The sequence below is a fragment of the Mangifera indica genome, unplaced genomic scaffold (genome assembly GCF_011075055.1).
Source record: "Mangifera indica cultivar Alphonso unplaced genomic scaffold, CATAS_Mindica_2.1 Un_0004, whole genome shotgun sequence".
NCBI classification, from domain to species: Eukaryota; Viridiplantae; Streptophyta; class Magnoliopsida; order Sapindales; family Anacardiaceae; genus Mangifera; species Mangifera indica.
Genome location: NW_025401096.1, coordinates 691,113 through 835,291, shown reverse-complemented (window position 1 = coordinate 835,291; position 144,179 = coordinate 691,113). Strand labels below are relative to the sequence as shown.

General features: G+C 31.4%; 3 protein-coding genes, 1 long non-coding RNA gene and 1 pseudogene across 4 annotated transcripts; all 5 read left to right on the top strand.

Annotated features, from left to right (window-relative positions):
* The first annotated feature begins 6,970 nt into the window (after nt 1-6,970).
* LOC123205359 lies at nt 6,971-9,796 on the top strand. Its single transcript, XR_006499842.1, has 3 exons — nt 6,971-7,199; nt 8,063-8,112; nt 9,246-9,796. It is a non-coding gene; the product is annotated as an uncharacterized LOC123205359 (long non-coding RNA).
* A 60,941-nt stretch (nt 9,797-70,737) lies between these two features.
* On the top strand, nt 70,738-71,328 carry LOC123205380 (21 kDa protein-like). The gene has a single exon (XM_044622323.1). It carries the CDS (start codon nt 70,738-70,740, stop codon nt 71,326-71,328), a length of 591 nt encoding a protein of 196 aa, XP_044478258.1.
* Nucleotides 71,329-90,797: 19,469 nt separating this feature from the next.
* On the top strand, nt 90,798-91,337 carry LOC123205361 (annotated as a pseudogene).
* Nucleotides 91,338-93,262: 1,925 nt separating this feature from the next.
* Nucleotides 93,263-94,515, top strand: LOC123205378 (probable pectinesterase/pectinesterase inhibitor 6). Its single transcript, XM_044622321.1, has 2 exons — nt 93,263-93,641; nt 93,827-94,515. The coding sequence occupies exons 1-2, from the start codon at nt 93,263-93,265 to the stop codon at nt 94,513-94,515; spliced, it is 1,068 nt and encodes a 355-aa protein (XP_044478256.1).
* A 46,901-nt stretch (nt 94,516-141,416) lies between these two features.
* Nucleotides 141,417-142,227, top strand: LOC123205399 (pectinesterase inhibitor 7-like). The gene has a single exon (XM_044622343.1). The coding sequence runs from the start codon at nt 141,471-141,473 to the stop codon at nt 142,143-142,145; it is 675 nt and encodes a 224-aa protein (XP_044478278.1). The 5' UTR covers nt 141,417-141,470; the 3' UTR covers nt 142,146-142,227.
* Nucleotides 142,228-144,179: the final 1,952 nt, after the last annotated feature.

Here is a 144,179-nt window from a genome sequence, read left to right as displayed (position 1 = left end):
TCAATTTAAAATCAACTTATAAATAACATCTTGCAGATTTCGTGGCAATCTGTCTCCGTTGCCTTATTTAGTACAGATCTCATGGCAATCTGTCTCCATTGCCTTATTTAACAAGTTTAACCGCTAACGTTTTTCCACTATAGTCATTTATAAATGTTAAAATGTTTTTGTTTACACTTATAGAAGCATTGGTTATTAGTCTGCAAACATCTAAATACACTAGCTCCAATCTCTAGGCAGCTTTTCCTATTCCTTTACTTGGAAAAGTGCTTCTTTGTTGTTTGCCCTTGACATATTCTTCACACATTTGTTTTGATTTCTATATTTTTGGCATCCCAGCTACTATTCCTTTTAATCTTAATAGATCTAAAGATTTATAGTTTAGATGTCCATACCTTAAGTGCCAAAAGGTTAAGTCAGTTTCAATCGAAGCTTTAAGACACTTCAGATTGCATACATTCAAGAATAGTGGAAACATCTTATTCTTTGCCATCTTTATAAGGGCTACAAGAGTCTAATTTTTATCCTACATCTGAAGTGTTTAATCTTTCATTTGAATCTCATATACCTTTTCAAGTAACTGCCCCATATTTAGGATATTTTTTTTCATGTCTGGTATGTAAGACACTCCTATAATATACCTCTGATCTCTATTCTTTAATTCCAGCATGATCTGACCTTTTCCTCTTACTGATCTTCTAGATAACTCTCCAAATGCAATTTTACTTGAGTAACTTTTATCAAGTTTAGCAAAGTACTCTTTAGATTCACAAATATGGTTCAAGGTGCCTATATCTAAGTACCAAGTGTTGGATTCACTTGTTTCCAAACTACTGTGGGCTATTAGTAGAATGTCATCTTGCATCTTTTGTTCTTTTTCAAGAAATTGTACCTTGTTTTCCTTTCGATGCCAACATTTAAATGCATAATATCTAAACTTTTGACAATTATAACACTATATCTCTACTTTTTTACCTCTACCTCTACTACTATTTTGTCCTCGGCCACATCCCCTTTGATTATTGTTAGTTTCTATTTCATCTTCCTTGTTTTGTCTATAATTTTTTCTTCCACGACCTCTTCCTTTTCCTTGACCTCTTCCTCTTTGCTAACTTTTGCTGCTGCTTTCATTCTTGGAATCTCGCATTGTCAACTTAGTTTGCAATGCTTGTTCAACTGATTGGCCATCTTTTTTCAACCTTTCTTCGTATGCTTAAAGAGAACTTATGAGCTACTCTACTAACATATGTTTTAGATCATTTGATTCCTCAATGGATATTACCACTATTTTGTATTTTGGAACTAAGGACTGTAGGATCTTTTCCATGACCCAAGCGTCTTGGATTGTTTCATTATTCTGTCTCATCTGATGCACGATTCCAGTGACTCGTGAGAAGTAATCAGCCATTGATTTTGAACCTTCTTGCTTTAGCATTTCAAATTGAGACCTTAGCATTTGAAGATGGATTTTTATCACCTTTTTCTACACCTCTAAATGTTTTCTTTAGAAGATCCCAGGCTTCCTTAGATGTCTCTATCAAGGTAATGAGCTCAAACATGCTTTCATCTATGCCTTGAAAAATTGTAAACAAAGTCTTCCTGTCCTTCTTCCTCGTTCCTATCAACTTTTTTTTTCCTTCTTAAGACATCACATTTTTGGCTTCAGCATTTGCAAGTTCATCGTATCCATCTTGAATTAACTCCCAAACATCTATCAATCCAATGAGAGCTTTCATTTGGATGCACTAGATATCAAAGTTCTGTTTCATAAGCTTTGGGGTTTGAGATTCATTCGTGGCCATCTCTTTCTTCCTTTTTATATGGCTTTGATACCAATTGTTGGAACTTTTTGGCCTAAACTGTTTGATTTCGAAACCAAGAACTTAAAGAGGAAAATAGGAGTCCCTATGTTTTTTTTAACTCTCACTACAATTAATAGAAAAATTGCAAACTTTATAAAGTAAGAGCCATCACAAATTAAGGAATTAACTAACCAACTCTTAACAAAAATAACTAATCAAATCAATTTAGAATCAACTTATAAATAACATCTTGTAGATTTTGTGGCAATCTGTCTCCATTGCCTTATTTAGTGTAGTGGCAATTTGTCTCCATTGCCTTATTTAGCAAGTTTAATAGCTAACAACCTTGTCCCCTATATAGAGTCATCTTTTGGTTTGGGCCCTTTATGGTCCCTGGCTACATCATGTCTTTTGTGTCTACCTTGGCCATTCTTGTTCTAGTTTTGAGATTGGTTTCTTTGTGTTGGTCTTGTTGTGTCTGGGTCTTAGATGGTATGTTATTAGTCTTTTTGTGGTAGTGTCTAGCCAGTAGTCTATCAGTTAAAGTGTGGCTTGAAAAGGAAAGTATTGGTAGTTCTTTTAGTTTGAATTGGCATAGTCAAGGCTTGTTAATCGAGGGTGGCTTCTTCTTGTCTCAAAATGGTAGGTGCTCTAAAGTGCAAGTCAAACTTTCTTTCTATGTTAGCAAGGGTTCTAGGCGATAGCCTTTGCTTGCTTGAAGGTTTACATGGAAAATAGTTGGTGTTGATCTTGTCTTTTAGGCCTTAAGTGTAAAGGTGGCTCTGTTAGGCTGTGTTTGTTTTTGCCTTCGCTCTTGGTTTGAGGCATCGGTTATTTATTGTAAACTGGGTGTATGATACTTTTTTGAGTGGTTTTGGCCTTCACTTGAATTTTGTAACTATTTGATTTTTTTCTAAGCCGATGTAGAAGCCATTTTTTTAACATTTTTCCTTGCTCTATTGAGTGTCGATTTTGGTTGTCCCCTTACTGGTGGCATGGTATGGTCTCCATTCTCAAATGGAAGGCATGTTCTTTCTAATTCCCTATCTAATCTTGCAAGTAGCTTGAAAGAGGTAGAAGTTATGAAGTCAATTGGTACAAGGGTTAAGCCAAGTTGGAAGTCCCTATTTGCTTATAAACAGACTGATAATTTGTTCAGCTACTACTTTGCTTCCAAGGATAAAAATGGTAGAATTTTAGTTGACCCATCTTCAGAGGTTGTGATGCTAGAAGTTGGTAAATGGGAAGAGTGGCTGGTAAGGTATTTTGTGGACTTTAAACTTCTCTTTTCCTATATGAAGAGCTACTTGGATGCTAACCAAAAGAGGTTAGGAAAATATGAATTACTTTCTAATCAGTATGGGTGCTTTCTATTCAAGTTGAGGAACAATTCCTTAAATGAAGAAGTTTTAGATAAGGGGTTATAGACAATAGGTAGTAGACCTTTTGTTATTAAGAAATGGACTATTAATCTAAGTCTTGTTCAAAGCTCTCTAACCAGAGTCCCCATTTGGGTGAAGTTATTTGGTGTGCCTTTGGAATTATGGACAACAAAGGGAAAAAACTACATAGCTAGTGCATTAGGAAACCTTTGTACATGTAAAAAGTGACAGAAGACTCGACATAAATTGGCTTTGCAAAAGTTTACATTGAATTTGACCTAATGATAGGTTTGTCAAATATTTTCAACCTCGTCTTGCCCAATGAAGAATAGTTGAGATAATGGTTGAATACTAATGAAGACCAAAATATTACAGTTGGTGTAAGAAATTCTGCTATCACAAGAACTTGTGTTTGTGTGAGCCTGACAACAAAGAAAAAGCAGTTAAAAATAGGAAACTAATTGGGAGAAATAAGTGTAAGGAGTTGAAGAAAAATTGGACCAAAGTGTCCAAAAGGAAGGAAAAAAAGGATATGAGGTGGAGTAGCAAATGAGAGGGTTGACCTTCTTTAAATAAATTTGATGTTCTAGCTAATGTGAAGAAAGTTGGGGAAAATAAAGAAGTTAATCCTACTATGACGGTTAGTGAAAGGAAAAAAATTGTTTCAGTCAATTTATCTAGAAAGGATGAGATAGCTACCTCGACAATTTCAAGAGGCATTATAAGCATTGAATTGAGGAATGTAAAAAAGGTGTCAAGCTCAAGGAAGAAGGTTAAGAAAAGAGGAGTAGTTGTGTAGGTTATGAAAGAATCCCAAAAACTCTTAAGGAAAATTATTTTAAATGGTGGAAATCCAACTAGCAAGATAAAGAATCTAAATCTAAATTTTGACTACCTGGTTGAAGATTATCTTCCTAAAATAGATTTGTTATGCTTCCCTTTTACAAAGTGTAACCTAGAGACCAAAGAAGCAACTTCTGCGACAGAAGGCAATTTAGTAGAACTGTCGAGTTTGACCCAAAATGTACGCAACATAGTCTCTATTGGAAAAGCCAAAAAGTAGGGGGCTCATGGAAGCTTGAAAGAAGTTTAGAAGGTTAAGTTAAGTGAGGATGGGATCTCTTTTATGATTAAGTCGTTTGGAAAATTGATCAAGCTAGATGAAAAGGATCTCAAGGAAACCAAGGTTGAGAAATCAAGTAAAGATCAAAAGAAGAGGCCTAATAAAAAAAGCCTAGAAAGTGCCTCACAATGAACCTCTCATGATTAACATTGGGGAATGGAATATTAAGGGCCTCAACAACCCCCTAAAACAAAAAGAGGTTAGACTTTTTGTCTCTAGAAATAAACTTGATTTTATTGCTACTGTTGAAACTAGAGTTAGGTATAATCACTTGGATAAAGTAAGTAGAAGTCCATTTGGCAATTTGGAGTTTTTTCACAATAATGACACCAATCCTATAGGTCATATTTGGATTGCTTAGAACCCATAAAAAATTAAAGTGATGATTGTTGAAAAAAAGGAACAAAGTATTAATTGTGAAATTGAGCTTGCAAATGATAATTCTTAAGCTTTGATAACTTTTGTGTATGGGTTAAATGGTTACATTAAGAGGAGATAGCTTTGGAAGGACATTAACGGCTATAAAAATGCCTCCAATGGGTGTCCTCGGATGGCTTTAGGTGACTTTAATGCTATTAGAAAAAGGGAGGAAAAGGTGGGAAGGGTCGTTAGATAGGAATCCCATGAAGAAGAGTTAAATAAATGTTTCATTGAAGCTCATCTTAAAGACCTTAGATTCATGGGGTCTTACTATACTTGAAGCAAAATAAGTAAAGGAGAAAACGAAATTACTTGTAAGCATGATAGAATCATGGTGAATGAGAAGTGGTTTGAAGAGTTTTTGAGATCTATATGGGTCTTCCTTCCTAGTGGGCTCTCGAATTATAGCTCGTGTGTTCTTATTAGAAGAGATAATGAAACAAAAAGGAAAAGCCCTTTCAAATTCTTTAATTTTTGGATGGAGCATGAAAATTTTTTGCCTTTGGTGGACTTAGTTTGGAAAGAAGACATTATGATACTTCAATATCTAACCAAAAGATTCGATAAATATTTTTTTTTAACAGATTAAGATTGAAAGATAACTATAACTCTAATGAACATGTTAGAGTTATTAAAGATAACCACAAAATATTGCTCAAGTGTGTATTATCTAACTATTTGTTCAAAAATATAGTATGATAGAAATAAATGATATTTTTAAAGTGTATATATCTCATGACTCCTATTATACTTTCCAAAATATATAGACAAATATAGCAAATATTTAAAAAATATTGGAGTGAAATTTCTTTATTTTATTTTGCAGTTACTGTTTTAGATCCTATGACAAAAATTAATGGATTACAAAATTTATTTGATATTATTAATAAAAATTTGTCAATTAACAGCCATGTTAATTCTCTTGAATATATTTAAAAATTTTTATTTTAAATGTATATTATTTGTAAACAAACATATGGAATGACTAGACAAAGTTCTGTATCGGAGGTAAGTTTCGATAGTTTAGACAAAAAAAGTTGCACATATAGTCTCTTTTACGCAAAGGTAAGCAACCTGCCAATCAAAGTACAAATTATGGTCAATTTTATAATTATATCAATATTGACCATTATCCAGAAATTGTTAAAAGATATAATGCTGAAAAACTAGATATCTTAACATGGTGGAAAGATAAGGTAGAAACTTTTCCTGTGCTTGTTACCATGATTGAAAATCTACTAACACCTCTAATATAATTTTAGTGTAGGTAGGTATGTGTTGGATGATAAACAATTCAATTTACATTCAAATATGGTCGAGATAATAATATATATGAACGATTGGATCAAAACTGATTTTAAATTATAAAATCAAGTGGCAGAAGAATCTTTAAAGAATTCAGAAATTTAGACATTAAGGACGAGTAGATAGTATGATATATATATTTTATTTATGTTTGTAATTATACCATATATAAATTAATTTATTTATACTATATTATAAAATTATAATATTTTTTATTATGTAACCACGGTATTTGTCCGCTACAAGTGAGTGATTATAAATGAAATATTTATAGTACTATCCTCAGTTTTAATAATTAAAAAATAATCTATGTTTAAATTTTTTAATTAAAATTTTTAAAAAAAATTTGTTTAAGGTTGTTCCTATTAAAACCTAGTCAGACCCTATTATAAAAGGTCGGAGCATAAAAACTCTATAGATTGGTTCGATCTGAAGGTCCATCACTATATAAGCCTAAGGCCAGACCTGACTCATGGGCTAAGTCAGAGCCAACCTGACCCATGGATATGTCTATAGACTATTCAAATCCGAATCCCAATAAGGCCAATAATATATATTAAGGATAAACTTATTCATGACGCAAGATATGACTATGCATCAAATATAAGATTGTTTTACCCTGTTTTCCAAACACATTATTCATATAAAAATTTTAAACTAATTCATCCTGAACTAAAATTAGATTTAAATCAAATTTATTTAAATTTTGAATTCAAATTTGATTCAAATAATATGAGCAAGCTTAAGTTAGAGTCCAAACTTTGTATATCAATATAAATGAACCCAAACCCAATCTCAACTTGCACTGCCGAGCTGCTGGCTGAGGTAGCCCGGCCCAACTCCCAAGTGTATTACAAATTTTAAAGTGAACGGTGTCGTTTCACTTTAAAAAAATTTGAATTACAGGAAGTGTCATCCTTCCCATTTCGGATGGCCCTTCGCGCTTCTTCAGTCTTCTGTTCTGTTCTTCCCCCCTTCTTTTGGTGTTCACTCCGTTTACGTCTCCGTGCGTCCACTTCGTGTTCCAGACTCGGGCTTCCAACGACGACGATGTTAGGCGGTTCGACGTGTTCCAGTCACATAGCATCTCCGCGTTCGGCGTTCGAGCAGCTCTGTTTGTCCAACATTTGGGTTCGACGACAACCAGTTCAGTGACGACGAAAGAAGGTATGTTGTTTGTTATTTGTTTAGTTGAATTTATTGAACCCTAATTTTGGAATTAGGGTTTCTAATTTGGGGGTTTTTGCCTCTCTGCTTTTCTGTGTTGCTGTGTAATGTGTTATTGTGTTCTTGCCATCAAATGAGTTGAAGTGTTTACATTCCTTCATTTTTCAAGGAAACGTAATTTCATAGTGCATGCTTACTTTTCTTCAGAACCTTCCACTGTTTAGAAGGGAGTCTATTGCTTCCACAGACTCAGAGTAGGTTGTTTTTGAAGTTTTTAGCATAGAAGTTCAGTGGTTTCGTACAGACATGCAACTTTCTTTTTTTTCATTTTTTTTCTGGTTGTTAAAATGAGGTATCTGGACCAGTATAATTATGCAAGCTTCCTTCATTTGTTGTTGTACTGTCGTTTAAGTGGCTTTTGGTCCTCACTGAGCCCAGCTTGCGAGCAGCTCTGGGGCTAGTTGAGCCTAGCCGAGCCACGCTCGCGAGCAGTGAGCTCATGTTGAGCAGCCATTTTCTTGGTTTGCCAAGCCTGAGCTCGGGCTCAGCTTGAATCCAGCCCTATTGGACCCTAACCCATATTGCAGCAACATTCAATTTTCACTCCTTCAAATCCCAATCTGCCGGCCAGCCACTCCTACCATTGTTCGTTGACGCTGAACAACAATCTATCTTCAATCTCGTTTTAGAAGACAACGTTTTCATAGGTTTGATGTTTGAATTGTTACCGTTTTCTGGTTTGTATTTATCAATTGATTTGCTTCTTTGCTCTGTATTTATTTTTCTTATCAGATAACTCTTCCTCTTTTCTCAAAAAGTTTGTGAATTTGATCCCTTAATTGTTATGCTGGTTCCCTGTGCAGGTCCTATATGGGGCTCATTTGGAAACTCTGATTTTCCTCCTTTTGTTGGGGTAAGAATGCACACGTTATTTTATTATTGGGTGAAATGAATGTTCTTTTTTCTTCTCTTGCTTATACATATTTGGCTTATTATTTAATATCGGAAATTGAAGGAATACAATTACTGTGACAAATCCGTAGAACTCAATTTGGTTGGCTACTATCTTGTGCGCCAAAATGGTTCATTCTCAGTTCTATTTGTCATTTCTCTAACCAGATAGAATCAGTCAACATTATTGACCTTTTCAATTGCTTGTATTATCTTAGATCACTCATATGTTGTGTATGGTCTGTAGGTCTATTGTACCTTCAAATATATTACGTATCTGATTTTAACAGAAGTCTCTTTCCTTTGTGTATAAGAACCATTTTCTATGAGATACGTGGTCTTATGGAGTGGTTGACCTCCGATGTCACTATGTTTTCTGGGGTATTTAAGTTGTAAAGGGCAAGACATCTAAGCAACTTTGTCTCTATCCTCATTTTTCTCCTCTCTGTGGTTGTGTTTCCTTGTTTTTTATGGTCTGCTAGATAATCATAAACAAACAATTCAATCTTCTATGAAACAATATTGCGAAGGCTTTAGAATGGTTTTCTTATAGAAAAATGTTTTGGATAGTTTTAATGTCATTTATATTATTTGTAAGTATTATGATAGTTTTGTTTGTTGTTGCTTGTATTATTGTCCATGCATTACTACTCTCCTAATATACTCTGCTTTTAGGTAGGATCTCCTGAGGTGCTTTCAATTTCAAGTTCGGCTATCTGGTCCTGCACTGGAGTCATTGTGTGTTGCTTTATTCATATATGTGAAACTGAAATTAGGATTCTAGACTTCTTTGTGATCTCCTCGTCTTCAGTATTTCAAAATTGGTTATTTCCTGCAGATCAAATGGTGTCCTGCTCTAGGTTGTGAGTTTGCTGTGGATTTTGTTGTTGGTAGTGGAAGCTAGGATTTTACTTGCCCTTTTTCATATAGCTTTTGCTGGAATGTAAGTCTCATTGTTTGCCAACAGATTTATGCTTCATCCTTGTACTTTCTTTTTAATTATCAGTAGCACTAATTAGCAAACACTCTCAACAATATATCTCCTAGACTCTGTTAATTGCTTTCTATGAAACATGATGTGAATTTCTCTTACAGTGTACTGAGGAAGTCCACTGTCCTGTAGAATGTGGCACCGTAGCCAAGTGGGTTTTGAAGAACAGTGCCTAGTCAGAAGATATGAATTGGTATGCATGAAGATCTTAGCAATCAGAATTATTCTTCTTATTTGACCTACCTGCATGTCTTGACTTACAGAGTACTCTAAACATAGTTACTAAATCTGATGTGTCAGCCTCTTGAATACATTTAAAATTTCCACATCTGTGTAGACGTGTGTTCCTCAGCAATGATATACATGTTTTGGCATCATGGGTTGAAGATAAAGAATTAATTTGAATGTAAAGTTAACAACATTTTTTTTTATGTTGGAAAAAAATAAGTAGATCATTATATTATTCTTTTATTAATTACTGAATTATGTTGCTGTGTCTTCAGGATACTGGCTAATTCCAAGCCTTGTCCAAGGTGCAAGCGACCAATCGAGAAATAACAGGGCTGTATGCATATGACATGTACACACCCATGCATATGATTGAATTTTGCTAGAAAGCTTCTATACATGTTTTAGACATTAAATATATACTGAAACTGTGGTTTTTCTTCAATTTTGAATTTTTCACCTAAAAATTTAGAACCTGTGAAGTAAAATTATTTTTTCTTTCATGAACTTCTATTTGAATTTACATGCTTGCAGGCTCTGCCTTGGTGCTTGGTCAGAGCATGGTGAGTGGACAAGCGGTTTCTATGCATGCTATCATTATGAGACAACAAAACAAGAGGGAGTGGTATAATAGTCTAGTTCAATTATTTTTCCTTCCTCCACTAGTGGTTAACTCATTTTCCTATTGCTATTTGTGGCATCATCAGGCCTACTTATAACTTTGGCCTATGTTCCTTACTGTACGATGAGTTTGAAAAGCCATCAGCTCTATGTTTCACATTATGCACCCGCTTATAGCCTACAATCTCGTTTCCTTTAGGTAAATTCCTTTCCTTTGGGTAAACTCACTAGCTCCCAAGTTTTATTCTTCTCTAGGACTTTCATTCCTCCGATACAACCTCCAGCCACTTAGGATGATCTAAAGCCTCTTGAATTGTATTAGTTTGAAATTGAGCCATAACCATGTGTCAAGGTTTGCCCTTCATTAGGAATACCGAACATAGTCTTGAAATTTGAGTCTTTTTTCTTAAATCAAAGTTAATTAGGATTTTCCTTTACACCATTTTCCCTTCAATTTCATAATTTCAATTGAAAAAACATGACTATAATGAGGTTTTGACTTTGAGTCCTTGTACTTTAACTCTCTTTTTTAGATTCTTCCATTCATTCTTTTCTGATTCCACTGCTTGTTTTCTCAAAGTAAGCTTAAGCTTCTTCCAAAATGTTCTACTAGTATTTTTTTGTAACTTTTTCCCCTTTTTTAAATTCTTTTTTCTGAATTTTGTTTTAGTGATGTTGTTATTCTGCATTTCGAAGCTTGGAAATAGGTTTGTCGTTCTCTATTCCAAATCTTGGAAATGGAATGGACAAGTTCCAAGGAAGATTATAGAAAAGAATTTGCATAAGGTCTTATTTAAAAATCTACGTTGTTCTTGAAGGATCAAATGACCTAGAAAAGGGGTGAATATTTAAAACAATTTTTATTAAATTAAAGAATTAAACTAATTTATGCAACTTAATGAATGATGACTATTTTTAATGCAATATGTGAAAATGTCAAGAGATATTCTAAATAATCAACACAATCAAAATAACATACAATACAAAATATGAATTTAAGGGATGAGAAAATCAAACAAGCGATATATAGTGGTTTGGTGTAACTCGACCTATGTTTACTCCAAGCTATGTCTTTTAGAGTATTCCACTAATCTTTGATTGATAAAACCCCAACTAAGCTTTTTTTTACAGTACAAATAACTTCTAAGGTGCTATTAATCTTTACAAGTGCTAAAGTCTACTTTCTTTCACTAGATATATTTAGCCTCATTAAGAGTGAATCTTACTCTTTTGTTATACAAATTTATAAGAAGATAAAACTTAAAAGCTCTCTCAAAGAGTATATATCAAAGTTTTAACTTAATACAACCCAATACCCCAAAAAAAAAAAATCAAGAAAGTGTATGAGCAAAGGTTGTGATTAGAGAAGATGATTTGCGAGTGAATAGTTTAAAAATGATTTTCTCTCCAATATATGAAAGTTCTTGGTAGCAAAAGTTCTTCCCAAGTGATTTTGATTGAGTTTATATATGAGAAAATAAGGAAAATTATTGTTGTGAATAAAATTAACCGTTTTAATTTTTCAAAAAACGTAAAATTCGGTCCATTAGATGTAATTTGGCCAATCGGATATGACATGACACTTCTATGACATCCACATGATACTAGCCATTAGAAATTTTATCACCTAATTCGGTCAACTGAATTTTATTATATTTTACCCTAAGAATTTTAAAAATTTGTAATATTCCCCTTGAAACTTTGAAAAATGACGATTTAAACCATTTTAGAAAACTCTTTCAAAACCAATTTTGAGATATGAAATTTTAGTCCACAAAACTTCATAATTTCAAATGAGTTATTGAAATTTGATAAAAATTTGGCTTAACTCAATAAGTTTGAAAGATTATATTTTAATATATGAAAAATGTCAATTTAACCTATATTTGGAAAATTTATTCAAACCCTAAATTAACATATGATAATTTAATTCACAAAAATTCATAATTTCAAATAGGTCATTAGAATTTGGTAAGAATTGTTTTAATTTATTAAGTTTGAAAAATGATACTTTAACCCAAGGAGTGAAAGATATGAAAATAAATTTTTGAATGAGCTTTCACATGCAAACAAATTTTCTAATCAAAACTAATGCTTCAAGACACAAAAAAACCATCTACATAAACTTGAGTTTTTCTTCAAATCTTCAAGAATTCTTCATTTTGAATCTTGTCTTTGGTTTCCATTTTGATGCTCTTTCAAGTGCATTAGGTAAAATCTTCCAATCTAAACTTATACTCAAGTAAACTTATTAGTCAGTATGAGTAGGAATATATTAGTTTATTATTATCAAAATAAGAGTATAATGATTCATTGAGTTAACAGCTCTGAATAATCATTCTTTGAAATGTTAGTCTAGTAAATTTGAAAAAGAAAGAAGATATATAAAAGAAATGGTGGAAATTAAGATTACTACTTAAAAGATTGGCTTAGTTATTTGAATTAGTGAAAACAGACTGGTTAGCTGCATCCCTCAAAGCAGTCCTTCATCTTTGAATCATCCATAAAACACTTTTCAAGCTTAGCATATGGTTTCCCAAAATTTCTAGTTTGATTCATCACATCAGACTGTTTTACATCATAGAAGATTGGCATTACCATCTGATCATACTTGTTCTTACATTTAAGTATCTTCTCTAGTTCTTGGAGACACTATCCTGACGATGCTTACCCTTTAGAGAAAATGATAATAGAGATATATGAAAAAAGAGATGGAGAAATTTCTTTTCCTCTTATAGGCGTATTCTTAGTGAAAGTTTTAATTTTATATAAATGGTTGGTAATTTTTTTTTCCTGGTGTCCATACCATAGAAACTAAGGAAAACCTTGTTTTCTAGATTATGAGTAATGGATGAAGAAGAAGAAGGAGAAGAAGAAAAGGAAGCCATTAACTTTAATTGAGTAGAGGCACTTTGCATTAACAAAGAGGGCTAAACTAAGAGGTCAAATAATTAAGTAATTTACTTTACTATGAGAGTAGCTTTGAGGTATTTAGAGTGGTGATTTGCCAATCAGGGTGAAATGAAAATGGGATGAAAAAAAAATTAAATGGTTAAGGTTAAAATGTAATTTGTTTGTATTGTTAGAAGTGTAAATGATATTGATCTTATTATAATTAAGCAAAAAACTAAAAATCTTTTTCACTTTTGATCATAAATAGAATACATTATTATAATACAAGGTCAATGTCCTATTTAAGAAAAAACTAGTTCCTACTAATCAGACATAAACTAATTAAATCTGCCTAAATTAGAATCATAGTTGTTAGCTAAATTAGGAAGATTGTAATCGGCCTAAATTATAGTTATTAGCTGTCAATTAACTATTTACAACCATATATAATCTCTTAAATAAAGAATCCAAGATTCTCCAACACTCCTTCTTAAGTTAAAGAATATATGTTTTCCATTCCCAGCTTGCTAGTAATATCTTGAAAGGTTGAGCTGTCCAATCTTTTTGTGAACACGTCAGCCATTTGACCATTTGTAGGAACATAAGGAGTGTAGATTAGTCCACTTTCAATCTTTTCCTTGATGAAGTGTCGGTCCACTTTAACATGTTTTGTTCTATCATGTTGAACCGGATTATGGGCAATGCTTATAGCAGACTTGTTGTCACAATACAACTTCATAGGTTCATGCCATTTAACTTGTAAATCTTCTAAGATTTTCTTTATCCACAAAAGCTCGCAAATTCCTTGAGCCATAACACTCAGCTTAGATTGTGCACTTGATCTAGACACTACTGATTGTTTCTTACTCCTCCAAGTTACTAAATTTCCTCCAATTATAGTACAATAACCAGTGGTTGAGTGTCGATCTGTTGTGGTTGAGTGTCGATTTGTAAGGGAGCCAACATAGTCTGCATCTGTATAGGCTTTTATAGTCATCTCTATTCCTTTCCTAAACATAATTCCTCTCCCAGGAGTAGCTTTAAAGTACCAAATCACCTTATATATAGCTTGAAGGTGAACATTCTTGGGGTCATGCATGAACTGACTTGCCATGCTTACAACATATGCGATATCCGGACATGTGTGAGATAGGTAAATCAGTTTTCCTACAAACTTTTGGTACCTTCCTCTATCAACAGTTTCATCATCTCTTGCTTCACTCAACTGGTGATTTTGTTCAATTGGCGTATCAATAGGCTTGCATCCCATCATTCCTATCTCTCGTAAGAGATCAAGAATATACTTTTGCTGGCAAACAAAAATACCTTCTTTAGACCGAGCTACTTCGATCCCTAAAAAATATTTGAGTTTGCTAAGTTCTTTAATCTCAAATTCTTTTGCAAGTCTAGCCTTAAGCCTCTGAATTTCCTTATCATCATTACTTGTTACAATGATATCATCAACATATACAATCAAGACTGTGAGTTTCCCTACTGTCGAGTGTTTGAAGAAAAGGGTATGATCTCCTTGACTTTGTTTGAAGCCAATACCAAACATTACTTTAGTAAACTTTCCAAACCAAGCTCGAGGTGATTGCTTAAGCCCATAAAGTGCCTTTCTTAACCTACACACTTGATTATTTTTGAAAAATTTCTCAAAACCTGGTAGAGGTTCCATATACACTTCTTCTTCAAGATCACCATGTAAAAATGCATTTTTGACATCAAATTGCTGCAAACACCAATTGAAATTGTAGCCAATGATAAAAGAATGCGGATAGTAATCATCTTAGCTATCGGAGCAAAAGTCTCTTGATAATCTACCCCATGTGTTTGAGTGTATCCCTTGGTTACTAACCTAGCCTTATACCTCTCTAAAGACCCATCTACGTTAAACTTGATTGTATACACCCATTTACATCCTACAAGTTTCATGTCTTTCGGATGATCAACAATCTCCTATGTATAATTTTATTAAGTGCACTCATTTCCTCATTCATGGCAAGTTTCCAATTCTTGTCCTTAAATGCCTCATTGATAGTTTAGGGAATAGGAATGGTATCTAATTTAGTGAAGAAACAACGGTGTTTATGTGAGACTATCCAAAGAAACAAAGTGAGAAATAGGATGTTGTGTACAATTTCAAACTCCTTTCCTAACTGCTATAAGAACATCTAAATCATCAATCAATGGAGAGGGTAATTGTGTCTGCATACCTGGTTCCGGAGTTGAATCTTGAACTTGCAATTAGGTAGAAATAGGCTCACTTCTCCTTGAGTAGACTAGGATAGGTTTTTTAGCAACCAGGGGTATATTTGGAGTTGATTCTGATGAGTTAGTAGGTTGGTCATGTGGCTGATCAAGGGAAGATTCAAGTGTAGGTTGGTTTTGATCAAGGGCTGCTCGGGTATAGTAGGCAAAGGCTGAATAGTAGGCTACATCGTGGATTGTAAATCAGGGAAAAACAGCTCAGATTCTTTTATTTCACTCACATTCTCCCTCTGACGATGAGAATTAGAATAGAAAGACTGTTTTTCAACAAAGGTAACATCCATTGAAATAAAGAATTTATGAGAAGCAGGATGATGACATTTATACCCTTTTTAAATGGTAGAATACCCAACAAAGATACATTTTAATGCTCTTGGATCAAGTTTTCCTCAGTTAGTGTCATGAATGTGAACAAAAACCACACATCCAAAAACTTTTGGGGTTAATTTAGAAGCTATTTGTGAATTAGGATAATGCTCATGAAACACACTCATAGGACTCTTGAAACTAAGGACTTTAGAGGGCATTTTATTTATCAAGTGAACTACAATGAGAACTGCTTCCCCCTAATAGAATTTAGGAACATTATTTTGAAATAAGAGTGCTCGTGTGATTTCTAAAACATGTTTATTTTTCCACTCAGCTACCCTATTTTGTTGCGACTACCGATATGATAGGTGTAACATCGATTGAAAGCTATTTGGGGTGGTCGTGGAAAAAGTATTCGAGAACTGTGGTTATGAAATGTGCGATCGATGAATAGATTCATCCCGCCGGTTGGTTGCCGTGGAATGGTAGCTTTGCTCTGAACACTCTTTATTATGGAGAGTATTTGAATACGGGAAGTGGGGCAAATACCAACGGAAGGGTAAAATGGCCAGGATATCATGTGATTCAAAACTCAACAGAGGCATCAAAGTTCACAGTGGATAACTTTTTAGGTGGGAATTCGTGGATTCCAGCCACCGGAGTGCCGTTTGAGGGTGGGTTGTGAATAAAACAATTATAAAGCCAAATATATAGCTAGCATATATGTGTTCAATAATATATATTATTACATCATTTGATTGTAAAAGGTAATTGCTGGAAAAGGAAAAACTTAAAATGAAGAATGAGTTCATTTGTAAGATATCTAAAACAGTTTTAATTACTTTGGATTTGAATCAAACAAAGTAGGCTTAATTATTATGTTAACCAAATCAATTGGATCTATCATTCTAAAGTACTCTAGCTCTTCTTCTTATTAATTACCGATCATCACTTGATACAATAATATATAGAGATTATAGTTTTAATTTATCGGTGATTAAGTGGCTTGAAGAACTCTTCTTCTACTCTCTTCTAAAACCTTCATCACAGTCACCCCTTACACACCAACCACCACCACCTCCACCTTCGGCGATGATAAACAGAAAAAGCAAGAGTTGATGATATAGGAGTACCTGGGGTGACAAGTTTAAGTTTCATTTACCTATAGACAACACCACCTTAATTTACCAACAGCTTTGCCGCCAGTCAAACTCTACTGGGTTGGCTCTGTCCGGTACCTCAGTTACAGTTGGAAAACATAGTCCGGATAGCCAGTACAAGTCAGCCTCGGTCATCATATTCTTATGCCAAACCACATGGCTCATGCTAAACAATTCAATTTTGTTAACTGTGTATGATGGTGACTCCCTTTGGGTTAATTTGCTACCAATCGTTAACCTTAAAAATATTAACACTAACTATATCTAATCCACACCCATCTGCAGACTTAAGAGAGCAATGATTTTATTTTAAAGCTTTCTCTTTTCGTCTCCCAATAGCTATATATGCATGTAATCTTTATTATTATTACTATTAGCTTACAAATTGCACATCTAATTATCACCCATTAATACACCATTATCTTTGTGAATTATTAATTAAAATTTTTTCACTTATTTACAATAATTGTAATCTACATTTTTAAAGTCTTCATGTGAAGTTTTTCAAAATAGTAATTTTGTGAATTTTGGTCTTCTCACTTGACCATCATATTATATAATATATATATATATATAAACCTTCATGCACCCACTCTTTCGCCTTTTGGGGAAACTAAATCCGATTCCTCCACTCTACAAGTTAACTTGTAGTCCTCTACAAATCACTCAAACAACGCGGCTATAACTGTCTCCTTTGATTTGCCAATTTCTCAAAATCAAAATTTTATCATTCAAAACATATATGTTTTAGACAAATAATTGCTAAGACAGATAATTTTTCTTTTATCCTTTTTATTTGTTATTGGATTTTCTTTGTGTCAATAATTCAACTCTTAAATATTTTTTAGACATGTTTTTGGTTTGATTGATTAAATCGGTTGGACATACTAATAATGTTAATATAATTTAATTAAAATTTTAGAATCACTTTTATTCATACTGATATTTATATGATGGCTACATCGATTAAGTTGGCAATTCAATTACAGTTTGACATATTTTATCTAGTTTAACCTTGGTTCAATCATGTTCAATGGCTTAAATATAATTTAGATAAGATTTGTTAGGTTTACCTGTTTTGGATCGATTTGAATATAAAATTTATTCTAAATTGCGTACAAAATTCCGATTTTGATATTTTATATTTCAAAATTCTCAGTTTTTTTCTTTAAAATCAATGGCTTGGATACTTTTTGAACCCTGAAGAGTTTTTAAGATGCAGTTTATCAGTAATTTTGCAAAACTTGGGACTGGGTGTAATATTTCTTATTTGTTGGACATCCCTAATTATGGAACCATCCGTTGTTAAAATATTTAATGGTTAATAAGCAACTGTGTGAAACATAGACTAACTTGGAAAGTTTAAAAAGGGTACTAAAAATACAATTCAATTAACAAAACTAGTGGATGATACATTTATACAATTAATATTATATTCAATTTATACAAAAAATGGGATGTCCTGATAGATGATACAATAACATATTTGCTTAGAGAAATATGCACATTCATATTATTCAAGAAACAAATATTGCATACAATTCCATCACCACCTAATTCTATAATTAACCAACCTTACAATTCTTACACTTTCCATAATCGATATGGCTCTATGTTGAATTGGAAAAGTTAAGCACAAACCTTTATAAATAATACAAGTATTCTTAGTAACTCATTTAATTTGGGGAATGGCATGTGCTTGGACTAATGCCTCAGAGTGCGTCACATACCATTATATTTCAGGACAAGAAAAATGCAAATAATTTATGGTTTCGAATATCGAAAGTGAAACCATAGCTAGTTAGCATTCACATCATTATTAATAGACAAAAGTTTGAACTAAGTGGAGATGTGAGATAAAAAATATTTGATGCAATTAGTAGGATTATAGAATTAGTTGTGTTGTATTATTTATAATTGGAAGGGAAAGTGGAGGTTATTTTGTATATTTTTATTTTCTTGTGTTTTTAGAAGCATAAGTTTTGTCAGGAAACATTAATTTGTGTGAATAAACTGGATGTTAGTCAGTATTGAACTAGTAATTAAGTGGAATTAAAAAGACTTTAATTCCATTTAAATTTAATTCTACAAGTCAATTCATTTCAGCCAACCCTTTTGCTCAAACAAGATTTTGTTTGTTAGATTAGCAACTATTAATAAGATAGTTCAGATCTTACATATGTTAAACATCTAGCCTTTAGACATGGTTTGTGGGTTTATTGATGTCAACATCATTTAATTAGAATGATAAAATCTTTTATAGATAATAATTATAATCATAATGTTATATCTCATATATAAGTCAATCATGTTTTATATAGTCAAGTATAGTAACATTTTCCTTCAAAAGGACAAAACTTCTAAAAGGAGGTGTTGCACATAGTTATTATTGATAAAGTAAAATTTAATGCTCATTTTGACCTGTAAGAAATGTCAAGATAACAACACATAAGACCAATCGACCTGGCCCAAAAGAGCTAAACAAAAAAAATAAAAAACACACACACAACAAAAAATTGTACCATAAGACAAACTCTTAAGTTACGAATAAAGGAAATAACTTAAAGCCACTTCATCTTAAAGTCTTATTGGAATTCTATACAGTACAGTTGATATTTTTTTTTGCTGTCTACACAGTACAGCTGGTTGTCTACACAGTACAACCGATATATTTCTTTACTGTCCACACAGTACAGCTCGCATGTAAGGATTTTAAGCATGTTTTCTGCTTTCCTGTATCATATGAGTCATTATAAAATCAAAAACACTTGTTTTCCATTTTATGAAAACATGCATAACTTAGAAAATGTTTTTTCTCTTTCTTTATTTTTCTAAAATCATGCATATGCTATGATTCATCGTGTATACATGTATAACCATAATATGAAATATGCCCATTCATTATTTTCCCTTATTTTTTTCACTCTTTATCAAACATCATATTATTTTCTCATACATCTATATATATCTCATGCTTTCCGTATGAATATACATATTTATTATGATGGTTTTTATACAGATCATGCACATAATTAAACAAAATTAACCTATATCACATAAAATGACACTTTTATCCTTATGGTAAAAAATTACATGCTTACCTTTAGTGCAAATTCTTTCATCAATTCATCATTTCTTACATATTCAACACACAAAATCCACTAAGCTAACCCTAAGAATATGAAATGTCTAAAATACCCTTATGGCAAAAATTTACATCATAAGTCCTAATGAATTTCTTTATTCTTTTAAGCATAAATCACCTTAATTCTAATACCTTACACACTTATATAAGGAAATGTTATTTAAATAATGTAACTCAATTTATTTCAAGTATGTAAAGTATGAAATTCTTATCTTTTCTTTGCTAATTAGATGATTTAAGCTTATCCTCCTTATTTTCTTCTTCCTAGCAACCTTAATCAACCAAAAATATAATCATCCATCAAAACCCTAAACTTGACATCTCTTAAAAATTAAACTTTTTATCTTAGAACTTACCAGAATTGATAGATCTATACTTTTTATAACTGGAGGCTCTGGAAATTAGGTAGTTTAGTTGGGTTTTTTGATAAAATTTGCTTGAAGGAAAAACTTTAGCTAAAATTATGGAGATTCTCAGCCAAGGAAGAAGAAAATGAATAGTTGGTTGGTTTTATAAGCTTTTTGGACTAATTTACCCTTAATATTTTCCATAAATGACTATTTTATCCTTAGCCAATTACCAAAAACCCTTAGCACCACCATATAATTTCAAGTGTGCCATTCAATTTACATTCCCACTTTGTCTCTTAAATCCATCTAAAATGACCATTTTACCACCTTTGAAAATTATTGCTCATTTAGTAATTTTCTATAATTCTTTCACAATTTCTTTAAACAACAAGTTATAAAATCAACTCTAGGGGTAATTTTGGAAGTGGAGTTTATTGATATACCTGAATTCGAGTGTTTGGTTTCTTTTATTATTGTTTGGTTTGTTTGACTATTACCTCCAACTTAAGTATTAAAAAATTACCAAGATAATCTTAACTTTGTTACAATTTTATCTTTATTTATTAAAATTTTAGAACAAAAATATCATTTTTTTTCAATTAAAATAGTAAGTAACTAAAGAATATTAAAAAAAAAGGTAATAAGATAATAAATTGAAAAAATATATAATTAATTAATTTTATAATTTGAAAATATAAAAAAGGGAAATTAAAATAATTGCCCTAAAGATAAGGGGGCAAAACAAAATTAACCTTGGATTTTACTGTTAAGCGAAACTGCCCCAAAATTGTGAAGAGATGAAAATGCCTCCCATGTCAAATTCGGCCATAATCACGCGCATCACAAACCAACGCATGAAAACAGAAATTTTGAATTCACGTTTTCGTGCACTCGACAACTTCGATTTTCTCTGACAATTGTTGCTACATTTCCAGCCACGAAGATGGACAAAAAGGTTAGTAAATCAACCCTTGTCATCTCTTTATGCATTTCAGTTTAAGATTTGAGCGATTTGATGTGAAATTTAGGTGTTTAGCGTTAGGGTTTCAATTTGAAATTCTTGACGAAAATGCTTGATTTGGTGATTTTGATAAATTTTCTTAGGGCTTTTGTGTTAGATTAGGTGTAGAGTTGATTGTTGCTGAAATGAAGTTTGAAAAACAAAGTTTGGGAGGTGAAATGTGGCCATGTGAATGGCGCAGTGACCACACGAATTCGTGTGATGAGAATTGTTAAAGACGGGGTGGTTTTTCCACTTTTCAAATTTCATGGACTACACGATATCGTGTGGTTGGGGGTAAAAATACGCTTTTTCATCATGTGGTAAGGCAGAGTTTAAATTTGAAAAATTCGTTGACACGCGAAATTACGGTCAACCCCCCGAATTCGTGTGGTTGACACCCAAATTTGCTTGGTGGGGGCAAAATGCGGTTTTCCATAGTTATCCGCAACGCGACTTCGTGTGGTTGGAATTAGGGGGCAGAATGTGATTATATATAATTTTAGGGCTTTTTTGATATTTTTCAAATTAGGGGCAAAATGAAATTTATCCATCTTAAGGTTTTTTGACGTGTAAAATTCGAATTTGATATCTGTTTTTTCAAATAAGGCCTCTATGTATAAAATTGAATAATTTATAATATAAATTTGATATAAATTTAATATAACTGTGATTTAATTTTCATACAGGGAGCTGGATAAAAGAGAAAAAGGGACAAAGGCCAGGATGAAATGCAATTTCCTCCCGAAAAACACTTCAAGGCTCAAGTTACTACACGTGGATATAGAGATGTGGGAGCTATAATAAAAAAATTATTAACAGAGAGGCAATTACAAATTTTTCTATGTACCTGTTTCAGACACTTCCTGGACTTAAAGGATAGTCGATTTAGTAGGATTCTAATACATTCCTTCACTCTTTGAGCGGTAAATAAGGTGACCTCGTGAGAAGAGTTATGGTTTCGAGTTAATGATATGGATATCAGATTCAGTGCGTATGAGTATGCTATTATGACAGGCCTTCGATTCAGTCATATGGTAGATATCGACCTCTATATTCCATCAAAGGCCACAAATCGGATCCTCCAGACATATTTTCACGAGTGTAAATCAGTTATATATGCTAATCTAAGTCGTGTTTTCCAACAAAGACCTTGGGGGGAGGATGACACTGATACAGTGAAGTTAGCACTGTTGTTTTATCTTCACATGGGGCTGTTAGGGAGTGATTTAAGGAAAACAATTCCCCAGAAGATATTATAATTAGCTGATAATCTTGATGGGTTTAATGCATACCCATAGGGAGTACAAGTGTGGCAGATGACATATCGCTCTATATGAGATAATATCTCCTGAATTTCTATAGATTCTGATTTGAAAAAGAAAAAGGAAAACTAACTTAAGTAGTATGACATCATGGGATTTCCACTAGCATTTCAAGTAGTTATTGTATTTATTAATTTAAACAAAAAATTTGTGTTTAAAATAAAATTAGTTTAATATGATTGTAAATATATACAATAACCGATTTATGTTGATATTGTAGTTTTGGATATATGAGATGTTGGACTCGTTATATCGATGGACGAATATGTCACAGATTGTAGAAGTCACCTGGATGTTGAGATGGCACACAAAGGATATTTCGGGATGGGATTCTATCTCAACTATCTTCACTGGAGATACAGTAAGTACTAATTTATTAAGCATTAACATATACTCTGGATATAACAATAATGAATACTGAAAATAAATATTTTACAGGATGATGTTAATTTTCCAATAGATTTATCTTCGGTTGAGAGAGATATAGACTGGTATAAGGATATCGTCTGATATATAGGGGTGTCAAATAGTCGATCTTCTTTGGCATCAGGAGATACATCATCGAGTCCTCCTGACGTTAGTTCTTTGATCATTGCTCCTCTTCCTATTGATGCTCATGATTAGCCTTCTCCCACCGACTTTTGCCTAATTAGTGACCCTATCAAAGAGCATATATCACCAGTATCGATCAGATTCAGTGCGTATGAGTATGCTATTATGACAGGCCTTCGATTCAGTCATATAGGTCTTCTCTTTAACCTTTGGTTATTGATTGGAATATGATGTATAACCTTTTCATCAGATTCACTCCACTTTGGAAAAGTTGCTTCATACTTATTAAGAAATTCTTCCGCGCGATACAATGCATCAACATTAACTTCATTTATATATGTAAAATCTTCCTCTAAGAATTCATATTTTAGATTGGTCTTGATATTTTGAATCTCTTCTACACTAATAGTTTGATTTTCTAGATAACTACTTGGCTTACCACCTTGTAAATCTTCATCTGCTTGTTGAGCCTTATAACTATGATCATTAACTGTAGTTATAACAAAAACTGGAACACATTCTTTGAAGAGGTTAGATAGACCGTTAAGAATCTCAACATCTTCATCATTCGAAATTTCTACAAGAATGTCGTCGTCAAGATGCTCGATTTTATGCTTAACTGAATGTTAAATATCCGTCGATCTATATTACACTTGTTACTCACTATTTGCATTAATTCTTCGAATGATGTGTGTTCTGAAATTTTAATCAATTTCCTATTACCTCCAACATATTTTATAACATTGTCACCCATTTCTATCCATTCCCTCCATATCTAATTGAAGTATATCCAACCATTTAGATTAATCCTACAATAAAATATATAATCAACATAAATAATACGATCGAAAATACTACTTACAGATGTCTATTGCACAATTATACCTATTCCATAATTCAATTATATATTGTGACTACTTAAATGTATTATGTTGTGGTATTACCATTAAAAAAATAATAATTTAATTTAGAAGGGTATTTTTGGTATTTAAGGGGATAGTTGGGGCATTTTCATTTAAATACTTTAATATAAGGGTATTTTTGCTTAAACCCCAAAATTTGGGGTAAATTTGTATATTACCTAAATAAAATATATAATCAACATAAATAATACGACTGAAAATACTATTTACAGATGTCTATTGCACAATTATACCTATTCCATAATTCAATTTGACAGAATAATATTATTAAACATAACCTATCTAATTTTTATTATTTTACTTATTACACACAACTATAATTTATTATATAAAATATCACATATAATTACATTATTAATAAAATAATAATTGAAGTAATGACAGGGATAAATACCTTGCTCGAAATCCTGAACATGAACTTCTTTTCTCTCTTCAGAAATCTCTCTCAGATATGTTAAAAATGAAGATACGTGGTTTATATAGAAATAAAGGAAAGGTAGTTTTGGTATTATTTTAGGGCATTTTTGTTTAAATGCTTTAAATTAAGGGTATTTTGGTTTAAACCCCAACATTAGGGGTAAATCTGTTTATTACCCTAAAAAAAATAATAATTTAATTTAGTAGGGTAGTTTTGGTATTTAAGGAGATATTTGGGGCATTTTCGTTTAAACACTTTAATATAAAGGTATTTTCGCTTAAACTTTAAAATTTGGGGTAAATTTTATATTACCCCACTAAAAAGGGTAATTATCTTAATTTCCCATAAAAAAATTTCTAATATATTATTAACATGAAGAATATTTTGACAAATATGCTGATCAAATACTTTAACATAGCACATGTCAATTAAACAAAAAAAAGTACTAATTTATATATACTAATCTTTTAAGAATATTCAAGTAGTATAATATCTTAGTATTTTACTAAATAAATACAATAATTAATTATACATAATAATTTTAGCAAAGATAGTAGTTTTCTATTATATAAACTATATTTACAATAATTTTCTATTTTTTAATAAAATATTACTTAAACCAAACATAATAAAAATGTCAATTGACTATTTCCATCCAAGATTTGATAAAACGACATCTTCCTACTCTTTTAGTTTGAAAATGATATTTTTCTACTTATCTAATAAAGTTAACCATTAATTTTTATAATTAAAGAGTATTTATATCAATTTTTAACTTATAATAGATGTAATATCACTTGATACAATATTGTTTTTTCTTGTTCTCTTTATATTTTTGCTTGACCATAATTAATTAAAAAATCTACCGTTAGGCATCAATTTGATTGAGATTATTAGGATATCGAGTCATTTTCACTTTTTTTTGCAGCCTCAAATAATTAAATGTACATTTTTTACAATAAAAAAACAATTAGCCCTAAAATGGGATCAAGGTAAATATATTAATAGAAAGTTTAGACAAGGTCATTTAAATGATATTAACATAAAGCTTAGATAAGGTTGTTTACATGCATCGTATTAAAGGAAAAAAACAATTATAGGACTGGTAACTAAAACCAAGCCTATTTTGTTGGGCAGTTATTGTCTATGCATCCCTGTTTTGAATCCTCTCTCCATTCTCACATTTACTTTCCCTTTCTCTTCCTATATGTTCCAAACTTCCTTCTCTATTTCTCTGCCACACCCACTTAATTACCATTTTTGTAGGGAGAAATGAAAGTCAACAAATGTAACACCCATAGATAAGCTCAAAGACATTTTAGTATTTTCTCTTTGTATTTAAATATGATTAATGATGAGATTTTTTCAGGGACAATAGTACATCACAAGGTTGCATTTGTTCATGCGTTGGAAGGGCATAAAAGTCATTTCATGTTGAGCAGGTGAAAATGACTAATTGTTGGAGGGCACATACCCATGTGTGCTAGAGTACACAACCATGTGTTGTCATTAGCTGAATTTGAAATTGAGATAAGATAAGGTTTGTGACAAAATCAAAGACTATTTTAGTTGGATAACGTCATACACATTTATGTATAAGAAATACATACTTGTGTTGTGTTTGGTAGTGAAAATAAAAAAGGAGGCGCAGAACCTAATTTTATTATTATTTTTGTACCCACAACCACATAGATTGGAGAGAAAGTTCAACCCCTTGGATGTTGGAAGGAAGTTGTTGGTCATCGAAATTGTCATAGCCTTGAGAAAAAAGCTTGTTGAGGGAATCCAAGTATGGTGCTCTCTTAGTTATTTTGGTTTTGGATATGTCTATATGTATAAAATTATGCTATATATTCATAAACCTGCATTCCTCTTGATTATGGTTTGAGGCTTAAGATGATTCTATGATGGATTCTGATTGTTAAAGCATGATGAGATAATAGAAAGACTATGTTTGCATTAGTTATGTTAAGTTTAAGAACATATGATGCTATGGTTTATGATTTGTGATTTGGGTGTTATATTGCCTATTTTGGATGATGAAAAGATATTTAAAATCACTAGAGACATGTTAGAAGTGAATGTGTATATATGAATTATCAGAAGTTGGTTAGAATTCATAAAAAAAATAATAATAATAAGGCATGATTTCTAGATTGTGATACATGTCTGTGTACCTTTTTCATGAAAAAAGAAGTTGAGTGCAATAACACATTTGTTCTAAGGAGATGGTTACATAACCATGTGGTATAGGACACACACCCATGTGTGGTTTCCCCAAAAGTGAACACCTGTGCTAATTTTAGAAAGCAAGTCGTGTATAAGTTACAAACACATGGATGCAAGAGTTGTACACGCCCATGTACAAGCAACATGAAGAACAAAAGGGTGTAAAAAGTGTAAGACGCCCTTGTATGTGTTATTAGAGGGACACGAGGGTGAAAGATAGAGAAACCCTAGTGCATACACTTAAAAGAGGAAAATATTATTTTATCCCTAAACTATATGCAAGGAGGGGAAGAGAAAAGAAAAGGAATAAAAAGACCTTAGCAAAGCAAGATAGGATAGTAAGCTATATAGAAAATGTCTTACTATGTGAAAAACAACACAAATCTTAATCGAATTGAATTCCAATCAAAATTCAGGAATATTATGAAAAATGGTGTACATCTAGATATCCACCAATTATGTGTGTAAGTGGTAAGTTATGTGAAAGCAATAAGGCGATATGAAAAGTCACATGCTTCTTAAGTGTTTTTCACTTATGAAATTCTTTTATGTTGCTTTACAGGCGAAGGTGAGTAGCGAGACATGGGTCTAGCTGAATAATGCATGAGGACAAGGGGAAAATTTGTTATTTTACGTTTATGACATTTTATGTATTTGCTTTAAGTTGAGACTTTACAATTTATGTTTAAGCACTTATGTCTTTGAGTTTGGATTTCAGACACAGAACTTATGGTTGGTTTTCAGTATTTATGAATAAGTTGTTTCTTGTACGCATTTAAGTGTAAGTAGTTAATGTCATGCTTTTAATTCTAATTTCGATTAAGAAGTCAAGTAGTGCACATCTTTTTAGATCATATTTCATGTAGAAGAATGTATCAAGACAGGGGTATTATAATTCAAAAGGCTCCAAAATGGCAAAATTTCATGTTTCAAAAAAATAAGTTGGAAGTTATTAGCACACCAATCTTGAGAGTCTAACAAGAACAAAGTCGTTGGTAGTTGTAGCAAGAGAAAAGTCCCTACTGTTTACTATCTATCTAGATTTGACCAGATTTAGCACCGTTAGAGAGTGGTCTTCCATCATCATATCCTAGCTTTGACGTGATTCAAGCCAAGAATAAACTTCTTTATTCACCCCTATGCAAAAGTCACTAATACAGGAGTATATCTCGCTAGAGAGTTAAACGGAGTGGTATAGTCTTTTATTGTGCTCAACTCCTATTATAGATGAAAAAACTCTTGTGCTCTTGGGAAGGTTAGACTAGCTACTTGATACTCATCATCAAACATCTCTCAAAACTCTATCTAGGGCAATCTTGACACATCATTTAGCTCTGAGGTCATCCTCTACCTTACTTTCGTATCCACTCAAAACAAATATGTGTCATATCAAATTTTTTCAACTTTTGTCATGATGAAAGGGGCCATGACACTTTTTACAACCTTTGTCCATTCTTTAACCATGACAGGATCACTCTTGTCAGAAAACTTTTACTACCTGTGTGGACTTAGCATTCCATAGATAAGGTGCAATTGCACCTATCTCACATTTGGTCCTTCCTTTCTTGGCTTGAATGCTCCTTTGATCTTACCATGGGTCGGTGGTGTCTAATCTGATTTGCTCTTATCTTTAGGAACATATCTAACCTATATAATAAACCGTATATAGTAAGATTAATTTACATGAATGAAACATAATTCAATTTGATCTGTAAGATCTTCACACAAATTATAAAATACTGAATTAAAAATAGAGATTATAGAAATACTTAACTGAGTTGTATCCTTGAATTTGTAAAGCTCTTGAAAATAACCTCAATTGTGAGAACTAATTTTTCTCTTCTAAAATCTCCCTTAAAGATAAATTTCAATAGGTCAAGATATTGTAAAGCTTTCAGGGAGCATATTAACAAATATATAGTAATTTATTGGACTTCATCAAAGGTTTAATAACCTATATGTCAAGTTGGGCTAAGGATATGTCAATATATGGTAAGTTATTTGACTCTATCAAACTTAATTTCTCATTCAGTTTCACATAATAATGAAAGGAATGTAATTTGGCAAATCACTGGCTTTAAATGGGGGACTTCAACTAGTATGTCATGTAGGGTTAAGGGCGTGCATTATCACTGTATATATAGCTTGTTGTTTTAAGGTGGTTTATGACATTTTTGGTGTCTTTCTATGAGTTTGGTTAAGTAAAAGTTTTAAATAAATTATTATAATATATTTATTTTATTGTAAATATATAAAAAGTATTTTGAAAAATAAAATTAAGTTTTTAGTGAAAATACGTTGCTGAGAGATGTCAAAGGATTCACATTTAAGTAGTGAGATTATCATTTCATAAATAGAGGAATTAGTTCCTAATATCATATAGTAGTTTTCTGATTATTTGTCTAATTCAACCTATAAATTTTTATTAGTTCAAATATAATAAAATATATTTTCTTCAAATTTCTACCTAATATAAAATATTTGTAGAAAATTTAACATTATATATATATATATATATATATATATATATATATATATATATATAAAAGAGTATTATATTCATTGTACGTGTAGTTATGGTTTAATGAGTTTGATGAGATTGTCAATAAAAATAATTAAAATAAAGATTAATATGTTGTTTGACAGGGATTTGAATATTATATTTATATATATATAATATATTATAGGAAAATTAATTAATTCACTCATTTTTTATGATTAATAAACAAATTTATCTGTAATTTTGAGGTTTAAATGAAATACCTATATTTTAAAAGATTTAAACAAAAATTCTCTAAATATCCAAAAAAAACCAAAACTACTCTTTTTTTATTCTATATAAATCATATCTCTTTTTTTATTTATTAACATATAAAATTTTACTTGTTATTCAAGAAGAATTTTTAAAGAGAGAAAAGAAGTTTGTGATAGGGATTTCGAACGAGAAGAAAAAAGTTCGTGATATTGAGGCATTTATACGTACTATAACTTCAATCGTTATTATTTTATTGATAATGTAATTATATATGGTATTTTATATAATAAATTTAAAGTTGTGTCAAAATTAAATTTATAAAAACAATAGGGGATATTTTGTAATTATTATAATAGTAAGGGGTGCAATGATATTTTACAACAAAAGATGTTGAGGTATTAGATAATATTTGGGGGTCAAATGATATTTTACAATGAAAGATATTAAAGATATTAAATAATATTTGAAGGTAAAATAATATTTTCAAAAATTAGTATCACATTAATCAAAGTATATTAATAGTCACAATAAGTAATAGAATTATAGAATAGGTATAATTGTATAATAAAAATAAAATCATGAAATTCGAACTTAATAATAAAATAATGTCACACAAATCTGTAAATAGTATTTTTGATTATGTTATTTATATATTTCATCATAGGATTAATCTAAATTGTTAAATATGTTTCAATTAGATATAAGGGAAAATGGATTAAAAAGGATGACAATGTAATAAAATATGTTGGAGGTAACAAGAAATTGATTAAAATTCCAAAGCACAGAATATTTGAGGGATTAATCCAAATAGTGAGTGAAAAATGTAACATAGATCAATTGATATTTAACATTCAAATAAGCATGAAACCGAGACATCTTAACGACGACATCTTGAAGATGTTGAGGTTTTTAATAGTCTATTTAACCTGTAATATTCCTAAATTAATAAAAGGGCAATTTGGCCATTTTGTGAAATATTTGAATAAAAATACATATGTATATATTTATAAGCCACTTGTTTAGGCAAAAGATTATGAGAAACGCAGAGTCTACTTCCCACCACTTATGTGCAGGCGTAACGCATTCTTCCTGCCATTTATATTTGTCTGAGTAACGCTTGCTAGACATAACCCTCCTGGAAGCCGTTTTGATGGGATAACAGTATAAAAAGAAAAGAAACAGTTTTTTAAAGGGCTCTCTGCTGGGTTTTCATATTTGTTTCCTTTGCACAAAGAAAAATATTCTCATCTTCACTACATAGTTGTTACATTGCCAGCAACCTTTTCTTACGCAGCCAAAGAGAAAGAAGAATCTTCCGTTCGCCGGTTAGAGAAAGAGGTCATCGAGGAGACTACTGCCATGCGAAGACAGACGTGATCGCCAGAGGAGAGGTAGGCTTTTGAACCACCCTTCCCTACTGCATCTATAACCTATGAAAGTAGTTGATATTTTCTATGCGTGTTTATATATATATATATATATAAGTGTTTCCAAATGTTTTAGTTATTATGATTTTATAAGTATATTCTTTATATATATGTAAGAAGATTAAATGTACGCATACATATAGGAATTCAGAATTGATTAAGTGGTGATGATGGGTTGCAATATAATTATTGAAATAATCGTTGTATGAATTGATGGAATGTGATTCGGTGGTTAGACATACAAAGAAAGAAAATCTGTGAATGGTTTCTAGAAAAAAAAAAAAGAATAAAGAAACGTAGGCTGTCTATATCTCTTGTTGTAATAATTTTCTGTGATTATGATTTTTGTATACATATGTATGATTATGCTGTTGAGGTTTTCTTTTGATTTCCATGAGGATGGAAAGTGAGGATTTTAGGATAGACGCTTAAAAGAAAAAAAAAAGAGAAGGAAGGATTCTGTAAACATGGATGTCTTTCCAAATCAGAAATTTTTTTTTAGAGTTTATCGACAAAAAAGACGTATTGCCCAGAATTACATTTTGCATGTTAAACGTATGGTATACACACTTGGTAAAGGCAGAAACTTCCGTCGTTTGGCTTAAAGGCAGAATCTCTGTCGCCAGTTACAGATGAAAATATTACAGCATGCATTAGACTTTTTTTTCAGTTACAGTGGCATGTGTGTATCTAAAATTCCAGTAATAATCCGCATGCCTGATTGTCATGAAGTGGTGGAAAATTTTGAGTGGCTAATTGTGCTGGATTTTTTTTAGTATTAAATGTATGATTTATCTCTTTGGATGAATCATCATCATGAGCTGGATTGCATGATTAAAATTGGCATGTGCTAAGAATTGGATATCAGTAGATGAGACGTCATGATCTTGTGAATGTTTGAACCGTTTGATGAGACGTCACGGTTTCAGTTAATGAAAAAAAGAAAAATTGTTATTAACTAGTTTTGTGATAATGATGTAAAGAACATCTGTGATAGATGTTCGAAATTAAGGAGTATGAAATAAGAGGTATTTGAGATGGATGCCCCAATATGATGAAGTAAGAGGCACCTGAGACGGGTGTCTAGTCGGGTACATCCGAGATGGGTGTGGCGGTGAGATTCCGTTGAAAATATCCATATGAAATATCAGATTTATTAAAAAGGTCTACTGAACTTTACAATTTATATATTTATTTTGGGGGTCTTGTAGGTAGGAAAAATAACGAGACAGGCGGGGAGGCGAGTGGATCAGCACGTTGAACTACGTTTTAGCTATAGTTATTTTATTTATATTCTAATCATTTTCACAATAATTTATTTTATGAAATCCATGCATTCCGGAGCTATCAATTTATTTATATTCACTGAATTTTACATTGAGACATTTTGGCACATTTTCGTTGTATTCCAATAAATATTATGTGATGATTTCTCATAAACATCAAATTGTATTTGATGGTTATCATTATTTAAAAATAAATAAATTAAATTAATTAATTAATTACTATTAAGGGGCCATTTCCAGAGTGAGATGTTACATTTTTGGTATCAGAGCATGGTTTTGGGACCCAAAAAAAAAATTTTGAAAATGATTTCTTTCATAACATGTTCATAAATTAATAGCTAAAGCAGTGTTGATCACTCCCGTGGCCTGACCTCTGTAAGTAAATACCTGCTGTAGCTATTGATATACCTTATTCATAGTACTATGTGGTGTTGTAGAAAGAGAAAGAATATGAGAAGGTCTAACAGATTGAATACTCCCATCCCAAAGGAAAGCCATTCAGAGGCACCGACACCAAGACTGACCCTGAACCCAACACCAAGGATGGTTGAGGTATCTGAGATCAGAAATATTGTTCAAGAGGTGTTGAGAGAGCACTGAGAATTGTCTGCTAGTGTTAGACATTCAGTTGAGGCACCCATGGCTACAGTTCAACAACCATCTATTTAACAGCCGATTCAGCCCCCAACCCAACAGATGGTTGACGTGAGGGGACAAACACACTCGATTTATGGATTAACAGGTAGATATCAGCCACTAGAATTCAAGGGTACCACGGATCCAATTATGGCCCTTGAGTGGATAGAGGCTATAGAGGAGGCCATAGCCATGTTTACTATGACCAATCAAGAAAAAGTGAGGTATGCTGCGTATTTACTCAAGGGGTATGCCAAGGCTTGGTGGAGACTTATGTGTACCACTAAAATTGTAAAGGGTATGTCATCGGTTGATTTCAAACAGATGTTTGATGAGGAGTACAGGTCAGTAGATTTTATGAGATCTCGGACCCAAGAGTTCTTCAGTTTAAAACAGGGTAACATGACAGTTTGAGAATATTCTGCTCGATTCATTGCTCTTGCTGTGTATGCCCTAGGAGTAACTGGTACGGTTCAAGGTAGGATGAAGATATTTGTTTAGGGACTTCGTGCTAGCATTGCTAAGGAGGTGATGGTGGGGGAGCATGCCCCCACTACTTATTCTGAGGCTTTAAATAGGGCCATGCGAGCAGAGATTATGTTGGAACGTATAGATTGAGAAAGGGATTCATAGATAATAGATAAAGGGGTTAGTCATAGAACAGCTCCAAGAGAGATAACCAATCGAGGAATCAGTAGAAACAGAGACTGAAGAGGAAAAAGAATCTTTGAGTCAAGAGGCACAAGAAGAGGCGATAGAGACAAAAGGCCTCGTCAAGAGGAATCTCTCGCATGTCAAAGATATGGTCGCAGTCACCCAAGTGAATACAGGACTAGTCAAAGAATCTGTTACAGGTGCAGACAACTAGGGCATTTTGCCAGAAAGTGTCATACCAAAACTGGTGTGACTCCAACAAGACCAGAGTAACCTATAGGTAGAGGACAGGCTAAGGTATACACTATCGTACAGGCATAAGTTGAGGCCTACCCATCAGCTATGACGGGTCAGTTACTTTTTAATACTATTCTTTTGTATGCTTTGATTGATTCGGATGCTACACATAGTTTTATAGCTCAGGGATTAGTTGAGAGAATAAGACTAAAGCCCACAGAAGTAAACCACATCAGCATCAAAATGCCAGATAGTGACAATATATTAAGTGATAGTATGTTATTGCATCAGACAGTGGTGTTAAAAGGTTGAGAATTAATAGTAGATTTGATCGTGTTTGAGATGCCTGATTTTGATATGATCTTAGGAATGGATTTTCTTAGCAAGTTTGGGGCTGAGATTGACTGTAAGAAAAAGAAGGTGAAGTTTAACTTGGATAATGGTAACAAGTTCTCGTTTGGTAAGGGTCAACTATTAAGCATGATGATTAGCAATATCAAAGCTAGAAAAATGTTGAGTAAGGGATGTATTGGGTATTTAGCACATGTGGTGGATAAATCTAATTCTGAATCAACTCCGAGTGTGGAAAACACTCTAGTGGTCTGTGAATTTCTATACGTATTCCCTAATAGCTTGCCAGGACTAGAACCTAAAAGAGAGGTAGAGTTCAACATCGAGTTGGCCCTAGGAACAATGCCGATATCGAAGGCACCTTATCGTATGGCCCCAACAGAACTTCGAGAATTAAAGAAGTAGTTACAGGAATTACTTGATAGTGGGTTTATTCAGCCGAGTCATTCGCCATGGGGTGCACCAATTCTCTTTGTAAAAAAGAAGGATAGATCAATGTGTATGTGTATCGACTATAGAGAGCTCAACCGAGTGACCATTAAAAATAAGTACCCACTACCAAGAATCGATGACTTGTTCGACCAGTTGAAGGGAGCTACGATATTTTCAAAGGTAGACTTAAGGTCTGGATATCATCAAGTTTGAGTTATAGAGAAGGATATCCTGAAAACTGTATTCAGAACTAGATATGGGTATTACGAATTTGTGGTGATGCCTTTCGGGTTAACTAATGCCCCAGCAGTTTTTATGGATCTTATGAACAGGGTGTTTCAAGATTGGTTGGATAGCTTCATCGTAGTCTTTATTGATGACATTTTGGTGTATTATAAGACTCGAGAGGATCATGAGCAATATCTGAAATTGGTGTTGCAAAGACTAAGCGATCAACAATTATATGCCAAATTCTCTAAATATGGTCTCAACTGATGGTATTTCTGTAGATTCGAGTAAAGTAGAAGCTGTGATGGAATGATAGAGACCGAGATCAGCTAAGGAGGTTAGGAGCTTCTTGGGGTTAGCTGGCTATTACCGATGGTTTATCGAAGGATTTTCCAAATTAGCTTGACCATTGACAGAATTGACTCGTAAAGATGTTCCCTTTCATTAGTCTTCGAATTGTGAGGATAGTTTCCAAGCCTTGAAACAAAGATTAACTACAGCTCTAGTCTTAACTCTATCTATTGATGGTGAGGGATATGACTTGTATACAGATGCATCCCATCAAGGATTTGGAGTTGTCTTGATGCAAAAGGGTAAGGTAATTGCATATGCCTCCTGCCAGTTGAAAGATTATGAAAAAAGGTATCCGACTCACCATTAAGAGTTAGCTACAGTGGTATTTGCCATGAAGATTTGGCGCCATTATTTGTATAGGGTAAAGACAAATGTATACACTGATCACAAAAGCTTGAAATATTTCTTCACTCAGAGAGAGCTAAATATGCGACAACGTTGGTGGTTAGAGTTGGTTAAGGATTACGACGTGGACATTAGATATCATCCAAGTAAGGCTAATGTGGTAACCGATGCTTTGAGTAGGAAGGTAATGTTGTCTCACATGACTATATCCCCTGAGTTACAATAGGATATCTTTCACAAGCAAATTGAGTTGGTCACGGGGTTATTGGCTGGATTGGATATCAAATCGACTCTATTAAATGAAATCAAAATTAGGCAGATTTCTGATGAGTGGTGTGCACAAATGGTATAAAAGATTATTGAAGGACTTGAATCAGACTTTCGAGTGGTTAATGGGGTTTTCAAATTTAGAGATCATGTATGCATCCCTTAGGATGATGACTTGAGAACTCAGATTTTGGCGGAGGTGCATAGTGCACTTTACACTGCCCACCCTGGGAGTATGAAAATGTATCAGGACTTGAGAAGAACTTATTGATGGTCTGGTATGAAAAAGGCTATGGTTGATTTTGTGTCAAAATGTATAGTTTGTCAACATGTTAAAGCGGAACATCAACGAACCTCCGAATTATTCCAACCTTTGTCCATACCTAAGTGAAATGGGAGGAGGTCTCAATGGACTTTGTGGTAGGATTACTAAAGGTCAGAGGTGGATTCAACACCTTGTGCGTTATTGTGGATCGATTGACCAAGTCAGCCCACTTCATTCTAATTAGAGATAATATAGGCACAGATCAATTGGGACAAATCTACGTAAAAGAGATAGTCAAACTTCATGGAGTGTCGAGGAGGATCGTTTTAGATAGGGATACACGACTCTTTTCAGCTTTTTGGAAAAGTCTACAGAAGGCATTAAGAACCCAGTTATCCTTTAGTATAGCATATCACCCCCAATCTGATGGTCAAACAGAGAGGGTTAATCAAATGATTGCGGATATGTTAAGAGCATGTTGTCTAAATCATAGGACGAGTTGGATTGATGTTTTACCTCTGATGGAGTTTGCTTATAATAATAGTTATCAAACAACTATTCAAATGGCCCCGTATGAGGCCCTTTATGGGAGGAAATGTCGATCACCATTGCATTGGGATGAGATTGGAGAAAGAGATGAATTGGCTAGCGCTTTAGGGCCTGAGGTGACCCAATAAATGATTGATCAGGTGAGGTTGATCCGAGAAAGGATAAAACAGGCCCAAGATCGACAAAAGAGCTATGCTGATCAGAGGAGACGTGACTTGAAGTTTGAGGTTGATGACTATGTGTTTGTGAAGGTTGCTTCGTATCGACATGTTATGAGATTCGACAGAAAAGGGAAGTTAGCACCACGATATATTGGGTCGTATGAAATCATTGAGAGAATTAGTAAGGTGGCATATCGTCTTGCATTGCCATCAAACATGACACGTATTCATAATATGTTTCATATATCATTGTTGCGTAAATGTCTTGGTGACCCATCCCAAGTGGTTAGAATAGAATGCGTTGAGTTAGCAGACAGTTTGGTATATGAGGAGCGCCCTGCACGAATAGTGGATCGACAAATTAAGATATTTAGGCATTGACAGATTCCTTTGGTCAAGGTTCAATGGCAAAATCATCGGGCCAAAGAGGCTACGTGGAAGTTGGAAGAAGATATAAGGCAGAGATTTCCTCAATTATTAGAGTGAATTTCAAAGCCAAAATTTTTTTTAGGGGGGGAGAAATGTAATATTCCTAAATTAATAAAAGGGAAATTTGGCCATTTTGTGAAATATTTGAATAAAAATACATATGTATATATTTATATAGCAATGCTATGTGTACCCATTTTTGGTACACAATGATGTGTCATCATATAATTAGGTGATTTTAAAATATGTGTCACCATATGATAAAGAAACATTCAATCATATGATAACACTTCATCTGTGTATACAAATTGTGTACCAAAAATGGGTATACATAGTTTTATTGATATTTATAAGCCATTTGTTTAGGCAAAAGATTATGAGAAACGCAGAGTCTACTTCCCACTACTTGTGCGTAGGCGTAATGTATTCTTTCTGCCATTAATATTTGTCTGAGTAACGCTTGCTAGACATAACTCTCCTGGAAGCCGTTTTGATGGGATAACGGTATAAAAAGAAAAGAAACAATTTTTAAAGGGCTCTCTGCTGGGTTTTCATATTTGTTTCCTTTGCACAAAGAAAAGTATTCTCATCTTCACTACATAGTTGTTACATTGCCAACAACCTTTTCTTACGCAGCCAAAGAGAAAGAAGAATCTTTCGTTTGCCGGTTAGAGAAAGAGGTCATCGAGGAGACTACTGCCATGCGAAGACAGACGTGATCGCCAGAGAAGAGGTAGGCTTTTGAACCACACTTCCCTACTGCATCTATAACCTATGAAAGCAGTTGATATTTTCTATGCGTGTTTATATATATATATATAAGTGTTTCCAGATGTTTTAGTTATTATGATTTTATAAGTATATTCTTTATATATATGTAAGAAGATTAAGTGTACGCATACATATGGGAATTCAGAATTGATTAAGTGGTGATGATGGGTTGCAATATAATTATTGAAATAATCGTTGTATGAATTGATGGAATGTGATTCGGTGGTTAGACATACAAAGAAAGAAAATCTGTGAATGGTTTCTAGAAAAAAAAAAAAAAGAAATAAACGTAGGTTGTCTATATCTCTTATTGTAATAATTTTCTGTGATTATGATTTTTGTATACATATGTATGATTATGCTGTTGAGGTTTTCTTTTGATTTCCATGAGGATGGAAAGTGAGGATTTTAGGATAGACGCTTAAAAGAAAAAAAAAAAGAAGGAAGGATTCTGTAAACATGGATGTCTTTCCAAATCAGAAATTTTTTTTTAGAGTTTATCGACAAAAATGACGCATTGCCCAGAATTACATTTTGCATGTTAAACGTACGGTATACACACTTGGTAAAGGCGGAAACTTCCGTCGTTTGGCTTAAAGGCAGAATCTCTGTCGCCAGTTACAGATGAAAATATTACAGCATGCATTAGACTTTTTTTTCAGCTACAGTGGCATGTGTGTATCTAAAATTCCAGTAATAATCCGCATGCCTGATTGTCATGAAGTGGTGGAAAATTTTGAGTGGCTAATTGTGCTGGATTTTTTTTAGTATTAAATGTATGATTTATCTTTTTGGATGAATCATCATCATGAGCTGGATTGCATGATTAAAATTGGCATGTGCTAAGAATTGGATATCAGTAGATGAGACGTCCTAATCTTGTGAATGTTTGAACCGTTTGATGAGACGTCACGGTTTCAGTTAATGAAAAAAAAGAAAAATTGTTATTAACTAGTTTTGTGATAATGATGTAAACAACATCTGTGATAGATGTTCGAAATTAAGGAGTATGAAATAAGAGGTATTTGAGATGGATGCCCCAATATGATGACGTAAGAGGCACCTGAGACAGGTGTCTAATCGGGTACATCCGAGATGGGTGTGGCGGTGAGATTCCGTTGAAAATATCCATATGAAATATCAGATTTATTAAAAAGATCTACTGAACTTTACAATTTATATATTTATTTTAGGGGTGTTGTAGGTAGGAAAAATAACGAGGCAGGCGGGGAGGCGAGTGGATCAACACGTTGAACTGCGTTTTAGCTATAGTTATTTTATTTATATTCTAATCATTTTCACAATAATTTATTTTATGAATCCATGCATTCCGGAGCTATCAATTTTTTTATATTCATTGAATTTTACATTGAGACATTTTGGCACATTTTCGTTGTATTCCAATAAATATTATGTGATGATTTCTCATAAACATCAAATTGTATTTGATGGTTATCATTATTTTAAAAAAAAATAATTAAATTAATTAATTAATTACCATTAAGGGTCCATTTCCAGAGTGGGATGTTATATAACCTCTTTAAAGAATGTGTTCCAATTTTTGTAACAACTATAATTAATGATGATAGTTATGAGGCTCAACAAGCAAATGAAGGTTTGTAAGATGGTGAGCCAAGTAAATCTCCAAAAGATCAGGAGATTGGTTTGGGACTCAAAATATCAGGATTAATCCAAAACAAAAATTTTCTGAGGAAGACTTTACATACTTAAATGATGTTGATGTTGATGTATTGTATAGTGCAAAAGAATTTATTCGTGGCAACGAAGAAAATTTTCTAGATTGGAGCGAATTTGATAGGATTGTCATGTATGATATTCCCATCGAAGAACTAGAGTTCAAAGAGAAGACATATATTAATAAAGATATTAAAGGTACAAGTAATTTCCCTCAAACAAATCCTGATAGTGGAAATGTTCATATTGATGCATTTCATTAGTTACCACCTTTTCTTGACCAACCATCAACATCTAAAAGCCAAGGAGTGCAAAGAGATGGCAATTCTCTAAAAATTGGTATATTATTTTCAAGTAAAACATGTTATTGATGCGATAACTCGAGATTCTCTTGAGAAAAGATATCAATTTAGAGTGCACAAGTCAGACACACTATGATAGGAGGTTAAATGTGGTAATGAACAATGTAAATGGTGTGCACGGGTAATCAAGGTGGGAGAAAGTGACAGTTTCAAACTACATTATATGGATAGCTAGCACATATGTCCTAGACATTAGATATTACCTTATCATAAGCAAACGGGGGCCTAAGCTTTAGAAAAAATTTTGAGGATAAGATTTATATTGGTTGATCATGTTTATAGACTAAAAGAGATCATTGTGAACATCGTCAATCGATATAAAATTGATATATCATATGCACAGGTATGATAGATGAGAAATTGGACACTTCAATCATTGAGGAGCATACTAAAAGAGTCATTTAGGTTGCTATCAGAGTATTATTATAATTTAGTATGTTGTAATTTGGGAACTGTGACACATGCATTAAAGGATAAGCAAGAACGATTTAAATACTTTTACATGACATTAGCTTGTAGTATCCATGCATTCCAATAACATATTCGACTAGTCATTTTATTAATGTTGTCTTTTTAAAGGATAGATATTTGAGTCAATTATTTATCGCTGTTGCATTAGATAATAATAATTAGATATACCTATTTGCTTTTGGCATCAGTCCCAAGGAAGTTCATGGCATATGGTGTTGGTTTTTAAAAAAATTGAAGGATTATTTGGGTGAGGTACCTTATTTAGCAATAATTTTAGATCGATATATCAGTATATTTTTTGTAATAGTTGAAGTATTCCTAAATGTGTACCATGAGTGTTGTTATCATTACCTTTACTATAACATGTGATCCAAGTACAAGAAGAATGCAAACATTACGTGGATGTATTGGAAAACAACTAAGGCGTACAAGAAGTATGAATTTCGAGAGATAATGAAGTCATTGTCCCATATACACCCTGATACAATAGCATACCTATTTGAGGTGGGTTTCGATTGGTAGGCAAGGGCATATTTCCCAAGGCATAGGTATAATATAATGACTACAAATATCACTGAGTTATTTAGTGCACTTGCCAGACATGTACGAGGTTTACCTATTACTATACTTATCGAGTTTATTAGAGGTATATTATAACGATGGTTTTATGAAAAGAGAAATCATGCAAGTAAGTACATATTCAATATTATAATATGTTATAAATGTGTTCATGTATACTTATACCTAATTACTTACCATATTTGTTTGTATTTATATGATTTGTAGATGAATGCACCAGCCCGATAATACCTTGCAGAGGAAAAGATTGCCTATGTATGCAAAAGTCTTCAAACTTGGAGGTGTGTCCTATTACATCTGAATTGTATGAGGTTCTTGATAATGGTTAATAAAATGATATGGTCGACCTAGTGAAGTAGACATATATCACAAATTCCTTGCGTGCATGTCATCACTGTTGCCAAATATATAAAGTTCACCTCCTATGTTCAATGGGTGCATCCATTCTATAGTATCGCCTTTTACCATGCAGTCTACATAGAGGCTATCAATTCATTAGAGGATCAATCAGATTGGTTGCATACAGAGGAGGCAAGCGTTATTTATCCACCATTTGTCCATTGTCATCGTGTAAGACGTCTAACAAATAAAAATAGTCGTTCTTCATAAAGAGAGGTTGTTGAACAACTTATTTGTAACTGATGTCACAAACTTGAACATATGAGACAAAATTGCAAGAATCCTATTTCAATACCTAGTTTTGTACTATCAGGTTCAACAAGTAAAAAGAAAAGTGAAAGATGACTACACTTGTATTTGTTCATTTTGATATAAAATTTATGGTTGTACTTTTTACTTTATATATAAAGTTTATGATTGTAATATATTATCTTTAAATCTTGTGATTGTACTTGTTAATGTATCTATAAGATATATATATGTAATCATTACATATGTGTCAATGTTGATTTCATATATCTATTTTCAGTCGGTTTTTTTTCATTTAACCTATCAATTATAATAATTATATAAATGACAAACGCATATAAATAATATAGACATACTAACACATAAAACATATAAATGAATAAACATATATACATATACAAATGCTCATAATATAAAGGTCAATCAATATCTTGAAAAAGTAATTGTGTGGCTAAACAGGTGCATAGGCATAACCAATCCTCGGCCTCAAAAGATAATGGTCGGCCAAGTGTTAAACAATCGATGTAACATAACATGAACACACTATAATCATCTAATAGCATTGCCTACTACGGTCTATCCACCACCCTATACAATGCAAATGGATCGTCCCATAGAGTACAACCCATGTAAGACCAAAATAATGTTGTAACTAGCACATATGGTATTATCGACGTATAACCCAACATCTTTCTACTAAATATCTCTAGGTCAGTAGTAAAACTCTGTAACGAGTCTTATATTGTGATCTTCCACTTCTTCAAATCCAGGATGCTTGCTACCTAATGTGTATTATCGAAGTTTATTACGATAAAAAGCTGCACACATTGACAAAATATATATATTAGACCTTAATTTAGTAATCCTTGTAAAGTAATTGAGAATTGAATTCTCACCTCATCTAGCACACCCCAGGGTTGCAAATGTAAGTCAAGGGGATAATCCCCATCCACTAATCATGTGAAGAGTAGAGGAAACGGGTAATTATACTAATTTTTCCTTCATATGACATACTCATAAGGGATGTGTGCAACATAACAACCTAGAACTATCATCTAGTTTTGAAGGACCCTTGCAGTAATATCACGCTGCTATCAACGTAATAATCCTAAAAACGAATCCACGTGCTATAAAAATAGATAATATAACAGTATCACACATATGAACCATATTCTATATTAAAAATCAAAATTAATTGGCCAAGTGAACTCACCTCATTAGATAGCTATCCAAATGTGTCATGATTATACCTTAAAAGGAAATTTTGGTCCTCATCCCTATGTTGTACACCTATCATTTCTCGAACAGATTGGGTTCTGCATACCATTTCTTAAAAATTGTGTCACGCTTAGTACTCGATAATGGCATAATCGACCTCTCCCATTGGATTCATAGTTTTAACGAATTTATGTATGAGTTATGAATATGCAATCCCTTCTCGACAAGTCAACCACGAAGTGTGCGAAATTACTATACCAAAACAAATAATACGTCATTTAAAATTATATTAACTCGTGAGATATTCAAATTTATTTCAATACCTTTTATAAGGCAGAAGTCATGGTCGGGGAATCTATAAGTGAGGTTAGGTCAACTATATCAAATTTTTGGATCAAATGGAGTTAAATACATGAAAACAGTAAATAAATAAAATAATTTTCAATCATACATACAAGATATAATGAAAACATTTATGAAATTTGTAAACTTGAACTATCTCCCCCTATGTCGAGAGCTAAACCACATCGTTCCTTAAACAAGTAATGTCAATCAACTCGTCATCCTAAAAGGCAACATTAATCCCTTTGTTCTCCTTACTTAGTGTGTTAAGATAGACCAATCGGATATCTTATTATAATAACAAATAAAAGATAACTGACAATTTATATTAACAAAATTAATAATTTTAATTAGTTAATCTAAAAGTTTACTACAACCATCGAAGAAGGTGATAATAGGGTATCCTCATAGGGTGATCTATCGTCGCTGACATCCTATAACAATATTTACATTTTAGATGGTTAATCAAAGTGTTTAACAGAAATTACAAAGTATACAATTGACAATATACGTACCTCTATTGTCGAAATATGTGACAATATGGGATCCCCCCTCGATGTGGCCTCATCAACACTAGGACACTATCACAATATCAACAATAATGAGTTAACAGGGAATTGATAATTGAATGTGTAATTAGGATATAATATTAACAATTAATGTTATACTACCTAAATCATCATAGAAGGTGTCAATAGGAAAATCTCATAGGGTGATCCATTATCGTCGACATCTTGTAATAATATTAAAATATTTTGTATTGGTTAATCAAAGTGTTTTACAGAGATTACAATGTCTATAGTTGATAGTATACATACCTCTACTATCAGAATGGATGTCAATATAGGATCCCTTATGGTGTAGTCTCATAAATACCGAAGCATTGTCATAATGTTGATAATAATAAGTTAATGGGGAATCGATAAACAAATATTGAATTATGATATAACATTTACAAAAGATGTTATACTTACCTGAACTATCATAGAAAATGTTAGTGGGGAGACCTTATGCATGTTGACTCAAGGAATCATCAAACTCTTATTGTGATGATAACAAACTAATATGTCTCTAAGTATATTGACTAATGACTTTACTTGAGTATGACTTTAGATTGCAAGAATTCATAAAATGCATTTGAAAGAGTATTAAGATAAACATGAAAGATAAGACTCAAGTGAAGAATTCATGAAGATTTGAAGAAAAACTCAAGTTTAAGTAGATATGTTTGTAATCTTAAAGCATTTTTTTATTAGAACATTTGTTTGCATGTGAAAGCTCACTCAAAAACTTATTTTCATATCTTTTATATTTTGGGTTAAAATATTGTTTTTCAAACTTATTGGGTTAAACCAAATTTTTATCAAAGTTTATTAACTCATTTAAAATGATGAAGTTTTGTGAACTACATTTTCATATCTCAAAGTTGGTTTTGAAAAGAATTTTTAATAATGGGTTAAATTGTTACTTTTCAAAGATTCATGGGGCAAATAAAATTTTCAAAAATTTAGGGGGTAAATGTAATAAAATTTGGTTGACCAAATTTGACCAATTGAATTCTTTGATGGCAGCTTCCGAATTATCCAAAAGTCATGCATTTTAGCTTTTAAAAATTCGATTGAGTAAATTCCTTCAAATTGACCAAATTTTGCTTTAAATTTTCTAACGGCTAATGTCATGTAGACACCATGGAAGTTCCACGTCACATTCGATTGATTGAATTACATTCAATCGATCACATCACATCTGATTGACTGAATTTTCTATTTTTTGAAAAATTAAAACGGCTAGTTTTTGTGTACGGTAACTTTCCTTATTTTTCCCTATATAAACTCAATCAAATTCACTTGGGATAGACTTTTGCCACTAAGAACTTTCAAATAAGCTTAAATTTTCATATACGCTCTTTCAAAGAGATTATATTTCAAATTCATACAAAAATTCACACTATAAAATAGTAAAGTTCACTCTTGAAAAGATTAAAAAATTTTTAATGAGAGAAATTGAGTTTTAGTAATTGTAAAAGTTAATAGAACCTTGGAAACTTTTTTTGTTATGAAGAAAAGCTCGGTTAGGTTTTTGTTAACTGAGGATTAGTGGAATACTCCAAGGGAGATGGCTTGGAGGAGTGGATGTAGGTTGGGTTATGCTGAACCAATATATATTGGGTGTTTGATTTTCTCATTCCTCAAACTTATATTTTGTAATATGTTATTTTAATTGTGTTCATTATTCAAAATATCTCGTGTCATTTTCATAAATTGCATTAAAATAGTCAACATTTTTTAAATTAAATAAATTGGTTTAATTCTTTAATTGATAAAGAGTGTTTTAGATTGCCTAATTCATCCTTATCTTCGGCCATTCGATCCTTCAATTGGTATTAAAGCAAGGTTGTTTATTTTCATAAACTTAACCGTTTAGAACAATGGCCATGAACCTAGGAAAATCTCATACTGTCAGTAAAAGGCTTGCCCCTAATAGACCGCCATTATTTGATGGCATAAAATATGCCCATTAGAGAAATCGTATGTCAATTTTCCTTTAAAATGATTATGAATTGTGGAATGTAGTACAAGATGAACCTTTTGTTCCTATGAAAGAAGTAGATGGAATGCAAGTGCCTAAAATTAAGGAAGAAATGACCCCTCAAGATGAAAAAAATATTGCCATTAATGCTAGAGCTATGAATGTGTTATATTGTGCATTAAATGAATATAACTTTAACAAGGTACAAGTTTGTACCTTGACTAAAGAAATTTGGGAATTATTAATGGTGTCAAATGAGAGAACTTTGCAAGTCAAAGAGACTAAAATTAGCATACTTATATACTCATATAAGTTATTTAAAATGAAAGACGATGAGACGATTAATGATATGTTTGATAGATTTATCACCATTGTAAATGAACTGAAAAATTTTGGTAAGGTTTATAATAACCAAGAAGATGTTAAGAAACTTCTTAGGTGTTTGCCTCTTTCTTAGGATCCCAAAATGATGGCAATCAAAGAAGCAAAAGATGTCAAGACTTTACCTTTTGAAGAACTTTTGGGGTCACTTTTCACTCATAAGCTCACTATGAAATAATGACAAATTGAAAAAGTAGAGAAGAAGAAAAGGAGCATTGCCTTCAAATCATCCATCAAAACGAGTGAAAAATTCTTAGAAGAAGAAGAGGAGATATCAAATGATGAAGATGAATATATTGTAGTCTTCACTAGAAAGATTGGAAAGCTTCTAAGAAATATAAAACTAAGAAGAAATGGAAACTTCACAAAAAGAGAGGCTACTAAAGGTGAAAGAAGAGAAAGACAAAGGAAAAAATAAGTTATTTGTTATGAATGCAAGAAATCGGGGCACATCAAATATGAGCCTCTCCTCAAAATTGGTAGATTGAAGAAGAAGGCAATGAAGGCTACATGGGATGATAGTGACAAAAATGAATCCGAAAAAAAGGATAATGAAGTAGCCAACATGTGTTTCATGACAATTACAAATAATGAAGTAATTAACTTTAGCTCATCTAATAACGTTGATGATTTAGATAATATAAATGATAAGATAGATGAAAACCCCTCATATGAAGAGTTATATGATACACTTGAAGAGATAAATAAAAAACTTGTTCTTTGTATATCTAAAAAAGCAATTCTTAGAAAGAAAAATTTAAACTTAGAAAAAGAAAATAAGTCTTTAAAGAAAGAAAACGAAATTTTTAACCAAAAAATCTTTAAGTTTAAAGGAAAAGAAAATGAAGAAAACAAGTGTTCTATTTTTGAGAAAGAAAAAAAAAGTTTGAAAATGATCTTTACATAGATAAAAAGGAACAAGAAACTATAGAAAGTGAAATTGAAGCTTTAAAACAAGGAGCAAAAGATTTAAGTGAAATAGTTTTAAAATTCAAAAATGGAAAGGACATTCTTGATAAAATGCCTGATGTATAAAAGGGTGTTTTAAACAAAAAAGGATTTGATTATAAACTTTTTATCAAAGAAAAATATTTAAAAAATTATTTTGTCAAAGTTACAACTTTAAGTGAATCATATATAACTTGCCTTATTGTGAAAATAAATGTCACATATCATAATCTTGCCTAGTTCAAAAGAAACATCATCTGGGCATTAAGAAAGTGTCAGTTCCTAAGGGAACAAAAACTAACCACCAAGGACCCAACATAATTTAGGTACCTAGTGCTTGCTCGATAGTGCTTGCTCAAGACACATGACCAGAGATATTTCATAATTCTTAATAATAAGCAAAAAAGATGGAGGACATGTCATCTTTGGAAACAAAGCAAAGGGTAAAATTATTAGCATTAAAGATATTGGAAACAACTCTCATATTATCATTGAAAATATTCTTTTTGTGGATAGTCTTAAACATAATTTTTTTAGCATTAGTTAACTATGTGATAAAAATTTAGAGTTATTTTTTAGCCAAATAGTTGCATTATAGAAAATATGAGTGATAGAAAGCCAATTTGTGTAGGAAATAGAGATAGAAATGTTTACACTATATATATAGAAAATGTATCTCATGAAAATCTATGTTTCTCCGCATTGCATGAAAATAGTTAGTTGTGGCATAAAAAATTAGGTTATGCTAGCATGGACTTGATTTTAAAAATCTCCAAGAAAGAGCTTGTCAAAAGTCTTCCAAAAATAGATTTTGTTAAAGATAAAATTTGTGATGCATGTTAATTTGGCAAACAAACAAAAAGTTCTTTTAAAACTTCTTCATATTAATCTTTTGGACCTTCAAGAACTGCAAGCCTAAGTGGAAAATATTATGTTTTTGTTATTGTTGATGATTTTTTGAGATTCGCTTGGTAATTTTTCTTGCATTAAAAGATGAATCCTTCCATGCATTTTCAAAATCTATCAAGAAAATATAAAAAAAAAAAAAAAAGAAATACATATTTCGTGCATTAGGAGTGATCATGAAGGAGAATTTAAAAATCATTTATTTGAAAACTTTTGTGATAAACATGGTATTGAACATCAATTCTCTTGTCCTAAAACTCCTCAATAAGATGGTGTTGTTGAAAGAAAGAATATGAAAATTCAAGAGATGGCTAGAACCATGCTAAATGAACAAGCTCTACCTTAATATTTTTGGGCTGAACCCATAAACACTGCATGCTATGTTTTAAATCATGTTTTAATAAGACCATCATTGGATAAAACTCCATATGAACTTTAAAAAAATAAAAAACCAAATATTGGTTATTTTAAAGTTTTTGGATGCAAACGCTTTATTTTGAACACAAAAGAAAATTTAGGAAAATTTGATTCAAAATCGGACACTAGTATCTTTCTTGGATATTTATCATCTAGCAAAGCAGATAGGGTGTTTAACAAAACGACACTAGTAGTTGAGGAATCTATATATGTTATTTTTTATGAATCTAATCCTTTAACTAGTATGCAAGTTGATTTTGATGATGATCAAGCCAAGAATAGAGACCAAATGGAAATTCATGATTCACCAAATGAAGTTAAGGATGATACAAAACAAGAGCTAAAATATGAAGGAGATAAAGATCTCCCTAAAGCTTAGAGGTATGCAAATGCTCATTTTATAGAATTGATTATTGGTGAAGAAAATCAAGGTGTTAAACCTAGATCATTCTTTAATCTTTGTAACATTTTTATAGTTCTTTCACAATTTGAACCAAAAACATTTCATGATGCATTAAATGTCTGGGAACTAGTCCCTCGCCTAGATCACCAATCCGTTATTGGTACAAAATAGGTTATTAGAAACAAAATGGATGAATCTGAAGTGGTTGATAGAATTAAAGCTAGACTAGTCGCTTAAGGCTACAATAAAAAAGAGAGAATAGATTTTGAAGAAACTTTTACACTGGTAGCGAGACTAGAATTGTAACCTCTCTTAACCAATAGGTGTGTTACAGAAAAACGGCAAGAGTTCGACTATTTTAGAGGGCCCGAGGAATTTTTTTTTCTATTATGCCCTGTAACACTCCTAATTAATAATTCACACAAACCAGTCCTATCAATCGACTGGATTTTCATCAACTTAATCACAATTAATAAAATAAGTACATAATCATAACCATCATAAAAATTATCACCTACAGAAACTTTATAACCAAATTTTTTTTTCATAACTAGCTATATATATATACATATATAGATATAGCTATACACAATCACATATATACATATAAGAAACAAAATATATATAGATCCACTAATATCTACATCAAGTATATATATATATATAAGCATATATTCACATATACATCAAAACATATAAATCAACAAAAATATGGTGTCTTCCTCCCTCAGTCTCATGTCTCATTAGTACTCCCCGGGAACCTTTGCTGTAACTCTTTACTTGTAAAATATTAAATTAAATAAAGTGAGCGACCATGGCTCAGTAAGAAAATCATACTCAATACTCAAAGTATTTCATACCGGTACTAATCTCTTCCATACTCAGCGTGTCTGGGCTATTAATATATAAAATAATTAACACGAAACACGTATTAAACACATATCATAATTCTCTTCTTTCACCAATTTATTCATTTCCTTACTATACAAATATGATTCATTCATTATGATTTATGCATGTATGAGTGTCATTACTTTTCCATTTTCTGATCATACATTTTTCTCAACTCTTTATCAGCCACATAAGCTTGCATGCATATTTCTGATGCAAATGACTTTCATAAAATATTTGCTAATTCTTTCTTTTTTTTTTTTCCAAATATTTTCATTGACCAGTCTATACTACATATGACAGTACTTGCAGTCACTATACAAGGTATAATTCTCTCTTACACGCATATTACACTATTTTTTTCTTTGCTGTCCATACAGTACAACTAATATTTTTTTTCTTTACTGTCCATACAGTATAGCTGGCTATCCATACAGTACAACCGATATCTTTCTTTGCTGTCCACACAGTACAGCTTGCATGTAAGGATTTTAAGCATGCTTTCTGCTTTCTTGTATCATATGAGTCATTATAAAACCAAAAATACTTGTTTTTCATTTTTCGAAAACATACATAACTTAGAAAATGTTTTTCCTCTTTCTTTAATTTTTTCTGAAATCATACATATGCTATGATTTCTCATGTATACATGTATAACCATAATATGAAATATGCCCATTTATTATTTTCCCTTATTCTTTTCAGTCCTTATCAAACATCATATTATTTTCTCAAGCATTTATTTATATCTCATGCATCAAATTAATTTCAAAATATATAATATAAACTTAATATAAGGGTTATTCCGCATATCATGCACATAATTAAGCAAAATTAACCTATACACATAAAATGACATTTTTGCCCTTATGGCCAAAAATTACATCATGAATCCTAATAAATTTCTTTATCATTTTATGCATAAATCACCTTAATTCTAAAACCTTACACACTTATATAAGTAAAGGTTATTTAAATAACCTTACTCAAATTACTTCAAGTATGTAAAGTATGAAATTCTTACATTTTCTTTGCTAATGAGGTGATTTAAACTTACCCTCCTTATTTTCTTCTTCCTAGCAACTTTAATCAACCAAAAATATAATAATCCATCAAAATCCTAAACTTGACATCTCTTAAAAATTAAATTTTTTACCTTAGAACTTACCAAAATTGATAAGTCTACACTTTTTATAACTGGAGGCTCTAGAAATTAGATGGTTTAGCTAGGTTTTTTGATGAATTTTGCTTGAAGGAAAACTTTAGCTAAAAATTATGGAGACTCTTGGCTAAAGAAGAAGAAAATGAATAGGTTATGGGTTTTATAAGCCTTTTGGACCAATTTGCCCTTAACCTTTTCCATAAATGATTATTTTATCCTTAGCGAATTACCAAAAACCCTCAGCACCACCAAATAATTTCAAGTGTGTCATTCAATTTTCATTCCCACTTTGTCTTTTAAATCCTTCTAAAATAACCATTTTACCCCCTTTGAAAATTATTGCTCATTTAGTAGTTTTCTATAATTCTTTTACAATTTCTTTAAACAACAAGTTATAAAATCAGCTCTAGGGGTAATTTTGGAAGTAAAGTTCACCGGCATACCTGAATCTGGGTGTTACATTTCTTCCCCCCTTAAAGGAATTTCATCCTCAAAATTTAAACAAATAGGTTAGGAAATCTCTCTCTCATTTGTTGCTCAACCTCCCATGTGGCTTCTTCCACCTTATGATTCTTCCATAATACTTTCACTAATAGAATTGTCTTATTTCGGAGCTCATTTATTTTTCTGTCTAGTATCTGCACCGATTGCTGCTCATAAGCTAAATCTTTTTTTAATTCCACATCATCTGATTTCAATACATGTGAAGGATCGCTAATGTACTTTCTTAATAAAGAAATATGAAATACTTTATGAACTCGATCCATGCTAGGTGGAAATGCAAGTCTATAAGCCACCTTGCCCACTCTTTCTAAAATTTTAATTGGGTCAATAAATCTTGGAGCAAGTTTCCCTTTTCTTCCAAATCTCATCACGTGCTTGTAAGGGGCTACTTTCATAAAAACTTTGTCACCCGGTTGAAACTCTACTTCTTTCTTTTTCAAATCTGCATAACTCTTTTGTCTGTCCTGAGCTTGCTTCAATTTAGTCTTGATAGTCTTTATATCTTCCACCATCCTCTGGGTTAACTCAAGCCTAAGAATTTGACTCAAATCATCTCGCTCTCCTATGTCATCCTAATGTAATGAAGATCTACACTTTCTTCCATAAAGAGCCTCATATGGTACCATTTTAATGGTAGACTAGTAACTATTATTATATGTAAATTCTATCAATGAAACCATTTCATGCCAAGTCATTTTGTAATCTAAGCAACAGGCCCACAATATATCCTCTAGTATTTGATTCACCCTTTCTGTCTGGCCATCTGTTTGAGGATGATATGTTGTGCTAGCTGTTAGCCTAGTACCCAATGCTCTTTGTAAGCTACCCCAAAAAGCTAAAACAAATCTAGGGTCTCTATCGACACAATAGTTTTGGGTATGCCATATAATCTCACAATCTCCCTTACATAAATCTAAACCAATTGATCTGAAGCAAAGCTATCTTTCACTGGAATAAAATGGGCCGATTTAGTCAATCTATCTACAATCAACCATAATGCATTATAGCCTTTTTGTACTCGAGGTAGGCCAATGATGAAATCCATTGAAATATCTTCCCACTTCCATTCAGGAACACTAAGTGGGTGAAGTAAACCCAAAGGTCTCTGATGCTCGGCCTTGACCTGTTAACATACCAAGCACTTAGCTACATAATCACCAATATCTTTCTTCATACTTGTCTACCAATAAGTTTTCTTTAAATCCTGATACATCTTTACTCTCCTAGGGTGGGCAGTGTAAAGTGTATTATATGTTTCACTCAAGATTTTCTTTCTCAATTCCAGATCTTGGGGAATACATACCCTATTTCTGAACTTGAGCACGCCATCAATCATTTGAAACTCAGTTGTTTTCCCCTCATATATTTGTTGACTCATTTTCTGGCACCACAAATCTTCTACTTGCTTCTCTTTTATTTCATTGAGGAGATTAGGTCAAATTTCCAATCTGGTTACTCCACTCCCTATCACCTCAATCTGTTCCTTTTGAAACTCTTCCTGTAACTCTATCTGAGTAGTAAGATGAGCTATAACAATCTTTTTACTCAAGGCATCGGCTACCACATTTGCTTTACTCGGTTGATATTTAATATCATATTCATTATCTTTGACTAGTTCCAACCATCTTCTTTGTCGCATATTTAAGTCTTTTGGAGTGAAAAAATATTTTAGACTTTTATGGTCGGTGTAGATATTACATTTAACTCCATATAAATAATGCCTCCAAATTTTTAAAGCAAAAACTACTACTGCTAACTCTAAATCATGGGTAGGGTAACGTGTTTCATAATCTTTTAACTGCCAAGAGGAATACGCTATCACCTTACCCTTTTGCATCAGCATGACTCCTAAGCCATTATCCGAGGCATCGCAATAAATATCATAATCTACACCTTTCTCTGGTAATACTAAAATAGGAGTTGTAGTCAACCGCCTTTTTAGCTATTGGAATCTCTTTCACCGTCTTCGGCCTCGCCCATTCAAGTATTGTTTCTACTTTACTAGGGTCTATAACTATACCTTCCTTAGTAACCACGTGTCCCAAAAATATTACTCGATCCAACCAGAATTCACAATTAGAGAATTTGGTATACAATTTCTTTTCTTTCAATCTTTGTAGCACAAATCTCAAGTGTTCGACATATTCTTCTTCTAATCTAGAGTATATCAAGATATCATCAATAAATACCATCAGGAATTTGTCAAGGCAATCATGAAATACTCGATTCATTAAATCCATAAAGATCACTAGAGCATTAGTCAATCTAAAGGGCATTACCACAAACTCGTAGTGCTTGTAGCGGGTCCGAAAAGCTGTCTTTGGAATATCTTGCTCTGTAATCCTTACCTGGTGATAACCTGACCTCAAGTCAATTTTGGAGAACACAGAAGCTTTTTTCAATTGATCAAATAAATCACCAATTCGAGGTAATGGGTATTTATTATTCACTGTCAGTTTATTCAACTCTCTATAATCTATGCACATACGGAGCGACCCATCTTTCTTTTTGACAAATGGTATGGGCGCTCCCCAAGGAGAGTGGCTGGGTCTAATAAAACCCTTATCTAAAAGTTCTTACAACTGTTTCTTTAATTCTTGTATTTCAGTTGGAGCAATTCAATAGGGGGCCTTTGAAATTGGGGCTGAGCCAGGTTCTAACTCTATATTGAACTCCAACTTTCTCTCTAGAGGTAAACTTGGTAGCTCATCAGGAAAAACATCTGAAAAATCTCGTACTATTGGGACATCCTGAACACCCAATCTTTAAATATCACATTCATGTACCACATGAGCTAAATATCTCGTACACCCATTTTTCAACAATTTTTACGCTTTTACACTGTTGATCATCATATTAGGTTGATGACCTTCTCCGAAACTGAAGTGATCCCCATTGTCAAGTTGGAATCAAACCTTTTTCTTTCTATAGTCAATCTCAAATCCATATCTTTCTAAGAAATCTATGCCCAAGATAACATCAAAATCGGGCATATCAAAGACAATCAAGTCCACCTTTAACTCTCTCTCATATATCACTACCCTCTGGTCTTTTAACATCTTATCAGTAATCACACTCCCACCATTTGACATCTCAACTCTAATGGAATGGGCAGATCTAACAGGCACTAAACCTACCCTTTCAATAACCTCCAGTGCAATAAATGAGTGTGTAGCTCCTGAATCAATCAATGCATATAAGGAAATAGAGTGAAATAAGAGTTGACTAGTAACTGTAGATGGGCTAACCTCTGCCTGACTATGGGTAGCTGTATAGACTCGTACATTAGTACTTCTCCCTGGTTGCATTGGTGGAATCAGGATTTGTTGTGGCGGTATTGAGACTGGCACCTCGATACTTTGGCAATCCTTTGCTATATGCCCTGGCTGTTGGCATCTATAACAAATCACCTATTTCTGTCGATACCAACATTCCCTACTATGACGTCTCCCACAAATCTGACACGAGGGAATATTTTCTTTTCTAGGTTTCTTGTCACTCCTTCCACCTTTTCTACTTGCTTTTGACTTAAATTTTCTTTTTCCCCTATTGTCTATGAAACTGGAGCCAATTGAACTACCCTCTGATGTTGTAACAGGTGCTGAAACAGTCAATGAAGCAGGTAGAGCTAACCGACCTGGCATCACTGTCTGGGGTGTTATCAATGATAGAGGTGTTGTCATGGAAGGTGTATTCCTGGGTAGCTTATTAACATATACCTCTAACCTCAATGTTCTCTCCAATACCTCTTCATAAGTTTGAGGAGGATATGATCCAACTAGCATATGTAAGGCTATCTCCGGTCTAAGACCCTGAAGAAATCTATCTAGTCGGAGACTAGGTGTACTTACCATACCTAGAGTAAAACTAGATAAGACATCAAAACGGGTAGAATAATCCTTTACTGAACCCTCCCCCTACTGCAAAGAAATAAACTCTTGAACTTTGATTGTTACCATATCAGTTGTTCTGTATTGGGCCTCAAATGCCCTTCTAAAGTCCTGCCAAGTCATCAGGTCCATATTTTTAGTTTCTTTAACTAGGTCCCACCATACACGGGCCTCTCCCCTCATTAAAAAACTAGTATACCAAACTTTTTCTTTATTAGTCATAGGAAACAAATCTATGGTACTTTCCACTTGCTTGATCCACTCATCAGCCACCAAAGGATCTTTAGTAACTTTAAATTCAGGAGGGGTATATTGACTAGGTAAGGAATAAATGGGCTCAAGTCACCTTCAAGCTCCAATTTCTCCTCTCCCTTTATTCCTCATTTCATTTTTTATTTCTTCTATGACCTTCTCACGAATCTCACTTCTAATCTCATCTCGAATGGCATCTCTGGCTATATTTTCAGGTGTGGGTCTACCTTGACTCTTGGTTAACACTTGACGGACTATATCTCTGATTTCTGCTAGCCCAAATCCTGAACTACCTGACGGGGTAGGGTTAGACGGTTTTGCCGTCTCTCTCTGAATACCTCTTCCATGACCCCGTCTTCGTCGTGTGGTACTCCCCATCAAAAAACTGCATAAGTGTAACTACATAAGGATTTTATTATTCCATTATTTGAATACAGACAAAGAAAACAACTTACTGCAATCGATTCTCAGGAGTTGATCTGTGAGACATGAGGGGCACCTATGCAATACAAGAATGCCAAACTATAGATATATTGTATTATATTACCACACATTCCCTTATATCTTCCTTTAACCGCCCAAAATCGCACTCTGATACCAAAAATGTAACATCTCCTAACCAATAGGTGTGTTACAGAAAAACGACAAGAGTTCCCCTATTTTAGAGGGCTCAGGGAATTTTTTTTTTCTATTATGTCCTGTAACACTCCTAATTAATAATTCACACAAACCAGTCCTACCAATCGACTGGATTTTCATCAACTTAATCACAATTAATAAAATAAGTACATAATCATAACCATCATAAAAATTATCACCCACAGAAACTTTATAACCAATTTTTTTTTTCATAACTATATATATATATATATATATATATATATATATATATATATATATATATATATATATATGTATATATATATACATATAGCTATACACAATCACATATATACATATAGGAAACAAAATATATACACATCCATCAATATCTACATCAAGTATATATATATATATAAACATATATTCACATATACATCAAAACATATAAATCAACAAAAATATGGTGCCTTCCTCCCTCAGTCTCATGTCTCACTAGTACTCTCCGGGAATCTTTGCTGCAACTCTTTACTTGTAAAATATTAAATTAAATGGAGTGAGCGACCATGGCTCAGTAAGAAGATCATACTCAATACTCAAAGTATTTCATACCAGTACTAATCTCTTACATACTTAGCGTGTCTGGGCTATTAATATATAAAATAATTGACACGAAATACGTATTAAACACATATCATAATTCTCTTTTTTTACCAATTTATTCATTTCCTTACTATACAATTATGATTCATTCGTTATGATTTATGCATGTTTGAGTGTCATGACTTTTCTATTTTCTAATCATACATTTTTTTCAACTCTTTATCAGCCACATAGGCTTGCATGCATAATTCTGATGCAAATGACTTTCATAAAATATTTGCTAATTCTTTCTTCTTCTTTTTTTTCTAAATATTTTCATTGACCGGTCTAGACTATATATGACAGTACTTGTAGTCACCATACAAAGTATAATTCTCTCTTACACGCATATTTCATTATTTTTTTTCTTTGCTGTCCACACAGTACAACTCGCGTGTAAGGATTTTAAGCATGCTTTCCGCTTTCCTGTATCATATGAGTCATTATAAAACCAAAAATACTTGTTTTTCATTTTCTGAAAACATACATAACTTAGAAAATGTTTTACCTCTTTCATTATTTTTTTCTGAAATCATGCATATGCTATGATTCCTCATGTATGCATGTATAACCATAATATGAAATATGCCCATTCATTATTTTCCCTTATTCTTTTCACTCCTTATCAAACATCATATTATTTTCTCAAACATTTATTTATATCTCATGCATCAAATTAATTTCAAAATATATAATATAAACTTAATATAAGGGCTATTCCACATATCATGCACATAATTAAGCAAAATTAACCTATATCACATAAAATGACATTTTTGCCCTTATGGCCAAAAATTACATCATGAATCCTAATGAATTTCTTTATCCTTTTAAGCATAAATCACCTTAATTCTAATACCTTACACACTTATATAAGTAAAGGTTATTTAAATAACCTTACTCAAATTACTTCAAGTATGTAAAGTATGAAATTCTTACCTTTTCTTTTCTAATTAGGTGATTTAAGCTTACCCTCCTTATTTTCTTTTTCTTAACAACCTTAATCAACCAAAAATATAATAATCCATCAAAACCCTAAACTTGACATCTCTTAAAAATTAAATTTTTTATCTTAGAACTTACCAGAATCGATAGATCTACACTTTTTATAACTTGAGGCTATGAAAATTAGGTGGTTTAGCTAGGTTTTTGATGAATTTTGCTTGAAGGAAAACTTTAGCTAAAAATTATGGAGACTCTTGGCTAAAGAAGAAGAAAATGAATAGGTTATGGGTTTTATAAGCCTTTTGGACCAATTTGCCCTTAACCTTTTTCATAAATGACTATTGCTCATTTAGCCAATTACCAAAAACCCTTAGCACCACCATATAATTTCAACTGTGCCATTCAATTTTCATTCCCACTTTGTCTCTTAAATCCTTCTAAAATGACCATTTTACCTCCTTTGAAAATTATTGCTCATTTAGTAGTTTTCTATAATTTTTTTACAATTTCTTTAAACAACAAGTTATAAAATTAGCTCTAGTGGTAATTTTGGAAGTAGAGTTCACTGACATACCTGAATCCGAGTGTTACAAGAATCCATTAGGATGCTTTTGACATTTAGATGTTCTAAAATTTTATTATATCAAATGGATGTAAAATGTGTTTTCTTAAATTGATTTATCATGGAGGAAGTTTATGTTGAACAACCTACCAGGTTTAAAAGTCATGATTTTCCAAACCATGCTTTTAAACTCCAAAATTCTTGCTTGAAAAAGGTTTTTGCATTGAAAAAGTAGGTACTACATTGTTTATTAAAAGCAAAGAAAATGATATACTTTTGGTTTAAATTTATGTTGATGATATCATTTTTGGCTCTACTATGAAGAATTTTCTAATCTTATGAGCAAATAATTTGAAATGAGCATGGCGGGATAAATCAAGTATTTTCTTGAACTTAACATCAAGCAAAACAAAAAAGGCATCTTTATCAACCAATCTTCATACATCAAAGACTTATTAAAAAAGTTTGGTATGAAAGGACTAAAAGCCTCAAGTACTATAACCTCTTCTAACCATTAGGTGTGTTACAGAAAAATGGTAAGAGCTTCCCTATTTTAAAGGGTTTGGGGAAATTTTTTATTATTATTTTTAATGTCCTATAACACTCCTAATTAGTAATTCACACAAACTAGTCTTACCAACCGATTGGATTTTTATCAACCTAATCACAATTAACAAAATAAATACCTAATGATGATAACCATCATAAAAATTATCACCCACAGAAACTTTATAACCAATTTCAATACCTAGTCATATATATATATACATATACAGATATAGACATACACAATCACATATATACATATAGGAAACAAAATATATACATATCCACCAATATATATATCAAATATATATATATATATATATATATATATATATATATATATATATATATATATATATATATATATATATATATATATATATTCACATATACATCATAAACATGTAAATCAACAAAAATATGGTGCGTTCCTCCCTCAGCCTCATGTCTCACTAGTGCTCCCCGAGAACCTTTTTACCTGTAAAATATTAAATTAAACGGAGTGAGTGACTATGGCTTAGTAAGAAGATTATACTCAATACTTAAAGCATTTCATACCAGTACTAATCTCTTCCATACTCAACGTGTTTGGGCTATTTATAAACAAAATAATTGACACGAAACATATATTAAACACATATCACAAATCTCTTTTTTCACCTATTTATTCATTTCCTTACTATACAAAAATGATTTACTCGTTATGATTTATGCATGTATGAGTGTCATGACTTTTCTATTTTCTGATTATACATCTTTCTTAACTCTTTATCAGCCATATAGGCTTGCATACATGCTTCTAATGCAAATGACTTTCATAAAATATTTACTAATTCTTTCTCTTTTTTTTTTGTTTGTCAAATATTTTCATTGACCGATCTAGACTATATAGGACAATACTTGTAGTCACCATACAAGGTACAATCCTCTTTTACATGCATATTTCTCCATTTTTTTTCTTTGTTGTCCACATAGTACAACTAACATCTTTATTTGCTGTCCACATAGTACAGCTAATATCTTTCTTTGTTGTCCACACAATAAAACCAATATCTTTATTTGTTGTCCGCACAGTATAGCTCGCGTGTAAGGATTTTAAGTATGCTTTCTACTCTCCTGTATCATATGAGTCATTATAAAACCAAAAACACTTGTTTTTTATTTTCTGAAAACATGCATAACTTAGAAAATTTTTTTCCTCTTTCTTTATTTTTCTGAAATCATGTATATGTTATGATTCCTCATGTATGCATATATAACCATAATATGAAATATGTCCATTCATTATTTTCCCTTATTCTTTTCACTTTTTATTAAACATCATATTATTTTCTCATACATTTATATATATCTCATATATTAAATTAATTTCAAAATGTATAATATAGACTTAATATAACGGTTATTCTACATATCATGCACATAATTAAGCAAAAATTAACCTACATCATATTTAATGACATTTTTACCCTTATGGTCAAAAATTACATGCTTACCTTTAATACAAATTCTTTCATCAATTCATCATTTCTCACATATTCAACACACAAAATCCACTAAGCTAACTCCAAGAATATGAAATGTCTAAAATACCCTTATGACAAAATTACATCATAAGTCATGATGAATTTATTTAATCTTTTAAGCATAAATCACCTTAATTCTAATACCTTACACACTTATATAAGTAAAGGTTATTTAAATAACCTAACTTAAATTACTTTAAGTATGTAAAGTATGAAATTCTTACCTTTTCTTTGCTAATTAGGTGATTTAAGTTTATCCTCCTTCTTTTCTTCTTCCTAACAACCTTAATCAACCAAAAACATAATCATCCATCAAAACTCTAAACTTCACATCTCAAAAAACTTAAATTTTTTACCTTAGAACTTACTAGAATTGATAGATCTACACTTTTTTAGAGAGGGGTTTAGCTTTTTTTAGAAGTCATTTTTGAATCTTCTATAAATTCAAGCATGTCCTAGGAAGCATCTAACTCCCTTGACATTGGTAGGTAGCAGTAACTTCTCAATTACTTATACTTTTGCATAATCTACCTTTATCCCTTGTTCGGATACCATGTGTCCTAATACAATCTCTTCTTCTACCATGAAGTGACATTTTCCCCAATTGAGTACAAGATTCACTTCTTCAAATCTTTAAAACACCTTAAAAGCTTGGCCAAACAACTGTCAAAACTACCACTGTAAATTGAAAAGTCATCCATGAAAACTTCTATTATACAGTCAATGAAGTCTTAGAATATGACCATCATGCATCTAGAAAAATCATGAATATCAGTTTATGTAGCAGAAATACTAGTAATTAGCTAATCTTTCTAATACATGATTTTTGAATGATAAAGAGAAATGGTCCTTTCTGGCGGCATTTTTTTTTCTATAATCCGTGCACATTCACCATCTACAACTATTCTTGTTAGGATCAATTCATTGTTTTCATTCTTCACCGTTATCATCTCACCTTTCTTCGACACTACATGTACTGGACTTACCTAATTGCTATTAAAAATAGGATATATGACCCCCAACATCTAATGGTTTTATGACTTCCTTCCTAACAACTTTTTCATGTTGGGGTTGATCTTTCGTTGATTTTCTATAGAGGTATAACACCCCTCTCTAGGTACATACCCCTACCTAGAATATATACCTAAAGAGACATGATAACCCAATTCATCCCGATAACATATGCAACAACAAAATAAATGCATGGTGTTTATCGCTAATAAAAGCCACAATCCTAAAAAAAGCATTAATAACTTCAATAAATAATTCAATCCAAATCAAGTGTATGGAAACCAAGTTTATAAACTCAAGTGCATAGCATCCCAATTTATAGAAGTCAATGCATACATAAAACAAAACAACATTATAAATATACAAATAACAAAAATACCCCTCACTTCATGCAACATCTCGAACTAACTTGTTGGCTCCATTGCTGCTCCGTTACTCAATGATCCTACTTGCAAAATCACAAAGAAATACGATGAGTGAAACACACTTAGTAAGTAGGTGACCCATTGATCCCATACACATAGCAAATAAGCAATAACATAAGTCAAATCACTTTGTGTCCTATCTAGTTGTGGTATTTCGGATGTTACACTAGCATCTCAGATACCCACCAAATATCTTGACACTTTATGCCCAAAACCTAATATATGTGTCATCCCTGATAACTAATATCAAATTATGTATATCGGTGTCTTCGACTTCTAGTGAAAGCACACGACATCTTAATGTCATATATATGGTGTATCTTATACATATGTCGATCGATTTTTGGGCTAAAGTCACACAGACGATCATAATCACTCTTAGAGTTAATAATTTTCAACACGATCTATTAACTCGATACGAAAAATATTGGGTTATGGTTGAGTCTTTTGACACAAAATTTATTTCGAGTCAACCCAATATAAAATGAAATCAAATTGGATAGTGTTGGGTTCACATGAAAGTAACTCAGCATAACCTAAATCGATTTGAATATTTTGAAGAAATATTATTTTAATAGAATTTGTTAAGGATAAATTATAAAAATGTTAAAAGACAATATCAATAACAGTTAAAATCTTTATATATTACATATAGATGTATCTTTATATAATTATAATTACTTTTATTATTGTTTATTTTTATTTAAATATTTTTATTTTATTATTAAGCAGTAAGAATTTAATTGGTTAGTCAAACTATAGATGTTTTCTAAAGTTTTTACTCTTATAATTATATATCGTATCTTTATAGTAAGAATTTGGAATATTTATATATTACATACAATTGTATATTTTTATAATTATAATTAGTCATCTTATTTTTATTTTTATTTAAATATTTTATTTTATTACTAAGTAGTAAGAATTTAACTTGTTTAATTAGATTATTGATGTGTTTGAAAAGTCTTAGTATATAAATGTTTAGACCATTTGTTAATAAGATAAAATATTATATTATATGTTTTATTAATAATATGTCAGGGTAATTTAGTAAAGAAATTAAAATGATAAAAATAATTTGGAAAGTGAAAATAATAGATAATTTTAGACAATTTAGGTTGGATTGGATCAACTTGAATATTAAAAGGTTTGGTTAGGGTTAAAAAATTTCAATACAATTCTAATTCGGATCAAGTTAAAGTTGAAGATCTCTCAAACAAACTTGAACTGACACAACGTTAGCACGAACTATCAAGTCTAATCACACTACACTTAGTTCAATGATATCACACTATACACAGCTTGGTGAAAAGTCATACAACACATAACCTGGTGATGAATCACACTACATATAGCTTGGTGATGAGTCATACTACACATAACTCAGTGATGAGTCCACGTTGCACATGGTGGCGAGAATGAGATAATACATTGTTTCAATTTTTGACTTAGAATAGCTCTGGTCTAGGTCTACATTGTCATCCACATAGTCAGGAATGCCCATAATTAATTTTCATCTCATACTACCTCCATTAAAGCCTTATCCTTTATTCATCTCTTATAAATCCCTTATAGGGATATATTAGTTATTACTATTATTGTATCTATACCTTGCTAATTTTTTAAACCTTTCTTTCCATTTTCCCTAATTATACATAGGGCGTGTCTTCCTTACAAGGCTAATATGAATCCTACATACACGGCTACATAATTAGCTAACATGGGAATGTAATCTAGGGTGGCATACACAATCATGTCTCATATACCACATAGGTATGTATCCATCCCCAAATTAACACACCCATGGCCTAACCTAACATAAGAACTATTTTCCCCTAAATATATATGGTCGTGTGTCTATCAACACACGACCGTGTAACATCAATTTTCATAGCTCTATATAGTAATTCCTTACATTTTCCGATTACCTAACTTAAGTTTCATGCATCCAAGTCATTCTCAAACACTAACATATCAAGTCTAAACAAAAGTTAACTCACTCTATAGACAAAGTCCATAAATTATACAACTAATTCTCATGTTTGCCATACATTGAAACCAATTAGTATCCAAGCATTAATAAAATATATTCGTGCACTAAAGTCAATTAATGGCATATTTTCCAGTTTAACTCATCACAAACCCTAATTTAAGCATAATGCACATAAACTCATTGAATTCTCATTTTTGCCAACAATCACACCAAAATCAACATAGCAATTTAATTAGTTTGATATCTATAGTACATTTAACAAATGTATGTAATCTATTAAATATCATTTCAGAAATCTCCATGACCAAATTTAGACAAAAACATAATGAAAAGCCACATTACTTAACTTACTTTTTTTTATCCCAAATAGCTTTTCTCGTGGCAAAGAACGATCCCTAACAATCCTCATGATCTCTAGCCTCCAAAATCTCTCAAATCATTTCAAGACCTCTCTGTTTTGTTAAAAGAATATAGTAGAAAGTGTTAGTCAAACGCGTTGGAGTTCTTTTTATTCGCACTATTGTTTGCAATACATGGTTGTGTACCTTACCATACACGGGTGTGCATGTCATTACTCAATAATGGCATTTTTGAAATCACCATAAAATTGATCCTTATCCAAAATTCAAATGCATTGACCATACACGAGCATGTACACCAATATACATAGGCGTATATGACATCCATACTTAACCAATTCCCCAACACTACATGGGAAAAAAATATTTTGCCCTTGCCATCACATACAAAGGCATGTGGCTTGCCTACATGGCCATGTAACTCCAGCCTTACATCTATAATATTACTCAAGCATAGTTAATCACAAACAGAAGTTAAAAGATGAAAATAACCTTAGGTATACTTGTGGGTATTACAAGAGGGTTTGTGATCATCCATCTTGTGAATATGGTGCATGCATATGAAATGACTAATGCCTTCCAGATCGTGAATATTGTATCCAATTATTTTCCTATAATCCTATAATAGTCGTACTAGTTTATTTTCCTACTCATCATTCAAGTCAACATTGATAATAATAGAATTAGTAGAATCTAAAGTGAGGTACACATACATGAGCTTGGCTAGTAATGGTTTTAGTTCTACCTAAGGTACATCCTTTACCAATAGTTATGATACGTCCAGGTTTGGCTATATTATCGTTTGATTGATGTCTGTAAATTTAAGTCGTGACGTTAATCTTGTCACTTCCATAACTTCTAAGTAGTGCACAGATGTGTCAATTTTGGTGTCCGCGTGAGTTATGAAGTCATTATGGATTAAGTAGGATTCAAGTGCATCTTCTAGGATAGTCTCTTTGAATATTTCATCCATATATTTTCTAATGACATCTATCCTACAACAAGAATTAATAGTAAAAGGTTGTGTGGTTAATTTAAATACATTGAATTATACCTTCTTTTGCCCAATCTCAAATGCTAGGTTCCCATTCTTCATGTATATAATAGCACCAATGGTTGTTGAGAATGGTCGTCCAAGAATTATGGGAATACGAGTGTCTTCCACCATTTCTAAGATTATAAAATCAACTAAAATATAGAATTTTCCCACTCGTAAAGGAACGTTTTCTAGTTTTCCACTTGGATACTTGATAAATTTGTTAACTAATTATAAAGTGACTATTGAGGGTTTAAGTTCTCACATATCCAACCTTTTACATATTTGTTGTGGCATAAGACTTGCACCTAAGTTTAATGTTTAGTCTTGTTCCATTTAAACTCAAACTAGATTGTAAATCATAAATTGTTTTTTTGTTCAATTTTCCAAATCAAACTTATTCAAACCATTTTTCAACCAAATTATAATCTAAAATAAAACTATTTTTGAATTGAGTTCAAATCCCTCGTTGATTTCGAACCGATCTTTGATTGATTTTTTTATATTTAAATTGATCTTATACTGTATTTTATTCAAACTTGATCAAGATAAAATCCAACCTAATAACGAATACTTATTTTGACTTTGAGTGACCATTTTGCCTGAAAATACATAACTATGAATAATAATTACATATAATATTTAACATTATAATTATAATTATTATCTATACAAAAAAAAAAAAAAAAGGTTATCCAACTATGGCCAACCCAGGTTTCAAATTTCACAAAAGGTGGAAAGAGAAAAAATTCAGTCAACTTGATTTTGTCCACGACCTCATGACTTTTAGTAAGATGGGTGAGGTTAATTTGGTCAAGGAGACCTTGGAGACATTCCAAGCTTCGGATGGGCTATCTCGTGGGATGGTGGTTTGTTATGGTATGCTTGTTTCAAATTTGGGCTGCCATTTGTGATATTGATGTGTTAACCTTTGTGTGTTGGGCTACCGTTTTGTAATATTGATGTGTTAGCCTTTGTATTTTTTTTGCTGGTGGTATTCGTTGTTGTTACTCCTGCCAAATCTTGTGGGTTTTTGCTGGTATCTTGCTACCTGCCTTTCTGTTCCATCATTTGACCATTTCTCCCAAGCTGGTTGGTTTCTTCCACCTTCACCAGAGTCATCCTAAAATACCCCTCGTACATGAACATGAGAAAACAAGCAATTGTTTATCTTCTGCAATTATATAATCAATTATTTGTTTCATACCTCAACTGATAACAGTGGCATATCTATTACTAGTGAAGCCACTGCACCAGCTCCACCCAATCTACTCATGCTCAAAACCTGTCAATTTGATAAATAAGACCAAGCACCAAAGCTTTAAACAATCAATATAGTTGTTGGTGCTCAGACTTGGTTTTATAGGAAAAGGATGAGCACATGTAAGAGAGAATTGTACATTGTATAGTGACTGCAAGTATTGTCATATGTAGTCTAGACCGGTTAATGAAAATATTTGAAAAAAAAAAAGAAAGAATTAGTAAATATTTTATGAAAGTCATTTGCATTAGAATCATGCATACAAGCCTATGTGGCTGATAAAGAGTTGAGAAAGATGTATGAACAAAAAATAGAAAAGTCATGGCACTCATACATGCATAAATCATAACAAGTGAATTATATTTGCATAGTAAGGAAATGAATAAATGGGTGAAAGAAGAGAATTATGATATGTGTTTAATACGTGTTCCATGTCAATTATTTTGTATGTAAATAGCTCAGACACACTGAGTATGAAAGAGATTAGTACTGGTATGAAATACTTTGAGTATTGAGTATGATCTTCTTACTAAGCCATGGGCACTTATTCCGTTTAATTTAATATTTTATAGGTAAAGAGTTGCAGCAAAGGTTCTCAGGGAGCACTAATGAGACATGAGACTAAGGGAGGAAGACACCATAATTTTGTTGATTTATATGTTTTGATGTATATGTGAATATATATATATATATATATATACACACACACACTTGATGTAGATATTGGTGGATATGTATATATTTTGTTTCCTATATGTATATATATGTGATTGTGTATAGCTATATCTATATATATATATATATATACATATGGTTAGTTATGAAAATTGGTTATAAAGTTTATGTGGGTGATAATTTTTATGATGGTTATTATTATATACTTATTTTATTAATTGTGATTAAGTTGATGAAAATCCAATCGGTTGGTAGGACTGGTTTGTGTGAATTGCTAATTGGGAGTGTTATAGGGCATAATTAAAAAGAAAAAAATATTCCCCGAGCCCTCTAAAATAGGGAAACTCTTACCGTTTTTTTGTAACACACCTATTGGTTAGGAGAGGTTACAGAAATGATGATTTTTGGCCTAAAAATGGGTTAGAACTACTGGTGATGGGGTCCGTGGGAACAATATATCCCATAGACCAAATGAAACCTCCCACGAGTAGGAGCGATCACCCATGGGAGGGGGCAAATTTAGCTTTTTCAAATTATTAGGGGCCAGAGAGATAAGAGAGAAATCCATGGGGGTCCTAGATATTTTATAGAAAACTGTGAGTTGATCCATGAAAACCGTGGGTTGGGGGGAATTGATTTTTTTAAAACTATAGGGCCTATAGGAGATTAAAAAATTGATAAGAGGCAAAAAAAATATTGGACCTGTTTGAGAGTAGAAATTTTGTAAGGGGTAAATTGATATTTTGCATACCTAAGGTTTTTCGATGAATAGTTTTCAAATTTTATATTAATTTTTCCTATTTTAGGGTTTTTCGATATGTAGCTTTTGAATTTGACATATGTTTCTTCATTTTTAGGCCTTTCTAGGCATATTTTATGATGTAATTTTCAAAATTCAGATATGTTTTTTTTCGGATTTCTGAGCAATTTTTCTATTATTGACATTTTAGTGTATTTCATCATATAAAATTCGAATTTTTATTTTGTTTTTTTGATTTTTGCAATTTTAGGTTATATCAACACGTTTTTTTCAGATTTTTGAATGATTTTTCAATTGTTGACATTCTAAGGTATTTCAACGTATAGAATTTGAATTCTGTTTTTCAAATTTTGGTCATTTCTGAAAAAAATCTTCATGCTACAAACTATTTATACCCCTAGTAATAGGTGGTATACGCTTGGACTCTACCTCATCAAGAAGAATATCAGTTATGTCGTTCTCCTCAAAGTCACCCCAATCAGGGAACTCTATCTTTCTCTCCATGAGCTCATGAGTTTGCAATATACAATGTATCTTTACTGAAATCAATCAAACCTTCCAAATCATATTCTTTTTTCACTTCACTGATTTCTTTTTCTTTTTCTTCCCCTTCTTGTCCTTCAATTGGGGTACATATAACAAAAACAAGAATATATTCCTGCAAGTATTAAGACATATCAATAAGACCTTAGACACCTTCATCATTTTGGATCTGTACAAGGCAGTCGAGCTCAATTTTTCTTGGTTTCATAGATAGTTGAAGGTAGGTTTTGATTGGATCAACACCACAATGCTCTTTCAAAAGTTGAATAAATTTCTCAAATATTGTTCCAGAAGGAATTTTAATCAGTTGTTTACATCCTCCAACATATTTTATTATATTGTCATCATGTTGAATTCATTCTCCTTGAAAATGAACCGATGCATAACCACTCATTATAATTATGAATCCTACAATAACAAATTTTTGGGAAAAATTAAACATTTATAAAAAAAATCCACAATAACCATTTATTAATATATATGCCACTTGTAATTTCTCAAAATGTCTAAACCTACTTATAACATGTCATTTAAAACAGTTTTAGAATGTTTAATATCAAAATACCCTCATATTATTTTAGCATTTCAATTATTCCCCTATAATTTTCTAACATTTCATATAACATCTTCACATATTACCTTGTATGGAAATACATTTATCTACTCATAACATATCATTTAAAACTTATTTACAATGTTTAATATAAAAAATGCTATATTTTTCTAACTTTTTATTTAACCCTTATAATTATCTAACATTTCATCTAACACCCTTGTATGTTGTCTGGTATAAAAAATGTTGTCTTGTATCAAAATGCATCAATCTATTCCTAACATTTTATTTAAAACATTCTCACAATGTTTAATACCAAAACACCCCTCATATTTTGTAACATTTCATTTACCCTTATAATTATGCGACATTTCACATAACAGCCTCACATGTTGTTTTCTATGAAAATGCATTTATCAACTTTTAACATATCATTTAAAACTATCTTACAATGTTTAATATCAAATTACCCCAATATTTTTTCAACATTTCTATTAACCCCCTATAATTATCTAATATTTCATATAAAATCTCACATGCTGTCTTATATGAAAATGTATCTATCTACTCATAACATATCATTTAAAACCGGTTTACACTATTTAATATCAAAAAACCCCATATATTTTTCTAATATTTTTTTAACCCCCTTATAATTATCTAACATTTTATTTAACACCTTTGTTTGTTTTCTTATATTAAAATACATCTATCTATTCCTTATTTTCCATTTAAAACGTTCTTAAGATATTTAATATCAAAATACCTCTATATTTTTCTAAAATTTTATTTACCCCCCCATAATTATCTAGCATTTCATTTAACACCCTTGTATGTTGTCTTGTTTCAAAATACATTTATCTATTTTTAACATATTATTTAAATCCTTCTTATATTGTGTAATATCAAAATGACCCTCATAATTTTCTAACATTTTATTTCACCCTTAAATTATTATCAATTGTCCAAATGCCCCCTTTACATGATATATGAACTAGATTTAACAAATAAAATTAAATTTGAGTTAAGATTAGTATAAATACCTTTTTCTCACAAATTGATTTTTTTCGATTCGAATTCAAAAATACAACTTCTTTCTTTCGAACAAACCCGCAATAATTGATATTGAGTAAAAATGAAAGTGAAAATGAGTATTTGAATGATATACAAAGTATATGTAATGAGAGTGAGAGTGAGAGAGTTTATATAGATGTAGTGAAGGGTAGTTTTGGTATTTTAAAAAATATTTAGGACTTTTTTACTTAGGAATAGGAAAAATGGACATTTTTGCTTAGAAATAAGAAAAATGAGTATTTTTGCTTAATAAAAAGGTAAAATGGGTATTTAATTTAATTTCCCATAAATATTTGATGTCACATAAATCTAATACTAAATGGGAAATTAATGCAAATTTATTATTACATTAATATTAATAGGAAATTAATATATAATATCAGAGAATCAATGCTAATCAGGAAACTAATTAATTATTTTACTAAAAAACAGTAGATATAATCGTTAATATCTAAAAATACAATTTTTCACATTTTATTTGCCAAAATGGCAACCCTTTGTTTATGATTTTATAATATTTTATATATTATTATTTGCAAATTATCACACATGTATACATAAAAAAACATATTTTTTCATATCTTAGCAATTTTATTCACTGAAAAAATATATATATTTAAAATAAAATTTATTATAATAAATGGTTTCTGGTATAAGATCCAGACAATATTTTAACTTACCCAAAAAAAAAAAAATCTTCCAATGCCGTTTAATATCCAAGGACAAAATTGTCATTCCATTCATCAGTTTTTCACTATTTGAACGTGAATCCTTCCCCATAGAAACTCACCACTCTCTCTGTCTCACACCAAAAATAAAACACAGCCATGAACAAAAACACTTCACGTCCTCTTTTCCTTCTCCCTCTTCTCTTTTTATTTAACCTCCGTTTAGTCTCAGCCCTTAATCTCAACGCAATGCCATCCGTTGATTTCATCCCCAGCCCCAGCCCCAGCCCCGGCTCCCAACCACTAACCAATGGTTCAGATTTCATCCGCTCCAGCTGCAAATGCACTACCTACTCCGACCTCTGCTACGCCTCCTTGAAACCCTACTCTAGATCCGTCAACGGGGACCTAGCAAAGCTGTCCATCGTCGCCATCGGCGTCAGCTTGGAGAAGGTCCAAACGATGGCTTCCTACTTGGCCAACCTCAGCCGCGATGCTGACCACAAGTACGATCCTAGAATGGCACGGTCTCTCCAACTCTGTCTCGATTTTATTGGTGGAGATGATGGCGCTGTGGACGATATCCAGAAATCGCTGAAACAGATGCGCGATCTGGGCGCGGCCGGGAGCTCCAAGGAAAGGCTCCGGTATTTGTTGTTTAATGTGCAGAATTGGATTACTGATGCGTCCATTTGTCATTCTGGTTGTGCTGACACCTTCGATGATGTGCCGGACGGGCCGCTGAAGGAGGATGTCATCGCTAGGGCTGAGTATGTGAGAAAATTTACTAGCATTGCACTTGGCTTGGTTGAATGTTACAGTGACAAAGTAACAAGTTGATGTTGGAGAGTTAATAATTTTAGATTATGAACATTGAAATTATAAATAAAGAATGAAAAACAATAAATGACACTATCAATCACATGCTTGGCTTCGGTAGGAACCGAATACGGTTGATCTCTGGGGCCGATGTCAATCTTTAACGATCACAAATCAATCATGACCGATGGTTTTTAACGATGTTTTTAAAAGCGGGCCAATAATAAAATCAGTTATTTTATTAATTTATATTTCAATCGATTTAATTAGATAATTTATATAGTAATTAAATTTTAATATATTTAAATAAAATGGCCTAATATCACTTATCTAGCATTCTTCTATTAAAAACACTAAATAATTAACTTATTGCAACCCACTAAAATCAATTTAATTAAATTATTTTCTCTAATTAATATTTATTTATTTTAAATAACTTTTCCCTCTAATTAATATTTACTTATTTTCAATGATAACTTTTTAACTTTTAACTAATTAATTAATCATAATTTGTTAATATTATCCATGACCACTTTCATATATATATATATATATGACAAAAATCAGTCTTTTTTAGACAAATTCAACCAGATCAAGAATTGGTTCACAGTTGAACCAGTTGCACCAGCTAGCCTGGTCTGGTTTTAATAGAACTGGTTTCTAGTTTTATCTATCGTACGACCAAAATTTTGTATGATTACCTATTTATTATTGTAAGATATATGGAATCACAGTTTAGGAAGAAAAAAGCGTTACGTGAATGAGGTTGAATTGCTTTAAACATACTTTGTTGCTAATGATGATAACTAATCTTGAGTGATCAAGCTAAACTATAAAATGATGAGACTCATCAAATCAACAAGAAATCTGGAAAATTTTGGGATGAAAATTACAACTTTGTCACTATGGCAATGTGGCTTGGCTTGAGTCAGTAGGGCAAGGTAAAAATCCGTTAGTAAATTTTGGTTCTCATAAACAAGACGGAAGTTGAGAATTTTATAAATTGATAGGAAAGTTATAAAAAATTATACAAGATTATCGAGTTGAAGCCAAACCTTGAAAATGAAATTGTAATTTTTATATGGTTAGAATCCTTTTAATCAAACGCACAAAAGAAACACCCAAATATGCTACTAGCTATTATTTAATAGCTAACAACAATGTGAAACAATCAAACATGTTATCTACACGCAACACAACTTAGCTTAAAATGTGGGTGAAAACTTCTTTAATAAGAAACAACAAGATGAACAATATTTGACAATATAATTCTTGTCTCATAATCTCATCAATGTGCCAAATTCAATCTCAGATCATGTTTTATCCTTATCTCCAACAAATGTGAGATAATAATTACAACAAGGTTACCTTCCATGTCAATGAGATGATCTCTATCTTCCATTATAGTATGCACTGAGATCTAGATATATCTAGTAAGTAATTCTATGTAATTAACCATTTCTGCTACCTATAAATGAATGTAGATTGTACATGGCTAAAATGACAACACTTTTATAATTACTATCATAACTTTGTTGCATTTTCCATAAACATAAATATCATAATGGTAAACATATACTCCCAAGTCGTGGACTGAATATCTTTAAAAATATTTTGTTCAGTATCTTTATTTTTATTGCACAAAATCACATTTATTTTTATTTACTTGCACAAAATCACAGCTCAGTCTTGTTTTCTTCTTGTTGGTGCAATACATTGATAGTTATTACCCCTGTAACTACAAATGGAAAGAATGAGATGCTATCACTTACTATATATCATGTAAGAGAGTTGAAACTAAATCTATTAGCAACTTTTAGGTTTTAATTTCTTTCATAGTATTAGTGAAGCTGGTTGAAATTTATTGCAAAATCTATTTAACACTCACAAGCACGTTTTAAGATCAATTATTACTTTTATGAGTTAAATGTGTGATTATACTTGGAAATTAGCTAAGTGTTCAAGAAACTATAAAAATTGACTTGATCAACAATTGTGCATGGATAAGATAGATAATGTGCCACATTGAATGTCTAAGTGAATGCACAACCATGCATCAAGTGTCGCGCAATCATGAGTCATTATAATCAGAATTATAATAAAAGGAATAAGCCCTTTGTATCAGGGGATACTTTGGTATTCATCATTATCTATTGAGAGTTTGACGTTATTTCAGATTGTGAGAGAGATAATTTGTGCCTGTTGCGGCCAAAAATTTGGCGATCGGGTTCTATTTTCTGATGGTTTCGATGATGGTTTTTGCAACAAACCCTTTTGCTTGGCGATAATGTAAGGTCTAGAAATTGTTAAGCGAATTATGAAGCATGTTAGATGGATGGATTTTGTGCATTTATAATGATTCTTAATTGTGTTGTTTGTGATTGAGGATGGATGACATAACATATTTTAAATTGAAATATTGATAAATATGGATAAATGATAGAAGTTGATGTGCCTGGAATATGACTTGTAATTTATAGGAATATAGATATTTGAGTAGACTCATCAACAACGAATCTCTGGAATGACTCGAAGTTCGTTCTACCTTAAAAATGTTATACTCATTTAAATCAACAAACTCCAAGTTTGGTTTATCCTATGGATAGTTGTAGCCAAATCCAATGACTTGTCTGCCAAATTTAGAGTTTGATGTGGTGACGATGCCGATGCTGTTTTAAGAGGGTTGGAACTTGTTAAAGAAGAATCAAGAAGCCCTGAGTCATGCTGTGCTAGGCTAAACATAAGAATATATATATACATATATTATTTAAATTATATTCATTTTCAAATTAATCAAAACTAGAACATTACTTCTAAAATTTAATTGGAAATCTTATATTTATAGTGAGAAATACTGTAGTTATATAATAAAATAATAAAATAATTGTATAAAAAGAAAAGTAAACTCAATTATGAACAAGTTTCAATATATATATTGTAAACCCTCGAGTGAGCATAAAGGACATTTCAACCATTTTTCTATTATTTGATATTATATGTTATTATTCAAATTTTGGTTTAATTGTATGTGTGTACCCGAATTCCGAGATTATGTATGTCAGGGCATTTAGATATATATATATATATATATATATATATATATATCTTTGCATATGCTTATATAAGTATGATTTTATTATTTTGAAAATCAAAATATCCCGTTCCCATAAACCTTGCATGGAATGAGCATAAATGCCGAATTTCGCCAAAGTTAACAGTAGACAAGAGAGGGAATTGCGTGGGAAAAGATTGAAAAAAATTAATAATTGATCCGACGATATATCCATTAACCATGCAACGAGTTGGTACATCTGTCAAATTATCTCCTTCCTTCCAAGCCAAACGGGAATTTTTAAAAGAACCTTGAAAAACATATCAGCTTACCTTTTGGTGCCCATCACGCTCTGCCAGCATTGAGATCCCATTCCCGCAAAACCAAAACCTTTCATACAATTTCCAGATAGTCAATATTGACAGACCTTTGGTGGAGTCTTTTAGTACTTATTTTGTCTCCTGACTTGTAATACCTTGGCCTCCATTTACGAAAAAGGAGAGAGAACGGAGCCTTCAGTGCGCCGAAAGGAAAGGAAGTTGTCGGGGAGACCGTTGCCACGCGAAATCCTCGTAATCGCCGGAGGAGAGGTATGCCATCCACCTTTGTTTTCTGCCTAATGATTTTTCGTGATTTAAAATCTGGTACGTTGTGTATGCGTAGTTCATAGGCTTGAGGATCATACATATAATGGTGTTAGCATATTTATGTTCCTGGAATCTTAAAATCACATGGATTATGGCCGTTGTAGTGGTGTATTCTCATATATGAAAGATAATGGTTGCTGTGAATATGATGCTTTCGGGAGGTTACTGGCTATGTCTTGTTTGGAGCACCGTCGCTGCCGCCAAGAGCTGGTTTGCAGCATACAAACGCCGGACGTGCAGTGCGCACGTCCGGCGAGTGTCCTGCCGATAGGCGAGCGGCGCGCACGAACTCCGGCTGGTTGCCTTTATGCGTCTGGGAGAGGCGAGATTTTGTGGGAAAATTTCATTAACGCACAGTTGAATGCCAAATATGTTTCTGCCTGGGTTGATAGGCTATGTGTGCATCCATGTATGATATAGTGCACTTGCTTCAATTAAATTATACTTCGACAACCCATAATTGCACCCATGACAAGCATATCACGTGTGTGTTGAATCCGGGGAGGGTAATTTTCATGATATTCATAAACGTGCGAATGGGATTGGTGTCAGTAAGGGTTTGTAAAGGACTGGAATCAAAAAAATGGACAGGATTATGAGCATAGACAATTATGAGTCCTCTTAGAGATAAGCTGATAAGATGTCTTGGTCTTGGGAATACTTAAGCTAATTGATGAGATGACTCAGCTTCGAAAAGTGAAGTGAAATTAAATTAATTGGCAATGACCGTCTAAGACGGAGGTCTTATTGAGTTATTTTTACGAAGGGGGTGTAATTGACACTTGAGATGGGTGTCCAAATTTAATGAATATGGATGTAAAAGCTATTTGAGATGGATACCCCATTAAATATGAAGGTGTAGGAGGCATCTGAGACGAGTGTTTAGTCGATTGCATTAAGGATGCGTGTGACGGTGAGACACTATCAAGAATATTCATGAGAAATATCATGTATACTATAAATGTCTATTGAGTATTACAACTAACATATTTATTATTGGATGTTGTATGTAGGAGAAACAAGGATACAGATGGGAAGGCGAGTCAATGAACAAACTGAATTGCAAATTTGGCTATAGTAATTTTTTATTTTATTTTATTATCACATCCATTACTTTACGAGCCTTATGCACATTGGGATTAATAGTATTACTTGTAATTACTGAATTTTTTTTTCGAACATTTTTGGCACGCTTATTTATTTTTAATAAAGGCATAGTGATTATTCTTCATGAACATTAAATTGTGTTTTTTCAATATTATTTTATTTTAAATATCCGTAAGTAATACGTCATCTTGAGATAATTATTCCTAGAGGTATGCTCCCAAACTAGGGTGTTACATATATATATATATATATATATATATATATATTCATTTTCAAAATCCAAGTTCTTGAATTCTACAAAAATATTCTTCGTTAAGAGTGTGCGACAACATTACAAGTTATGTGAGATCGTTAGTGAAATTTGAACTCCTTGAATCCATTCATAGATAAGTTAGACAACGTAGACTAGTTGGACAATGAATTCAACGATTTGTTAGTTTGGTAGTTAACATGGTTATTTTCACAACACTGAAATTTGGTTTCTTAGCTAATACACGTTATAAAACAAACTAGTAATTAACTTATAATTTATGTGATATTGATATCTATTATTTTATTTGACAACTAATATACTTGTAAGTGAGAACAAGTTTTCGGTGTCATTGTTGAAAATTGAGGTAGTTAATATTAGTATAATTTGTGATCTTATTAGTCCAGGGATTTATTTTTTGCAATTTTAAATTTTATTTCTCTTTGTTTTTATTTTCAAGTTTGATCACTCTTGATTTTTCTTGCAGGTACCGATTAGTTTATGACCAGGTCAAAAACCTCCAAAGCATTAGACTTTGATCCCAAAATCGAAAAAAATCTCAAGCACCTAAGAAGGAGCAAGTAGGAACAAGAAGAAGAATATATTGAAGTAGATATGGAGAACGAGCAACATGCACGTCAGGACTACGTTGTACCTTTAGCACCAGATGGTTTCTTGAGTGTAGTTAACCACTTGTAGCAACTAATAATTTTGAAATCAAGTTGTCTGTTATTCAGATGATACAACAAAGGTAGTTTAGAGGAGCGACAATAGAAGATCCATAGGGTCACTATCCAAATTCACGCAAATCTGTGATACGTTCAAGTTAAATGGTATTTTGGATGAGGCTATCAAGTTGAGGTTATTCCCTTTCTCACTTAGAGATCAAGTGGCAATATGGTTAGATTTGAAACCTCCAAGAACATTTGTATCTTTGCAAGCCTTGTCGTAGGCATTTTTGATAAAGTTTTTTCCTCCTGGGAAGACTACAAAGCTCACTTCAACAAATTTCATACGGGGTGACGAATTTTTTTGTTTCAAAAAATCAAACATTTGTCCAAAAAAGTCAATTATCATAAAAGATTAAATCATCAAAAAAGATCAAATCATCAAAAAATATATTTTACCAAAAAATAATGCCCACGAAAAAAAAAATCGTCCTTAATAACCAATTATTGTGGACGATATAATGTTCGTCAAAAAATGATACATGTTTTGGGATAGATTTTTTTTTGTCCATAAATGAATTACATTTCATCAATAAAAAAAACACATTTAGGGATAAAATTTTTGTTCTTGCTTGTACAATGAATTAGGGACATTTTTTTTGTGCTTGAATGTACAATAAATTGAAGGATTGAATAACCTAAGGGGGGGTGAATTAAACAATTTAAAACACTTTTTTACCAAATATAAGAATCAAACCAATTTATGCAACTTAAAAAATGTTTGGTAAAAAAGTGTTTTAAATAATCAACACAATCAAATAACATATAATACAAAATATAGGTTTAAGGGAAGAGAAAATCAAACGCGCAATGTGTAGTGGTTCGATACAACTCGGTCTATGTCCACTCCTCCAAACTATCTCCCTTGGAGTATTCCACTAATCCTTAATTCCTTAACCAAGCGTTTTTTCACAATACAAATAACTTTAAGGTGTTATTAACCTTTACAAGTGTTAGAACTTAATTTCTCTTACTAAAAATTTTTTCTAGCCTCAATAAGAGTGAAACCCACTCTCTTATAATACAAATTTATATGAATTCGAAATATAATCTCTCTCAAAAAGTGTATATGAAAATTTAAGCTTAATATAACCAAATATAAATGAAATCAAGAAAATATATAAGCAAAAGTTGTGATTATAAAAGTAAGATTTGCAAGTGAATAGCTAAAAAATGATTTGCTCTCAAATGTATGAAAGTTCTTGGTGGCAAAAGTCGTTTCCAAGTGGATTTAATTGAGTTTATATAAGGGAAACTAACGAATGTTGCCGTTATACACAAAACTAACCATTTTAATTTTCCAGAAAATACAAAATTTGATCGACTAGATGTAATTTGGTTAACTGGATATGACATGATACTTCCATGACATCCACGTGACACTAGTTATTAGAAAATTTATAGCACAATTCGATTGACCTGAAGAAATTCGATCGACTGGATTTCTAAAAGCCAACATACATGGCTTCTAAAAAATCCGAAAGCTACCATTAAAAAATTTAGCTAGTCTAATTTGGTTAATCAAATTTTATTATATTTTACCCGGTAAAATTTGAAATTTTGCAATTTCCCTTTGAAACTTTGAAACTTTAAAATATGAAAATTTAACCCACTTTGGAAAACTCTTTCAAAACCAACTTTAAGATATGAAATTTTAGTCCACAAAACTTCGTAATTTCAAATGATTTATTAAAATTTAATAAAAAATTTGACTTAACTCAATAAGTTTGACAAACAACGTTTTAACCCAAAATTTTGAAACTTATGTAAAATGTCAATTTAACCTATTTTTAGAAAATTTATTCAAACCGTAAGTTGCAATTTGATATTTTAGTTTATAAAACTTCATAATTTCAAATAGGTCAATGAAATTTGATAAAAATTGGTTCAAGTCATTAGGTTTGAAAAATGACACTTTAACCCCAAAGTGTGAGAGATAGGAAAACAAGTTTTTTAGAGAACTTTCACATGCAAATATATATTCTAATCAAAGCTAATGAATGCTTTAACATTACAAACATATTTGCCTAAACTTAAGCTTTTCTTCAAATCTTCAAGAATTCTTCATTTGGGTTTTGTTTAGGGGTGGGGTGTGCAATCCGATTTGAAGTAGTTTATGATATTTTTCAACCTAAACTAAAAAAATAGTTTGAAAAAATTTCCAACCAAACCAAATTAAAAATATACGATTTGGAACGGTTCGATTTATGTTTAAAACCAAATAAAAATCATTCACTTTCACTATTTCGTATTCAAGAAAAAATAAATGAATAATAACCATGATCAAAAGACATAATTAGTGGAAACTCATCATTGATGTCTTCCATATGTAAAATTTAATAAATTTATAGTAATACTATTACAAACATAACATGCTTAATTTATAATAATAACATCACAAACACAACATAATTTATAATTTATAATAACAACATCATATTCAATACCCTCTAATTTAGAATACTAAATAAATACTACATAAACATTGTTTGTGAATCTCCCTTACACAAACACCATAGTTTAAAGTATAGTTCAAAACCAAGTAGCCAAATAAGCATTATTCATTTACAAAACAAGTTTACGTAAACACATATCCAAAGTAAGTAAAATAATGCAATTACATAATGTTGAATGTTTTGCAAATCTCCTATGGAGTTTTGCATTTAATCATGTCTATAACTGTTTAGCAAGTCAAATCTAGCAACCTCTTGATGTTCGAAGTCACAGGGATACGGTTCAACATATAAGGGCAAAATTAAATTCATAGCAGAAAATATTATTTAGACAAACATGTTTTGGGCATTTTTTGGATCTTGAAGTGCATGGATATAGTTCAACTTTATTACATAGTGTATTATTTCGACAAGTGAATAAGGATGAGTTGGGAGAAGTGTTTTGGTTTCGATTAAATGAGATTGATTGTAGATTTAGTCCGATTGAGTTTGCTATGATTACTGGGTTAAGGTTTAGTAAAGAATCAGATATGATTGATTACATAACTACAGATTCATTGAATTTTAAAAACAAATACTTTCAAAGTGATAAATCAGTGACTTATAGGGATCTAGGTAAAAGTTTCATGTCTAAGGTGTGGGGAAACAATGATGAAGATGACTGTATTATATCTGATACATTATGGATTATTAGGAGCAGATAATCGAAAAATAGTATCAGAACATATATTACAATTAGTAGATGATTGGGATAGTTTCAATAGATTTCCGTGGGGGACTATGGTTTGGAAATTGACTGCAGAATAGATTTCCGTGGGGGACTATGGTTTGGAAGTTGATTGGGATAGTTTCAATAGTTTCAATAGATTTCCGTTTTCTTCCTCATCTGATTGAAAATTTTCTGTCAGAATAGTACCCATTTCATCACATCTATCTGTTGTACCCCGTAAAGGGCCTTGCTGCCTTCTTATTTCATCATGTATCATAACCTCAACCCCATCACCCTCAGGCATACCTTCTGGCTGTGTCTCAGAATATATATTATCCACAGAGTTAATCGCATCATCCATAGGTTCAGTTCGTTGTTGTTGCATATTGGTTATGACTTCTGTAGGCCTTGTAAACACTGTAAGAAATAATGGATCCCTTTTATGTGTCTTTGATAATCTCATCATAATCCGTATATCAAAATCATCCTTCAACAAATACGGTAAATCACTATAAGTGGTCGGATTTTGCATGTAAATTTTTACACTATTGCAACTTTGATTAATGCCTAATCGAGAACATACTGCTTCTACGAATCCACCAAAATTTATTTTTTTACTAACTGATACAAATGTTTCAACTCCACCAACGTATTTCAAACTATTATCACCTCGGTTAACCCAATGTCCACCATATCCAAGCAAATATATTATACCCATATTTCTGCATCAAAGAAATTGTAAAAGAGATGAGCAGACATGCAAAACGCAAAACGCAAAAAGAAAAACGCAAAACATGCAGAGCGCAAACCGCCAAACAGTGCAAACCGCGCAATGCAAACCGCGTAATCCGTACAACGCGCAAACCACGCAAATCGCATACCACGCAATTAACCAGGCATGAACTGCGATTTCCGTTTTTACTTAGATCTGGCTAATAAAACTATAGAATGCATAAATCTGAATATTTATAAAAAGATTTAAGCAGTTAAGAGGTGCTGATTACAGTTTTGAACTTTATATTTGAGTTTGACAGTTTTCTGGATACAGATATTATTTATATAAAGGAAATGCAAAAAAAACTTACTTGATATATGATAATGATGAATGCGAGAGAGAGCACACATAAAATTTGTTGTCGTTGAAGTGTTGATAGAAAAATAACGTTGAAAGAGAAGACGACGGTGAAATAAGATGAAAGTTGCGCAAATTGATTAGTTATGTGAAATGAGAAAGGGGTATTAGTGGAAAAAAAATATTGGTTTGCTTATTTTGGTAAAACAGTTGTTCACTGGCCTAAAAACGTATAAACGGAAAATTTTTTGCCTATTTTAATTAATTACCCGAAAAACAATAAATGTGTCTATCAATCACTTGCTTGGCTTCGGTAAGAAACCGAATACGGTTGATCTCTGGGGCCCACATCAATCTTTAACAATCACCAATTAATCATCACGGGTGATTTCTAACCATGTTTTTAAAATCGTATTAGTTATCAAATCAATCATTTTATTAATTTATAGTTAAATTGATTTAATTGGATAATTTAAATGATTACTAAATTATAATGTATTTAAACAGAATGATTCAATGTCACTCATCTAACTTTTTTCTATTAAAAACACTAAATAATTAACTTATTTCAATAAACTAAAATCAATAACTTTTCTCTTTCTAATTAATATTTGTTTATTTTCAACGATAAATATTTAACTTTCAACTAATTAGTTAATTATAATCTTTTAGGGGGTGTTTGGTTTAGGTTTTTGAAGATTACCTTGATAATCTATCTTTTATTCCCTTGTTTGGTTTATCAGTAATAAAATATTACAGTAATCTTCTATTACCAATGCTGACGTGGCAGGTAATATAGGTGGTAATCTGATTACCACTTTCACCTTAGGTATTTAAAGATTACCAAGGTAATCTTGATTTTATTATAATTATATTATTATTTATTAATTTTTTGAGATAAAAATAAATTTATTTTTAATTAATATGACAAATAATATAAAAAATATTTAAAAATAATTATATTCAAGGGCATTTAAGTAAAATAATTTACTAGTAATATTTTATTACCTTTAACCAAACACAATAATTATTTATACCTACCAAATTTTACCAAACATAGTAATCATTTATACCCAGTAATCTTTTAAGTAATCTATCTTCAAGGTAATATTTCTGTTTTGGTAATAAAATATTAGCCAAACCAAACGCCCCTTTAATGTTATCTACTAACACTTTGAGATATATATATATATATATATATATATATATATATATATATATATATATATATATGACAAAAGCCAGAGCTGGTTCACAATCGAACTAGTTCCATCGGTTGGCTTGGTCTGGTTTTAATAGCATTGGTTTCTAGTTTTATCCATCGTATGGCTAGAATTTTGTATGATTTCTTGTTTATCATTGTGAAATATATGGAATCACAGTTTAGGAAGTAAAGAACGTTATGTGAACAAGGCCGACTTGCTTTAAACATACTTTGTTGCTAATGATGATAGCTAATCTTGATTGATCATGCTTAACTATAAAATGATGAGACTCATCAAATCAACAAGAAATCTGGGAAATTTTGGGATGAAAATTACAAGAAATCCCACAGTGTGGCTTGGCTTAAGTCACTAGGACATGGTAAAAATCCGTTAGTAAATTTTGGTTCTCGTAAACAAGACAGAAATTGAGAATTTTATAAATTGATGGGGAAGTTGTTATAAAAAATTATACAAGATTATCGAGCCTAAGCCAAACCTTGAAGATGAAATTGTAATTTTTATATGGATCCTTTTAATCAAACGCACACAAGAAACACCCAAATATGCTACTAGCTATTATATAACAGCTGACAACAATGTGAAACAATCAAACATGTTATCTACACGTAACACAACTTAACTCAACATGTGGGTGAAAACCTTTTTAATAAGAAACAATAAGATGAACAATATTTGACAATATAATTCTTATCTCATAATCTCATCAATGTACCAAATTCAATCTCAGATCATGTTTCATCCTTATCTCCAACAAATGTGAGATAATAATTACAACAAAGTTATCTTCCATGTCAATGAGATGATCTCTATCTTCCATTATAGTATGCACTAAGATCTAAATATATCTAGTGAGTAATTCTATGTAATTAACCATTCCTTCTACCTACAAATGAAAGTAGATTGTAAATATATCTAGTGGCTAAAATGAAAATATTTTTATAATACTATCGAAACTTTGTTGCATTTTCCATAAACATAAATATCATATTAGAAAACATAGACTCCCAAGCCGTAGATTGAATCTCTTTAAAAATATTTTGTTCACTATCTTTTTGCCCGCATAAAATTGCACCACCATTACACACATTTATTTTTATTCACTTGCACAAAATCACAGCTCAGTCTTGTTTTCTTCTTGTTGGTGCAATACATTGATAGTTGTTACCCCTGTAACTATAAATGGAAAGAATGAGATGCTATCACTTACTATATATCATGTAAGAGAGTCGAAACTAAATCTATTAGCAACTTTTAGGTTTTAATTTCTTTCATAGTATTAGTGAAGTAGGTTGAAATTTATTGCAAAATCTATTTAACACTCACAAGCAGGTTTTAGGATCAATTATTACTTTTATGAGTTAAATGTATGATTATACTTGGAAATTAGCTAAGTATTCAAGAAACTATAAAAATTGACTTGATCAACAATTGTGCGTGGATAAGATAGATAATGTGCCACACTGAATGTCTAAGTGAATGCATAACCATGCATCAAGTGTCGTGCAATCATGATAGTCATTATAATCAGAATTATCATAAAAGGAATAAGCCCTATGTTTTGGGGGATACTTTGGTATTCATCACTATCTATTGAGAGTTTGGTATTATTTCAGATTGTGAGAGAGATAATTTGCGCCTATTGGGGCCACAAATTTGGTGATCGGGTTCTATTTTCTGATGGTTTCAATGATGGTTTTTGCAACAAACCCTTTTGCTTGGCGACAATGTAAGGTCTAGAAATTGTGAAGCGAATTATGAAGCATGTTAGATGGATGGATTTTGTGTTTTTATAATGATTCTTAACTATGTTGTTTCTGATTGAGGATGGATGACATAACATACTTTAAATTGAAAATTTGATAAATATGGATAAATGATAGAAGCTGATGTGCTTGGAATATGATTTGTAGTTTACAGGAATATAGATTTTTGAGTAGGCTCATCAGCAACGAATCTCTGGAATGACTCGAAGTTCGTTCTATCTTATAAATTTTATACTCATTTAAATCAACAAACTCCAAGTTTGGTTTATCCTATGGATAGTTGTAGGCAAATCCAATGACTTGTCTGCCAAATTTAGAGTTTGATGTGGCGACGATGCCGATGTTGTTTTGAGAGGGTAGGAACTTGTTAAAGAAGAATCAAGAAGCCCTGAGTCGTGCTGTGCTAGGCTAAACATAAGAATCTATATACACACACACACACACACACATATATTATTTAAATTATATTCATTTTCAAATTAATTAAAATCAAAACATTACTTCTAAAATTTTATTGGAAATCTTATATTTATGGTGAAGAACACTGTGATTATATGATGAAATAATAAAAAAATTGTACGAAAGAAAGTAAACTCAATTATGAACAAGTTTCAATATATTTTGTATTTCCTTGGGTGAGCTTATTACATGTTATCATTCAAATTTTGGTTTAATTGTATGTATGTATCCGTATTCAAGGATTATGTATGCCAGTGCATTTAGATATATATATATATCTTTGCATATGTTTATATAACTATGATTTTATTATTTTGAAAATCAAAATATCCCGTTCCCATAAACCTTGCATGGAATGAGCATAAATTCCAAATTTTGCCAAAGTTAACAGTAGACAGGAGAGGGAATTATGCGGGAAAAGAAGGAAACAAATTAATAATTGATCCGACGATATATCCATTAACCATGCAAGGAGTTGGTACATCTGTCAAATTATCTACTTCCTTCCGAACCAAACTGGAATTTTTAAAAGATCCTTGAAAAACATATCAGCTTACCTTTTGGTGCCCATCACGCTTTGGCAGCATTGAGATCCCATTCCCGCAAAACCATAATCTTTCATGCAATTTCCAGATAGCCGGTATTGACAGACCTTTGGTGGAGTCTTTTAGTACTTATTTTGTCTCCTGATTTGTAATACCTTGGCCCCCATTCACGCAGAAGGAGAGAGAACGAGCCTTCAGTGCCCCGAAAAGGAAGGGAAGTTGTCGGGGAGACTGTTGCCACGCGAAGACCCTCGTAATCGCCGGAGGAGAGGTATGCCATCCAGCTTTGTTTTCTGCCTAATGATTTTCTGTGATTTAAAATCTGGTATGTTGTGTATGTGTAGTTCATTGGCTTGAGGATCATACATATAATGGTTTTAGCATATTTATGTTTCTGGAATCTTAAAATCACATGGATTATGGCCGTTGTAGTGGTGTATTCTCATATATGAAAGATAATGGTTGCTGTGAATATGATGCTTCGTGATGATTTTTTTTTTTTTTTTGTCTGGGAATCGGAAGTTGCAGTATATATAGTGGGTTGAAGGCTTAGCTGGGTCCTCGTAAGTTACAGCTGAGAAAAGAGATGATTAAACATACCTTCAGAAAATCAATTCCTTTGAGAGCTCTCTTTGTCAGTTTCTTTTTCCTGGTAACTACTTCATGCAGTAACTTCTTCCTGGATTGATGGTCTGTAACTCCCATGCTTAATGGTTTGTAACTCCCCATGCCATAACTCCACACATTGCAGTTGCATTCTTGATGGGAGAATGCATATTTAAGGTTGCAAAAAAAGGTCCCTAGGTGAGCTTTTTCTGAAAAACATACACCATTCTGTGAGAAAAAGAAATCACCTGAACGACGAAAGTTTACAAGCAATTTCCAGAGGATTATTCTGCATCAAATCGTCAAGCAATAGCCAGAGGTTAGTGTTTAGATAGAGACCATATACATGTTTTACATTTGGTATCAGAGCTATTTTATGCCTCTGCCTTGTTTTGATGAGTATTACATGCAAAATTTTATGTTATCCCGAATTTCTTTAGAAAGAGAAAATTGGTTGTTGGTATTTTTTGTTTAAAATTTTCATTTATATGAATTCTACATCAAAAACTGAGAAATTTGATATATGGAACGTCAAAATCGGAGTTTTGGAGGCTGATTTAGAGTGTAAAATGTATACAGGTCTGAAACCGGGTCTATTGATCCGAATCTTGACCCGGCTAGAAGTCAGGGGCAATCTACAGACGGCATGTCATTTGCTTTTAGTTTCTTCAGATGACGTGTCATACGCATCACTTTTGCCTCTTTTGTGTTGCACTGCCAGCCGACATGACATCTGCATTCATTTGAAGTGGATGACATGTCATTCATCTGCTTTACAAAAAATGAAAATATGTAATCTCACTCTTGCGTTTTGAACACAGACCATAAGGTACAAGATCCGGAGTGTGAGATTTAACACCAAGCAAATTTCATTTTGTTGCAAATTTGGGACAACTTATTTTGTTATACATTTTAGTATTGGTTTTCATAAAATTTTAGCTTTTAATCTGCTTGAGCCCATGACATTCCTCTGCTATGAGAAGTAAAAGCCACTACAGTTCAACTTTTCAATGCATGCTCATTGTGGTTTATTTATTAAATTTAGATATATACTTTGATTTTTCGGTACAGAAGGCTTATGAATTTAATATTATACTTTTTGGCCTTAATGAAATATATTTGTATAGTATGTATTTGCCAATGTTATTTTCTGATTGGATAATTTAAGTTTCATTTATCCAATTTTTAGTGTTTATTAAATAATTTAATATTGTTTTTATGGTTAATTTTATGCATAATTTTGGTTTAAATGAAATTATACTTTAAATAATTTCTTAAGGATTATATGCATAAAATTAGATGTCATGTGATTAGTCTAATTTTGATTAATCATAGAGTAGCTACAACATTTTTGATTATGTCAAAGTTATACATTGAGTATCTTGGGATTACATTTAGTTATATGACATCAATTATAATTAATCATTATAAGTATGATAAATCTTATCCCACAGGAATTTTTATTATATTTATGTGATTAATTAGGATGAAATAACATATTATTTTTGACAATGTCCCCACTGATCTGTTTAGGTGGCTTCTTGTTTTTCCTCCACAACCATCAACATCATCAGGTGGTACAAGATCGATCCAAGAGGAGAATGGTGTAAAACTTGGTGATATTTTTCATAATAAAGTATAATTGAAAGATGCTATGAAGCAATTTGCCCTACTAGAAGGATTTTAATTCATGATCAAGAAGTCTGACAGGGGGCGATGGGATATTAAGTGCAAGGCTGAAAATTGTGAATGGTATATACATGTAAACAAGTCCAAAGTCAGTGAAATGTTTCAAATCAACCAAATGAATCCAACCCACACATGTTCAGTTGATCAAATAATGCCACATCACAGACAAGTTGGGGCCCGAGCTTTAGGTCAATTAATAAGGTCAAAGTTTGTATTGATTGATCGAATTTATCGCCCTAAGGAAATCATTGTGGATATCGTCGACTAGTATAAAACTGACATTTCATATTCACAGGTTTGGCAGGCAAGAAACTGGGCTTTAAATTTATTGAGGGGCTCACAAGAGGAATCATTTATGCTCTAACCAAATTATTGTTACAATCTATAGCGTACTAATCTGGGAACTGTTACTACTATTGAAACGGATGATGACCATCAATTTAAGTACTTTTTCATGGCATTAGGATGTTCCATTTATGCATTTAAAGAATATCTCTGACCTGTTATTTGCATTGACACTGCTTTCCTTAAAAGTTGATATCTAGGTCATTTATTCATTGCGGTGGGTCTTGATGGTAATAACCAGATATACCCCATTGGCTTTGGTGTCGATAAAAAAAAAAATCACAATATGTGGTGTTGGTTTCTCAGGAAGATTAAAGAATGCATTCATGACCTCTCTGAGCTGGCGATAATCTCAAATCGACATCATGCTATATACTATGCAATGGTTGAAGTCTTTCCAGATGTCCACCATGGATGTTATTGTTATCACCTTCTGTGTAACATGCGGGCAAAGTATAAAGAAGACTTAAAGGTAATGTGTTTAAACAAGTATTAAAATTTTGAAATTTTAACTTTTTCATACATTTTGATCATAAAGTTCTCATATTATTTACCACCTTGCAAGTTGCGGGTGTATATAGGAAAGCCACGAAATCAACATTGTTAAGTCCTCCTCCTATGAACTAATATCCACTGTCCTTTTGCTGGAGCTAGAGATATCAACAAGTAACCACAACCACTCATCCTGAAAAAGATAAAACATTGTTAAATAAACATAATTACTGAAAAGACAAATCGATCAATGACATTTAAAAAAAAAATACTACCTCTACGGTCGAGGAAGGTGTTCGGGGAGAACTCTCAATCGATAATACCTCAATGTCGGTCTCCTATACCCATAAGAAAAACAAAATAGTAAATGATATTTCATATAAAATATAATAACTACAATATTTTTCATACCTTCGATGAGGGATCTAAAGCAACCGGAGGTTCGACCGAAAGGCCTTCATGAGGAAGACCCTATACGAATATATAAAATGAATTAATTAATGATAATTAATTAAAAAATAGAGTTCCACCGATAAGTGACATACCTCAGATTGGAGAGGTGATGTAACAGAATGGCTAATTGATACCCCCTTGTGGCGACTACCCTAAGATAATAGTAATAATAACTTGATCAATTGACATTTCATATAAAATAAAATCAAAATATAGTAACAACATTTAACATTAAATATTTCTATGAAATTAAATACAGACCTCATGTGGCTGATAGGATGGTATTGACCTATTAATAGGAGAGGTTGTCCTATATAAAACAATGAAATACCTTAGAATGTCAATAATAAAAAAATTATTCAAAAATCTAAAAGTATGAGTCGATATATCCTAAAACGGCGAAAATCAAAAATATGGAATTCAAATTCTATACGTTGAAATACCCTAAAAGGTCAACAATTGAAAAATCATTCGAAAATCTAAAATACGAGTCAATATATTATAAAACGGCGAAAATCGAAAAACCAGAATTGAAATTCGAATTCTATATGTTGAAATACCCTAAAATGTCAACAATCAAAAAATCGTTAGAAAATATGAAAAATACGAATCGATTTATCCTAAAATGGCGAAAATAAAAAAAACAGAAATAAAATTCAAATTCTATAAGTTGAAATACATTAGAATATCACCAATCGAAAAATTGTTTAGAAATTTGGAAAATACGAGTCGATATATCATAAAATGACGAAATTAGAAAAAACGAAACTGAAATTCGAAAATGCTAATCGATATATCCTATAAACGAAAAAACCGAAATATCGAACTAAAATTACGTCAGTACATCGTAACATATGTCAAAAAAACATAAAAATAAAAAAATCGAATGTTAAATTCGAAAACTATATATCGAAAAACCCTAAAACAGAAAAAATAGATATAAAATTCAAAAACTATACGTCAAGAAACTCTAGATATGAAAAATATCAATTTAGCCCCTCAAAAAATTTCTACTACAAATAAGTCCAATATTTATCCCTTGTCTGCTCAGCAATTTTCTAATCTCTTAACGCCCCTGCAGTTTCAAAAAAGTAAATTTCCCTCCAACCCATGGTTTTGACAGCATTAGCCCACTGTCTCATGACAAATTTCACAAACACCCCCCATGGACTAACCGTTCTCCCCTAGCTCCCTAATGTTTTGAAAACGCTATTTCACAAACAATGCGTATAGTTTTCAAAAAAGTAAACTATACGTCAAGAAACCCTAGATATGAAAAATATCAATTTAGCCCCTCAAAAAATTTCTACTACAAACGGTCAATCTCTCTTGATCGAGGGATCCACTGTTCCCACGGACAGGAGTGCCGGCTATTCTAACCCCTTTTTCGATGTAAAAATCGTCGTTTATACCTCCAATTTCAACACAAATTAAATGTACATATCCTATAACACAAAACCCTTTAAGAAATTCAACCAAAACAACCAAGAATCAAAACATTTTATGCATTGTTCAAAATCGGAACCCTAGAATTTCAAACGGCAAAATCTCTCTCAAATCTCAATAATCTTAACAATAAATTCATTCAAACAATAGTAGGAAAGATGTACTAACCTTCTTTGCCATTTTTTATTGTCGAAAAAGTTGAAAATCAACGAAAATCGCTTCGCCTATGGAATGACCATGGGATGACCGTGGGAGACACAAAAATTTTGATTTTGCACAATGAAACCATGGGAAAATTAAGCAGAAAATAAGTAAAATCCTTGGTTTATATATAGGGGTAGTTTGGTCATTTCTTAAAATAAAGGCATTTTTGCCTAAACCTCATTGTTTTGGGTAATTCACTTAGACCCCCTTAATTTTGGGCATTTAATATAATTTCCCCACATTATATGTCTATAGGAAAGTTCAATTCTACCGCAACTATGACATTTATGGAATTGTAGACTTTTTCTTTGGTTACGCTGCAGTGGTGTTTAAAAATTGTAACATTTACATTCGGAAGCCATTGAATTACCAGAAAAACACCATCACAGCGCATGGAAGAGATTACTTGAATGAAAGACTGGAATAATTATCCACAACTCTCTTATCACAGCCGCTTTTGACACAGTAGGCGTAACGTCAATCAAAAGCTATTTGGGATGGCCATGGAAAAAGTATTCGAGAACTGTGTTTATGAAATGTACAATCGATGAATTAATTCATCCGGCTGGTTGGTTGCCATGGAATGGTAGTTTCGCCCTGAACACTCTGTATTATGGAGAATATTTAAATACGGGAAGTGGGGCAAATACAAGCGCGAGAGTAAAATGGTCAGGATATCATGTAACGAAACTCAACAGAGGCTTCGAAGTTTACAATGGATAATTTTTTAGGTGGGAGTTTGTGGATTCCAGCCACCGGAGTGCCGTTTGAGGGAGGGTTGTGAATAAAAAAAATATTAGAAAGGCAAATACATAGCTAGTATGCATGTGTTCAATAATATATTATTACATCATTTGATTGTAAAAAGTAATTGCTAGAAAAACAAAGACTTAATATGAGGAATGAGATCATTTTTAAGATAATCTAAAGCAGCTTTAATTACTTTGGATTAGAATCAAAGAAAGTGGGCTTAATTATATCTTAACCAAATCAAATGGATCTCTCATTCTCAAATACTCCATCTATTCTTCTAATTAATTACCCATCATCACTTGATACAATTAATTAATAGAGATTATAGTTTTATTTTATTGGTAATTAAGTGGCTTGAAGAACTCTTTTTCTGCTCTCTTCTCAAACCTTCATCACAGCCACCCCTTACACACCAACCACCACCACCACAACCTCCGGCAGTGATAAACAGAAAAAACAAGAGTTGATGATATAGGAGTACATGGGGTGACAAGTTTAAGTTTTATTTACCTATAGACAACACCACCTTAATTTACCAACAGCTTTGCCGCCGGTCAAACTCGACTGGGTTGGCTCTGTCCGGTACCTCAGTTACAGTTGGAAAACATAGCCCCGGTAGCCGGTACAAGTCAGCCTCGGTCATCATATTCTTATGCCAAACCACATGGCTTATGTTAAACAATTCAATTTTGTTAACTGTGTATGATCGTGACTCCCTTTGGGTTAATTTGCTACCAATCGTTATCCTTAAAAATATTAGCACTTACTGTATCTAATATGCAGGCTTAAGAGAGCAATGATTTTATTTTAAAGCTTTCTCTTTTTGGCTCCCAATAGCTATATATGCATGTAATCTCTATTATTATTAAATTAGCTTACAAATTGCACATCCATCTAATTATCACCCATTAATACAAAATTATCTTTGTCAATTATTAATAAAAAATTCTCCACTTTTTTACAACAATTGTAATCTACATTTTTAAAGTCTTCGTGTGAAGGTTTTCAAAATAGTAATTTTGTGAATTTAGGTCTTCTCACTTGACCATCATATTATATAATATATATAAAAACCTTCATACACCCACTCGTTTGCCTTTTGAGGAAACTAAATCCGATTCCTCTACTCTACAAGTTATCTTATAGTCCTCTACAAATCATTCAGGCAATGCGGTTATACCTATCTTCTTTGATTTGCCAATTTCTCAAAATCAAAATTTTATCATTCAAAACATATAAATTTTAGACAAATAATTCCAGAAATATAGCATTTGCCCTGTACTCATAATTCCGTATGCAGAAGGGCCTCCTGTATTGTTTTCACAGCACCTAGAGACGGTTTACGCTATGTACAATTATACATAAATGCTCTTTCAATGTTGTTTTCACAACTAAAAAATGAAATGACTTTTACACTATGTACAATAATGCTTAAACACTCTTCCACAACTAAAAAAATCAAATGACTTTTACACTATGTACATTTATACTAAATGCTCTTTTAAAATTGTTTTCACAACTAAAAAAATGAATTGACTTTTACACTATGTACAATAATACATAAATACTCTTTCATAATTATTTTCACAGCTAAAAAAAATCAAATGACTTTGCAATCCACCACTACAATTCACAACTTAACACACTATGTATAGATATATATTTTACAATTTCTCACTATTCACATCTCAAACTAGCATGTATAAATATATTGGAATCCCTTCATCCTATTAATCTTAGTGTTTACATCTATAACAAGTATGCAATGAAATTCCTCAAGACTTTATGAAATTCTTTATTTTAGTGTTCTCATCCTAAACAAGGTGTGAAAACATTATTAATTTAATTTAATTTTTTCAATAATTGAATGGGGTGGAGGCTATATAAACCCCACCCCATTCACTTAACAGTTCAACAAATTCACTTAATTCTCAATTTACTCAACAAATTCAAGCTATGGATACAATTTTATTCTCCATTTTCAATTTTTTTCTACTAATTTCTTCTTGCAATATTATACTAGCGGATGAATTTCTGTCGTGGGTTTCGGTTGCCAATAGGCACCACCTTCAATTGACGCCACCAAAAGCTGACATTGTGGTTGCACAAGACGGCTCTGGAAATTATACAACCATTTCTGAAGCTGTGGCTGCTGCAGCCAAGAAAACTGATGGAAAAAGATTGGTTATCTATGTTAAGCAAGGAGTTTATAAGGAAAACGTAGAGTTCAAAATATCGAACTTAACATTTATTGGAGATGGAATGGATGCTACTATTATTACGGGTAATAGGAGTGCTAGAGATGGTTTCAGGACTTTCAACACAGCAACTTTTGGTAAGAATCTTAATTTTGTAATTAATCTCATAGGTATACAAGTAAAATTTTCATGCATGTTAATGGATCATTAATTCCAAAATTTTGAATTTTGTGTGCAAATTATGTTATTAAATTTATTCACTGGTACAAATAATTATTTCATTATATTCCATCCACATACTATTGTTTTCAAATTCTCCCAGGTGTCTCTGGATATGGATTCATAGCTCGGGACATGACATTTGAGAACACGGCAGGGCCCGAGAATAATCAATCAGTGGCTCTCCGATCAAATTCTGATAGATCAGTCTTCTACAACTGTAGCTTTAAAGGCTACCAAGACACATTATATGTCTACAGGGGAGCTCAATTCTACCGTAACTGTGACATTTATGGAACTGTAGACTTTATCTTTGGTTATGCAGCAGTGGTGTTTCAAAACTGTAACATTTACATTCGGAAGCCATTGAGCTACCAAAAGAACACAATTACGGCACATGGAAGAGAATCGTTGGAAGACAATACAGGAATAATTATCCACAATTCTCGTATTACTGCTGCTACCGATATGATAGGCGTAACATCGATTGAAAGCTATTTGGGGCGGCCGTGGAAAAAGTATTCGAGAACTGTGGTTATGAAATGTACGATCGATGAATTGATTCATCCCGCCGGTTGGTTGCCGTGGAATGGTAGTTTTGCTCTGAACACTCTCTATTATGGAGAGTATTTGAATACGGGAAGTGGGGCAAATACCAACGGAAGGGTAAAATGGCCAGGATATCATGTGATTCAAAACTCAACAGAGGCATCAAAGTTCACAGTGGATAATTTTTTAAGTGGGAATTCGTGGATTCCAGCCACCGGAGTGCCGTTTGAGGGTGGGTTGTGAATAAAAAAATTATAAAGCCAAATATATAGCTAGCATATATGTGTTCAATAATATGTATTATTACATCATTTGATTGTAAAAAGTAATTGCTAGAAAAGGAAAGACTTAATATGAAAAATGAGTTCATTTGTAAGATAATCTAAAACAGTTTTAATTACTTTGGATTAGAATCAAACAAAGTAGGCTTAATTATTATCTTAACCAAATCAATTGGATCTATCATTCTAAAGTACTCCATCTCCTCTTCTAATTAATTACCGATCATCACTTGATACAATAATTAATATAGATTATAGTTTTAATTTATCGGTGATTAAGTGGCTTGAAGGACTCTTCTTCTACTCTCTTCTAAAACCTTCATCACAGTAGCCCCTTACACACCAACCACCACCACCTCCACCTTCGGCGGTGATAAACAGAAAAAGCAAGAGTTGATGATATAGGAGTACATGGGGTGACAAGTTTAAGTTTCATTTACCTATAGACAACACCACCTTAATTTACCAACAGCTCTGCCGCCGGTCAAATTCCACTGGGTTGGCTCTGTCCGGTACCTCAGTTACAGTTGGAAAACATAGTCCGGATAGCCAGTACAAGTCAGCCTCGGTCATCATATTCTTATGCCAAGCCACATGGCTCATGTCAAACAATTCAATTTTGTTAACTGTGTATGATGGTGACTCCCTTTGGGTTAATTTGCTACCAATCGTTAACCTTAAAAATATTAACACTAACTATATCCAATACAAACCCATCTGCAGACTTAAAGAGAGCAATGATTTTATTTTAAGGGAAATTATAATAAATGTCCAAAACTAGAAGGTGTTAAGCAAAATTGCCCAAAACTCTAAGGTTTTAGCAAAAATATCCTCAATTTGAGAAATAACCAAACTGCTCTTATATATAAACTCCACATTTCTCATGGATTTACTGTTTAAAATCAGAGAAAATTTGAATCTCCCATGGGTGCAACGAGTTTTCGTCTATTCTGTCGACTTTTTGTATTTTTCGACAACCGAAAATGACAAATAAAGATACTACATTATCCTATTTCTTGTTTGAATCAATTTATTGTTAAGATTATTGAGATTTGAAGGGGATTTTGAAGTTTAAATTTTTAGAGTTTCTATTTTGAACAATGTATAAAATGTTTTGATTCTTGGTTGTTTTACTTAAATTTCTTGAAGGTTTTGTGTTTTTGGATGTGTAGATTTGATTTGTGTTGAAATTAGAGGTTGAAATGACGATTTTTGGCCAAAAAATGGGTTAGATCTGTCAACGCTAAAATAATGATTTTTTGTCGGAAAATTTGATTTTTGACATTTTAAGGTATTTCAATATATTTATTTATTCTTAACATATTATTTTCAATATAGATTTCATGAATTGATTTTTTTTCGATTCGAAATTCAGAAATACGAATTTCTTCCTTTCGAACGAACCCGTAGTAATTGATATTAAATAAAAATGAGAGTAAGAGTGACTGTTTAAGTGATATAAAAAGTGTATATGATAAGAGTAAGAATGAGAAAGTTTATATAGATGTGATGAAGGGTAATTTTGGTATTTAAAAAAAATTAAGACATTTTTGTTTAGGAATAGGAAAAATTGACATTTTTACTTAGAAATAGAAAAAATGGATATTTTTACTTAGAAATAGAAAAAACGGGCATTTTCGCTTAATAAAAAGATAAAATGGATATTTAATATAATTTCCCTTATTTTAAAGCTTTCTCTTTTTGGCTCCCAATAGCTATATATGCATGTAATCTTTATTATTATTAATATTAGCTTACAAATTGCACATCTATCATTAAAAAATTTTCTCTTATTTACAATAATTGTATCTACATTTTTAAAGTCTTCATGTGAAGTTATTCAAAACAGTAATTTTGTGAATTTTGGTCTTCTCACTTGACCATCATATTATAATATATATATAAAAACCTTCATACACCGACTCTTTTGCCTTTTGGGGAAACTAAATCCGATTCCTCTACTCTACAAGTTACTTGTAGTCCTCTACAAATCACTCAAACAACGCGGCTATACCTATCTTCTTTGATTTGCCAATTTCTCAAAATCAAAATTTTATCATTCAAAACATATATATTTTAGACAAATAATTGCTAAGACAGATAATTTTTCTTTTATCCTTTTTATTTGTTATTGGATTTTATTTGTGTCAATAATTCAACTCTTAAATACTTTTTAGACATGTTTTTTGGTTTGATTGATTAAATCGGTTGGACATATTAATAATGTTAATATAATTTAATTAAAATTCTAGAATGACTTGTATTGATACTGATATTTACATGATGGCTAGATCGGTTTAAGTTGGCAATTGAATTACAACTTGACATATTTTACCTAGTTTAACCTTGGTTCAATCATGTTCGATGACTTAAATATAATTTAGTTAAGATTTGTTAGATTTATCTATTTTGGATCAATTTGAATATAAAATTTATTCTAAATTGCTTACAAAATTCAGATTTTGATATTTTATATTCCAAAATTCTCAGTTTTTTCCTTTAAAATCAATGGCTTGGATTCTTTTTGAAACTTGAAGAGTTTTTAAGATGCAGTTTATCAGTAATTTTGCAAAACGTGGGACTGGGTGTAATATTTCTTATTTGTTGGACATCCCTAATTATGGAACCATCCATTGTTAAAATATTTAATGGTTAATAAGCAACCGTGTGAAACATAGACTAACTTGGAAAGTTTAAAAAGGGTACTAAAAATACAATTCAATTAACAAAACTAGTGGATGATACATTTATAGAATTAATATTATATTCAATTTATACAAAAAATGGGATATCCTGATAGATGATACAATAACATATTTATTTAGAGAATATATGCACATTCATATTATTCAAGAAACAAATATTGCATACAATTCCATCACCACCTAATTCTATAATTAACCAACCTTACAATTCTTACACATTCCATAATCAATATGGCTCTATGTTGAATTGAAAAAGTTAAGCACAAACCTTTATATATAATACAAGTATTCTTAGTAACTCATTTAATTTGGGGAATGGCATGTGCTTGGACTAATGCTTCTGAGTGAGTCACATACCATTATATTTTACGACAAGAAAAATGCAAATAATTTATGATTTCGAATATTTTACGACAAGAATTAGTTGTGTTGTATTATTTATAATTGGAAGGGAAAATGGAGGTTATTTTGTCTATTTTTATTTTCTTTTGTTTTTAGAAGCATAAGTTTTGTCAGGAAACATTCATTTGTGTGAATAAAGTGGATGTTAGTCAGTACTGAACTAGTAATTAAGTGGAATTAAAAAGACTTTAATTCTATTTAAATTTAATTCTACAAGTCAATTCATTTCAACGAACCCTTTTGTTTAAACAATATTTTGTTTGTTAGATTAGCAACTATTAATAAGATAGTTCAGATCTTACATATGTTAAACGTCTAGCCTTTAGACATGGTTTGTGGGTTTATTGATGTTAACATCATTTAATTAAAATGATAAAATCTTTTATAGATAATAATTATAATCATAATGTTATATCTCATGTGTAAGTAAACATGTTTTATATAGTCAAGTATAGTAACATTTTATTTCGAACGAAAACTTCTAAAAAGAGGCGTTGCACATAGTTATTATTGATCAAGCAAAATTTAGTGCTAATTTTGACTTATAAGAAATGTCAAGATAACAACACATAAGACCAATCTCAAAGAGCTAAACAAAAAAAAAAAAAAAACATAACAAAAAATTGTACCATAAGACAAACTCTTAAGTTATGAATAAAGGAATATCATGATAGAGTTTAAGGGGAAGCACCAAAAAACTATACATAGACCTATACAAATTCCACTACAAATTCCCCAACTTTACTTACCAAAAAATAAAAGAAAAGAAAATTCCACAACTTAAAACAGGTTTCTCTTAGGGTTCCAGCCTAAAAAACCAAAAAGGCTCACCCAGCAGCGCAACAAAGCCAGCCCCAAACTTGCCCTTTCCTAATGGATATAAAAACTCAGCGGCCCAAGGAAATAGTCCAAGGGAAAGCAAGACACCAGCAGAAGCCCACAAGATTTGGCAGGAGCAACAACAACGAACACCACCAGCCAAAAAAAATACAAAGGCTAACGCATCAATATTACAAACCGGCAGCCCAAACACACAAAGGCTAACACATCGACATCACAAAATGGCAGCCCAAATCTGAAACAAGCATACTATAACGAACCACCATCCCATGAGACAGCCCATCCGAAGCTTGGAATGTCTCCAAGGCCTCCTTGATCAAATTAACCTCATCCACCTTACTAAAAACCACGAGGCAAAATCAAGATGATTGATTTTTTTCTCTTTCCACCTTTTTTGAAATTTGAAACCTGGGCTGGCCATAGTTAGATAACCCCTTTTTTTTTTTTTTTGGTATAGATAATAATTATAATCATAATGTTAAATATTATATGTAATTATTATTCATAGTTATATATTTTCGGGCAAAATGGTCAGTCAAAGTCAAAATAAGTGTTTGTTATTAGGTTGGATTCTATCTTGGTCAAGTTTGAATAAAATATAATATAAGATCAATTTAAATATAAAAAAGTCAATCGAAGATCGGTTCGAAATCAATGAGGGATTTGATCTCAACTAAAATATAGTTTTACTTTAGATTATAATGTGGTTGAAAAATGGTTTGACCAAGTTTGATTTGGAAAATTGAACAAAAATACAGTTTATGATTTACAATCTAGTTTGAGTTTAAATGGAACAAGGCTAAACAGTAAACTTAGGTGCAAGTCTTATGCTACAATAAATATGTAAAAGGTTGGATATGTGAGAACTTAAACCCTCAATAGTCACTTTATAATTAGTTAACAAATTTATCAAGTATCCAAGCGTAAAACTAGAAAACGTTCCTTTACGAGTGGGAAAATTCTATATTCCAATTGATTTTATAACCTTAGAAATGCTGGAAGACACTCGTATGCCCATAATTCTTGGACGACCATTCTTAGCAACCATTGGTGCTATTATACATGTGAAGAATGGGAACCTAGCATTTGAGATTGGGCAAAAGAAGGTATAATTCAATGTATTTAAATTAACCACACAACCTTTTACTATTAATTCTTGTTGCAGGATAGATGTCATTGGAAAATATGTGGATGAAATATTCAAGGAAAATTTCCTAGAAGATGCACTTGAATCCTGCTTAATCCATAATGACTCTATAACTCACGAGGACATCAAAATTGACATATATGTGCACTACTTAGAAGCTATGGAAGTGACCAGATCAACATCTCACCTTAAATTTACGAACATCAATCAAATATAGCAAAACTTGGACATCACATCTACTAGTAAAGGATGCACCTTAGGTAGAACTAAAACCATTACTAGCCAAGCTCACGTATTGGTACCTTAGTTTATATTCTACTAATTCTATTATTATGAATGTTGACTTGAATGATGAGTAGGAAAACAAACTAGTATGACTATTACAGGAGTATAGGAAAATAATCGGATATAATATTCATGATCTGGAAGGCATCAGTCATTTCATATGCATGCACCATATTCACAAGATGGATGATCACAAACCCTTTTGTAATAACTACAATTATACCCAAGGTTATTTTCATTTTTTAACTTCTGTTTGTGATTAACTATGTTTGAGTAATATTATGGATGTAAGTCTGGAGTTGCATGGCCATGTAGGCAAGCCACATGCCCGTATATGTTATGACAAGGCAAAATATTCTTTTCCCATGTAGTGTTTGGGAATTGGTTAAGTGTGGATGTCATATACGCCCATGTATATTGGTGTACATGCCCGTGTATGGTCAATGCATTTGAATTTTGGATAAGGATCAATTTTATGGTGATTTCAGAAATGCCATTATTGAGTAATGACATACACACCCGTGTATGGTAAGTTACAAAACCATGTATTGCAAACAATGGTGAGAATAAAAAGAACTCCAACGCATTTGACTAACACTTTCTACTATATTTTTCTAACAAAACAAAGAGGTCTTGAAGTGATTTAAGAGCTTTTGGAGGCTAGAGATCATGAGGATTGTTAAGGATCATTCTTTGCCACGAGAAAAGTTGTTCGGGACAACAAAAGTAAGGTAAGTAGTATGGCTTTCTATCATGCTTTTGTCTAAATTTGGTCATGGAGATTTCTAAAATGATGTTTGATAGGTTATATACATCTGTTAAGTGTACTATAGATATCGAACCGATTAAATTGCTACATTGATTTTGGTGTGATTGTTGGCACAAATGAAAATTCAATGAGTTTATGTGTATTATGCTTAGATTAGGGTCTGTGATGAGTTAAACTAGAAAAGTAATATGTTGTTAATTGATTTTAACGCACAAATATTTTTTATTAACGCTTGGATACTAATTGGTTTCAATGTATAGCAAACATAAGAATTAGTTGTATAATTTATAGACTTTGTGCAAGATTTTTAATATAGAGTGAGTTAACTTTTGTTTAGACTTGATATGTTAGTGTTTAAGAATGACTTGGATATGTGACGCTTAAGTTAGGTAGTCGAAAAATGTAAGGAATTACTTAATAGGCTATGAAAATTGATGTTACATGCTCGTGTGTTGATAGACACACAACCATATATATATTTAGGGGAAAATAGTTCCTGTGTTAGGTTAGGCCACGGGTGTGTTAATTTGGGGATGGATACATGCCTGTGTGGTATATGACACACGACTGTGTATGTAACCCTAGATTACATGCCCATGTTAGCTAATTATGCAGTCGTATACGTAGGATTCATATTAGCTGTGTAGGAAAGACATACCCTGTGTATAATTAGGGAAAACAGAAAGAAAGGTTTATAATATTAGCAAGGTTTAGATACAATAATAATAATGACTAATATACCCCTATAAGGGATTTATAAGAGATGAATAAAGGATAAGGTCTTAATGGAGTCAGTATGAGATGAAAATTATTATGGGCATGCCTGACTATGTGGATGACAACATGGACCTACACTAGAGCTATTCTAAGTTAAAAATTGAAACAATGTATTATCTCATTCTCACCACCATGTGCAACGTGGACTCGTCACTGAGTTATATGTAGTATAACTCGTCACCAAGCTATATGCAGTGTAACTCGTCACCAGGCTATGTGTAGTATGACTTTCACCAAACTATATGTAATGTGATATCATTGAGCTAAGCGCAGCGTGATTAGACCTGACAGTTTGTGCTAATATTGTGTCAGCTCAGGTTTCATCTTAGAGACCTTCAACATTATCTTGATCTGAATTAGAATCATATCAAAATTTTTTAACCCTAACCCAACCTTTTAATATTCAAGTTGAACCAATCCAATCTAAATTGTCTAAAATTATCTATTATTTTCACTTTCCAAATGGTTTTTATCATTTTAATTTCGTCATTAAATTACCCTGACATATTATTAATAAAACATATAACATAATATTTTATCTTATTAACAAATGGTCTAAAAATTTATATACTAAGACTTTTCAAACACGTCAATAATCTAACTAAACAAATTAAATTTATACTATTTAGTAATAAAATAAAATATTTAAATAAAAATAAAAATAATATGAATAATTATAATTATAAAAAATACAATTATATGCAATCTATAAATATTCCAAATTCTTACTATAAAAATATAACATATAATTATAAGAGTAAAAACTTTAGAAAACGTTTATAGTCTGACGAACCAAATCAAATTCTTACTACTTAATGATAAAATAAAAATATTTAAATAAAAATGAACAATAATAAAAGTAATTATAATTATATAAAGATACAACTATATGCAATACATAAAGATTTTAACTGTTATTGATATTGTCTTTTAACATTTTTATAATTTATCCCTAACAAATTATATTAAAGTAATATTTCTTCAAAATATTCGAATCGATTTAGGTTATGTCGAGTTACTTTTATGTGAACCCTAACATTATCCAATTTGATTTCATTTTATATCAGATTGACCCGAAATAAATTTTATGTCAAACAAACTCAATCATAACTCAATATTTTTTGTATCGAGTTAATAGATCGTGTTGAAAATTACTAGCTCTAAGAGTGATCATGACCGTCTGTGTAACTTTAGCCCAAAAATTGATCGACATATGTATAAGATACACCATATATATGACATCGGGATGTCATGTGCTTTCATTAGAAATCAAAGACACCGATATACATCATCTTGTACTAGTTATCAGGGATGACACATATATTGAGTTTTGGGCATAGAGTGTCGAGATATTTGGATGGGTATCTGAGATGCTAGTGTAACATCTGAAATACCACAACTAGATAGAACACAAAGTGATTTGACTTATGTTATTATTTATTTGTTATTTGCATGGGATCGATAGGTCACCTATTTACTGAGTGTGTTTCATTCATCGTGTTTCTTTGTGATTTTGTAAGTAAGATTGTTGAGTAATGGAGCGACAATGACGCCAACAAGTTAGTTTGAGATGTTGCATGAGATGAGGGGTATTTTTGTCACTTGTATATTTAGAATTTTGTTTTGTTTTATGTATGTATTGACTTCTATAAATTGGGATGCTATGCACTTGAGTTTATAAACTTGGTTTCTATACACTTGATTTGGATTGAATTATTTATTGAAGTTATTAATGCTTTTTTTGGAATTGTGGCTTTTATTAACAATAAACACCATGCATTTATTTTGTTGTTGCATACGTCATTGGGATGATTTGAGGTATCATGTCTCTTCATATATATATTCTAGGTAGGGGTATGTATCTAGGGAGGGGTGTTACACCTCTATAGAAAATCAACAAAAGCTTAATCCCAACATGAAAAAAGTTTTCAGGAAGGAAGTCATAAAGCTATTAGATGTTGGGGGTCATATATCCTATTTTTAATAGCAATTAGGTAAGTCCAGTACATGTAGTGCTAAAGAAAGGTAGGATGATAACGGTGAAGAAGGAAAACAATGAATTGATCCTAACAAGAATAGTTATAAGATGGCGAATGTGCATTGACTATAGGAAACAAAAGAATACCGCCAGAAAGGACTATTTCTCTTTATCATTCAAAAATCAAGTATTGGAAAGATTAGCTAACTACTAGTATTTCTGCTACATAAATTGATATTCATGATTTTTCTAGATCCTAATCCATCCAAATGATTAGGAAAAAACTATGCTCACTTGTCCATATAGAACTTTTGTTTATAAAAGAATGCCCTTTGTTAACTACCTTCCCATGATGCATGATGGTCATATTCTAAGACTTCATTGAATGTATAATAGAAGTTTTCATGGATGACTTTTCAGTCTACATTAGTAGTTTTGATAGTTGTTTGGCAATCTTTTAAGGTGTTTCAAAGATTTGAAGAAGTGAAACTTGTACTCAATTGGAAAAAATGTCACTTTATGGTAGGAGGAAAGATTGTATTAGGACATATGGTATCCGAACAAGGGATAAAGGTGGATTGTACAAAGTAGAATTAATTGAGAAGTTACTGCCACTTACCAATGTCAGGGGAGTTAGAAGCTTCCTAGGACATGCAGGAATTTATCGAAGATTCAAAAAACACTTCTAAAAAAAGCTAAACCCTTATCTAACCTAATAGCCAAATATGCAACTTTTGATTTTAATGACATTGGACGGAACATAGATCAACTATGCCAATACGAAAAAAGAAATACTAGCAACAGTATTTACAATTGACAAATTTTAGTTATATTTAGTAGGCTCTAAAGTAATTGTGTATACAGATAATGTAGCACTTACGTATTTACTCAATAAAAATATTGCCAATCCAAGACTGATATGATGGATCCTACTTTTATAGGAGTTCGATTAGAAGTACAAGATAAAAAGAGAGTAGAAAAGGTAGTGGCTGATCACTAGTCACATATAAAAAAAATGAGTATGGGGGAATGGACAAAGAATTATCGATTAATGAAGAGTTCCCCAATTAGTAGCTATTGGCAATATCCAAATGAACCATACCATAGCATGCAGATATAATGAACTACTTAGTGTGTGAAATATTACTGTTGAATCTCAATTTCTACTAAAGAAAAAAAATTTCTACATGATTGAAGGAATTATTTTTTGGAAGAACCCCTATTGTACAAATAGTGTTATGACGGACTAATATGACAATGTGTGCTATATGATGAAGTAGATAACATTTTAACTTATTGCCACTTGTTAGAAACCATAGCATTTTAGCAATAAAGGTGTTGTAATACGGATTATATTGGACCATAATGTTTCAAGATGCATGAAAGTTTGTAAGTAAATGCAATCAATGTCAAAGAACTGGAAACGTATCAAGAAAAGACAAAATTCCCTTGAGCATTATACTAAAGGTTGAGTTATTTAATGTATGGGGATTGATTTCATAGGATCATTCCCATGTCACACAAAAGCTATTATATCTTGGTCATAGTTGACTATGTATCAAAGTGAGTAGAGGTAATGACAACTCCAACCAATAATGTTAAGGTAATAGTCAGATTCTTAAAAAAAAAAATATATTTACTCATTTTAGCACACCAATAACACTCATAAATGATGAAGGATTGCATTTCTCCAACTACCTAATAAAAAGATTATTAAAAAAGTACAATGTGACTCATTAAATTATAACACCTTACCACTTACAAACCAATGACCAAATAGATATCTCAAACTGAGAAATCAAGTCCATACTAGAGAAAATGGTAAGTAACTCTAGAAAAGGCTAGAGTATACGACTGGATGATGCACTTTGGGCCTATGATGCCACATATAAGACACTAATTAGAACATCACTATACATATTTGTATATGGGAAATCTTGTCACCTACTAGTCAAGCTAGAACATAGAACATATTAGGCTACTAGATTTCTAAACTTCGATGCTAAGAAAGCCAAAGAGAAAAGACTGCTATAGTTAAACAAACTAGATGAAAGCCTAGATGGATATGAAAACATAAACATATACAAGGAAAGAACAAAAACATGGCATGACAAATACATAGTGAAAAAAGAATTCCAAGAAGGCGATTTTGTTCTCCTATTTAATTTTTTACTGTCTCTTCTCATGAAAGCTAAAGTCATGATGATTAGGCCCTTTTAAAGTAATACAAATATATCCATATGAAGCAATTGAAGTTCGGAGTGAGAATACATACATTTTTAAAGTCAACATACTATGACTTTAATTGTATAACTGTATCAACATCCAGGTAATTGCAATAAAAATAACAAAATACATCAATATCATAAAATCCAAGAATGTTGATTTTACCCCTCGCCCTCATGCAATAACTTGACTAGACTGTTAACTCCCCCACATGCCTTGTGACTCAACTCTAATTGTAAAACCATAAAAAATTAATGCATGAACAAAAAACACTCAGTACGTTAGTGATCATTTGACATTTTACACAAACCATAAAACTGGAAAACTTGGTGTCTCACTAGTGAATCTTAGTGTGGTCATAACTTAATACTTTCATAGTCTAACATAGGATATCCACAAAGATTACTAAGGCCCAACATATCTGACTCCCTAGTGAAAGCAAATGATACCTTATGTATTTACTCACTATCGTGCCTTGTACACATGTCATACAACCTATTAGACTACCTAATTATGATACCCTAGTCATATGAGAAATTTGGTCATAGTCTTTCATTTATCATAGATGTTAGCTACGAGACTATTAGCTAAAAACTATCCTTAGATGACTCCTACCATGGGTACATATATGATGCATCTCGTTGATCATGTAACTAATTAAAAGGCCACATCGCTTACCATGTAGACTTGAACTGAACAAAACTAGGTGGCTAATGCACCTTAGCGCCTAGTACATGATGTATCTCATAGGTATCTATCTCTCATATAACCTTAATTCTTTCATATGTCATGCCATTTACACACATAGCTAGTGGCTATCTATATGTATACCATTTTTCTTAATTTTCCTAATTTTTTACCCGAATTTGACTTAGTCGAGGTTTGTTCATCTTACACATAGTTGGGCACTTTCCTACATCTAACTAACTACTCTTGTCTTTGTAAATTCTTTCTTTACTCTTCCCATCCTTACACATAGCCTAAAGGTAAAACGATCTTATCTATTTTTTACTAGATACATGGATGTGTCTCTACCTCGTACCCTCATGTCCCTCTTTATGTATATACACTAGTATGTCGTTCTAGTCACAACTTATATGCGTACTGACACCCGTTCATAGGTATGTCAACTTCAAAACATGACATTCACTTTTGAGAAGCCACATATAAGCATGTGTCCCATACCATATGATTGTGTATGCTTTTCTTTCAAATGAATGTATAAAAAGAAGAATTTCCTTTTTCATGCAAAGGATACAAAGGCATGTGAATTTCCTTAAATGATGATGTATGTGATCTACATTTCATCCTCTACTGGTTTCTATGAATTTTGACTAGTCACTAGTAATCCAAACATGTGCATAGGTTTACAAATATGTTTCTATACATCATAAATCAAATTGTCATAATTATGTACACACAAACATGCTTTACAACTTAAATTAATAGCCAACATTAACAATAACTATGATTTTAATCTACCATCATAACTATCAAGTTCATACATCAATTTAGTTAATATCACACACATGATAACGCCAATTCATCATTAAGAAATCTCTTATTGAATTAAGGAATGTTACTCTACATTCATCATTAAATAGATTCTGAGTAAAAGACACCACTTATTTCTCTTCCAATGAACAAGTTAAGTCTTCATGTGGCTTTGGTATTTAAGTGATCAATGGCCCTTCTCTAGTAACCAAAAATCTCCTATCTCTTTCCTTTATTTTGATGTGCATCTGCGACATGCAAAAATAATGAAAATTAGGTTTAATGCCCTTTTTTTATTTTCACTATTGAATACAATATACAAATGTGCATATGATATATACGAACGTGTATGATGGTATCAACTAAGACAATTTTGGATTTTATCGTGATTCTTATCTTATCTTAAATTTAAACTTTACTGATAATGTATGACCACATATACCAACATACATAATCATGCACCCTACTAAAAACTCATTATTAACTCAAATAAATGTAAGAAAAAAGACTAAAATACCCTTTGGCTTACTTATGGGTGCTACAATCTTTCTCTTTGTACTAATTTCGTCTCTAGAATTTACTCAAAAAAGCTATGAGAATCATTGTCTTATGTCTTTCTTAACCTCCTTGACTTGGTGATTCCTTTGTAGAACTTTGAATAAAGGAATATGTTTGTGTCTAAGCTTTTTGACCTGTTTGTTTAAAATCTGAACCAAGTGCTTCTTATACATTAAGTTATCCTTAAGCTCAACATCCTTAACTTTTGGAACATGGGTCAGGTCATTAATATACTTGTGCAACAACAACAATGGAACACGTTATGAATGTGATCCATAGTCGCTGACAACACAAACACTTCAATACTTCAAATGGTCCTATAAATCTTAATGCTAACTTGCTTTTCTTGTCAAACCTTATGACATTCTTACAGGGGACTGCTCTAGCAAATACCTTATCACCCACCTCAAACTCAAAATCTTATCTCATTTGATCTATATAACTTTTTTCACAGTCCTCAACTCGCCTCATGTTTTCCCTTTTCCACTTAACATCCTTTATCATTCTTTGGGTCATCTCGGTTCCTGATACTTGAGTTAGGGCATCCCTTTTACTAAGCTCATCCTAATGCAATAGTGATTTGCACTTTCTACCATACAAAGCCTTATATAGAGCCATCTTAATAATTGTCTGATAATTGTTATTGTATACAAACTACATTAATGGTAACACATTGATCTAACTCATTCCTTTATCTAGATAACAAACCCTCAACATATCTTTGATCATATGATTGACTTTCTCGATCTATCTATCTATTTAGGGATGATAGATTGTGCTGAAGGCTAATTTTGTATCTAATGACCTCGATACTATAGTCTTAGGTAACCCCATGAAGTTCAACTATCTCTTTGATGTGTATCTAACACAACTAATTAGTACTCATAGTGTCTTTAGCTATAATGAAGTACACCAACTTAGTCAATCGATCAACTATAACCCATAAAGCATTGTATCATTTTTTAACCCTTGTTAAACCAACAATGAAATCCATTGATATATGTTCCCACTTCCACACTAGAACACTGAGAGGTTGCAATAACCCTGATAGTCTTTGGTGTTTAGCCTTAACTTGCTGACATATAAAAAACTTAGCTATAAAATCTACTATATCTTTCTTCATTCCATACCACCAAAATAACCTCCTCAGATCTTGATATATCTTTATGCTTCCAAGGTGAGCAACTCTTGGACCTTTATTATTTTTATGAAGATAAAAACATGACTTAAAAGTGTTAACACGCCTAAAGAATATTTGAAAATATTACAAAATGGTTAAAGTCTGAAATTTGTAGAATAAAAATTAGGAACGACTTGATCATCTTATGGTACGTTTGGCTTTTGAAGAAAAAAAACTAGGAATCAAATCATGCTCTAGCCATGCATTTCCCACGCAGCCTTCTAGAATTTGTGCTAACTTTCAAAGGAAATTTTTGATGCTAGCCATGTTTTTCTTGTGCAAAACCAAGTCCAGACAAGTTTCTTCATCAATCTAATCAAGCTCCATCATGCATGCTAACTGTGGCACTCATGTCCAATTGTACTAATAACTGTCTAGTCATGGCAATGGTTGTTTAGTCATGCATTTGCATTTTTTTAAGTCATGCATGATCGAGGTTCACCCAACACTAATTAAATTTCACATCTCCAACTGTACTTATTCTTGGTACCAACTGTGCATATACAAAATTAATGAGTGATCAAATTGTTCAAAGTTAAAGCTTTAATATCCAGTTCTGCTCTAAATATGTTACCCATGCCTTGTGTAATTTCAAGTCATTCTACATACCATGCACAAGTCGACATGAACATAGTGCAAGCTTCGAGAATTTTTCAAGAACAAAAACTCGAAGTGAAGTTGCCCATTCCTATGCATTTAAAGCTGTTTGTTAGGAACTTCGATCGAGATTGACCATAGATATAAAATTCAGGTGCCAACCGTGCCTTTTGAACCTACCAACTCATTCCTTTATCTAGATAACAAGCCCTCAACATATCTTTGATCACATGATTGACTTTCTTGATCTATCTATCTATCTATTTGGGGATGATAGATTATGTTGAAGGCTAATTTTGTATCTAATGACCTCGATACTATAGTCTTAGGTAGCCCTATAAAGTTTGACTATCTTTTTGATGTATATCTAACACAACTAATCAGTACTCATAGTGTCTTTAGCTATAATGAAGTGCACCAACTTGTTTAATCGATCAACTATAAACCATAAAGCATTGTATCATTTTTTAACCCTTGTTAAACCAACCATGAAATCCACTGAATGCATGATGCATCTCAAGAGTATCTATCTCTCATATAACCCTAATATTTTCATGTGTCATGCCATTTACGCACACATCTGGTAGTTATGCATATGTATGACACTTTCTTTAACTTTCTTATTTTTTAACCAAGATTTGACTTGGTGGGGGTCTATGTAATCTTCCACGTAGTCAGACACTTTTCTAAAGCTAACTAACTTCTCTTGTCTAGGTAAATTTTTTTGATTCTCTTTTCTTGTTGTTCCCCTCCTTATATATAGTCTGAGGGTAAAATGTTTTTTTTTTTTAATTTCTTAATGGATAAATGGGTATGTCTCTGCCTTGCACCCTTTTGTCCCTCTTTATGTATATACACCAGTGTGTCATTCTAGTCACATCCCTGTGTGCCTCCTAACGCTTATACATAGGTATGACTTTGCCTTACACCCCTTTATCCCTCTTTATGTATATACATGGGCATGTTGTTTTAGTCACAACCCTGTGTGTCTCTTAACACCTATACATAGGTGTGTCAATTCCAAAAAATGATGTCCACTTTTGGAAAGTCATACACAGTTGTGTGTCTCATACCACATGATTGTGTGTGTTTTTCCTTAGAATGAATGAGTAAAAGGTGGAATTTCCTTTTTTATATAGGGGATACATGGATGTGTGGGTTACCCTAGATGACCATGTATCATAATTTACACTTTATCCCTTATGGGTTTCTACAAATTTTGTCCAGTCATCGATAATCCAAACATGTACATAAGTTTACAAACATGTTTTTATACATCCTAAGTTAGATTATCATAATTATATAAACACAAACATGCCCAACAGCTTAGATTATTAGCCAACATCATCAACAAATATGATTTCAATCTACCATCATGACTATCAATCTCATACAACAATTTAGTCACTATTAATGTTAATTTAATGATCAAGACATCTTTTATTGAATTCAAGAACATCAATCTACATTCATAGTGATTACATTTATCATTAAACAGATTCTAAGTAGCTAAAAGACACCACTTACTTGTCTTTTAATGAACAAGCTGAGTATTCATGTGGCTTTAGCTTTTCAGCAATCAATAGCTTTCCTCCGACAACCAAAAATCTCTTCTTTTTCTCCTCTCTATTCTAGCTTGCAAAAATAATGAAAATTAGGTTAAACACTCTTATTTATTTTCATAAATGCTGCCATTTTTTATTTTGTCGCAATTATTCTTTTATCTTAAATTCAAATTTTGCTGATGATGCACGACTGTGCATACCAACAGACATGGGCATGCACCCCACTAAAAACTCATTATTAACTAAAATAAATATAAGGGAAAAGACAAAATTGCCTTTGAACTTACCTGTACGTGCTACAATCATCTTCAACATTTAAGTTCTTAAAATCTATATTTTTTTAGATGCCTTTGAACTTACTTGTACATAAAATCTATATTTTTTTTACTTATCTTCAATATTTAAGTTCTTAAAGTTTTCAAAAATATCTTTAGCTACGCGATTTTACATTTGAATTTTACAGTTACCCAATTTTTCATGCACATAATTGTGTGGACTATATTTGCTTACAAGTTTAATCGTTTGTCATTGAGAATGCATCCATTGCACTAAAAGTTGATTTCAATACTAAGTAGACACTGTAGTTGTTTGTAGATTACTTTCATTTGTGAACTCTGTTAAATGAAGGGGTAGAAATATCATATTGTATAGATTTTTCTAAATTTTCCTTTTTTCTCTTATTCTTTCTATTTTAACTTTTCTCTTATTATTTTAATTTTTCTTTCCCTTATTTTTTTCCTTTTTTTTAATAAGTTTATAGACAAATTTTAATTTATAAAAATATTAGGGTTGTTGAACATTTTTAGGAGGATTTTGAAAATTCAAAATAAAGATTAAGGTGTTTATGAAAATTTTATAATTTAATATGGCTCTCAGTAATTTCAAAAATGACAATTACATTTCAAACAACTTATAAAAATGCAATATTTTAAAGTTATTTAGAATTTTAATATTTATTTGAAATGTTAGTGATAAATTGTAAAACTAGTAATAATCTTTTCGGTAATTTGAAATTTATATTAAGTGTTAATGGCGGTTTTGTAATTTTAATAAAATTGTAAAACAATCATTTTTAAGAAAATTCAGCAAATTCATTAAAGGAAGTGGATGATGGATGAAAATTTAACTTTTCTTAAAACTTAAAGGATATCAATTTATCATTTCATAAAATCTTGGATAGAAAATAATTATTTGGTCTCTTTTGTATATTTATAGTAAAAATATTTGAACATAAAAAAGAGATTTGAATATCTATATAATATAATATAGGGAAATTAATAAATTATCCAAAATTTAGAGGTGCAAAACGTAATTACCTAACTTTTTTAATTTTAAATGAAAATGCCTTATTTCAGTGTAAAGACGAAAATGCCCTATTTCACTGTAAAGACGAAAATGCCCTTCATGCCAACAACAAAGAAAATGACGAATCATCGTTCCCAGTCACATGAAACCATATACCTAACTCCTGTCATCAAGCGTGTATTACTAGAGCTCTCTGTTATGCCCCCGCCACCGAGCGCATATAAGATGATCCTCTCGCCACTAGATAGGATTTCTCCATTCGTTACTTTGATGTTGAATTGACCTAATAGGACAATCTTATCTTGGATCGGTTGACTTATATGGAGGATAAGTGACTCGTATAGAGGACACACAATCTCATCTCTGCATAGATATTGTTATGCAGGTAAAAAAGTTAATAATTTACCAGATATTTCAGTTATTTAAATATACAAACATGTAAACCTTACATTAATTGTATATGTTGTTACAATCACCTCGTGCCGATGATGAAGGACTATTAAGAGGGGATCCAACATTTACATCTCCACATACTGTCAAGGTAAGTACACTTTTTGAGTATATTGGAAATGATATTTTAGAAATACTTTTAGGATTCTATTAATTCATGATTGTTGATATTGTTATAACGTCAGTTTTTTGTAGAGGAACCATCCAGGGAGGATCTTATGTTGACTTTTGATGTGGGCGGTGAGAGATCATCGCATTGAAGGATTGAATGGCCTAAAAGGGGGGTGAATTAGACAATCTAAAACAATCTTTACCAAATTAAAGAATTAAACTAATTTATTTAATTTAAAAAATGTTGACTATTTTAATATAATTTATGAGAATGACAAGAGATATTTTGAATAATCAACACAATCAAAATAACATAACACAAAAAATAAGTTTGGGGGATGAGAAAATCAAACATGCAATATATAGTGGTTCGACATAACCCGACCTACATCCATTCCTCCAAACTATCTCGCTTAGAGTATTCCACTAATCCTTAGTTGACAAAATCCCAACCAAACCTTTCTTCACAACAAAAATGGCTGCCAAGGTGCTATTAACCTTTACAATTACTAGAACTCAATATCTCTCACTAAAAATTTATAATTTCTTTAAGAGTGAACCTTACTCTTTTATAGTACGAATTTTTGTATGAATTCAAAATATAATCTCTTTCAAAGAGTGTATATGAAAATTTAAGCTTATTACAACCCAATGCAAATGAAATCAAAAAGTGTATAAGCAAGGGTTTTGAATAGAGAAGAGAATTTGTAAGTGAATAGCTCAAATTTGATTTGCTCTCAAATATATGAAAGTTCTTAGTGGCAAAAACTATCCCAAGTGAATTTGAATGAATTTATATAGGGGAAAATGAGGAAAGCTATAGTTTTACACAAAAACTAGCCATTTTAATTTTCCAAAAAACACCAAATTCAGTCAATTGGATGTAATTCGGTCAACTAGATGTGACGTGACACTTCCATGGTGTTTACGTGATACTAGCCATTAGAAAATTCAAAACAAAATTTAGTCGATCAAAAGAAATTTGATCAATCGAATTTTTGAAAGTCAAAATGCATGGGTTTTGGATAATTTGGAAGCTGCCATCGAAGAATTTAACTAGTCAAATTTGGTCAACCAAATTTTACTACTTTACCCCCTAAATTTTTGAAAATTTACAATTTACCCCCTAAACATTTGAAAAGTAACAATTTAACTAATTTTTGCAAATTCTTTTAAAACTAACTTTGATATATGAAAAGTTAGTTCACAAAACTTCATCATTTTAAATGAGTTAATAAACTTTGATAAAAATTTGGCTTAACCCAATAAATTTGAAAGACAACATTTTAACCCAAAATGTGAAAGACATAAAAATAAGTTTTTGAGTGAGCTTTCACATGTGAATAAATATTCTAATCAAAACAAATATTTCAAGATTACAATCATATCTACCTAAACTTGAGTTTTTCTTCAAATCTTGATGACTTTTTCACTTGAGTCTTATCTTTCATATCCACCTTGATATTCTTTCAAGTGCATTTTATGAATTCTTGCAATCTAAACTCATACTCAAGTAAAGTCATTAGTCAATATACTTAGGGACATATTAGTTTGTTATCATAAAAATAAGAGTATAATAACTCCTTGAGTCAACAATCTCCCCCTTTTTAATGATGACAAACACATGTGCACTTCAAGGAATTTTATAAAATATATCAATGAATGTATTTTCTTGAAGTTAAGAAACACCTGATTTTTAAGAAAATTTTGCAAGAATTCGCCCTTCAAAAAATCAAGTTTCCTCCTCTTGAATATATGCAAATAATAATACAATTCATATCAATATCATATATCCAACATTAACCTTATCAAAATATTCACAACATCAATCAAATATCGCATTTATAATCATAATCAAATATATTTACAATATCAATCAAATATTGCATCAATAATCATAATCATATATATCCACAATATCAAATATTTCATCTATAATCATACTCAAATATATCCATAATCTTTCATAACCACATCAAAGTATCCACAACGTCAATCAAAAATTTCCCCCCCTTTGTCATTATCAAAAAGAATGAGGCAATGTACAGAAATGATATAATCAATGAGATGAAAGAAGACTAACATGCATCAAGGCACAGTGCATGAATACAATGTCTAAATAAGTATGATCAACAAAATAAGAGTACTAACAAGATAAACCATCAAAATATAAGGAAAATCCATACACAACAAAAATATAATGAAAAACAGAGATAAACTAAAACGGAGTTAAAGGAAAATGACGAAGAAGCTCATCTATGCCACTCATGACCTTAGCTCAAAGATAAGCAATACTAGCACGAACAATAGCAAAATCAGTGTGAATCTCAATACGAAGATCAACAAGCTCAGTAGATAAAATAGAGATAGGATTAGTGACTGAGGTAGTGGTCGGCTTAGAAAATGAACTCATTCTAGTAGTCATCGTAGATCTCTTGATAGAAGCACGAGCTTGTAACTCAAACGACTCTCGATCCTCATTAGCCTTAGCATCATTGTCATCAATATCAGTATCAATATCATTAGCAGACACATTAAGAGCCTTGGGCTCAACATCAATATCAACATCAGGTTCTAAATCATCAATAGCCTCTTCTCTATCAGGTACCAACTCAGAAATGTGATGCCATACACCATTTTGTTGATGGAAGCCCATAGCACGAAGGTTGGAAATAGTATATGGATCAATAGCTGGCTCAACATCTAACTCATTAAGGAAAGAAACCTCTGCTTCTAAAATAATCAATGTAATGATAGGTGCATAAGATAAAAGATGGGTGCAATGAGAGAGAGTAGAGACCATCAGATCAAAAATAACATGACAAAGTTCTATAGGAGACCTTTGGATAAGATGCGAAAGGAGATAGAAGTCAATGGTGCTAACTTCATTGAAATGACCTAGTTTTGGCGCAAAAGTATAATCGATAATGTTATGAAGGAGATGAGTAAATAGGGTGAAATGCTTATATGGCAGAAGAATAAAGACATCATGGTTAGAATTGCTTATCATAGCTCGAAGGGCATCAAGATATAATGGGTCAGTAAAATAACACCCACGAGGGGGAAGAAAAAAATCGCAAACAATAGGAAGACCCAAGATGACAAGAAGGCTAGCAGAAGAGAAATGAATATCACAACCTCGAACAAAAAATATGGCTTTGTTATAAAGTCTGTTGAATTTCATGTTCACAAAAAATTCACAAACAAGAGTAGGATAAACATAACCACCTGAGGTGACATAATGAGTCCATCTGAATATATCAAAAAATGCTCTAAGGTTTAATTGTGCTAATAAATTAAACTCAACTTGACAAGTTTTACACAAAGTATGACGACTATAGTAATCAGCATAAGTTATAGAAGCTTGGGCATAATGAAAGCAAGTGTGATCAAATGGAGCCTTTGAAGGCTTGGTTTGATCGATAGGAGCTAAAGATCTAGTAATGACATTTTTAGAAGACCTAGGGGCATGCCTAGAACTATTACGATGAGTATTAACCACAAGTGCTAAAAATAAGGATATACGAAGAGGGTAAATACCACACAAAGTGCAATGGAATGTGACTAAATGCAAACCAATATCAAATGTACGTACAAGGGCAAAATCATAATTTCTTATGAAAAGACATGAATTCGAAAACTAAGTGCACATCTTAGTTGAAAGTGATGATAAAATGACAATGGTATAATCGAAAGTCAAAAAGGTCAATCGTAAGGAGTGTTTTTGCTAACAAAACTAAAAATGGGCTATGAAATTTGAGGGTTTTTGAGGTAAGGCCAAAATTTAAAAATTATTGGTTAGAACTTGTAAGAATGATGTTGAGAATGAAATTTTTGTGTTCATCAATTATTTGAGGCCAAATGTGGTGCTTTTGGAAGGGGTTTTTTGCTCAAAACAAGTAGAAGTGAAGTTTCTAGGTGATTGAATGTGAAAACTTTGAGTTTGAAATAGATTGGTACGAACTTGAAGCATTCAATAAAGAGAAAAACGGAAGAGGGGTTGAAAAGTTTGTGAAAAAAAATGAAGCTTTTGCTACCGTTATACACTGGATTCGGTAGATTCAGTCAATCAAAATTTTCAAAATTCAATTAAGCGAATTTTACAAAATAATTTGGTCAACCGAATTTCGCATTCTAACAACCAAATTTTGCAAAATCTAGGTCTTTTTTTTTATGCATTTTGTTGTTTCAGTTTGAACATAAATGAGCCCAAATGATTCAACTATGCAACATTGATTCAAAAACATGAAATGTTTGTGAAAAAAAAATGGAAGAGGGGCTGAAAAGTTTACGAAAAAAAATGAAGCTTTTGCTACTGTTATACATTGGATTTGGTAGATTCAGTCAATCAAATTTTTCAAAATTCGATCGAGCAAATTTTACAAAATAATTTGGTCAGCCGAATTTCACATTCCAACAACCAAATTTTGCAAAATCTAGGTCATTTTTTTTTATGCATTTTGTTGTTTCAATTTGAACATAAATGAGCCCAAATGATTCAACTATGCAACATTGATTCAAAAACTTGAAATGCAATGTAATTTGATGCAAAATATGATGACAAAGAGATCAAATAGATAAACAATCAATGAACATACAATTCAAGGAAGATTTTCTACCGAATGCTGGCCAATCATAAAATTATGCATAAAACATATATTGACAATCTTAATTCAACCAAATCACCACAACCACAATGAAATGTAAGTGCACATGCTAATGTGGTAATTCCATGATCCCAAGCTCACCTCTAATTTTGCAAAAATGTTCTTCCTAAGACATTTTGTAAAAATATCCGCAAGTTGATTTTTGATAAATACAAAGTTAAGACAAATATCATCCTTTTGAATATGGTATCAAATAAAATGATATCTAATTTCAATATGTTTGGTTCGAGAGTGTTGAATAGGATTTTTGGATAAGCTAATAGCACTTGTGTTATCACACAGGATTGGAGTTTTAGATAGACTAACTTCATAATCCCTAAGGGTTTGTTGCATCCATAAGGCTTGGGCACAATAACTATTGGCAACAATATATTCTACTTCTATGATCGATAAAGCTATGGAGTTTTGTTTTCTTTAAAAGCATGAAATTAATGTGTGACCTAGAAAATAACAAGTACCGCTAGTACTTTTTCTATCGACTTGGCTCTCAACAAAGTCAACATTCGAATAGCTCATTAGGTCAAAAGAAATTTCTCTAAGATACCACAAGCCTAAAAATCTAGTGTCATGTAAATATTTGAAAATTTTTTTAAGGGCTTTTAAATGAGATTGCTTTGGACATGATTGAAATCGAGCATATAAGCATACACTAAACATAATATCAATTCTACTAGCGGTTAAATATAAAAAAGAGTTAATTATACCTCTATACATTTTAACATCAACGTTTGACCCACTTTCATCTTTGGTGAGTTTGATAGTTAAACTTATTGGTGTACTTGAGGCTTTTAGTCCTTCCATACCAAACTTCTTTAATAAGTCTTTGATGTATGAAGATTGGTTGATGAAGATGTCTTATTTGCTTTGCTTGATGTTAAGTTTGAGAAAATACTTGACTTCTCCTATCATGCTCATTTCAAATTCTTTGCTCATAAGACTAGAAAATTCTTCACAATAGAGCCAAAAATGATATCATCAACATAAATTTGAACTAAAAGTATATCATTTTCTTTGTACTTAATAAATAATGTAGTATCTACTTTTTCAATGTAAAAGCCTTTTTCAAGCAAAAATTTACTTAAACGTTCATACCATGCTCGAAGTGCTTGTTTTAAACCATAGAGAGCTTTTTGGAGTTTAAAAACATGGTTTGGAAAATCATGACTTTCAAACCAAGCAGGTTGTTCAACATAAACTTCCTTCATGATAAATCAATTTAAGAAAGCACTTTTGACATCCATTTGATATAAAATAAAATTTTTAGAACATGCAAATGCCAAAAGCATCCTAATGGATTTTAGTCTAGCTAGTGGTGCAAAAGTTTCTTCAAAATCTATTCCTTCTTTTTGGTTGTAGCCTTGAGCCACTAATCTAGCTTTATTTTTATCAACCACTCTGGACTCATCCATTTTGTTTCTAATAGCCCATTTTGTGCCAATAACAGATTGGTGATCTGGGCAAGGGACTAGTTCCCAGATATTATTTCTTTCAAATTGATTTAGTTCCTCTTGCATGACTAAAATACAAAACTCATCATTTAATGCATCATGAAATGTTTTTGGTTCAAATTGTAAAAGAAATGTAAAAATGTTACAAAGATTAAAGGATAATCTAGGTTTAACACCTTGATTTTCTTCACCAATAATCAATTCTTTAGGATGAGCATTTGCATACCTCTAAGCCTTAGAGAGATCTTTATCTTCTTTATATTTTGGCTCTTGTTTTGTCTCATCCTTAACCTTATTTGGTGAATTAGGAATTTCTATTTGGTCTCCATTCTTAACTTGATCATCATCAAAATCAACTTGCACACTAGTTAACGGATTAGATTTATCAAAAATAACATGCATAGATTTCTTGACTACTAGTGTTCTTTTGTTAAACACCCTATCTGCATTGCTAGATGATAAATATCCAAGAATGATGCCAATGTCCGATTTTGAATCAAATTTTCCTAAATTTTCTTTTGTGTTCAAAATAAAGCTCTTGCATCCAAAAACTTTAAAATAACCAACATTTGGTTTTTTATTTTTTCAAAGTTGATATGAAATTTTATCTAATGATGGTCTTATTAAAACATGATTTAAAATACAGCACGCAGTGTTTATAGCTTCAGCCCAAAAATATTGTTTGAGGTAAAGCTTATTCATTTAGCATGGTTCTAGCCATCTCTTAAATTGCCCTATTCTTTCTTTCAACAACACTATTTTGTTAAAGAGTTCTAGGACAAGAGAATTGATGTTCAATACCATGCTCATCACAAAAGTTTTCAAATAAATGATTTTCAAATTCTCCTCCATGATCACTCGTAATGCAAGAAATATGTATTTCTTTTTCTTTTTATATTTTCTAGTCAAATTTTGAAAATGCATGGAAGGATTCATCTTTTGATGTAAGAAAAATTACCAAGTGAATCTTGAAAAATCATCAACAATAACAAAAGCATAATGTTTTCCATTTAGGTTTGCAGTTCTTGAAGGACCAAAAAGATTAATATGAAGAAGTAGTAAAGGTCTAGATATAGAAATATAAGTTTTACTTTTAAAAGAACTTTTTGTTTGTTTACCAAATTAACATGCATCACAAATTTTATCTTTAACAAAATCTATTTTTGGAACACCTCTGACAAGCTCTTTCTTTGAGATTTTTAAAATCAAGTCCATGCTAGCATAACCTAATTTTTTATGCCACAACCAACTATTTTCATACAACGCGAAGAAACATAGATTTTCGTGAGATACATTATGTACATCTATAGTGTAAACATTTCCATCTCTATTTCCTAAACATATTGGCTTTCTATCACTCATATTTTCTATAATGCAACTATTTGGCTCAAAAATAACTCTAAATCCTTTATCACATAGTTAACTAATGCTAAGAAGATTACGTTTAAGATTATCCATCAAAAGAATATATTCAATGATAATGTGAGAGTTGTTACCAATATCTCCAATGCTAATAATTTTACCCTTTGCATTGTCTCCAAAGATGACATGTCCTCTATCTTTCTTGTTTATTGTTAAGAATTGTGAAATATCTTTGGTCATGTGTCTTGAGCAAACACTATCGGGGAACCATTTGCTTTTTCTCCTTTTATTTTTTGGTCCCTAAACACAATGAGATATTCAAGAATTTGTCTTAGGTACCCAAATTATGTTAGGTCATTGGTGGTTAGTTTTTGTTCCCTTAGGAACCGATACTTTCTTAGAGCCCAAATGATGTTTCTTTTGAATTAGGCAAGACTATGATATGTGACCTTTATTTCCACAATAAATGCAAGTTATATTTGATTCACTTAAAGTTGAGACTTTGGCAAAATAATTTTTTAAATATTTTGCTTTGAAAAAAGGTTTATAATCAAATCCTCTTTGGTTTAAAACACCCTTTTGTACACCAGACATTTTATCAAAATATCCTTTTCATTTTGAATTTTAAAACTATTTAACTTAAATCCTTTGCTTTCCTTTTTAAAGCTTCAATTTCAGTTTCTATAGTTTCTTTTTCTTTTTTAGCTATGCAAAGATCATTTTCAAACTTTTTTTTTCTTTTTCAAAAATGGAACACTTGTTTTCTTCATTTTCTTTTCCTTTAAACTTGAAGTTGTTTTTGTTAAAAAATTCATTTTCTTTCTTTAAATACTTATTTTCTTTTTCTAAGTTTAAGTTTTTCTTTCTAAGAGTTACATTTTTATACATACAAAGAGCAAGTTTTTCATTCATCTCTTCAAGTGTATCATATAACTCTTCATATAAGGGGTTTTCATCTATCTTATCATCTATATTATCTAAATCATCAACATTATTAGATGAGTTAGAGGTAATTACCTCATTATTTGTAATTGTCATGAAACACATGTTAGCTACTTCATTATCCTCTTTTTCGAATTCATTTTCATCGCTATCGTCTTATGTAGCCTTCATTGCCTTCTTTTTTTATCTACCAATTTTAAAGAGAGGCTCATATTTGATATGTCCCAACTTCTTGCATTCATAGCAAACAACTTGTTCTTTCCTTTGTCTTTCTTCTCTTTCACCTTTAGTAGCCTCCATTTTTGTGAAGTTTCCATTTCTTCTTAGTTTTATATTTCTTAGAAGTTTTCCAATCTTCCTAGTCAAGAGGGCAATATCTTTATCTTCATCATTTGATATCTCCTCTTATTTTTCTAGGAACTTTTCACTCTCTTTGATAGATAATTTGAAGGCGATGCTATTTTTCTTCTTCTCCACTTTTTCAATTTATCATTGTTTCATAGTGAGTTCATGAGTGAAAAATGACCCTAAAAGTTCTTCAAGAGGTAAAGTCTTGACATCTTTTGCTTCTTCAATTGCCGTCACTTTGGGATCCCAATAAAGAGGCAAACACCTAAGAAGTTTCTTAACATTTTCTTGGTTATTGTAAACCTTAACAAAATTTTTCAATTCATTTACAATAGTAATAAATCTATCAAACATGTCACTAATAGTCTCATCGTCTTTCATTTTAAATAACTTATATGAGTATGTAAGCATACTAATTTTAGTCTCTTTGACTTGTGAAGTTCCCTCATTTGACACCATTAATAATTCTCAAATTTCTTTAGCCGAGATACAAGCTTGTACCTTGTTGAAGTTATATTCATTTAATGCACAATATAACACATTCATAGCTCTAGCATTAATGGCAATATTTTTCTTATCTTGAAGGGTTATTTCTTCCTTGGTTTTAGACACTTATATTCCATCTACTTCTTTCATAGGAACAAAAGGTTCATCTTGTACTACATTCCACAATTCATAATCATTTTAAAGGAAAATCAACATACAATTTCTCTCATGGGCATATTCGATGCATCAAACAATCATGGTCTATTGGGTTCAAGCCTTTTACTAACAGTATGAGATTTTCCTAGCTTTATGACCATTGCTCTAAACAGTTAAGTTTACGAAAATGAACAACCTTACTCTGATACCAAATGAAAGATCGAATGCCCTAAGGGGGGGTGAATTAGGCAATCTAAAATAATCTTTACCAAATTAAAGAAATAAGACAATTTATTTAATTTAAAAAATGTTGACTATTTTAATGCAATTTAGGAGAATGACAAGAGATATTTTGAATAATTAACACAATCAAAATAACATAATACAAAATATAAGTTTGAGGGATGAAAAAATCAAATACACGATATATAGTGGTTCGACATAACCCAATTACGTCCACTTCTTCAAGCTATCTCTCTTAGAGTATTCCACTAATCCTTGGTTAACAAAAACCTAACCAAGCTTTTCTTCACAACAAAAATAGTTTCCAATGTGCTTTACAATTACTAAAACTCGATTTTTCCTCACTAAAATTTTTTTAATCTCTTTAGGAGTGAACCTTACTCTTTTATAGTGTGAATTTTTGTATGAATTCAAAATATAATCTCTCTCAAAGAGTGTATATAAAAATTTAAGCTTATTGCAACCCAATGCAAGTGAAATCAAAACGTGTGTAAGCGAGGGTTTTGAATAGAGAAGAGAATTTATAAGTGAATAGCCCAAAAATGATTTGCTTTCAAATATATAAAAGTTCTTAGTGGGAAAATTCTATCCCAAGTGAATTTGATTGAGTTTATATAAGGGAAAATGAGAAAAGTTGCCATTGTATACAAAAACTAGCGGTTTTAAGTTTCTAAAAAACACAAAATTTAGTCAATCGATGTAATTCGATCAATCAAATGTAATTCAATCAATCGGATATGATGTGACACTTTCATGGTGTCTATATGACACTAGCCCTTAGAAAATTTAAAACAAAATTTGGTCAACTAGAAGGAATTTGGTCAACCAAATTTTTAAAAGCTAAAATGCATGGCTTTTGGATAATTTGGAAGCTACCATTAAAGAATTCAACTAGTCAAATTCGATCGACCAAATTTTATTATATTTACCCTTTAAATTTCTGAAAATTTTATTTGCCTCCTAAACCTTTGAAAAGTAACAATTTAACCCATTTTTGAACATTCTTTTCAAAACCAACTTTGAAATATGAAAATGTAGTTCACAAAACTTCATTATTTTAAATGAGTTAATAAACTTTGATAAAAATTTGGCTTAATCCATTAAGTTTAAAAACAACATTTTAACCCAAAATGTGAAAGATATGAAAATAAATTTTTGAGTGAGCTTTCACATGCAAATAAATATTCTAATAAAAAAATGCTTCAAGATTACAAACATATCTGTCTAAACTTGAGTTTTTCCTCAAATCTTTATGAATTCTTCATTTGAGTCTTATCTTTCATGTTTATCTTGATACTCCTTTAAGTGCATTTTATGAATTCTTGCAATCTAAACTCATACTCAAGCAAAGTCATTAATCAATATACATAGGGACATATTAGTTTGTTATCATCATAATAAGAGTATAATGATTCCTTGAGTCAACATGCATGAGGTCTCCTCATTAACACTTTCTATGATGGTTTAGGCAAGTATAACATCGTTCATAAATGTTATATCATAATTAAATATTTGTTTATCAATTCCCTGTTAACTTATTACTGTTGACATTATGACAGTGCCCTGAAATTTATAAGGCTACACCATAAGGGATCCTACATTGACATCTGTTCCGACAGTAAAGGTATGTATACTGTCAACTATAGACATTGTAATCTCTATAAAACACTTTGATTAACCAATATAAAATATTTTAATATTGTTACAAGATATCGGCGATAATGGATCACCCCATAAGATTTTCCCATTGATATTGCTATGATGATTTAGGTTAGTATAACATTATTTGTTAATATTATATCATAATTACACATTTCATTATAGGTTCCCTATTAACTCATTATTGTTGATATTGTGACAGTGTCTCGGTGTTAATGAGGCCACATCGAGGGGGTATCCTATATTGACACCTATTTCGATAGTAGAGGTACATATATTGTCAACTATATACTTTGTAATTTATGTTAAACACTTTGATTAACCAATATAAAATGTTAATATTATTACAAGATGTCAGCGATGATAGATCACCCTATGAGAATTAGCCATTATCACCTTCTTTGATGGTTGTACTAAACTTTTAGATTAACCAATAAAAACTGTTAATTTTGTTAATATAAATTGTCATTTACCTTTTATTTGTTGTTATAAGAAGATATCCGATTGGTCTATCTTAGCACACCAAGTAAAAGGAAAAAGGTGATTGATGTTGTCTTTCAGGATGACGAGTTGATTGGCATTACTTGTCTAGGGGACAATATGGTTCAGTTCCCGACAGAGGGGGAGATAATTCAAGTTTTCAAATTTCATAAATGTTTTCATTATATCATGTATGTATGATAAAAAATTATATTATTTATTTATTGTTTTTATGTATTTAACTCTAGTTGGTCCAAAAATTTGATATAATCGACCTAACTTCACTTATAGATTCCCCGACTATGACTCTTGCCTTATAAAAGGTTTTAAAACAAATTTGAATATTTTACAAGTTAGTGTAATTTTAAATGACATATTATTTGTTTTGGTATAGTATTTTCGCACACGTCATGGTTGACTTGTTAAGAAATGACCACTTATTCGTAGCTGATACACAAATTCATTAAAACCATGAATCCATTGGGGGAGTCCGATTGTGCTATTATCGAGTACTGAGCAGGGGACAATTTTTAAGAAATGGTATGTAGAACCCGATCTATTCGAGAAACGGAAGGTGTATGACATAAGGATGAGGACTAAAGTTTCCTTTTGGGGTATAATCATTGACACATTTGGATGGTTGTCCGATGAAGTGAGTTCACTTGGTCAATTAATTTTGATTTTTAACATAGAATATCGTTCAGATGCGTGATAATGTTATATTATCTATTTTTACAGCACATGGATTCATTTTTTGGATTATTACATTAATGACAAGATGATATTATTTCGAGGGTCCATCAGAACTAGATGACAGTTCTAGGTTGTTTTGTTGCACACATCCCTTATGAGTATGCCACATGGAGAAAAAATCAATATAACTACCTGTTTCCTCCACTCTTCACATGATTGGTGGATAGGGATTATCCCTTTTACTTATGTTTGCAACCCTGGGGTGTGCTAGATGAGGTGAGAATTAGATTCTCAATTACTTTACAAGGATTACTAAATTAAGGTCTAATATATGTATTTTATTAATGTGTGCAGGTTTTTATCACGATAAACTTCTATAATACACATTAGGTAGTAGGCGTCCTAGATTTGAAGGAGTGGAAAATCACAGTGTATGACTCGTTATAGAGTTTTACTACTAACCTGAAGATATTTAGCATAAAGATGTTGGGCTATACATTGATGATACCACATTTGCTAGTTGCGACATCATTTTGGTCTTACACGGGTTATACTCTATAGGACGATCAATTTGCATTATATAAGGTAGTGGATAAACTGTAATAGGCATCTTTATCAGATGATTGTGGTGTGTTCATCTTATGTTATGTCAACTGTTTGACACTTGGCCAATCATTATCTTTTGAGGCCAAAGACTGGTTACGCCTACGGATGCATTTAGCCACATAGTTATTTTTTCAAGATATTGATTGATCTTTATATTATAAGCATTTGTATATGTACATACGTTTATTCATTCATATGTTTTATACGTTAATATGTCTATATGTTTATTCATTTATATGCGTTTGCCATTTATATAATTACTATAACTAATACGTCAAGTGAAAAAAAATCGACTGAAAATGGATATATGAAATCAACATTGACATATATGTAACGATTACAAGCCAAAATTTTATAGATACATTAACAAGTACAATCATAAGATTTAAAGATAATATATTACAATCACAAACTTTATATATAAAGTAAAAAGTACAATCACAAATTTTATACCAAAATGAACAAGTACAAATACAAGTGTAGTTTTTTTTCACTTTTCTTTTTACTTGTTAAACTTGATGGTATAGAACTAGGTATCAAAACAGGATTCTTGCAATTCTGTCTCATATGTCCAAGTTTGTGACATCAGCTACAAATAAGTTGTTCAACAATGTTTCTTTATAAAAGACGTCTGTTTTTTTAGCTCGATGTCTTGCACGATGACAACAAATAAATGGTGGATGGATAACACTTGCCTCTTTTGCATGTAACCAATCTGATTGATCCTCTACTGGATTGATAGCCACTATGTATACTGCATGGTAAAAGGCGGTGCTATAGAATGGATGCGCCCATTAAACATAGGTGGTGAGCTTTATATATTTGGCAATGGTAATGACATGCATGCAAGGAACCTGTGATACATGTCTGCTCCACAAGGTCAACCACATCATTGTATTGGCCACTATCAAGAACCTCATACTATTAAGATGTAATAGGATGCACCTCCAAGTTTGAAGACTTTTGCATACATTTGACAATCTTTTTCTTTGCCCAAAGTGTTATCGGGTTGGTGTAAGCATCTACAAATTATATAAATGCAAACAAATATGGTAAGTAATTAAGTATAAATATAAATAAACACATTTATAACATATTATAATATTAAATATGTACTTACTTGCATGATTTCTTATTTCATAAAACCATCGTTGTAATATACCTCTGATGAACTTGATAAGTATAGTAATAGGTAAACGTCTAGCGTGTCGGACAAGTGCATTAAACAACTCAGGGATATTGGTAGTCATTATATTATACCTATGCTTCGGAAATATGCCTTTACCTATCAATCGAAACCCACCTCACACAGGTATGTTGCTGTATCAGGGTGTATATGGGATAATGATTTCATTGTCTCTCGAAATTCATACTTCATGTATGTCTTAACTATTTTCCAATACATCCATGTAGCCTTTGCATTCTTCTTGTACTTGGATCATAAGTTATAATGAAGGTGATGGTAACAACACCTATGGTGCACACCTGGGAATACTTCAACCATTATAAAAAATATACTTATATGTTGATCTGAAATCATTATAAATAAGGAACTTCGCCTAAACAATCCTTTAATTTTGTTAAAAACCAACACCATGTGTTATGATATTCTTTAGGACTGATGCCAAAAGCTAATGGGTATATCTGATTATTATCATTTAACGTAATAACAATAAATAATTGACCCAGATATCTATCCTTTAAGAATGTAACATTAATACAAATAACTAGCCAGATATGTTGTTGTAATGCATGGATATTATAAGCCAAGGCCATGTAAAAGTATTTAAATCATTCTTGCTCATCCTTTAGTGTATGTGTCACTGTTCCCCGATTACAATATACTAAATTATAATAATACTTTGATAGCAACATAAACAACTCTTCTAGTATGCCCCTCAATTTTTGAAGTGTCCAATTTCTCACCTATCATGCTTGTCCATATAATATATTAATTTTATATCGGTTGACGATATTCACAATAATCTTTTTTGGTCGATAAACATGATCAACCAATATAAATTTGATCCTCAAAATTTGCCCTAAAGCTCAAGCCCCTGCTTACCTATGATGAGGTAATATCTGATCTCTAGGGCATGTGTGCTAGCTATCCATACAATGTAGTTTGAAATTATCACTTTCTCCTACCTTAATTACCCGTGCACACCATTTACATTGTTCATTACTGTATTTAACCTCCTATCTAGGGCTGGATACGAGCCGAGCCGAGCCCGAACAGGGCCCAGCTCGTTTTCAGTGAGCCCAAGCTCGGGCTCGCACGAGCTCGCTAAACATATGTTCGTGTTCGGTTCATTTCATAATTTTAGTGTTCGGGTTCAGGTTCGCTTTAGGCTCGTATTTCCAAGGAAAAACGACGTCGTTTCTTCTTTGAAATAAATGTTTTTTTATTTGAGTGTTCGACTCGCTTAACCAATGTTCGTGTTCAGGCTCGTATTCGTTTTTGCTTAAAATTCAAGCTCATGTTCGGGCTCGGGCTCGTTCAAGGCAAGCTCGGGTTCGGGCTCGTTCGAGCAAAGCTCGTTTTGAGCCGAACAAGCTTGCTTCGAATCCACTCCTACTCCTATCTATGTGTGTTTGACTTGTGCACTCTAAATTGATATCCTTTCTCAAAAGCATCTGAGTTATCGCATCAATGACATGTTTTTTACTTGAAAATAATATACCAATTTTTGGAGAATCGCCATCTCTTTGCACTCTTTAGCTTCTAGATATAAATAGTTGGTCAGGAAAAGGTGGTAACTAATGAAATGCATCAATATGAACATTTCCACCAACAAGATTTGTTTACAGGAAATTACTTGTACGTCCAATATCTTCATTAACATATGTCTTCTCTTTGAACTCCAATTCCTCGATAAGAATATCATGCATAACATTCCCATCAAATTCACTCTAATCTATAAATTTTTTTTTGTTGCCACGAACAAATTTTTTTACATTATACAATACATCAACATCAACATCATTTAAGTATATAAAGTCTCCTTCAGAAAATTCTTGTTTCGGATTGATCATAATATTTTAAATCACAAATCAATCTTTTAATCTTCTAGATAACTACTTGGCTCACCATCTTGCAAACCTTCGTTTGCTTGTTAAGCCTTATAACTATCATCATTAATTATAGTTGTTACAAAAATTGGAACACATTCTTTAAAGAGGTTAGATAGACTATTAAGAACTTCATCATCTTCAAGATGTCGCCGTTAAGATGCCTTAGTTTAATGCTTATCTGAATGTTAAATATCAATCTATTTATTTTGCATTTTTCGCTCACTATTTGGATTAATCCCTCAAATGTTGTGTGTTTTGGAATTTTAATCAATTTTTTGTTACCTCCAACATATTTTATTATATTATCACCCCTTTTAATCCACTTTTCCCCATATCTAATTGAAGCATATTTAGCTATTTAGATTAATCCTATAATGAAATATATAATCAACATAAAAAACATGATCGAAAATACTATTTACAGATTTGTGTGACATTATTTTATTATTAAGTTAGAATTACGTGATTTTATTTTTATTACACAATTACACCTATTCCATAATTCTATTACATATTGTGACTATTAATATACTTTGATTAATGTAATACTAATTTTTGAAAATATCACTTTACTCTTATATTGTAAAATATTATTTTACCTTCAAATATTATTTAATATCTCGAACATCTTTTATTGTAAAATATCATTTGACTGTCAAATATTATTTAATATCTCTAACATTTTTTATTATAAAATATCATTTCACTCCTTACTATTGTAATAATTACAAAATACTCCCTATAGTTTTTATCAATTTAATTTTTACACACAACTTTAAATTTATTATATAAAACACCACATATAATTGCATTATCAATTAAATAATAATAATTGAAGTTATAATACGTATAAATGTCTCAATATCACAAACTTTTTTCTTTTCGTTCGAAATCCCTATCACGAACTTTTTTTCTCTCTTTAAAAATCTCTCTCGATTAATGAATAAAATTGTATATGTTAATAAATAAAAAAAATGATATGTTTTATATAAAATAAAGAAATAGTAGTTTTGGTATTTTTTGGATATTTAGAAAATTTTCGTTTAAATCCTTTAAAATATAGATATTTTCGTTTAAACCTCAAAATTAGGGATAACTTTGCTTATTACTCATAAAAAATGAGTGAATTAATTAATTTCCCTATAATATATTATATATATAAATATAATATTCAAATCCTATCTAACAACATATTAATCTTTATTTTAGTTATTTTTATTGACAATCTCATCAAACTCGTTAAACTATAACTATACGTACAATGAATATAATACTCTTCTATTTATTTATATATATATATATATATATATATATATATATATATATATATAATGTTAAATTTTCTACAAATATTTTATATTAGGTAGAAATTTGAAGAAAATATATTTGATTATATTTGAACTAATAAAAATTTATAGGTTGAATTAGACAAATAATCAGAAAACTAATATATGATATTAGGAACTAATTCCTCTATTTATGAAATGATAATCTCACTACTTAAATGTGAATCCTTTGACATCTCTCGACATGGACTTTCATGAAAAACTTAATTTTATTTTTCAAAATACTTTTTATATATTTAAAATAAAATAAATATATTATAATAATTCATTTAAAACTTTAACTTAACCAAACTCATGGAAAGACACCAAAAATGTCATAAACCACATTAAAACAACAAGCTATATACACAGTGACAATGCACGTCTTTAACCTTACATGACATACTAGTTGAAGTCCCTCATTTAAAGCTAGTGACCTGCCAAATTACATTCCTTTCATTATTATGTGAAACTGAATGAGAAATTAAGTTTGATGGAGTCAAATAACTTACCATATATTGACACATCCTTAGCCCAACTTGACATATAGGTTATTAAACCTTTGATGGAGTCCAATAAACTATTATATATTTGTTAATACGCTCCCTGAAAACTTCACAATATCTTAACCTATTGAAATTTATCATTAAGGGAGATTTTAGAAGAGGAAGATTAGTTATTACAATTGAGGTTATTTTCAGGAGCTTTACAAATTCAAGGATATAACTTAGTCAAGTATTTCTATAATCTCTATTTTTAATTCAATATTTTATAATTTGTGTGAAGATTTTACGAATCAAATTGAATTATGTTTCGTTCATGTAAATTAATCTTACTATATATGGTTTATTATACGGGTTAGATATGTTCCTAGAGATAAGAACAAATCAAATTAGACACCACTGACCCATGGTGAGATCAAGGGAGCATTCAAGCCAAGAAAAGAGGCACCAAATATGAGATAGGTGCAGTTGCACCCTATTTATGGAATGTTAAGTCCACACAAGTAGTAAAAGTTTTCTAACATGAGTGATCTTGTCATGGTTAAGGAATGGATAAAGGTTGTAAAGAGTGTCATGTCCTTTTTCATCATGATAAAAGCTAAAAAAATTCGATATGCCACCTATTTGTTTCGAATGGATACGAGAGTATAGTGGAGGATGACCTCAGAGCTAAATGATATGTCAAGATTGCCTTGGATAGAGTTTCGAGAAATGTTTGATGATGAGTATAAGTTAGCTAGCCTAACCTTCCCAAAAGCACAAGAGTTCTTTCATCTATAGTAGGAGTTGAGCACAATAAAAGATTATGCCACCCGGTTTAACTCTCTAGCGAGATATACTTCTGTGTTAGTGACTTTTGCATAAGGGTGAATAGAGAAGTTTATTCTTGGCTTGAATCATGTCATAACTAGGTTATGATGATGGAAGACCACTTTCTAAGGGTGCTAAATCTGGTCAAATCTAGATAGATAGTAAATAGTAGGGACCTTTCTCTCTCTACAACTACCAACGACTTTGTTCTTGTTAGACTTTCAGGATTAATGTGCTGATAACGTCCAACTTATTTTCTTGAAACATGAAATTTTGTCGTTTTGGAGCTTTTTGAATTATGACACCCCTTTCTTGATGCATACCTCTATATGAAATATGATCTTAAAAGATGTGCACTACTTGACTTCTTAACCAAAATCAGAATTAAAAGCATGATATTAAATACTTACACTTAAATGCATGCAAAAAAGTGCAAGAAATAACTTATTTATAAATACTGAAAACCAACCATAAGTTTTGTGTCTAAAATCCAAACTCAAAGATATAAGTGCTTAAGCATAAACTATAAAGTCTCAACTAAAAGCAAATACATAAAATGTCATAAACATAAAATAACAAATTTGCCCCTTGTCCTTATGCATTATTCGACTAGACCCCTGGCTCTCATACATGTCTTGTTACTCACTTTTACCAGTAAAACAACATAAAAGAAATGCATGAGTGAAAAATACTTAGTAAGCATGTGACCTTTCATATAGCCTTATTGCTTTCACATAACTTACCACTTACACATATAATTGGTGGATACCTAGTGTATATCATTTTTTGTAACATTCCTGAATTTTGACTCAAATTCAACTCGATTAAGATCTGTATTGTTTTTCACATAGTAAGACACTTTCTATATAGCTTACTATCATATTTTGCCTTGCTAAGGTCTTTTTATTCCCTTTCTTTTCCCTTCCCCTCCTTGCATATAGTTTAGGGATAAAATAATATTTTCCTCTTCTTAGTGTATGCACTGGGGTTTCTCTATCTTGCACCCTCGTGTCCCTCTAATAACACATACATGGGCATGTTACACTTCTTGCACCCTCTTGTTCTTCATGTTGCTTGTACATGGGCATGTACAACTCTTGCATCCTTGTGTTTGCTACTTAGACACGATTTGCTTTCTAAAATCAGCACAGGTGTTCACTTTTGGGGAAACCACACATGGGTGTGTGTCCTATACCACGTGGTTATGTAAACATCTTCTCAAAACAAACGTGTTGCTACACTCAACTTCCTTTTTCATGAAAAAGGTACACGAGCATGTAAACCATCCTACATTACCATGTATCACAATCTACAAATCATGCTTTACTATTTTTTTTTTTAATGAATTCTAACCAACTTCTAACAATTCAAACATACACATTCACTCTTAACATGTCTTTAGTCATTCTAAATATCTTTTCATTATCCAAAACACACAATATAACACCCAAATCACAAATCATGAACCATATCATCATATGTTCTTAACCTTAACATAACTAACGCAAACATAGTCTTTTTATTATCTCATCATGCTTTAACAATCATAATCCATCATAGAATCATCTTAAGCCTCAAACCATAATTAAGAGGAATGTAGGTTTATGCACATATAGCATAATTTTATACATATAGACATATCCAAAACCAAATTAACTAAAGAAAGCACCATACTTACTTAGATTCCCTCGACAAGCTTTTTTCTCAAGGCTATGACGATTTCGATGACCAACAACTTCCTTCCAGCATCTAAGAGGTTGAACTTTCTCTCCAATCTATTTGTGTGGTTATGGGTGCAAAAATAATAATAAAATTAGGTTTTGTGCCCCCTTTTTATTTTCATTACCAAACATAACACATAGGTATGCATTTCCTATACATGAGTGTGTATGGTGTTATCCAACTAAAATAGTCTTTGATTTTGTCACAAACCTCATCTTATCTCAATTACAAATTCAGTTGACGGTAACACACGGTTGTGTGCTCTAGCACACATAGGCAGATGCCCTCCAACACTTAGTCATTTTCACCTACTCAGCAATAAATGACTTTTATGCCCTTCCAACACACGAACAGATGCAACAATGTGATGTACTGTTGTCTCTAAAAAAATCTCATCATTAATCACACTTAAATACAAAGAAAAAAATACTAAAATGTCTTTGAGCTTATCTGTGGGTGTTACATTTGCTAACTTCCATTTATCCCTACAAAAATGGTAATTAAATGGATGTGGCAGAGAAATGGAGGAAGGAAGTTTGGAACATATAGGAGGAGAAAGGGAAAGTAAATGTGAGAATGGAGAGAGGATTCAAACCAGTAAGTGTAAGTGGTATTACATCTGTTATAAGATTTAAAATATGACATAAATACTCTTTAATTATTAAAATTAATAGTTGACTTTATTAGATAAGTGAAAAAATATCATTTTCAAACTTAAAGAGTAGGAATATGTCGTTTCATCAAACCTTGGGTCAAAATAGTCAATTGACATTTTTATTACATCTGGTTTGAGTAATATTTTATTAAAAAATAGAAGACTATTATAAATATAATTTATATAACAGAAAACTACTATCTTTGCTAAAATTAGTATGTATAATTAATTATTGAATTTATTTAATTAAATACTAAGATATTATACTATTTGAATATTCTTAAAAGATTAGTGTATATATAAATTAGTACTTTTTTTTTTGTTTAATTGACATGTGTTATGTTAAAGTATTTGATCAACATATTTGTCAAAATATTCTTCATGTTAATAATATATTAGAAATTTTTTTATATTTTCAAATTATAAAATTAATTAATTATATTTTTTTCAAGTTATTATCTTATTACCTTTTTTTTATATATTCTTTAGTTACTTACTATTTTAATTGAAAAAAATGATATTTTTGTTCTAAAATTTTAATAAATAAAGATAAAATTATAATAAAGTTAAGATTATTTTGATAATTTTTTTATTACTTAAGTTGGAGGTAATAGTCAAACAAACCAAGCAATAATAAAAGAAGTCTACTGAAATTGAATTTGTTTTGAAATATGATTATAACCATGAGAAAACTAGTAAGAGCAAGAGAAGCATCTTGTAGATATAATATTACAATATCAGAGTGAATTGTTGAGAATAATGATCGTCGAGAAAAGAAAATGCAGTTTTGGAGGTGTAACTATAATTTTTTAAAAGATAAGATGTCGGTTGTAATGAGTAGAAAAAATAAATACTAATAAGGGGAAAGGTAAGTTTTCCAAATTAAACTAAAAAAATTGTATGTTTCTAAAACTAAGTTAAAGAAAATAAATAAAATTTTATTTTTTAATATTACTTATTAAATTATATTTATACATTTATAATTAATATATTTTTTTAATGATAACGATTGTAACATCCGAATTCAGGTGTGTTAGTAAACTCCACTTCCAAAATTACCCCTAGAGTTGATTTTATAACTTATTGTGTAAAGAAATTGTAAAAGAATTATAGAAAACTACTAAATGAGCAATATTTTTCAAAGGGGGTAAAATGGTCATTTTATAAAGATTCAAGGGACAAAGTGGGAATTAAAATTGAATGGCACACTTGAAATTATATGGTGGTGCTAAGGGTTTTGGGTAATTGACTAAGGATAAAATAGTCATTTATGGAAAAGATTAAGGGCAAAATGGTCCAAAAGACTTACAAACTTATGCCTATTCATTTTCTCCTTCATTCTGCCGAGAACCTCCATTGTTTGAACTAAAGCTTTCCTTTAATTAAAAATTCATCCAAAAACCTAGCTAAACCACTTAATTTCCAAAGCCTCCAATTATAAAAAGTATAGATCTGTCAATTCTGGTCAGTTTTAAGGTACGAAATTTAATTTTTAAGATATGCCAAGTTTAGGGTTTTGATGGATGATTATATTTTTGGTTGATTAAGGTTGCCAGAAAGAAGAAAAGAAGGTGAATAAGCTTAAATCATCTATTTAGCAAATAAAATGTAAGAATTTCATACTTTACATATTTGAAGTAAATTTGAGTTAGGTTATTTAAATAACCTTTACTTATATAAGTGTGTAAAGTATTAGAATTAAGGTGATTTATGCTTAAAAGGATAAAGAAATTCATTAGGATTCATGATGTAATTTTTGGCCATAAGGGCAAAAATGTCATTTTATATGATATAGGTTAATTTTGCTTAATTATGTGCATGATATGTGAAATAACCCTTATATTAAGCCTACATTGTATATTTTGAAATTAATTCAATACATGAGATATATATAAATGCATGAGGAAATAATATGATGTTTGATAAAGAGTAAAAAGAATAAGGAAAAATAATGAATGGGTATATTTCATATTATGGTTATATACGCATACATGAGGAATCATAGCATATGCATGATTTAGAAAAAATAAAGAAAGAGGAAAAATATTTTCTAAGTCATGCATGCTTTCAGAAAATGGAAAACAAGTATTTTTGGTTTTATAATGACTCATATGATACAGGAAAGCAGAAAACATACTTAAAATCCTTACACGCGAGCTGTACTGTGTGGACAACAAAGAAAATAATTGGTTGTACTGTGTGGACAACCAACTGTATTGTGTGGACAACAAAGAAAGAATATCAGTTGTACTGTGTGGACAGCCAAAGAAAAATATTAGCTGTACTGTGTGGATAGTAAAGAAAAATATTAGATGTACTGTGTGGACAGCAAAGAAAAAAAAATATGCATGTAAGAGAGAGTTATACTTTGTATGGTGACTGCAAGTACTATCATATGTGGTCTAGACCGGTCAATGAGAAAGAGAGAGAAAAAAAATTAGTAAATATTTTATGAAAGTCATTTGCAGTAGAATTATGCATACAAGCCTGTGTGGCTGATAAAAAGTTAAGAAAGATGTACGACCAGAAAATAGAAATGTTATGGCACTCATACATGCATAAACATAACGAGTGAATCATATCTGTATAATAAGGAAATGAATAAATGGGTGAAAGAAAAGAATTATGATATGTGTTTAATGCGTGTTTTATGTCAATTATTTTGTTGTAAATAGCTCAGACACGCTGAGTATGGAAGAGATTAGTACTGGTATGAAATACTTTGAGTATTGAGTATGATTTTCTTACTAAGCCTTAGTCGCTAACTCCGTTTAATTTAATATTTTATAGGTAAAGAAATGCAGCAAAGGTTCCCGGGGAGCACTAATAAGACATGAGGCTGAGGGAGGAAGACACCATATTTTTGTTGATGTATATGTGAATATATGCATATATATATACACTTGATGTAGATATTGGTGGATATGTATATATATGATTTTGTATAGCTATATCTATATATGTATATATATATGACTAGTTATGAAAATTGATTATAAAGTTTTTGTGGGTGATAATTTTTATAATTGTTATTATTATGTACTCATTTTCTTAATTGTGATTAAGTTGATGAAAATTTAATCGGTTGTTAGGACTGGTTTATGTGAATTGTTAATTGGGAGTGTTACAGGGCATAATGAAAAAGAGAAAAAAATTCCCCGGGCCCTATAAAATAGGGGAATTCTTGCCATTTTTCTGTAACACACCTATTGGTTAGGAGAGGTTACAACGATTGTATTTAATTTTTTTAAAATTAATAAATATGATTTTGTCAATGAACTCCCTTATTGTAAGAATAAGTTTTTTTGTTTGATTTTATATCGTATCAGTTGATGGGTGATATTTTTACTTCACCTAGCTCATTCCACCCTAAGTTCTTTTAACCATCTCTTCTAAAGTCCTATGGACAAGTAAATATTCTGAGAACTACATACCCCAATGTTTACTCGAACAATAAAATAATTTGCATTCATTTTTAATATATAAATAAATATATACTTATATTTATTATTATATAATTAGATAATTTTAAATTAAAGATAAAAATAATATCTAATTATATTATAATAATACATATAAATATGAGAAAATTAAATTAAATGTCTAAAACTAAGGGGGTCTAAGTGAAATTACCTAAAACAATTAGATTAAGCGAAAATACCTCTTTTGTGAAATGACCAAACTACCCCTATATATAAACCAAGAATTTTCCATATTTCTCCGTTATTTTGCCACAAATTCATTGTACAAATTCAAAGAATTTCGGGTCTCCCCACAGGTCTTCCACAGGCAAAGCGATTTTCATCGATTTTCATGTTTTTTTACGATCGAAAATGGCAAAAAAAGTTAGTACATCATCCTTACTCTTGTTTGAATTTTAATCGATTTTCATCGATTATTGAGATTTGAGGGAGATTTTGAGGTTTGAATTTTTAGGGTTTCGATTTTGAACAATGCATAAAATGTTTTGATTCTTGGTTATTTTGGTTGAAATTCTTGAGGGGTTTTGTGTTATAAGATATGTAGATTTGATTTGTGTTGAACTTAGAGACTGAAATGACGATATCTGATCGGAAAATGGGCTAGAATTGCTTGCAATGGGGTTCGTGGGAACGGTGTATCCCACGAACCGAATGAAACCTCCTATAGGCAAGAATGATCGCCCGTGGGAAGGGGTAAATTTAGCTTTTTCAAAATACTAGGGCCCAAGGAGATAAGAGGGAAATCCACAAGGGTCCGTGTGATATTTTATAAAAAGTTGTGGGTTGATCCATGAAAATTGTGGGTTGGGGCGAAATTTACTTTTTTAAAACTATAAGACCTATAGAAGATTAGAAAATTAATAAAGGGGCAAAGAAAAACTATTGGACCTTTTTGAGAGTAGAAATTTTGTAAGGGGTAAATTGATATTTTCCACACTTATGGTTTTTCGATGTGCAGTTTTCGAATTTCATATCTATTTTTCCTGTTTTAGGGTTTTTCGATATATAGTTTTCAAATTTGACTTCCGTTTCTTCATTTTTTTTATGTTTTTCTAGACATGTTTTACGATGTAATTTTTGAAATTCAGATATGTTTTTTCAGATTTCTGAGCGATGTTTTGATTATTGACATTATAGGGTATTTCACCGTATAGAATTCAAATTTCTATTCCATTTTTTTGATTTTTGTCATTTTAGGATATATTGACACATATTTTTCAGATTTTTGAATGATTTTTTGATTGTTGACATTCTAGGGTATTTTAACATATATAATTCGAATTTCAGTTCTATTTTTCATATTTTTGTCATTTCTAAAAAAGATCTTCAAGCTACAAACTATTTATACCCCCAATAACAGGTGACATATGCTCGACTCTGCCTCATCAAGAGGAATATCAGTCATGTCATTTCCCTCAAAGTCACCCCAATCTAGAACCCTATCTTTCTCTCTATGAGCCCATGAGTTTGTAATATATAATGCATCGTTACTGAAATCAATCAAGTCTTCCAAATCATGTTCTTTTTTAACTTCATTAATTTCTTCTTTTTCTTCTTCTTGTAATTCGATTGGGGTACATGTAACAAAAACAAGAATACATTCCTGCAAGTATTGAAACATATCAATAAGACATTAGACATCTTCATCATTTTGGATCTGTACGGGGCAATCGAGCTCACTTTTTCTTGACTTCATGGATAGTTGAAGGTAGTTATTGATTAGATCAACATCGTAATGCTCCTTCAAAATTTGAGTAAATCCTTCAAATGTTGTTCTAGAAGGAATTTTAATCAGTTGTTTACATCCTCCAACATATTTCATTGTGTTGTCATCACGCTGAATCTATTCTCCTTAGAAATGAACCGATGCATAACCCATTATAATTATGAATCCTACAATGACAAATTTTTGGAAAAAATAAATATTTATAAAAAAAAATTCACAATAACCATTTATTGATAGATATACCACCTGTAATTTCCCAAAATATCTCAACCTACTCATAACATGTCATTTAAAACTATTTTAGAATATTTAATATCAAAATACCCTTATATTTTTTCAGCATTCCAATTAACCCCCTATAATTATCTAACATTCATGTAATACTCTCACATGTTATCTTATATGGAAATGCATCTATTTACTCATAACATATCATTTAAAATCGGTTTACAATGTTTAATATAAAAAAACTCTTATATTTTTCTAATATTTCATTTAACTCTCTATAATTATGTAACATTTCATTTAACACCCTTGTATGTTGTCTTGTATCAAAATACATTTATCTATTCCTAACATTTCATTTAAAACATTCTCACAATATTTAATATCAAAATGCCCCCTCATATTTTTGTAACATTTCATTTACCCCCATAATTATGTGACATTTCATATAACACCCTCACATGTTGTTTTTTATGAAAATGCATCTATCAACTTTAAACATATCATTTAAAATCATCTTACAATGTTTAATATCAAAATACCCCTATATTTTTTCAAAATTCCTATTAACCCCCTATAATTATCTAATATTTCATACAAAATCTCACATGTTGTCTCGTATACAAATACATCTATTTACTCATAACATATCGTTTAAAACTGGTTTACACTGTTTAATATAAAAAAACCCCCTATATTTTTTAATATTTATTTAATCCCTTATAATTATCTAACATTTTATTTAACACATTTGTATATTATCTTATATCAAAATGTATCTATCTATTCCTAACATTCCATTTAAAATATTCTTACAATATTTACTATCAAAATACCCCCATATTTTTCTACGATTTCATTTAACTCCCTTATATGTTATCTTGTTTTAAAATGCATTTATCAATTGTTAACATGTTATTTAAATTCCTTTTATATTGTGTAATATCAAAATAACCCTCATATTTTTCTAACATTTTATTTAATCTCTAAATTATTATCAAATATTCAAATGCCCTATTTACATGACATATGAACTAAATTTAACAAATAAAATTATATTTTGAATTAAGATTCATACAAATACTTTTTTCTCACAAATTAACTTTTTTCGACTTGGATTTAGAAATACGATTTCTTTCTTTCAAACGAACCTGCAGTAATTCATATTGAGTAAAAATGAGAGTGAGAGTGAGCGTTTGAGTGATATGAGAAGTGCATGTAATGAGAATGAGAGTAAAAAAGTTTATATAGATGTAGTGAAAGGTAGTTTTGATATTTTAAAAAAATATTTAAGACATTTTTGCTTAGGAATAGAAAAAATGGGTATTTTTAGTTAACAAAAAGGTAAAATGGGTATTTAATTTAATTTCCCATAAATATGTGATGTCACATAAATCTAATAATAAATAGGAAATTAATGCTGATTTATTATTACATTAATATTAATAGGAAATTAATATATAATTTCAGAGAATCAATGCTAATCAGGAAACTAATTAGTTATTTTACTAAAAAGAGTAAATATAAAAGTCAATATTTAAAAATACAATTTTTCACATTTTATTTGCCAAAATGACAACTTTTTGTTTATGATTTTATAATATCTTGTATATTATTATTTGCAAATTATCACACATGTATACATAAAAAAAAAAAAAATTTTTCATATGTTAGCAATTTTATTCACTGAAAAACTATATATATTTAAAATAAAATTTATTATAATAAATGGTTTCTGGTATAAGATCCAGACAATATTTTAACTTACCCGAAAAAAAATAATCTTCCGATACCGTTTAATATCCAAGGACAAAATTGCCATTCCATTCATCACTTTTCCACTACTTAAACGTGAATCCTTTCCCAGAGAAACTCACTACTCTCGCCGTCTCACTCCGAAAAACAAAATACAGCCATGAACAAAAACACTTCACGTCCTCTTTTCCTTCTCCCTCTTCTCCTTTTATTTAACCTCCGTTTAGTCTCAGCCCTTAATCTCAACGCAATGTCATCCGTTGATTTCATCCCCAGCCCCAGCCCCGGCTCCCAACCACTAACCAACGGTTCAGATTTCATCCGCTCCAGCTGCAAATGCACTACCTACTCCGACCTCTGCTACGACACCTTGAAACCCTACTCTAGATCCGTCAACGGGGACCTAGCAAAGCTGTCCATTGTCGCCATCGGCGTCAGCTTGGAGAAGGTGAAAACGATGGCTTCCTACTTGGCCAACCTCAGCCGCGATGCTGACCACAAGTACGATCCCAGAATGGCACAGTCTCTCCAACTCTGTCTCGATTTAATTGGTGGAGATGATGGCGCTGTGGACGATATCCAGAGATCGCTGAAACAGATGCGCGAACTGGGCGCGGCCGGGAGCTCCAAGGAAAGGCTCCGGTATTTGTTGTTTAATGTGGAGAATTGGATTACCGGTGCGTCCATTAATCATTCTGGTTGTCAGGACAGCTTCGATGATGTGGCGGATGGACCGCTGAAGGAGGATGTCATCGCTAGGGCTGAGTATGTGAAAAAATTTACTACCATTGCACTTGGTTTGGTTGAATGTTACAGTGACAAAGTAACAAGTTGATGTTGGAGACTTAATAATTTTAGATTATGAACATTAAAATTATAAATAAAGAATGAAAAACAATAAATGAGTCTATCAATCACATGCTTGGCTTCGGTAGGAACCGAATACGGTTGATCTCTAGGGCCCATGTCAATCTTTAACGATCACAAATCAATCATGACTGGTGGTTTTTAACAATGTTTTTAAAAGCGAATTAGTAATAAAATTGATTATTTTATTAATTTATAATTTAATTGATTTAATTAAATAATTTAAATTATAATTAAATTATAATATATTTAAATAAAATGATCTAATGTCACTTTTCAATTTAATTAATTTATTGTAACCCACTCAAATCAATTTAATTCAATTATTTTCTCTAATTAATATTTGTTTATTTTAAATAACTCCTCTCTCTAATAATATTTACTTATTTTCAATGACAACTTTTTAACTTTTAACCAATTAATTAATCATAATCTTTTAATATTACCCATAACCACTTATATATATATATATATATGACAAAAATCAGTCTTTTTTAGACAAATTAAACCAGATTAGGAGCTGGTTCATAGTCGAACCAATTGCACCGGTTGGCCTGGTTTGGTTTTAATAGAACTGGTTTCTAGTTTTATCTATCGTACGGCTAAAATTTTGTATGATTTCCTGTTTATCATTGTGAGATATATGAAATCACAGTTTAGAAGAAAGAGCGTTACGTGAATGAGGTTGACTTGCTTTAAACATACTTTGTTGCTAACGATGATAGCTAATCTTGATTGATCAAACTAAACTATAAAATGATGAGACTCATCAAATCAACAAGAAAACCCAAAAATTTGGGGATACAAATTACAACTTTGTCACTATGGCAATGTGGCTTGGCTTGAGTCAGTAGGGCATGGTAAAAATCTGTTAGTAAATTTTGGTTCTCGTAAACAAGACGGAAGTTGAGAATTTTATAAATTGATAGAGAAGTTATAAAAAATTATACAAGATTATCGAGCTGAAGCCAAACCTTGAAGATGAAATTGTAATTTTTATATGGTTAGAATCCTTTTAATCAAACACACAAAAGAAACACCCAAATATGCTACTAGCTATTATATAATAGCTAACAACAATGTGAAACAATCAAACATGTTATCTACACGCAACACAACTTAACTTAAAATGTGGGTGAAAACTTCTTTAATATGAAAAAACAAGATGAACAATATTTGACAATATAATTCTTGTCTCATAATCTCATCAATGTGCCAAATTCAATTTCGGATCATGTTTTATCCTTATCTCCAACAAATGTGAGATAATAATTACAGCAAGGTTATCTTCCATGTCAATGAGATGATCTCTATCTTCCATTATAGTATGCACTAAGATCTAGATATATCTAGTAAGTAATTCTATGTAATTAACCATTTCTGCTACCTATAAATGAATGTAGATTGTACATGGCTAAAATGACAACACTATTATAATTACTATCATAACTTTGTTGCATTTTCCATAAACATAAATATCATAATAGTAAACATATACTCCCAAGTCGTGGACTGAATCTCTTTAAAAATATTTTGTTCAATATCTTTTTTCCCACATAAAATTGCACCACCATTTCACCCATTTATTTTTATTCACTTGCACAAAATCACAGCTCAGTCTTGTTTTCTTCTTGTTGGTGCAATACATTGATAGTTATTACCCCTGTAACTACAAATGGAAAGAATGAGATGCTATCAATTACTATATATCATGTAAGAGAGTCGAAACTAAATCTATTAGCAACTTTTAGGTTTTAATTTCTTTCATAGTATTAGTGAAGCTGGTTAAAATTTATTGCAAACTCTATTTAATACTTACAAGCATGTTTTAAGATCAATTATTACTTTTACGAGTTAAATGTGTGATTATACTTGGAAATTAGCTAAGTATTCAAGAAACTATAAAAATTGACTTGATCAACAATTGTGCGTGGATAAGATAGATAATGTGCCACGTTGAATGTCTAAGTGAATGCATAACCATGCATCAAGTGTCGCGCAA

What these genes read in the sequence shown, in the direction of transcription:
- LOC123205399 (XM_044622343.1), top strand. Translation starts at nt 141,471, where the DNA reads ATGAACAAAAACACTTCACGTCCTCTTTTCCTTCTCCCTCTTCTCCTT.
- LOC123205380 (XM_044622323.1), top strand. Translation starts at nt 70,738, where the DNA reads ATGCCATCCGTTGATTTCATCCCCAGCCCCAGCCCCAGCCCCGGCTCC.
- LOC123205378 (XM_044622321.1), top strand. Translation starts at nt 93,263, where the DNA reads ATGGATACAATTTTATTCTCCATTTTCAATTTTTTTCTACTAATTTCT. An exon ending in TTTCAACACAGCAACTTTTG is followed by an intron (nt 93,642 to 93,826) that starts GTAAGAATCTTA and finishes AAATTCTCCCAG; the next exon opens with GTGTCTCTGGATATGGATTC.